Below are 115163 nucleotides of genomic sequence, written 5' to 3'. Positions count from 1 at the left end.
TGACCTTTTCTCCACCAAAATTTGTACTTCCTGCCATATTCTGGGCGATGGGAGGGTGAAGGGGAGGGGGTTAGGCTAGTGGAGGTAGCCCAGTTGACCTATTTTCCTGGCAAAATTTTAACTTCCCACTATGATGTCATTGCAACATTGCCATATCTATTGCCGCCATCCTGGATCAGCCATCTTGAATAAATGCCGAGTGGGGCCATACATAGTTTGCCCTACTACTCCCCTTAACATATAACAGTGTTAAATATAGTTTCTCCTACAATAATATGTGAAACTGAACAAAATTCTGTACTTTACTTCAAGTGTAGCATCAAGTCTTCATGTGGCTAGAACCAAAACCTAGTTACAGAGATGCTGGTGGCATACTCTATTCAACATGTGATAGGTGATCTAAACACAGAATATTTATTTTACTGCTTACAAACTGATGCTTCAAACAAAAAAATTACAGAAAACTTAGTTCATTTGTGGTGCAATATTTAAAGCCAAAGATGCCATTCAAAATAAGTTAAAAATTATATGAAAATACTGATGAGTCTGCTAATGAGATTTTTCAAAAAATTCCAAAACAAATGAAGCAATAGAAATTATCTTTTCACTAAGTATGTGGACTACGTGCTTGACAATAAAAATGCTAATTTTGGAATTAACCATTCTTTATTCACAGCTATGAGAGATTTGGTCCCAGATTTGACTGAAGAAAATTGTGATGCGCACACATTGCATAACTGCATGAGATATGCCATAAGATTTTTATTGTAAGAGATAGAGAGTGTAATTTTGAGAAGTTCGTTTTTCATAGTCTACTGTAAAAGGAGGAGAACTGAACAGTTTATAGAAGTATTGGATGAAGATTTTCATGAAGTGAAATGGCAAGTGGAAGCTTGTTTGCCCTCTCTTGCATCCTGTGTATGTGCACTATTATTAAACTGGAAAGCCATCAGAAGTTATTTTGTAAGCTTAGGAAAAAACTTCCAGTGATTATGCAAAAATTAATTATACATATCCTTGATAATGACTTGACTGACATTTACTTGTATTTTTCTAATCACAATTCTTACGCAATTGCCTTACAGAAATTTTCAGTTCTATAAAAGAACTGAACATTTCTGTAAGTCAATTGCATAAGAATTTTTGATGGGCTTGTTGTCATGAATAATCTTAAATACTGAATAACAATAAAAAGTACTTTTCCTTGGATATAAAACAAGCAAAAGTAAAACTGTTTTCATGTGAACTGAGTACCACAATTCGTAGAAATCTTTTGTTATTCAGTTAAGAGTAGGCCTACCTAAATAAATAGTGTCACACACTGGTTATTTACATTAAACAATATAAATTTAAAAAGTAATATTGAATGTGACCATTTTGTTAACACAGTTGAAAATTTAAACCTGCAAGAACATTTTAAATGGGGGTGATCTTTCTAGGGAAAATGTATTATTAAATGAATCATATGATAAAATGTATACTTTACTGCACAAAAAAGCAAGAGATATTTAATAAGACAAATGATGGTTTTACAAATTTGTACAAACTAACTTCATTTCTGCTGTCAATTCCCACCACTTGGGGGTCCACAGAGAAAGTTTCTTCTGTGTTGACTAGTAGCTCTGAATTTTATAAAAATTGATTTACATACTTACCTTAAATATAGACTGCAAAGACGCTGCGAAGCCGTTTAGCAGTGGCAATTATTTATTAAACATCGCTAAACATAACAAAAATATAGTTTTAAACTACATAATTAAGCAAAATAAATAATACTGTATTTTTATGCAAAGTATTATGTCCCATCTTTAAGAAACCAACAGATTCTACTTGCTCAAAAACAGATTGCAATCCTAGTTGTAACAGACACCAACGAGTTAAAAAGTTTGTCACACTCAAAACTCCATGTAAAATGTATGGTCAAGGCCTATCGAAATCTTTGATATATCAGAGTGCTCACATACCTATGGTTGTGATCACTGAGCTTGAAACTGTGGGTTTTTATCACAAACGCTTTAACCACACAGAAATTTGGCTGCATGAGTGATTATCATATTTTGTAGATGCGTAGGGTACTTCTTAACATCTAAAAGAATAGGAAATGAATCCTGATGATAAATCTAAATCTTTTTCATTTTTAGTTGAGCTTAAATCTTTTTCAGTGGGGTGCTTCATCAAAACTTTTATTTCAGTTTGGTCAATTTGCTGCGTTGATAACATAGCCACAGTAAGTAAGTGACTGAAGGTATATCACTAAAACGTCACAGAAATCCATGCTAAATGTCATACTTTCAAGAAATCATAGCATCTGGCCACAAATATGCTACCTGTGTGACAGTCTGAAAACTGTTAGAGTGTCTCTAATAAGTGACAGATGAGTTCGTCGGTCTTAGAATTGTTAAAACGAAAATAAACAAAATAAAATCAGAGTTTTTACCTGGCAACGCTGAAGAGGGCTACTTTGTTTTAATAGTGATGTCACAATTAGAATAAGCAGCGTCTTCTTGGCGTACTTATTAGATCGTGTCCGTTGACATGGTGGGACTTTCAAAATTGATCACTTGTCCATTTCCGCACCACTCCTCTATAACAGATTTTACCTGAGAAGTACTGGATTTGAGTCCTGAGATAAATTTTTTTTCAATTACTACATATCAGCTATTTCGACACAAAAGTAGCCCATTACTTTTCAAATGGAGGGTCGGAATATTAGGCAAGTCAAGAAGGTCAGATGTCTATGTCGTATCGCCACAAGTTGAAGCCCATCAGAGTACATCTGAATAATTTGGGGCAGCATCGGGTTTACGAATTTCTGGAACGATTAGTCTGTACAAAACGAAAAGCACTATTAGAAGTGTCCCGCGGCGGCGCTGAAGGAGTTCGGACAATTTTTGCGGGCGAGTATAGCGTAGACTGAGTTTTGTGGCACGACGTCAGCTTCCGCGCTGACCTTGTTCCACACGTGGGCTGCGTAAGCTCGGTGCATGACAGCTAGCGTGCTCTTGGTGTCCTCCTCAGAAAAGTACCTCCTCCACCTCTCGAAGGGCACTGGGTACAGCAGCAGCGGCCTCAGAACTCGGAAACCACGACAGTTCCTCATAAGTATTACCTGCAAACATGCACACATATAAAATGACGCATCGATGCCTGAAACCTTACTCTTTTGCTGCTTTTCCGTATATTATCTACAGGGCAGATACACGGAAAGCGTCTTAACCAGTGAACTTATGGGGAAAGGCAGGACATAGCGATTCGGAAGCAGAGTGGCACAGTTATGCCCTAATGCATATAAACTCCACCCCTGATAGCATGAAATAACTTACGGTCTATTCGCCCCGTGAAAGGCAATTAAATGTGGGGCAGATCTTACAAAAATACCATGGACGACGGGCTAAAAACAGGACCGGTGTAAGCAACTTTAAATAGGATTTGTATCATCTGTAAAATGATACAAGTAATTTACATTGAGGTGACAAAAGTCATTGTGTACGTCTTAATATTGTGTCGGACTTCCTATTGCTGGACATGACATGGATTCAACAAATCGTTGCAAGTTCCCTGCATAAATATTGAGCCAAACTGCCTCTATAGCCGTCCATAAATGCGGAAGTGTTGCCGGTGCAAGATATTGTGCACGAAGTTCGATAGGATTCATGTCGGGCTATCTGGGTGACTAAATCAACTGCTCAAATTGTCCAGAATGTTCTTCAAACCAATCGCAACAACTGTGGCTCAGTGACATGACATAACTGCTTGGGAACATGAAGTCCATGATTGTCTGCAAATGGTCTCCATGTAGCTGAACATAACCATTCCGGTTAATGATCGGTTCAGTTGGATCAGCGGTGCCAATCCGTTCCATGTAAGCATAGTCAACACCATTATGGAGCCGAGCCACCACCAGCTTGCACAGTGCCTTTTGGACAACTTGGGTGAAGGGCATCGTGGGGTTTGCGTCACACTTGAACCTACCATCAGCTCTTACTAACTAAAATCGGGACTCATCTGACCAGGCCACAGTTTCCCAATTGTCTAGGCTCCTACCGATACGGTCACGAGCCCAGAAAGATGCAGCAGGCGATGACGTGCTGTTAGCAATGGCACTCGAGGCGCTCGACTGCTCCCCACAGCAAATTAACGCCCAGTTTCGTAGTACTGTCCTAACCGTAGATTCTTCGTATGTCCGACATTGATTTCGGCGGTATTTCACACAGTGTTGCTTGTCTTTAAGCAGTGACAACTCTACGCAAACGCCGCTGCTCTCAGTGGTTAAGTGAAGCCCGTCGACCACTGAGTTGTCCGTGGTGAGAGGTATTCTTGGCACACTCTTGACACTGCAGATCTCGAAATATTGAATTCCGTGACGATTTCCTAAATGAAATGTCCAATGCCTTTAGCTCCAAGTACCAATCCGCTCCTTGTCACTGTACACGCGGCCCCCCACGTCGGAGGTTCCAGTCCTTCCTCGGGCATGGGTGTGTGTGTGTCTTTTCCTTAGCGTGTGTTAGTTTAAGTTAGATTAAATAGAGTGTAAGCTTAACGACCAATGGATCTTACCACAAATTTCTAAGTTTCCAAACCAAACCGCTTTCAAAATCTCTTGCTTCCCGTCGTGCAGCCATAATCACGTCGGAAACCTTTCTACCTGAATCACCTGAGTTTGTGGTATGTAAATAGAACACTTAATTCACAGGATAAAATTAAAACCATATGGTCAGTTGTGAAGGAAGTGCCTGATCAGCAACACAAGGTTGATGATATAAAGTAAGTCTGTAGTAAAAATATTTCTGTTACTGATAAATCAGATCTATGTACAGTATTTAATAATCATTTTCTGAGCGTTACTGCTGAATTAAATAAAAATTTAGTTTCTACAGGGAATCATATAACTATCTTGGCAAATGCCTTACCGAGATTGACGTCTGAAATAATCCTCTGTCATACACACAAGGGGGAGTTCTAGTCAGTAATTAAATCACTGAAGACCAACGACTCTCATGGATATGATGGAGTGCCTAGCAATATATTTAAGTATCGTGCTGCACATGTTAGCCCTGTATTTAGCAATATTTGTAATTTTTCCTTTAGGTATGGTCCGTTTCCTGAACGATTAAAGAACTCAGTAGTAAAGCAACTTTATAAAAAGGGAGAAAAGGAAAATGTAGACAATTTTGGACGTATATCTATGCCATCAGTGTTTGCTAAAGTTATTGAAAAGGCTGTATACACAAGATAATTGATCATTTTGGGTGAAGGATAATTGATCATTTTATGTTATGCTAAATGCTGTCATATGTACAGTTCGGCTTTAGAAGTCGTTTAAGAACTGAAAATACTATATTCTCTTTTCTTTGAGAGGTACTGGATGGGTTAAACAAAAGGTTTCGAGCGCTAGGCATATTTTTTGATTTAACTAAGGCGTTTGATTGTGTTGATCACAAAACATTGCTCCAGAAGTTGGACCATTACGGAATATAGGGAGTAGCTCACAACTGGTTCACCTCTTACTTTAGCAACAGACAGTAAAAGGTTATTATTCACAATGTAGAGCATGGCTGTGGTTTCGGGTCTGAGTGGGGTACAGTCAAGTGGGGGGGGGGGGATCAGTGTTGGGACCACTCTTGTTCCTTATTTATATAAATGATATGCCGTCTAGTATTACAGATAACTCTAAAATATTTCTATTTCCTGATGACACTAGCTTGGTAGTAAAGGATGTTGTGTGCAACATTAGCCTGGTTTCAAATAGTGCAGTGCATGACGTAAGTTCATTGCTTGTAGAAAATAAACTAATGCTAAAACACAGTAAGACCCAGTTTTTACAGTTTATAACACACAATTCAACAAAACCTGACGTTTTAATTTTACAGAATGGACATACGATTAATGAAACTCAATGGTTCCGATTTCTAGGTGTTCAGATAGATAGTAAAGTGTCCTGGAAAGCCCACGTTCAAAATCTTTTTCAAAGACTTAATACTACCATTTTTATTAATTGGACGGTATCTGAAGTAAGTGATTGTTCGACACGAAAATTAGTCTACTTTGCTTATTTTCATTCGCTTATGTCAAATGGTATTACATTTTGGGGTAACTCTTCCTATTCTAAAAGGATATTTCTGGCTCAGAAACAGGTGGTTTGGGCAATAAGTGGGGTAAGTTCATGATCGTCTTGTCGACCCTTGTTCACGAGTCTTGGTATTTGACATTGGTTTCTCAGTATATATATATATATATATATATATATATATATATATATATATATATATATATATAGGGTGAGTCACCTAACGTTACCGCTGGCTGTATTCCGTAAACCACATCAAACACTGACGAACCGATTCCACAGACCGAACGTGAGGAGAGGGGCTAGTGTAATTGTTTAATACAAACCATACAAAAATGCACGGAAGTATGTTTTTTAACACAAACCTACGTTTTTTTAATGGAACCACGTTAGTTTTGTTAGCACATCTGAACATTTAAACAAATACGTAATCAATGCCGTTTGTTGCATTGTAAAATGTTAATTACATCCGGAGATATTGTAACCTAAAGTTGACGCTTGAAACCTCCGACGTTCAGTTGCGTGTTGTAACAAACACGGGCCACGGTCGGCGAGCAACATCTGCAGGGACATGTTTACGATGACGACCGTGTTTACGAGTGTGGCTGTAGTGCACTGTTGTGGTTTGGTCTAGCTGTCGCAGTGTCCGCATGTAGCGCTTGCTGCTATTGTTATTCTGCATTCGTCACGGCACGCAGACCAACAGTAGTACACCGTGTTACCAGACGTCTGTGATAGTGTAGAGTTGTAGGAACTGTGATCATGGTGTATTCGAACTCTGAAAAGGCGGAGACGATACTCATCTATGGCGAGTGTCGACGAAATGCAGCTGAAGCCTGCAGGGTGTATGCAGAACGGTACCCGGACAGACAGCATCCAACGTGCCGCACATTGCAAAACATCTACCGCCAACTGTATGGAACAGGTATGGTCGTAGCACGCAAACGGGTCCGTAACAGGCCCGTCACAGGGGAAGAGGGTGCAGTTGGTGTGTTAGCTGCTGTTGCCATGAACCCACACATGAGTACACGGGACATTGCGAGAGCCGGTGGACTGAGTCAAAGTAGTGTCATGCGCACACTGCATCGTCACCGCTTTCACCCGTTTCATGTGTCGCTACATCAGCAATTACATGGTGATGACTTTAATCATCGAGTGCAATTCTGTCAGTGGGCATTAACAGAGAATGCGCTGCAGTTGTACCTGTTTACCGATGAAACGGGTTTCACAAACCACGGGGCAGTGAATCTACGGAACATGCATTACTGGTCCGTGGACAATCCTCGCTGACTCAGACAGGTAGAGCGACAGCGACCGTGGACTGTAAATGTATGGTGCGGAATCATTGGCGACCACCTCATTGGTCCTCACTTCATTGCAGGGGCCCAAACAGCTGCAACATACATCGCGTTTCTACAGAATGATCTGCCAACGTTGCTCGAAAATGTCCCACTGGAAACGCGTCGATGTATGTGGTATCAGCATGATGGTGCACCTGCACATTCCGCAATTAACACTAGGCTGACCCTTGACAAGATGTTCGACGGGCGTTTCATAGGACGTGGAGGACGCATAAATTGGCCAGCCCGTTCTCCTAGTCTTACACCTCTGGACTTCTTTCTGTGGGGTACGTTAAAGGAGAATGTGTACCGTGATGTGCCTACAACCCCAGAGGATATGAAACAACGTATTGTGGCAGCCTGCGGCGACATTACACCACATGTACTGCAGCGTGTACGACAATCATTACGCCAGAGATTGCAATTGTGTGCAGCAATTGATGGCCACCACATTGAACATCTATTGGCTTGACATGTCGGGACACACTCTATTCCACTCCGTCAACTTTAGGTTACAATATCTCCGGATGTAATTAACATTTTACAATGCAACAAACGGCACTGATTACGTATTTGTTTATATGTTCAGATGTGCTAACAAAACTAACGGGGTTCCATTTAAAAAACGTAGGTTTGTGTTAAAAAACATACTTCCGTGCATTTTTTTATGGTTTGTATTAACCAATTACACTAGCCCCTCTCCTCACGTTCGGTCTGTGGAATCGATTCGTCAGTATTTGGTGTGGTTTACGAAATATATCCAGCGGTAATATTAGGTGACTCACCCTGTATATATATATATATATATATATATATATATATATATATATATATATATATATATATATTCCTTACTGTCATTTCTTGTTAACGATATTAGCTTATTCCCAAGAATAAGCAGCTGTAACTCTGTTAATACTCGGCAGAAATCAAACGAGCTTTTGGATCGGACTTCCTTAACTCTTGTGCAGAAAGGTGTGCAGTATACTGCTGCTTTCATTTTCAGTAAGCTGTAGCTCGAATTCAAGAACCTTAGCACGCGCTTTCAAATCTAAACTGAAGAGTTTCCTCTATTCTGTTGAGGAGTTACTTGAAAAATGAAGGTGATTTTTGTTGTATTGTTGATTGCGTTTACTTAAACTTATGGATTCACTTTTTTGGGTTCATAATCATTTTATTTTTATCTGTTATTACTTTTATGTGGTAAATGTATTGACCTTGGAGATTTGCTCCTCAATTTGGTTCTACGGATCTTGACGTGTAAATAAATAAATAATAAGTAAATAAGTAAATAAATAAATTACAGTCCTGCCAGTCCACTGCCTTTATATACAATAGTCTAGGTGTAGCGCCTTTGATTAGTAATCAAAACGTTCCCGATCCTGGGTTCGAACCCCGCCATCACTTAAGTTCTGAATAAAAATCATTAGTGTTGGCGGCCAATGACTTCCGGCTTAAGAAGTCACCCTCATTCTTCTGACAATGACCTTGTCAAAGGGAGAGGAAGAGCGGACATAGGTTCAGGGCACTCTCTTGCCCTTGGGGTGGGGAGCTGCCCCTAAATGTGAAGGGATCAGCAGTGATCAAGGGCATGAGGATGAAGAAAGCTGCAGAGGCCACTGTTCTAAAGACACATAATGTGTTATCAAAAAATGGTTCAAATGGCTCTGAGCACTATGGGACTTAACATCTGAGGTCATCAGTCCCCTAGAACTTAGAACAACGTAAACCTAACTAACCTAAGGACATCACTCACATCCATGCCCAAGGCAGGATTCGAACCTGCGTCCGTAGCAGTCGCGCAGTTCCGGACTGAAGCGCCTAGAACCGCTTGGCCACCGCGGCCGCCAATGTGTTATCTACATGGAATGTGTCCTGTACATGAAAAATAATATCATGGCGATCTCTCCATTGCAAAAGATTCCGGAATAGTCCCCCATTCAGATGTCCAGGAGGGAACTGCCAATGGGGACGTGACCATGAGAAAATGACTGAATATCCAACGAAACGATAACGTCCTACGAGTAGGGGAATGGAATGCAGAAGTTTAAACATGGTAGCAAGCTAGAAAATCTTAAAATGGAACTAAAAGAACTCAATCTAGATATCGTGGGGGCCAGTAAAGGGAAATGGAAAGAAGCGCAAGATTACTGGTGAATTGAGTAGAAGGTCACATCAATAGCAGTGGAAAACGCTATAAAGAGAGTAGGATTCGTTATGAACAGAAACGTAGGGCAGATAGGGTGTACCTATGAACAGCTCAGTGATATGGTTTTTCTAATCATAGTCGACAGGAAACCATGTATTATGTGTGTTGACATATCAGGATGAAGATGAAGAGACAGAGAAAGTATACGAGAATACTGAACGCGTTAACCAGTATGTAAGGGGGTATGAAAATCTGATAATGATGGATGACTGGAATGCGGTTATAGGGGAGGGATAGAAGAAAGAGTTACGGGAGGATATGTGCTTAGTACGAGGAGTGAGATGGGAGAAGGATTCATTGAATTATGCAATAAATTTCAGCTAGTAATAGCGAGTACTCTGCTCAGAAATCACGAGAGGAGGAGATATACTTGGAAAAGGCCGGGTGATACTGGAAGATTTCCGTCAGATTACGTCATGGTCAGACAAAGATTCCGAAATCAAGTAGTGGATTTTAAGCCATATTCAGGAGCAGATATAGACTCAGATCGCAACATCGTGGTGAGGAAGAGTAGGCTGAAGTTTACAAGATTATTTAGGAAGAATCGATACGCAAAGAAGTGGGCTATGGAAGTACTAAAGAATGACGAGATACGTTTAAATTTCTCTAAGGCTCTAGATATAGCAATAAGGAATAGCTCAGCAGGCAGTTAGAGTGAAGGGGGATGGACATCTCTAAAGAGGACACTCGCAGAATTTGTATAGATAAATATAGGTACAAAGAGGGCAACTGCGAAGGAACTATTGGTAACAGAAGAAATACGTCAGTTGATCGATGAAAGAAGGAAGTTCAAAAATGTTCGGGGAAATTCAGGAATGCAAAATAGTAGCCGCTGAGGAATGAAATAATAGTAAGTGCAGTGAAGCTAAGACGAAATGGCTCCATGAAAATTATGAAGAAATCTAAAAATAAATGATCGTCGGAAGGTCTGACTCAGCATATGGGAAAGTAAAAAAAACCTTCAGTGAAATTAAAAGCAAGGGTGGTAACATTAAGAGCGTAACGTAAATTCCACTACTAAATGCAGAGGAGAGAGCAGGTAGGTGGAAAGAGCACATCGAAGGCCTCTATGAGGGAGAATATGTGACAGAATATGGAACAGGAATCGATATAGAAGAGATAGGGGGTGGAGATGGCTCTATGAATAGCTGAATGAAAAAAAGGCCAGATTATAAGAATGAAGGTGTACTAATATGAATGGAATAATTTGATCAGAGCTGGTTTCTTTACGGAAGAAACTGAAGCTAATTTTGTCGTCTACTATTGTAAGAGTGAGATCTAGAAAATTCACCCCACTTTCTTCTGAAAATTTCAGTTCTGAAAGCAATCTGATTAAAACTGTTGCTGTCAATAATGGCTATGATCCTTCTATAGTAGATAGTATTTTAATAGGAAACCCAATAAGAGAGTTACAACCCTAGGCCGTTCTAATAACGAACCTAATGAAAAGAAAAAATTATCGCTGTACCATTTATGGGTTCAATTTCTTACAGGATCCAGCGTTTGCTTCAACATAAATAAAACTGTAGAGTAGCCTTCTCCACTAATAATTCTTTAAAAAGTAACATCATATATAACTTGAAACCTGCGCTTTCCCCTCTGCAGAATTCTGGTGTTTTTAAAATTATTTGCGGCAGTTGTCCTGCCTATTACATAGACCAAACAGGCCCAGCTATTTCGACAAGATTTAAGGAACACATTCTCGGCAAAAAAGACACCAATGTTCACAATTCAACTTTCGCTGACAATTTGTTAATCAAAGGACATAATCCGAAAGATGTAAGAGACGTCCAAATCTTGCACTCGGAGAATGAAGGAGAAGAGCTAGAGATTTTTAAGGTAACTTGCCAGTGAACAGCTGGAAAAGCAGTAAGAATTTTCATAAAGTTCATGAGGGTCTACCTACATAATGCGAACTCTGAATACAAAGAAATTTTAGGACAGTGAAAGTGTTTTAAGGATGACGATTTTGGTATAAGAATAATCAGAATAGTTTTGACATAACCTTTATTATACAAAAACTTACGTCGGTCAGTAATTTAAAATTTTTCTGGCTGGTCTATGTTTGAAGTCTATTGAATTATTATCTACTTTTCTTAGATGCTTAAAACTTCATGCACACATTTATGACATTATTATCTAACAAGTGGACTACAATCAAATGATTTCACTGAATAGTTTTTACACTATAAATACATAAATTAGACAATTAAAATTAAGGTAATTTTTATAATTAATAAGGGTATATTTATTTCCTCCTGGTGATAATAAGCTGGTATCTGCAGTCTACTTTTCTCCAAATGGTAGCCTGAAATATCACAAAAAAATTTCAGACCTGCAGCTGAAAAACTTTTTTTTTTTTGCATAAAATAAACCTCTCAGAAAATTTGATTCCTGGGAAATTCAGTTTAATGGTACATCTCATCTGTTACTCACCTCTGTTGTTCTTAAATCCCTCCGGTTGCATAATATTCTTGGTTTGTGTGTTCCTCATCTTCTCTCTTCCTTTTTTGCTCATTTGTGCTATTCTGGCGTATTTAGTTGCCTCAAGAACCCATTTTTCGCCTTCGGTCACTCTCAAGGATTCAATTGCCATTAGTGCTTGTCTCATATTGAAACCAGAAGTTAGTCCCAACAACTCTAAAACATGACATATGCTAACTGCCTCATCACTAAAGCAAATAACTGCATCTAATGCACCTAATATCATGGTATTGAAACCAAAAAACACAGTTTTAGGCAGGCGATCCCATATCAGATGGTTGAAACATTTATTAACATTTTGTGTCTTTCCATGTAAGCACCGTGACAATAGTTTAGTGTCACTTAGGTTCTGTATATAGGCTTAATTGCTTCCAATACCTCAAATGGCAGGGAGTGATGGTGTGCATAAGTCTCACCATTTGCTATTGCTTTTCTGTATCCACACCATGCGTCTTCACCTGAGAGCAGAGAGCATGCTGTGGATGGTCATCTGTAGAAGTTTTATGAAAGAAGGTAGCCCATACTGCTTTCTTCATGACCTCAATATTGTTCGATTCCTTCTTATGGCTAAACCATAATAGAGATGCAGTTTGTCCACCTCTTCTTTAGTAAGATGACGCTGACCACCAATTGGTTTGCCATCACTGAGCTTTTCCCCTTCATGTCTTTTATTAGCTTATGTAAAGGTGTGCCCATCCCCTTTTGGAAATGACCAACATACTCTAACTTTTCAATTTTTACAGTTCTTCCATAAGGCATATTTTCCAACAAATTTGCAAACCCTTTGGGGCCTCCTTCTCCAAGGTATTTCACATACCGTACACCATAATTCTCTTCTGATCTTTGAAATATTCTGAAAACTTCCTCTAATTCCATTCCACCACTGTACCCAGAAAAATTCTGAACACAAACATGAGCCTAGTTATTTCCTTTGCAACCATGGCAGTACTTTGTCATACATTCTATGTCAACCACCTTTCCATTTTGTAGGGATGTTGCGGTGAAAACACCATTCAATGATAGGTGACCACGCTTCTGCCATGTACCATCAAAGGCTTCAGCTATATCAGTGTCACCTTCATTGCATGACACAGTTTCTTCTACTGCTTTCTTCACAGACACAGCACTCACTTGACCAAGACTGTCAAGAAGTAGCTATGTGTACTTATCAAATCTTGTAGGTGGGGACAAATTCATAATAGCACAAAATGTTAGAACTGCCTTTCTATCCTTCCCAACACACCTCATTCCGTATGCAAGTCTGATATTTGTGTTATAAACTCTTCCTTTGCACAATCCAGAAGAATACCCAGTTTTAGTTACCCCACAGAGATCACAAACCACTTTTAACTTACTAGTCACACCTTTCCTGCCTTCAGAATCTTCGACGATTTTAATACCACCTTTTCCACAAAGCGCACACACAGCAGCGTTCTTTAGAAGCGAACATAAAACACTCAATTCAGCAATTATGGAAGCACATTCCGTTACAGTGTTTTGAACATATCTTGTAGGAACGTCACTGGGTATTCAAATATTTTAGCTTCTGTCTTGAGGCACTTGGCGGAGTCGACATAACATCCAGTTGGTTTGTGGATGTAATTACACAGCCTCTACTTTCCAACGAAGTAAACTGATTACCATAAAACTTACATATTCCAGTTCCAAAACACTTTTTTTCAGGCATAACGACTTCCGAGGATGACACTGCACCAACAACTCAACAACGTACAGAAGTTTAAACACAAAGAACTCTCGAAAACCATAGATATACAAAAAGAAATAAAAAAGCATCGGAAAGCATGTGTGCTAACAGGGTTGCCAACTCAAAAAACGATTACGCAGTGTATCTCTTCGAAGTGACAAAATAATAATGACGCCATTTGACATCCAACCGCAGCGGAAACACGGCCGTTGCCGCGTAACGACATATATTTAAATTTTTAAAGATGTTCCCAATGTCCGAATCGATTCATTCAACTAGAATTTTGTTCAAAAAACTCAAAATAATGATTTAAGACGGAAAAAAATTCGAATTTTTGAAGCAGATTCACTAGCAAGGACAGTCTCGTCCTTAACGGACAGTTGCAATTACACAACAAAAACGTTTTTCAAGGTATAGAGCCGCTAACAAAAAATGGTCTGAAAGGCGTTACTCTCCTTAATGTAGACTCTTAAATATCGTATTCCTTTCCATTTTTATATATTCTATGTACAGTTTTTGAACTATATTTCTTTTGTAAAATAAGACCGTTACAGTAAGTCGTAAATTTCATGCACTAGTTGCTATTGTTGCCTGTAGTGTTAAATTGTTCATGCAATGTCTCATTTACTCTTGTCTGTAGTTCAATCACTTCTTGCTAGATGGCGCGAATCTGTTTTCGTGTCCAACCCGTGGCCGCCTTGGCCTGTTAGCCGTCTAGTGTGACGGTGGAGGCGGTTTGATGCACTTCTTGGCCCTAATGGTTCAAATGGCTCAGCTAACATCTGAGGTCATCAGTCCCCTAGACTTAGAACTACTTAAACCTAACTAACCTAAGGACATCACACACATCCATGCCCGAGGCAGGACTCGAACCTGCGGCCGTAGCAGCAGCGCGGTTCTCGACTGAAGCGCCTAGAACCGCTCGGCCACAGCGGCCGGCTCTTGACCCTAAGCGACCTCGCGACTGCCATTGTATTTCGATGGAACATTTTATTCCAATAGACAAACATTCTTCATGTCGATGGATCAGATGAAATGTTTGGCTTTGTTGACGGAACCACAACTTCATCTCTCCTTGCACGGATTCATCACTACCAAAGTGAAGACCCCGAAGGTATTGTTTAAGTTTTGGAAACAAGTTGAAAATCAGATGGGGAAAAGCCGTGGCTGTATTGTAGATGGTTGACGACAGTGAACCCAAAGCATCGGATTGTTGCAAGTGTGGAAGTGCGCGTGTGTGGGATCCCATTTTCTTGCTGAAGGACAATGGCTCCAAATGTGGACGAGCTCTTCGAATTCGAAACTCGATTACAGCACGCTGTTCTACACCAACGACATAATTACGTTATACACCTCATCTTGAATGCTACAATTTGGTGTCCTCTAGCGGCAGAGGGCTGTAAATATGTAGACACGAAGTGCTGAGACGTAGAATGTTAAGTGTCCATTTTATTTAAAAAGCTGAAGAAGTTTTCACATAAAAATTTCGGAGGCATTAATTTTTAGCACGCCCTCGTAGATATTGTATATTATCCTTCTTTCCATACAGCTTAATCCCATTTTTCCACAGAATTTTGAACATATTGCATTATTTTGCGTGGTATAACGCTTACTGTAGGTCGACAAATTCTACGAACACGTACTGATTTTTCCTCATTCTTGCTTCCGTTACCAACCGTAACGTCAGAATTGCGTCCCTGTTGCCTTTACCTTTTCTAAACCCAAACTGATCGTCATCTAACACAACCTCAGTTTTATTTCCCATTTTTTCATATATTATACTTGGATGCTTGAGCTGTTACGCTGATTGTGCTGTAATTCTCGCACTTGTCAGCTCTTGCAGTCTTTGGAATTGTGTAGAAGATGTTTTTCCGAAAGTCAGCTGGTATGTCGCAAGACTCGTACATTGTAAGTAGGCTGTTTAGGTTTTTATGTTGGTAACGCCCTGTAGCGCTCTATATGAATATCACTGACTGTGCTATGTGCAGTCTGTGGCTGGTTTGCATTGTTGGAATTTGCTGTTGTAGTGTTGGGCAGTCGGCTGTTAACAGCGCGTAGCGTTGCGCATTTGGAGGTGAGCCGCCAGCAGTGGTGGATGTGGGGAGAAAGATGGTGGACTTTTGAGAGCGGATGATCTGGACGTGTGCCCATCAGAGACAGTAAATTTGTAAGACTGGATGTCATGAACTGACATATACAGGGTGAGTCACCTAACATTACCGCTGGATACACTTCGTAAACCACATCAAATACTGACGAATCGATTCCACAGACCGAACGTGAGGAGAGGGGCTAGTGTAATTGGTTAATGCAAACCATAAAAAAATGAACGGAAGTATGTTTTTTAATACAAACCTACGTTTTTTTAAATGTTACCCCGTTAGTTTTGTTAGCACATCTGAACATATAAACAAATACGTTATCAGTGCCATTTGTTGCATTGTAAAATGTTAATTACATCCGGAGATATTGTAACCTAAAGTTGACGCTTGAGTACCACTCCTCCGCTGTTCGATCGTGTGTATCGGAGAGCACCGAATTACGTAGGGATCCAAAGGGAACGGTGATGGACCTTAGGTACAGAAGAGACTGGAACAGCACATTACGTCCACATGCTAACACCTTTTTATTCGTCTTTTCACTGACGCACATGTACATTACCATGAGGGGTGAGGTACACGTACACACGTGGTTTCCGTTTTCAATTACGGAGTGGAATAGAGTGTGTCCCGACATGTTAGGCCAATAGATGTTGAATGTGGTGGCCAGCATTTGCTGCACACAATTGCAATCTCTGGCGTAATGAATGTCGTACACGCCGCAGTACATCTGGTGTAATGTCGCCGCAGGCTGCCACAATACGTTGCTTCATATCCTCTGGGGTTGTAGGCATATCACGGTACACATTCTCCTTTAACGTACCCCACAGAAAGAAGTCCAGAGGTGTAAGATCAGGAGAACGGGCTGGCCAATTTATGCGTCCTCCACGTCCTATGAAACGCATAGGAGGAGTGGTACTCAAGCGTCAACTTTAGGTTACAATATCTTCGGATGCAATTAACATTTTACAATGCAACAAACGGCACTGATTATGTATTTGTTTATATGTTCAGATGTGCTAACAAAACTATCGTGGTTCCATTTTAAAAAACGTAAGTTTGTGTTAAAAAACATACTTCCGTGCATTTTTGTATGGTTTGTATTAAACAATTACACTGGCCCCCTCCTCACGTTCGGTCTGTGGAATCGATTCCTCAGTATTGGATGTGGTTTACGAAATACATCCAGCGGAAATGTTAGGTGACTCACCCTGTATATATATATATATATATATATATATATATATATATATATATATATATAAAATGACTTTTGAACACTATTAAGGTAAATACATTGTCAGTCAGGGCCATTCTTTTGTAGGGATTTTTGAAAGTCAGATTGTGTTGCGCTGAAAATATTGTGTGTGAGTTTAGTGTTGATTAGAATAAGTAAAGATCGAAATGTCTGAGTACGTTCAGTTCTGCTAAGCTGCTTGAAAATCAAATAACGTAATGGGTTTATCAGCACAGTAATTCAATAATTTTCCTAAGGGGACGTTTCAACATTCTCAACGTGAATAGTCGTTTTGTTACCACTTCCCGCAATGATTTCAGAAATGCTGATGGAATGTTATCTATGCCTTCTGCCTTATTTGATCTTAAGTCCTCCAAAGCTCTCTTAAATTTTCACTACAACACCGCATCACCTACTTCTTCTAAATCGACTCCTGTTTCTTCTTCTATCACACCAGACAAATCATTACCCTCATAGAGGGCTTCATGTACACTTTCCACCTATCCGCGCCCTCCTCTGCATTTAACAGTGGAATTCCCGTTGCACTCTTAACGTTACTACCCTTGCTTTTAATTTCGACAAGGGTTATTTTGACTTTCCTGTATGCTGAATTAGTCATTCCGAAAATCATTTTTTTTTTCGATATCTTCACATTTTTCATGCAGCCATTCCTTTTAGCTTCCCTGCATTTCCTATTTATTACATTCCTCAGCGACTTGTTCTGTATATCTGAATTTTCGTTCTTCCTTCTTTCATCAATTCAGGTGAAGTATTTCTTCTCTTACCCATGGTTTCTTCGCAGTTACCTTCTTTGTACCTATGTTTTTCTTCCCAACTTCTGTGATTGACCGTTTTAGAAATGTCCACTCCTCTTCAATTGTACTGCCTACTGAGCTATTTCTTATTGCTGTGTCTGTAGCCTTAATGAACTTCAATCGTATCTCGTCATTCCCTAATACTTTCGCAGGTTCGAATCCTGCCTCGGGCATGGATGTGTGTGCTGTCCTTAGGTTAATTAGGTTTAAGTAGTTCTAACTTCTGGGGGACTGATGACCTCAGAAATTAAGTCCCATAGTGCTCAGAGCCATTTTAACCATTTGAAGGTATAAGTACTTAATGTGTAACTACATCAACAGCACGATGCATAGATGAGCGTTCTTGCCCACACCCCTCTGCAGACAATGCACGGCAAGTGATGCAGCACATACCACGGCATCGTGCATTGGAACAGTGGAATGGGGAGAGAGGGGGTGGACATCATGAGCTATAGTTACCGAAGAGGGCCGGCATGTTAGGGTAGCTGATGTTATTACACATAATTATAGTAGCTTACTTGCCATCCTTATCATAACAAAACTGCTGATATGGGAACTCCGCTGCAAGTAGCAGCTAGTTGCTTATCAGGTAACACGGCAGTATATGCAGAAGAACTTATACTTGGTTTTCAGCAGCCATGGAATCTTACATATTTGTATCAGCTGCTAAGAAGCGAAACATGCGGCTCGGTGTGTAGTTTGTAGCAGTTGGAAAGCAAGTCGTAAAAGGAAAACATGTTATGGGCGGCACCACTGGCCTACTGTTTCTTAGTAATTTAGGCGAACAGAGGATAAGAGAGAGAAAGAGTGTTCCTGTGAGACACGTGACACAATGTGATTCCAAGTAGTGGCAGATGTCAGCACTTAACAATACCCAGGAACACTCGTGCAAAAACTTGTGAACGTTTATCCACTTGACACGGCTCGGTTTTCAAGAAAATTATATTACTTAGTATCGCTGTGAGTCCATGCGTTCGTAAGTTGTAAGAATGATCACTGGGAGCAGTCACATTCATAATACATCTAAGAACGTGTGTTAACGGAACGATTTAAAGTGGAACGACCACATAAAACTAAAAGCATTTAAGACAGATACCAGACTGAGATTTACTGGAAGAATCATCAGGAATTGTAATCCGTCAACAAATGAGGTAGCTTACAAACCGCCGTTCAACCAGTACTTGACTCTTTCTAAGCAGTCTAGGATCTGAAATAGAGGAAAGGATAGAGAGAAGGTACAAAAATCGCCAGCGCATTTCGTTACAGGTCTATTTAGTAATTGCAAAAGTGTCAAAGAGATGCACAGCCAAGTCCAGTTGCAGACACTTCAACAGATGCATTCCGTATGACGGTGTGGTTTACTGTTAAAGTTCTGAGAGCGTACATTCCTAGATGGGTCAATCAATATATTACTTCTTCCTATGTATATCTCAGGGAAGACCATGAACATGTAATTAGAGAGATTCAAGCTTACGGAGGCTTTCAGAAAGGTAGAGGCACCAGAGAGGTAGACCTGACGGTACTCTTCAAAATGGAAGCAAGACTGAAGAAATATCATGACACGTTCTTAGGATTTATCGACCTGGAAAAAGTTTTCGATAGAGAAAAATTGTGCAAGATGTTCGAAATTTTGAGAAAAAGTAGGACTAAGCAGTAGGGAATGACGGGTAACATACAATATTTCCAAGATCCAGGGGGTAACAATAAGACTGGAAGACGAAGAAGTCCTCCGATTAAAAAGGGGGTACGACAATGATGCAGTCCTTCGCTTCTACTATTCAATTTATATATCGAAAAAGCAATGACAGGAATAAAATAAACGTTGAGGAGCGCCATTAAAATTGAGGCTGAAAGGATATCGATGTCGATGTTTCGTGGGGCGCTCAACTGCGCGGTCATCAGCGCCCGGACGAAGTCTCGATTTTTACACTGTCCAAATTTTTTTTCACAATCCAATCTAGCCACTGTCACGAATGATGATGATGATTAGTATGAAATGATGAGGAGAACACAAACACGCGGTCCCTGGGCAGAGAAAATCCCCAACCCAGCATGGAATCGAAAGGATATCGCAGGTGACATTGCCACGCTCAGTGAAGGTGAAAAAGAGTTACAGGAGGCGTTCAGTGGAATGAACAATCCAACGAGCATAGCATATGGACTGAGAGTATAGTGAACAAAGACGAAAATAATGAGAAGCTGCATAAATGACAATAGCGAGAAGCTAAATATCAAAACTGGTGATAACGAAGTAGACGAAGTTCAGGAATTCTGCTTCTTCAGAAGCAAAATAACCCAAGATGGACGATGCAAGGAAGTCATAAAAAGCAGACTAGCACAGGCAAAGAGGGCATTCTTGGCCAGAAGAAGTGTACTAGCATCAAACATAGGCCTTAATTTGAGGAACAAATTTCTAGGAATGTACATTTGGAGCCCATCGTTGTCTGGTAGTAAATCATGAACTGTGCGAAAACCAGAAAAAAAAAGAGATTCGAAGCATTTATGATGTAGTGCTCATTGTTGAACATTAGGTGGACTGTTGAGAACTGGGGAGGTCTACTGCATAATGCAGTTCACTGACAGGAGGACTGTGTTTCGACTTCAGAGAATAACCTGCACAGTACTAGAGGAAGCTGAAGAGGATAAGAGCTGTAAGGGAAGGCAGAGACTGGAATATATACAACAAATAATTGAGGACGTAGGTTGCAAGTGATACTCTGAGATGAAGATTTTAGCATGGGAGAGGAATTCGTGGAGCTCCTCATAAAACCAGACTGACGACTCAGAGCGGACCAGCACTCTTTCTTCTGGTGAACCATTCGCACGGGTAAACAAATCGCCCTCTGTCAAAGACTGTAACCTGGCTTGCAAACTGTAGACGGATATGTAGAGAGAGAGTGACGGTCATAACGCTTGAACTGGTGTAATGTGGTTCTGTGCTCTTGACTTACCTTGTTGACGTTGCAACGTCGAATCAGCAACTTCTTGAGTATTGCGCCGCCGTTGGACGTCCATTCCTGCCCATTGAAGTCCGTCCGAAGACTTTCCATGTAGGCATTAGCCAACTCCTCACCTGCTGAGCCCGGCCGTAAAGACATATGCATTGCACCATTGGCGATCGAAGAAGCGCTCTCTGCTGCAATCCAGTTTTCACCCATCTGTGAAAGGTCTCTGTGAATAATAAATTCCAAAATCAGTTTGGCAACGAACCATGGCTGGTTTAAAATGTTATTGTGTTTTTGTATTTCTTTTATATAGACTGTGCATATATATATGTGTATAGAGACCGGGCCAAATATCTCACGAAATAAGCATCAAAAGAAAAAACTACAAAGAACGAAACTCGTCTAGCTTGAAGGGGAAACCAGATGGCGCTATGGTTGGCCCGCTAGATGGCGCTGCCATAGGTCAAACGGATATCAACTGTGCTTTTAAAAATAGGAACCCCCATTTTCTATTACATATTCGCGTAGTACATAAAGAAATATGTATGTTTTAGTTGGACGACTTTTTTCGCTTTGTGATAGATGGCGCTGTAATAGTCATAAACGTCTAAGTACGTGGTATCACGTAACATTCCGCCAGTGTGGACGGCATTTGCTTCGTGATACATCATCCGTGTTAAAACGGACCGTTTACCAACTTCGGAAAAGGTCTATATTGTGTTGATGTATGGCTATTGTGATCAAAATGCCCAAAGGGCGTGTGCTATGTATGCTGCTCGGTGTCCTGGACGACATCATCCAAGTGTCCGGACCGTTTGCCGGATAGTTACGTTATTTAAGGTAACAGGAAGTGTTCAGCCACATGTGAAACGTCAACCACAACCTGCAACAAATGATGATGCCCAAGTAGGTGTTTGAGCTGCTATCGCGGCTGATCCGCACATCAGTAGCAGACAAATTGCGCGAGAATCGGGAATCTCAAAATCGTCGGTTTTGAGAATACTACATCAACATCGATTGCACCCGTACCATATTTATATGCACCAGGAATTGCATGGCGACGACTTTGAACGTCGTGTACAGTTCTGCCACTGGGCACAAGAGAAATTACGGGACGATGAAAGATTTTTTGCACGCGTTCTATTTAGCGACGAAGCGTCATTCACGAACAGCGGTAACGAAAACAGGCATAATATGCACTACTGGGAAACGGAAAATCCACGATGGCTGCGACAAGTGGAACATCAGCGACCTTGGCGGGTTAATGTATGGTGCGGCATTATGGGAGAAAGGATAATTGGTCCCCATTTTATTGATGGCAATCTAAATGGTGGAGTGTATGCTGAATTCCTACGTAATGTTCTACCGATGTTAGTACAAGATGTATCACTGCATGACAGAATGGCGATGTGCTTCCAACATGATGGATGTCCGGCACAAAGTTCGCGTGCGGTTGAAGCGGTATTGAATTGCATATTTAATGACAGGTGGATTGGTCGTCGAAGCACCATACCATGGCCCGCACGTTCACCGGATCTGACGTCCCAGGATTTCTTTCTGTGGGGAAAGGATATTTGCTATCGTGATCCACCGACAACGCCTGACAACATGCGTCAGCGCATTGTCAATGCATGTGCGAACATTACGGTAGGCGAACTACTCGCTGTTGAGAGGAATGTCTTTACACGTGTTGCCAAATGCATTGAGGTTGACGGACATCATTTAGAGCTTTTATTGCATTAATGTGGTTGAGCCGTGGTAAAAATTACTCTTTTGAAGAGTGCGCCGCAGTGCGTAGTGTGAAGCAGTCGTCCTCCGTTTCTGGCGGTGGCGCCGCTGTGGCAGTCGCAGCTTTGGTGTCTTCCTCTGGTGGGAAAAGGGAAAGGCTGCCTGTTCACGTGCGTTTAAGGGGCGCTATGAGCTCGCCAGTTGGTGAGTCTGGGTGAGTCTGGAGTCAGTCTGGGGTCAGTCTCCCAGCTTGCTAGTCTGTCTCTCGCCCGAATTTGTGGCGCAGTGAGAGAACTCAAGGAGTGGTCGCCTGGTCGGGGACATAGTTCCTGCGTCTGCGCGTTAGGCCACCAGTCTGCTCGAGTTGCTCAGGCAACGGTCATTGGCGGTTGGATCGATCGGTTGGTCGGTCGCGCACTGAGACACAAGATGACTTGTCCGCCTTGAGCGTCGGCGCATTTCAGGTCGCCATGTCAGTCCAGGGGGCCGCGTCGTAAAGCGAGGGGTAGTGGCTTCGCGGCCGACACGAGAGCAACAGAAGTCAACCCACGACATCGGTCGGGTCGGTGCGAGCTGCGACGCCGTCAGACGGGAGATCGGCGCGCCTTCCTGCGTCCATTGAAGCAGCTGGCAGCGAACGGTTCGGGACAGCGTTTTGGGGGTGCTGCGCCAGGTCTTCGCCAGAAATCGCAGTTTGTTAAAAGTTAAGTGATTGGTGATATGTTGTTTCATTTACTTGTTAAATTCTACTTGTTTTCTTGGTGAGGTCACCAGCCGCTTTGTTTTGGGGTCGTCCCACCATTCTTCTCCGTTTGCCCGCCAGCGGGAAGGTGGTTATTTATGAATTGGGTGGTCCATTTTTCCCCTGTGGAGTAGGGGCGGGTTAGAGCAACCTGTGGTTCGGGTTGTTCGGTAATCGCCCTATCAATCTGCCGTACGTTAATAGCTGCCTCTGTCATGTTTGTCGGATTCGGTGTGTTAACGAATTTATTGCTTGAAGTGTAACGGCCTAATTCCTGAAATATGTTTTTATCTTTCCTATCATCTTGAGAGGCGGTATATGTGTACTGTAGAGCATGTTTGGCCAACCTTGTACAATTTATGTAAGATTGCATTTCATAGGCTTTTATTTAAATAGTCATTTTAGTATATAAAGTTGCCACCCTTCCACCGTAAGACTTTTCTTGAAGTTAAAATCAAGTTGCACCTTCGGTGGCAAGTTAATGTTTTAATTTTAGTGTTTTGTACCATTTCCATCCCTCCTACGGGGTGCATAGTTTGTGTGCTTGTGTCAATTGTTAAAATTTTTACCTTAAGGTAATCTGGTGTGTTGCAGATTTGCACCTGTGTAGTCTTCCAGAGGTTGTGAGCGGTCGTGACTACGGCCGTGTCAAAAGGGAGCGGCAAAGTTCTCAGCCCGAAAGCTCATACACTCTAAATTTTGTTTCTTTCTGCCTCTGAATGAACTGTAACTTGATATTTAGAGGGTGCTTTCTGCTTATAATTTTAAATCTGTTTCTCAAAAATAAAAGCTTTTAGGAATAAAATCCCCATTTGTTAAAAGCAATTTCATTTTGATTTCATCAGTTACTCCCTGGCAACTACTTCCACGCTCACATAGTGTGATTAAATGTGTTAATGTTCTTGACGAATCGCTAGTAAATACAGTAAATTCTTAAGAATAAGTTTTGAAAGTAAAATCACGGTTCAGTGGTATTTACAGGTAATTACGCTGTAACAGCATGCGTCCGCAGGAATGATAAGTTCACAAAGGTAAATGTATCACATTGTAACATCCGAAATAAAATGTTCAAACGTACCTACGTTGTGTAGTTTAATTTAAAAACCTACCTGTTACCAACTATTCGTCTGAAATTGTCAACCATATGTTTGTGACTATTACAGCGCCATCTATCGCAAAGCGAAAAAAGTGGTCCAACTAAAACATTCATATTTCTTTACATACGACGCGAATATGTAATAAAAATTGGGGTTACTACCTAAAAAAACGCAGTTAATATCCGTTTGACCTATGGCAGCGCCATCTAGTGGGCCAACCATACCGTCGTCTGGTTTCCCCCTTCAAGCTAGACAAGTTCCGTTCTTTGTAGTTTTTCGTGAGATATAAGTCTGTATGTACATATATTTTAAGAGGAAAAAGGGAAACGAAGGAATTGTGGGAATGGAATGGACATCGGTAGATGTGATGTACGTGTACACGCAAACAAACTATTAAAATTTCAGAGAATTTGGATGATCTCTTCAAGAGAAAGAGATTTGTAAATTGAGCACGTCAAAAACTAGTTGGTTTACCCAAGGGCCTTATAGAAGCAGTTATTCAGCGTGGTGTTGATTGACATAATTGTCAGATGGCTTCCTGAGGGATATCGTGCCAAACTCTGTCCAACTGGCACGTTAGATCGTCAAAATCCACGTTGGATGGAGTGCCCTACCCGTAATACTCCAAACTTTCTCAACTGCGCAAGTGAGGAGAGATCCGGTGAAATTTCTGGCCAAGGTAGGGTTTGACAAGCAGGAAGACAAGGAGTAGAAAGTCTCGCTGTTTGCGGGTGGGCATTGTCTCGATGAAATGTAAGTTCTGATTGGCTTGCCGTGAAGAGCAACAACACGGGGTGTGGAGCACCGTCGAGGTACCGCTGCTGTGCTGCAAGGGTGCTGCGGATGTGTGGTGTGTGTACTGTAAGACCTTCGTTACACACACCATCAGATTATTTGACTTGTCGCTCTAAAGAAGTAGGCGAGTGTCAGCAATATGTCTCGTGGTCTTATTGTGGCGTGTTTATCTTCTGCCGTTAGGTCAGACGATAGAAATGCCACTTGCACGCTTAGAGTAGCAGATTGAGGGTGACCAACTTTAAACAGAACTTGATTAATTTTCACACACATTTATTAAAATAATAAAAAACATAGACATTGCGTAACTTGATTCTGGATGCTGTTTACAATTGACAATCTGAAGTTCCTTTGGTCTTGGCACGTTAATCTTATGCTCACATACCTCTGATACTTGACAAAGTGTCTATTCGTTTATCTTCATGGCTATGTACAGGAATATGATAATCGTATTAGGCGCAGACTGAAACTTGGCTATAGACTGGTACAGACTAATGCAGACTGACTAATCGGAGGTCCGTACACTCGTTATAATACCTCACACGTTCAGGTATCACTGCGCGAGTGTGATCCGCGAGGAGAAAAGGTTCTACATTAGCAGCAATCTCATTGGCTGCGTTACATATGAATACACGGATCGGCGGAAGCAGAATTTGGTCCGTCTCTAAGACGGCGCCATCTCGTAGTGCGGAAATGGACGAGCGCTGCGCCTGCGCTGTTGTGCTTAGCGGGGTGCGCTCTAGTGGGAAAGTTGTGTACGCGCTGACTATGTGGAACTATGTACACAACAGGATGACAGCCAAAGGGGTTCTGTTACGAAATGAAATGGCACCCTAGACCATCACTTCCGCGACGGGTGACAGCCACGCTGGTGTCTCACTGCTGTCCAGGACTTCTACACAGGCGTCTCCGCTGGTCATAGGGGATCATTTCGAAGCAGGACTCATCACTGAAGACACTTCTATTTCAGTCAGTGAGATTACAACCCGATTGTATACGACATCACTGAAAACTGGCTCGTTGGTATACGGAGGTCAATGGTAGTCGATACAAGGGCAGAAGTGAGATCACCTCCCTTTCTTTGAACTGCCTAATGGTCCTTGTGGTCACTGAAGCATCAGTTGCACTTCGGATAGATGACAATCATGAATCAGGATTCTGAGTGCCCATCTAACGATTGCCCGGGCCTCGTGGTCTGTCATTTCTCTGGGTCCATGCTTTCTTCTTGACACTGTGTTCAGCCATGGTTCACCCATTCCTGTTAACATTGTCGAACAGTGGCATCACTTCTATTCAAATGTCGAGCGTTTCGACGGATACTCCAACCCGCTCCCTCGAGTCCAACTAGATGTCCTTTCTCAAATTCTGACATATGCATACATTGTTCGCGCGCCTAACCGTCCGATACATGGAACGAAATTCGCACAGCCTTTATGCTCTGGTAACGACATATCCCCTGGTACCTATTCTTGCCAGCTGCGAGGTAAAATTATGATGCAGCATCAGACATTCATTCATTGGCCGCCAAAGTTTAAAATTTTGCAATTTTACCTGTATGACTATTAGCTTGTGAGCAATCTGCGTAACGCCTTCGTAGTGTGTTGTTTTCTTCTTTCTCTAACTGACACGAAAAGGCTTCAGGAGGTGACATAAATTGCATCAAAGAAACCACCCCTTCCCTCGGGGCGCTGATTCCCATATATTTCGCGGACGAAAACGACAGTTCGTAGTGTGATAAGAAGCAAGACGACATTCTTGACAAACAACGTTCGACAGTGCTGGCAGTTCTCAGACGATTCAGCCCTTCTCTAAGACCATCGAGGGCCTGCAGCCCTATGGGACGTGATGTGATCGCTTTGGAGTGTAGCACGATCGTTAATTTAGCTTAGGTAAAAAGTGTGGAATTTCCAGAGACCGTTCAAAACAATTCGAAGAAATGCGTACGTAACCTGAAGCAGCGAAGGGTGTTTATTCCTTTTTAGCACTCAAGTTTGACGCCATTCTGCGGCGTGATCACGAGGGTGTACAACATTGACAAGTGCGTGAATAAAATGGCAAAAAGTCCCTCTAAAAGACCATTGGTGCCTGTGGCATAACTTTGTTGATCACATTAAAAGCGTACCTGTCCAGAACCTTCGATGCCTTTTCAGCTAAATGGCGCTCCGCTGCTGCTCTAGCACCTTAGCTTAATGGGTGTCGAAGTCTCTGTACAGGTACACTTTTAATTTGGTCAAGAAAGGTGCGTAATTTCTACCGAGGGTGTTCTCATGTCGAACTGGGGAATTTTAGAAGAATCCTTTGCCATTTTACTCAAGCATGTATGTCAATGTTGCCCTCTCCGCCCCCTCCACCACCTTCCCCCACCCCCCCTCCCCTCTCGTTATCACGCCACAGGAGGGCTGACAAAGCGTAAATCGCCTTGGCTCACGTAACTCCCTCTCTCTAACATTCGAAAATGGCAACACAGCGTCCGTAGTTGCAAAGTTCGAGCGCCAGTAGAATGTCAATAGCGTGACGATGTATAGATTTTCGAGCGTTTCTTGTTTTCCATTCCAGTTCTTCAGTTATTAGTTTTGGCAGTTTGAACTGACGTAAAAAAGTGTGTTTTGTGGTATGACTAGTGCAATTTATTTTCTGAGTGGAGAAGGCCCCTATTTCAGGTAGAATGATTCTTGCTGGTATTTTATTAAAGTTAGGTGGTTATGATATGAAAATGGAAAAGCTGCGAGAAAGAGAGATTAGCATCGTGCTACATGGGTCGAGTTTATAAACAGCCCCAACACGATACACCCTGACAGCAGCAAGAGTGCGACTGAAAAAGGCTACAAATTTCGGTGGCAAAGCTAATCCATAACTCACAACGTCCATAAATATTTAAAACATCTCGTAGATAATGACGGTGAAGTGTTAGCATTTACATAGAAACCCGTTAGGAAAGATTCGCTGAAGCTGCATATAATCGACAGCTATGATATCAAGAAATACAGCGATATCTTACAGAAAAAATCATCCACTGTAAGAAAAAACCTTGCTAACGTACAGGCTATTTGTGCTGCAGCTTGTGTCATTGGTTTAAGAACTATCTACTACGTGTGTCATGTGGAAAAACCCCCAAAGTTCGATTCTGCCAGGAAAAATATTAAACAACAGAGCTCTTTAACTAAACCAAACGACTTGGATAAGATTTTGTCAAGTGGGCAGTCTATGAATTTTACCACAATGGCTAGTACCCAACATCAGGAAAATCATATGGAAAACAAGATATGTACTTACAGCAACCAGTCACGTAGAAATCACGTTTTATTGTAGATCTAGATTTTAGCGATCTTATAGCTAACATTAGTGCGTGTATAATGTGTGGTGTTGACCAGATACTCTATTTTGTCAATGCGTAATTTGTTTGAAATTCCAGCAGTTATATTATTTTTACACTGATAAGCGTTTTTGTCACTGTTTTACGTACATTTACATTCCATGTAAACATACACACATCAAAAAAAGTTTTCCATCACCGAGATCCGGAACGTACAGAAAATTGAAATACAGATCAACATAAACATCATTTCCGCCCTTTTTATTGCTCATGAAAACCACGCGTTGCATGTTGTACCACCACACAGCGAGACCTTCAGAGGTGGTGGTCCAGATTGCTGCACACACAGGTACCTCTAATACCCAGTAGCACGTCCTCTTGCACTGATGCATGCCTGTATTCGTCGTGGCATACTATCCACAAGTTCATCAAGGCACTGTTGGTCCAGATTGTCCCACTCCTCAACGGCGATTCGGTGTAGATGCCTCAAGGTGGTTGGTGGGTCACGTTGTCCATAAGCAGCCCTTTTCAATCTATCCCAGGCATGTTCGATAGGGTATATGTCTAGAAACATGGTGGCCAATCTATTCGAGCGATGTCGTTATCCTGAAGGAAGTCATTCGAAGATGTGCACGATGGGGGCGCGAATTGTCGTCCATGAAGAACAAATGTTTCGCCAATATACTGCCGATGTTGTTGCACTGTCGGTCGGAGGATGGCATTCACGTATCGTACAGCCGTTACTGCGCCTTGCATGACCACCAGCGGCGTACGTCGGCCCCACATAATGCCACCCGCAAACAGCAGGGAACCTCCACCTTGCTGCACTCGCTGGTCAGTGTGTGTAAGGTGTTCAGCCCGACAGGGTTGCCTCCAAACATGTCTCCGACGATTGTATTGTTGAAGGTACATGCGACACTCATCGGTGAAGAGAACGTGATGCCAATCCTGAGCGGTCGATTCGGCATGTTGCTGGGCCCATCTATACCGCGCTGGATGGTGTCATGGTTGCAAAGATGGACTACGCCATGGACATCGGGAGTGAAGTTGCGCATCATGCAGACTATTGTGCACAGTTTGAGACGTAACGCGACGTCCTGTGGCTGCACGAAAAGCATTATTTACCATGGTGGCGTTGCTATCAGGGTTCCTCCATGCCATAATCCGTAGGTAGCGGTTATCCACTGCAGTAGTAGCCCTTGGGCGGCCTGAGCGAGGCATGTTATCGACAGTTCCTGTCTGTCTGAATCTCCTCCATGTCCGAACAACATCGCTGTGGTTCACTCCGAGACGCCTGGACAGTTTCCTTGTTGAGAGCCCTTCCAGGCACAAAGTAAGAATGCGGACGCGAGCTAACCGCGGTATTGACCGTCTAGGCAAGGTCGAACTACAGACAACACGAGCCGTGTACCTCCTTCCTGGTGGAATGACTGGAACTGATCAGCTGTTGGACACCCTCCGTCTAGTAGGCGCTGCTCATGCATGGTTGTTTATATCTTTGGGCGGGTTTAGTGACATCTCTGGACAGTCAAAGGGACTGTGTTTGTGGTACAATATCCACAGTCAACGTCTATCTTCAGGAGTTCTGGAAACTGGGGTGATGCAAAAGTTTTTTGATGTGTGTATAATACCTAATATTGTCTATAACGATTTTACACATTGTAGATTGCAAATAACGAAATGAATGACAAGGTTTTTAAAATGTTTTTAAACTCAAATAATGTACATTGCTTACATAACGATGTGACAGTCGTAGCCTAAATCAATATTTCACCGCAAAAAAGAATTTGCATTGAGTTTAAACGAAAGTAGTAACTATTACAACGAGTAACAGGGATCTATTAGACTATTAAGTGCATGTGACTCACGATCTGGCAACAGCGCATTAACAGCCAGTACCCCTGACCAGAGCTATAGTAAAAGCCCCAGAGCAGAATCTGCGGTCGCTGTACTCTGAAAAATGGGCAGGTCACGCTCGACAAAGCTGCTGCCCCACGATGTACTTAACCAAGGGCTGCATCGTCCGGGGTATGTCATCACTGTTGAACGTTGTCACGAACGTTGTTCTGTTGCTCATCACACTGGGAACTTTCGCTTTCGACGCCTTAATGTGTGGGTATCAACACCCAAGGGAAGAGGTGGTTTCATTTACGCCCTTTATGCCAAATTCTGAGGTTTTTTCGTGCCGATTGCGAGCGACTGTGTGTCTGAAACTTTTTCCAGGCCACAAAAAAAAAATCTGCGCTACTTAAACGCCGGATCGCGATTATGACGCTTTTTCACCGTTACGGAGGAAGGTTGTAGGACCACTGAGCCAAATTTCAAACTTATGCCTAACTTATGCCTCGAATTTGGGCACAATTACTTGAAAAGTGATCCTTTAGTTGTGTTGTGCAGCGTGTATATAAAGGGTGATCCAGGTGGAATGGTCAGTATTCAGGTGTATGACAGGAACGGTCATTCAAAACAAAAATACTCTAGTAAACATGGGCTCTAAGATGCCCTAAAAAGCTACGACAACTTCCTCAGCTTCATAAATCTCTTCTACTGCAAGATCTTTGCTTTTCATATTTTAAGTAGTGGGAGTACAGGCCACATCAAGGAAAAATGTCTAGTAAACATGAGCTCAAAAGTGCATACCTTAAGAGCTATCAGTACTTGTTGATCTTCGCTGCTTTGAAGTAAATCTCTTCTAGAGACGAAGTGCTCTTATCTCTGCTCTTTTATCTCAACATATGCATGAGCCGTGTATCGACTCGTGCTACACCTTGTATTTAGATTGCATTGGTTTTCCTTTTCTTCCCCTGACATGTTTGTTTGATATGTTGTCTGTCATTAAGTGGCTGCTTGGTTGTCTTTTCCCTCTGCTATCGATATCTGCGTTTGCTTCCGGGAAACTGCTATGGAGGAAGTGAGGTCTTTGACCGGTTGTAACTTGTGTGGTGGCACGGAAGTAGGGGCGTGCGCTCGAGAGAGTGTGGTGGACACGGGAGGGCAGTGTGGTTCGCCAGCGCGGACCAGGCGTGTCCGGTTGTACCGAGTCGCCACGTGATGTATGTCGGTTGTGTGTAACCAGATGGTGGAGTTGACGGAATAGCTCCCCGCCGGTTGGTTTTATACAGAATCGCCCCACCAATAGTTGCTGTTCATTTCACCTTGGTGGGACGTTAACAAGCTTCTTTAAGTCCTCCGTTTTAACACTGGAGTTGAAAAAGGAGACACTTAACAGGAAGGAGCGGTCACTACCCGTCCACGATGCAAAGAAGACGTGAACTCCGGTGACAGATCGTGTTGTCGCATGACCGTGGCGTGTTAGGTACACTGGCGACGTGTGCGCGATCGGATGTGGGGATCCTTGCCATCGGAGGTCGTGTACTGCATGTTCGAGCATAATTGCAATTTAAGTTAGTGGAAGGATTAATCATTAAGTAATAAATTTGCGTAACCAGTATCTCTTCTGCCTTGTGGCCTCCAGCGATCGGGTTTCCTGTCTCCGGCACCGGTGTAATTGAAGACAGTGATCTCTCCTCCTCCTCTCATTACTGCCCGATGGGAGGTGTAGTTTTGGCAGTTTTAATTGTTTCGCTATTCTGTCGTGTGTTATGAGTAAATTCTTGCTTCTTGTTGGTTGATCATGTGGTCGCTCATTCATTAGCTCTAATTCTGTCAGCAAGTTAAGCCATCTTATTACAAGTTTTCGCTGGCTAAAAGTCGGTGCAGTGACCAGCCTGAGAGTGGCAATTGTGTTTACGGGCGTATTTAAATTGGTCAGTATTCTGCCTAGCCTGAGCATCTCTGAGTGGGTGATTTGTGGCCGCCTTACACGGGTCCGTCATATCTGTTCTGTTCTAATAATATTCCAGGACACTTTTGTTTAAAAACTTTCTAAATTCCTCCATTCCTTTATTGCCATTAATCGTGTGTTTGGTGAGGCCTTTGATTTTTTTTAATGGCGGTGTTGGTAGCTTCACTATCTCACCGTACTTTATTAACAAAGTTCTGTATTTACTTTAGTAGCCTGTTTATTAATGTTCTTCAAATTTTTTAAACTGTTGTATTGCTATAAATTACTTGATTGCCGTGAGCGGCGTGTTTGGAAAGGCTGTTTATTGCCGCACGGCTAGCTTCTGTGCTTTTTTAAAACAGAAATTTTTTAAATTGTGGTGTTGCTATAAATTACTTGATTGCGGTTAGCTGCGTGTTTAAAAGGTTGTTTATTGCCGTACTGTTAGTTTCTGTAAGACATGAGTAAAACATTTGTGTGTGAAAATCTCAACTCGACAGTAAACTATTAGAAATTTGGCCCCGTTTCCCAACTTGTGGTGTGGCTTGTAGTAACCGTAACCACTGTGCACTGTGTGTGTTAGCTCAATGCACATCAGAGCCCACCTTTAATAGCCTTTTTGCTTCGAATGATAGTTCCTGTCATATCCATGAATATTTACCATTCCTGCTGGAACACTCAGTATATACAGGATGTTTCAGCTGCCCTTACCGCTGTCGTTTTATGCAACCTGCAGTGTTGTATCTGGGCTTCAAAAACCACTCGCAAAATTGTCAAATTCTCTCACTCGATATTTACAAACTATTAGTCCTACAGAAATAATTAACAGGAACTATTTTTGTAGGAAATATAATCTACTTAAATTTTTTACAGTGACAAGTTTTCCCTATAGGCCGTACTTTTCAAGTTATTCGAAACGAACGTACAAAATTGACCTTCAAACGCACCCCCAGTCCGACAACCAGCGCCACCGCTCAGGACTTCCAGTATGTTGTTCGTGGCACTCCCTCACACGGCTGTACATTCGCGTCTGCACGAATTATTTCCCAATTTCGACCTTTTTTGTTTTTCATGATTACGCCACCAGCTTAGTCGAGCGCTTTCGAAGCGTGAAACTGACGTTTGTGTAAATTTTACCTGTTAATTTTGTGAATTTTAAAAGTTTTAAATAAACAGTAACATCGTTGTATTCATCAGATGTCCTGACCACGGAATTACTTTGCTTGTAAGGGTCAAGTTTGGATCGAATTGGCAACGTAATTAATTTTAGCATAACGATCACAAAGGTCTATTGTAGGTCATTATCCTCACGGGAACGTTTAAATTAATAATGTTAAAGAAGTGTCCGACTATGATTGTCGCGTAATAGCCCAGTCAACAGAGACTAAAAAAGGTCGAATCTTGGGAACAGTTCGTGTAGTCGGAAATTTTAGTACAGTGCTAAGAAAGAGTACCACGAACAGCATACTGAACTAGAAGTCCTGATTGGAGAGGGATGAGTGTGGTGTGGAGATGCGTTTGAAAGTCACTTTCGTGTGTTTTTCTTGGATAACTGTGAAAGCTTGGCCACCACCGAAAACGTATCCTACTAAAAAATTCAACTACATTAAATTTCTAATTATCAGGAGAAAGAAAACTGGCGTTCTACGGATCGGAGCGTGGAATGTCAGATCCCTTAATCGAGCAGGTAAGTTAGAAAATTTAAAAAGGCAAATGGGTAGGTTGAAGTTAGATATAGTGGGAATTAGTGAAGTTCGGTGGCAGGAGGAACAAGACTTCTGGCCAGGTGAATACAGGGTTATACATACAAAGACAAATAGGTGTAATGCAGGAGTAGGGTTAGTAATGAATAAAAAAGCGCGGGTAAGCTGCTACTAACAGCATAGTGAACGCATTATTATAGCCAAGATAGACAGGAAGCCCACGCCTACCACAGTAGTACAAGTTTATATGCTACCCAGCTCCACAGACGATGAACAGACTGAAGAAATGTATGATGAGATAAAAGAAATTATTCAGGTAGTGAAAGGAGACGAAAATTTAATAGTCATGGGTGACTGGAATTCGGTAGTAGGAAAAGGGAGAGAAGGAAATGTAGTAGGTGAGAAAGATTGGGGCTAAGAAATGAAAGAGGAAGAATTTTCCACAAAGCATAACTTAATCACAGCTAACACTTGGTTTAAAAATCACGAAAGAAGGTTGTATACGTGGAAGAGGCATGGAGACACTCGAAGCTTCAGATGGCTCTGAGCACTATGGGACTTAACATCTGAGGTCATCAGTCCCCTAGAACTTAGAACTACTTAAACCTAACCAACCTAGAGACATCACACACATCCATGCCCAAGGCAGGATTCGAACCTTCGGTCGCTTGGTTCCAGACGGTAGCGCCTAGAACCGCTAGGCCACCCCGGCCGGCACACTCGAAGGTTTTGGATAGGTTACACAATGGTAAGACAGAGATTTAGAAACCAAGTTTTAAATTGTAAGACATTTCCAGGGCCAAATGTGGACTCTGAGTACAATCTATTGGTTATGAACTGTAAATTAAAACTGCGGTTCTAGGCGCTACTGTCTGGAACCGCGAGACCGCTACGGTCGCAGGTTTGAATCCTGCCTCGGGCATGGATGTGTGTGACGTCCTTAGGTTGGTTAGGTTTAAGTAGTTCAACGTTCTAGGGGACTAATGACCTCAGAAGTTGAGTCCCATAGTGCTCAGAGCCATTTGAACCATTTCTGAAGACTGAAGAAACTGTAAAAGGGGAGGATTTTAAGGAGACGGGACCTGGATAAACTGAAAGAACCAGAGGTTGTAGAGTGTTTCAGAGAGAGCATTAGGGAACGACTGAGAAGAACGGAGGAAAGAAATACAGTAGAAGAAGAATGGGTAGCTTCGAGAGATGGAATAGTGAAGGCTGCAGAGGATCAAGTAGGTAAATGATGAAGGCTAGTAGAAATCCTTGGGTAAGAGAAGAGATAGTAAACTTAACTGATGAAAGGAGAAAATATAAAAATGCAATAAATGAAGCAGGCAAAAAGGAATACAAACGTCTTGATCCGTGACCAAATGTCACGGTTGGTTCTCAGCGTTTTCTCCTTGTCTGTATCGCGTTCCTTTCGAAATTCCCGCTTCGCGCTCTGCTGCCCTGGCCAGAGGGCGCTGTGGCGTTGTTGCGGCCGGCTGCCTGCCGTGTTTGCGGGAGAGCGTCGGTCGGAAGGAGGGACTCTGATTGCGGACGTCTGGGAGCGTGCAGGAGGCCATGCTGTTTTGTTGATGGTTTGGTATGACTCGTGTCAGGTGTGATGCATCGTTAAAGCCGTGATAGCAGCAATGTTACTGTCTTGGGCGCAGGTGGATCTAAGGGGATGAGGCCTGCTTGTCCATTGAAACTCCTGTCCTAAGGATGTCATCGGACTTAAAGTAAGACGTTTTGCCATTATTTACGTATTGGCAAGCAACTGGGGATTCCGACGTCTGCAGTAATTCGGCGATGATTGTTTCGTCGGTGTGTAAATGATTGAACAAGGAGCAGTTATTTAATCTTCGCCTTATGCACGTGTTCTGCGTGTGCTGCTTGCGAGTGTCAACTCGAGTTTCACCTCTGTCTGTTGATTTTAAGCGCATCGTCAAATACTGAATCCAAGTAGTGACTTTCAGTTAATTAGGTGGATTCTTTCTTTCCTCGTCACGACGCGTGTTAAATGGCAAAGTAGAATTGTAGACCTTACCTTGCTACCTCATTTGCGTGGCATCAGTAACAGAGCCTAACCTGTTATCTAATTAAGGTTTGTGGTAAATAAAGGTATTTAAGTATGTCGTTTTAAAATATTATCTGAAATGTGTTAATGATTTATGTTGCGCTAGTTCACTCTAGGGTATGAACGGAAGCGTTGGCATGTCTGCCGTGTAAGGGAATCCTGCTAGTTTTGATTGTTTTGGAAACTTTAATTGAGCCAGAAACTAGTGTGCTTTAGACTTTCCTTGAATTAAGGCTATACTGGGGCTCTGGCATTTGTACTGCAAGCTGAAACATAATCCTGTTGTTTCATCGTTGTTTCGTTCGCAAACTAGGTGTTTGCCCTAAACATGCTTTGGATGGGGCATTTCGCCCCTCAGCATTATACTTGGGTTTCAGCTGAATATTCAGTCTATTGACTGTCCATAGTACACCACATCGGTAATGGTCAACCTGTCATCAGTTGTTTCAATGCTGTCGTTAGTTGTAAATTAGTACCGGTTCCATTACCTTCGGACCAGGGTTCTTGCTCGACGATTGTCCTTAAATATGCTGCTAACCTATTGTGGCTAGCTTAAATTAATCACTGCTCAATAGCCCAACACAGTTCGTCGGCCGTCAGAAGCCGTGTATGTGTTATTTATTCCTTTTTCAAGTCAATCTATAAGCATGCTATACGTATTACTCTAGGTAGCCATTAAGTTGACATTTTTAGGGTGTTTCGATGGAGTTCGACTCCTTTGAGTATAGATTTGTCAATTTACAATTTAGAGTTTTCAAATTCTAAAGGTGGCAGGGGTAAAATACAGGGAGCGAAAGGCTATTTACAATTTGTACAGAAATCAGATGGCAGTTATAAGAGTCGAGGGGAATGAAAGGTAAGCAGTGGTTGGGAAGGGAGTGAGACAGGGTTGTAGCCTCTCCCCGATGTTATTCAATCTGTATATTGAGCAAGCAGTAAAGGAAACAAAAGAAAACTTTGGAGTAGGTATTAAAATCCAGGGAGAAGAAATAAAAACTTTGAGGTTCGTCGATGACGTTGTAATTCTGTCAGAGACAGCAAAGGACTTGGAAGAGCAGTTGAACGGAATGGACAGTATCTTGAAAGGAGGATATAAGATGAACATCAACAAAAGCAAAACGAGGATAATGGAATGTAGTCAAATTAAGTCGGGTGATGCTGAGGGAATTAGATTAGGAAATGAGACACTTAAAGTAGTAAAGGAGTTTTGCTATTTGGGGAGCAAAATAACTGATGATGGTCGAAGTAGAGAGGATATAAAATGTAGACTGGCAATGGCAAGGAAAGCGTTTCTGTAGAAGAGATATTTATTAACATCGAGTATAGATCTGAGTGTCAGGAAGTCGTTTCTGAAAGTATTTGTATGGAGCGTAGCCATTTATGGAAGTGAAACATGGACGATAACTAGTTTGGACAAGAAGAGAATAGAAGCTTTCGATATGTGGTGCTACAGAAGAATGATGTAGATTAGATGGGTAGATCACGTAACTAATGAGGAGGTAATGAACAGAATTGGGGAGAAGTTTGTGGCACAACTTGACTAGAAGAAGGGATCGGTTGGTAGGTCATGTCCTGAGGCATCAAGGGATCACAAATTTAGCATTGGAGGGCAGCGTGGAGGGTAAAAATCGTATAGGGAGACCAAGAGATGAATACATTAAGCAGATTCAGGAGGATGTAGGTTGCAGTAGGTACTGGGAGATGAAGGAGTTACGTAGGATACATGAGCATGGAGAGCTGCATTAAACCAGTCTCAGGACTGAAGACCACAACAACAACAACACCAGTTTTAATCGTGCTTATGCGCATATATATATATATATATATATATATATATATATATATATATATATTCGGTGCACTCTAATTTTTTTATTACTATTGAGCTGTTCTTAATGTCACATTGTAAAGAAAGGAACTTACTGGAGGTTAACTGTAGCCGTAAGGTGTTGTGGACGGTGCAATTTCCTGTTATGCACCTTAATGTTCTATTCAATGTGTGAACTTGCTAATTACTTTCCCTTTAAATGGAGTGTGCCTGCCTCGATGTTATAAGTGACTGTTTCATAACCAGTTGTTTAACGCGCCTACGCGCAAATTTGTATTTATGGGAGAACTTAAATTGTGTTCGCCTGTTGAACTTTAACTAAAGTGCAGAAAACTGAATCAGGTGTTTATTATTGTTCTAGTGCTATTATTTGTCAAGTATAACGCGTGACATTTTCTTCGTCTGTTATCAAGTGTTACAATAAATGCAAATTACAGTGAAGTGAAGCGCTATTTCAGTTGTTCCTATCTCCGCATATAATATTTAATTGTTTGATATACGAATGATTAAGCCTTTGTTGTAATATTGGAGGGAGGGGCGCTTGTCTCACGTCTCAAACATGAGATCGACAGTATGTGCAAAATGGCTAAGCAGGGATGGCTAGAGGACAAATGTGAGGATGTAGAGGCACATATCACTAGGGGTAAGATATACTGCCTACAGGAAAATTAAAGAGACCTTTGGAGAAAAGATAACTACCTGTATGAATATCAAGATCTCAGAAGGAAAACTAGTTCTAAGCAAATAACCGAAAACAGAAAGGTGGAATGAGTATACAGAGGATCTATACAAGGGCAATGTACTTGAGAACGATACTATATAAATGGAAGAGGACGTAGATGAAGATGAAATGGGAGATATGATAATGTTGAAGAATTTGACAGAGCACTGAAAGACCTAAGTCGAAAAAAGGCCCATTAGAACTACTGATAGCCTTGGGAGAGCCAGCCCTCACAAAACTCTACCATCTGGTGAGCAAGATGTATGAGACAGGCGAAATATCCTCCAACTTCAAGAAGAATGTAATAATTCCAATCCCAAAGGAAGCAGGCATTGACAGGTGTGAAAACTACAGAACTCAGTTTAGTAAGTCATGGCTGCAAAATACTAACACGAATTCCTTACAGACGAATGGTAAAACTGGTAGAAGCCGACGTCGGGAAGGATCAGTTTGGATTCTGGAGAAATGTTGGGACACGTGAGACAATACCTATCTTTGAAGGTACATTAAGGAAAGGCAAACCTACGTTTCTAACATTTGTAGACTTAGAGAAAGCTTTTGATAGAGTTAAATGGAATGCTCTCTTCCAAATTCTGAAGGTGGCAGGGGCAAATAAAGGGAGCGAAAGGCTATTTACAATTAGTACATAATCCAGATGGCAGTTACAAGAGGCGAGGGGCATGAAAGGGGAGCAGTGGTTGGGACGGGAGTGAGACAGGGTTGTACCCTATCCCAGATGTTATTTCATCTGTTTATTGAACAAGTAGTAAAGGAAACAAAAGAAAAATTAGGAATAGGAATTAAAATCCATGGAGAGGAAATAAAACATTTGACAAAAATGGCTCTGAGCACTATGGGACTGAACATCTGTGGTCATCAGTCCCCTAGAACTTAGAACTACTTAAACCTACCTAAACTAAGGACGTCACACACATCCATGCCCGAGGCAGGATTCGAACCTGCGACCGTAGCGGTCACGCGGTTCCAGACTGAAGCGCATAGAACCGCAGCAGAGACAGCAAAGGACCTGCAAGAGCAGTTGAACAGGATGGACTTGAAAGGATGTTATAAGATGAACATCAACAAAAGCAAAACGAGGATAATGGAATGTAGTCGAATCAAATCAGGTGATGCTGTGGGAATTAGATTAGGAAATGAGATACTTAAAGCAGTAGATCAGTTTTGTTATTTGGGGACAAAATAACTGATGATGGTCGAAGCAGAGAGGATATAAAATGTAGACTGGGAATGACAAGGAAAGCGTTTCTGGAGAAGAGAAATCTCAAAGTATTTGTGTGGAGTGTATTCATGTATGGAAGTGAAACATGGACGATAAATAGTTTAGACAAGAAGAGAAAGAAGCTTTCGAAATGTGATGCAACTGAAGAATGCTGAAGATTAGATGGGTACTGAGGAGGTACTGAATGGAATTGGGGTGAAGAGGAATTTGTGGCACAACTTGAGTAGAAGAAGGGATCCGTAGGTAGGACATGTTCTGAGGCATCGAGGGATCACCAATTTAGTGCTGGAGGGCGTAGTGGTGGGTATAAATCGCAGATGGAGACCAAGAGATGAATACAGTAACAGATTCAGAAGGATGTAGGTTGCAGTAGGAGGTGAAGAAGCTTGCGCAGGATAGAGTAGCATGGAGGGCTGCATCAAAACAGTCTCTGGACCACAACAACAAAATTCCAAAAAAAAAAAGAAAAAACCTTGTTAATTTTTCTGTAGCGTAGTGACGGAATATGAAAACGTCGCGCATGCTTTTTCAAGGCCACATATAACATTGCTGGTTGCTTAAAGCGACAGCTGAATCATCCTGTAGATCATATACTGAGTGATTCGGATAATCGATTCTCCGCTTCGTGCGTGACAGTCCGAGGGGTGAGAGTGCGGCCGGTCGCAAGCGAACTAAGAAGCAAATAGTCGTGTTGAAAATAAAGAAGTGATTTGAAAAATTTTCGATCTGATAACGTTCTCTATCCATACATTAGCTCCCCTCAAAATCCACCCGGGTAGGGTTTTTCCGTGCAGCACCGATCAACACACCGATCAGAGCGACGTAACCCACCTTCGCGACCTGTCACCGCCAATGCAGGGCGCCAATTGAGCGGCTTTCACCGCCATCATAAGCGGCACCTGCCGACAGCAGCTCCAAGCGGAGCCCTCTAATTGTTGTTGTGGTCTTCAGTCCTGAGACTGGTTTGATGCTGCTCTCCATGCTAATGTATCCTGTGCAAGCTCCTTCATCTCCCAGTACCTACTGCAACCTACATCCTTCTGAATCTGCTTAGTATATTCATTTCTTGGTCTTCCTCTACGATTTTTACCCTCCACGCTGCCCTCCAATGCTAAATTTGTGATCCCTTGATGCATCAGGACATGTCCTACCAACCGATCCCTTCTTCTAGTCAAGTTGTGCCACAAACTTCTCCCCAATTCTGTTCAATACCTCCTCATTAGTTACGTGATCTACCCATCTAATCTTCATCATTCTTCTGTAGCACCACATATCGAAAGCCTCTATTCTCTTCTTGGCCAAACTAGTTATCGTCCATGTTTCACTTCCATAAATGGCTACGCTCCATACAAATACTTTCAGAAACGACTTCCTGACACTCAAATCTATACTCGATGTTAATAAATATCTCTTCTACAGAAACGCTTTCCTTGCCATTGCCAGTCTACATTTTATATCCTCTCTACTTCGACCATCATCAGTTATTTTGCTCCCCAAATAGCAAAACTCCTTTACTACTTTAAGTGTCTCATTTCCTAATCTAATTCCCTCAGCATCACCCGACTTAATTTGACTACATTCCATTATCCTCGTTTTGCTTTTGTTGATGTTCATCTTATATCCTCCTTTCAAGATACTGTCCATTCCGTTCAACTGCTCTTCCAAGTCCTTTGCTGTCTCTGACAGAATTACAACGTCATCGGCGAACCTCAAAGTTTTTATTTCTTCTCCCTGGATTTCAATACCTACTCCAAAGTTTTCTTTTGTTTCCTTTACTGCTTGCTCAATATACAGATTGAATAACATCGGGGAGAGGCTACAACCCTATCTCACTCCCTTCCCAACCACTGCTTACCTTTCATTCCCCTCGACTCTTATAACTGTCATCTGATTTCTGTACAAATTGTAAATAGCCTTTCGCTCCCTGTATTTTACCCCTGCCACCTTTAGAATTTGAAAGAGAGTATTCCAGTCAACATTGTCAAAAGCTTTCTCTAAGTCTACAAATGCTAGAAACGTAGGTTTGCCCTTCCTTAATCTTTCTTCTAAGATAAGTCGTAAGGTCAGTATTGCCTCACGTGTTCCAACATTTATAAGGAATCCAAACTGATCTTCCCCGAGGTCGGCTTCTACCAGTTTTTCCATTCGTCTGTAAATAATTCGCGTTAGTATTTTGCAGCTGTGGCTTATTAATCTGATAGTTCGGTAATTTTCACATCTCTAATAGAGAGCCTGTATAGTGAGTGGCCAGCCGGACGATACGGCGGCCATTTTTCTGCCAAACTGCGAGCGGGACTTTTGAATTGCCTGTAGTGGAGTACACACTCACCGAATCAAAAGCACAAGACAATATGGCGAAACCATTCGTTAAATGCCTTTGTTTATAAGAATAATGTGTTATAATAATTTTCACACAGCCAATTTACAGGTCTGCTTTCAAATTTAACTATATATATTGCAAGTTGTTTTATATGTAGTAAAAAGCAAAAACGACTTACGTCACATAGATAAGAATACTTGTTTGGTTTCCACGAGGCTCCTGTTTATGTCAGCCCTGTTGACTGCGACTGCCCACTGCTTTCGTGTTTCTTCATTGCGTGGAAGTGCTAACATGCGAGAGCCACCTTCGCCTCTATTGGAACAACCAAATGCAGTACAACCTGGCATCGTTTACGAACGTCTGCAGAACGAATTACAGATGTCAAAAACAATACTGTACAATTACTAACGTGTTTACTTCAAACACGTAGGCCTACCGACTTTATCACAAAACGCTTCATTATTTCAACTCGTATTTAAGATCGCAAACGCTAATTACGTACTAAAAACGATTTACAACTAAATCTAACATGCATGCACAACGCATAACAAGTCTCTCAATAATTCAAATACCTTTTAATCGTTTCCAAAAGTCCTCTGAACTTCAATTCAACTCAAAAGCACGGCGAACATAGGAAGCGCGAGATACGTTTGGCGCCATTTTTCTGCCAAAGCTAATCAACCAATCACGGGCAACTTCACCTGTGGCCTCTCTCACTGTATACAGGCTCTCTACCCTCTAACTGCAGATAGCGCCGCCCAGCGTCTGCCTCGTGACTCGCAAGGACCACCGCTTATCTGCAGGCGCAGCGACGAGCGGTAACGACTCGTCGTGTTCAGCTCAAATGTTTAAACTGCTGCAGAGCACCCTCTCGGCCCCTCCCGCGCAGAGTAAAGAAATATTTCCTCTAGGCGTCAGTAGTTGGCTGGATACCCGCGGGCGTGTACTATAGAGCCACCTAAGCCGGCACACCCAACAAGTACGATGCCAAATCGATACCACAGCGAAAGATAATACACTTTACGGACATCATCCAGTACTCTAAAATGGCGAATAGCAGCAGAACAGAGCCTCACGATCCGCAGACTGACAGGGCAAGACGACATTTGGAGCCTCTAAACCGCCACACTTCACATCCACTCACAGAGGTACCCTCGTTCTCCTCTCCACGTTCGGCCGCTCGGGGTAGCCATGCAGTCTGAGGCGCCTTACCACGGTTCTCGCGGATCCCCCCGTCGGAGGTTCGAGTGCTCCCTCGGGCAGGGGTGTGTGTGTGTTGTCCTTAGCATAAGTCAGTTTAAGTTTGATTAAGCAGTGTGTAAGCTTAGAGACCGATGATCTCCGCAGTTTGGTCCCATAAGACCTTACCACAAATTTCCCATTTTTTCCTCCCCATGATCATTCCAGTAACTCGAAACAGCGCACAAAAAATGAATTGAAGATTTCTAACCTCCTAGCCAATACTACCAGGAAATCCTTGGCAACCATCCTAACCAGTCAGGTCAAACAGTCAGGTCAAAACCGCCACTGTCATCTTGACAAGAGACGGCTTTCATTACCACAAGCAAAGCCCATCAGGCCATTGATAGCCAGAGGCTGCTGCGTAACGCTAACCTCACAGCAATTAGCACACCACCTACTACTAAGACAGAACGACACGTCTTCCCCAAACATATGCTTCTCCCTGACCACCTACAATGAGTGTCATGATTAAAAAAAGTGCCGGTTCAGTATTGATCAGAAGATGTCATGCAAGGGTTACGTACATCAGAATACAATGGATTCAATACCTGGCGGGTCTGGTTACGCGAAACGGGGAAGCCTACCTTGCAATTTCGCGGCCTCAGCAGCTGACACAGTCGAACGTCTGTCTATTCCACTACAGGGTAAAACTCTTCCTGCACCACCACCGGGGGGAACCCCCACATCTGCCAGCCCAGTACCTCCGCTGCCTGTCCTTCGACCATCAGAAGGAGGACTGTCTAAGTCAAGGCTTTGTACGGTACAACCAAATTTGCAACACTAAAGTAAATTTTGAACATAAATATCAACCATTAGCTTACATTTACATAGCAGATGAAACGTAGAATGAAGTGCGTTGGTTCTTAATTCCAAAAAAAACAGCCACACTTGATATTTGTCTATTACAGTACCATCTATCACCAATGGAAAACAATGGTTTGAGTAAGCCGAACGTCGTTTTCTGCGAAGAATCCGAATATAGAGTAAAAATTTGGGGGCGGAGTGGGGGGATGTTTCCATTTGAAAACACTAAGTTAACCCCGCACAAGCAGGAGGTGTGGTCAGGATATGGTCAGTTGTAGCACAGACAGAAGTCCCCTTCACTACTACACTCCTGGAAATGGAAAAAAGAACACATTGACACCGGTGTGTCAGACCCACCATACTTGCTCCGGACACTGCGAGAGGGCTGTACAAGCAATGATCACACGCACGGCACAGCGGACACACCAGGAACCGCGGTGTTGGCCGTCGAATGGCGCTAGCTGCGCAGCATTTGTGCACCGCCGCCGTCAGTGTCAGCCAGTTTGCCGTGGCATACGGAGCTCCATCGCAGTCTTTAACACTGGTAGCATGCCGCGACAGCGTGGACGTGAACCGTATGTGCAGTTGACGGACTTTGAGCGAGGGCGTATAGTGGGCATGCGGGAGGCCGGGTGGACGTACCGCCGAATTGCTCAACACGTGGTGCGTGAGGTCTCCACAGTACATCGATGTTGTCGCCAGTGGTCGGCGGAAGGTGCACGTGCCCGTCGACCTGGGACCGGACCGCAACGACGCACGGATGCACGCCAAGACCGTAGGATCCTACGCAGTGCCGTAGGGGACCGCACCGCCACTTCCCAGCAAATTAGGGACACTGTTGCTCCTGGGGTATCGGCGAGGACCATTCGCAACCGTCTCCATGAAGCTGGGCTACGGTCCCGCACACCGTTAGGCCGTCTTCCGCTCACGCCCCAACATCGCGCAGCCCGCCTCCAGTGGTGTCGCGACAGGCGTGATTGGAGGGACGAATGGAGACGTGTCATCTTCAGCAATGAGAGTCGCTTCTGCCTTGGTGCCAATGATGGTCGTATGCGTGTTTGGCGCCGTGCAGGTGAGCGCCACAATCAGGACTGCATACGACCGAGGCACACAGGGCCAACACCCGGCATCATGGTGTGGGGAGCGATCTCCTACACTGGCCGTACACCACTGGTGATCGTCGAGGGGACACTGAATAGTGCACGGTACATCCAAACCGTCATCGAACCCATCGTTCTACCATTCCTAGACCGGCAAGGGAACTTGCTGTTCCAACAGGAGAATGCACGTCCGCATGTATCCCGTGCCACCCAACGTGCTCTAGAAGGTGTAAGTCAACTACCCTGGCCAGCAAGATCTCCGGATCTGTCCCCCATTGAGCATGTTTGGGACTGGATGAAGCGTCGTCTCACGCGGTCTGCACGTCCAGCACGAACGCTGGTCCAACTGAGGTGCCAGGTGGAAATGGCATGGCAAGCCGTTCCACAGGACTACATCCAGCATCTCTACTATCGTCTCCATGGGAGAATAGCAGCCTGCATTGCTGCGAAAGGTGGATACACAGTGTACTAGTGCCGACATTGTGCATGCTCTGATGCCTGTGTCTATGTGCCTGTGGTTCTGTCAGTGTAATCATGTGATGTATCTGACCCCAGGAATGTGTCAATAAAGTTTCCCCTTCCTGGGACAATGAATTCACGGTGTTCTTATTTCAATTTCCAGGAGTGTATTAACCTTTCGTGTAGAACATTGTTTTCGTACGGCGCACCGTTTTTTGAGATATTTAGCAGTCAGGTTAAAACCAACACCATGTGTATCTTCAAGATTATTTTTCGCAGCTTGAACACTTAGTCCTCCAACACGTCCACCTGTGATGTTTTCTTCTGATTTGGTGCATATCTTAATCCACAGCTAGTAACTTACATTTAGCACAAATCGCAATTCTTGTTCTTTTTCGTCTACCACTGTTCTATTATCAGTTAATCGTATTGTGCTAGTTTTACGTCCTTCGTAAACAATAACTGTCCACGTGGTGCTGGCAGAGTTCCTACGCGACACGCCGCTCTACACTCCACTCATCCAAATCCAAATGAAGCTGCTTCAGTGTATAGTGCCACAATAAACTTCGAAATACATCATTTATATTGGCAAGGTGCTTCTCCGCTCCATATAGACAATTGTTTCGTACTGTGTTTGCTGGCCGGTGTGGCCGGGCGGTTCCAGGCGCTACAGTCTGGAACCGCGCGGACGCTTCGGTTGCAGGTTCGAATTCTGCCTCGGGCATGGATGTGTGTGATGTTCTTAGGTTACTTAGATTTAAGTAGTTCTAAGTTCTAGGGGACTGATGACCTCAGAAGTTAAGTCCCATAGTGCTCAGAGCCATTTGAACCATCGTACTGTGTTTACACATGCCAGCCACTGGGAGGTGCTCCAGTAGCGCATAGCGCAGTTGCAGAAAAACTGTAGGAGTTTCGTGAGAACTTGGACACTGGTAGAACTTTCAAGTACTTTTACGAAACCCCTCCTTCAACCACGGTATATTGGCCGTTAGATAAGCTACATACGATTCCAGGCGTCCGAATTTCGTGGCTAGCAGTCATGTGATCTAGTCACTGCTGGCTTTAGGAGGGAATTGGGGGGGTCCCTAAATCTATGATGTTCATAGTTGTAAGTAGGCTGTTTATGTTTTCTTATTGGCAACGTTACGTAGCGCTCTGTATGAAAATCACTGGCTGTGCTGTGTGCAGTCTGTCGCTAGTTTGCATTGTTGTCTGCCATTGTAGTGTTGAGCAGCTGGATGTGAACAGCGCATAGCGTTGCGCAGTTGGAGGTGAGCTGAGGCTGTTTATGTTTTCTTGTTGGCAACGTTACGTAGCGCTCTGTATGAAAATCACTGGCTGTGCTGTGTGCAGTCTGTGGCTAGTTTGCATTGTTGTCTGCCATTGTAGTGTTGGGCAGCTGGATGTGAACAGCGCGTAGCGTTGCGCAGTTGGAGGTGAGCCGCCAGCGGTGGTGGATGTGGGGTGTGAGATGGTGGAGTTTTGAGAGCGGATGATCTGGACAGACAGTAAATTTGTAATATTGGATATCATGGACTGATATAGATATTATGATTTTTCAACACTATTAAGGTAAATACATTGTTTGTTCTCTATCAAAATCTTTCATTTGCTAACTATGCCTATCAGTAGTTAGTGCCTTCAGTAGTTTGAATCTTTTATTTAGCTGGCAGTAGTGGCGCTCGCTGTATTGCAGTAGTTGAAGGAACGAAGAGTTTTGTGAGGTAAGTGATTTGTGAAAGGTATAAGTCAATGTTAGTCAGGGCCATTCTTTTGTAGGGATTTTGGAAAGTCAGATTGCGTTGCGCTAAAAATATTGTGTGTCAGTTTAAGGACAGTCATGTAAAATTGTTCAAAGGGGACGTTGTGTGTCAGTTTAAACACAGTCATGTATAATTTTTCAAAGGGGACGTTTCATAGTCTCCGCCATCCTTGTCCAGTGATTTGAAAGATATGAGAGGATGTAATATTCTGCCGATATGCTGAGGCTACATAATCGCCTTCTCACCTCAGTACGACGAAGTCCAGGTCCAGGTAGAGGCCACCGTACTTCCAGAGCGCGACGAGCCGCATGACGTCAGAGGCGTGGTGGACGGGCCACCTGCTGGCGGCGAGGGCGCCGTTTTCTATGAGTGGAGTGTAGAGCGGCGTGTCGCGTAGGAACTCCTCCGTCGTCACATGCACAGCTGTGGCTCCCGCCGGCAGCCACATGCCTGAAGCGGGCGCTGCACACGTGTGCAGCACGTAGATGGGTCGTCCAGGGTTGTGGCGCACCGCAGACTCCACGGCGCACGCCTGCCGTGGGCGCAGTCCCGACCACGGAACGTCCTGAAACGTACAGTGCGAGCAGCTCTGTACAAATAATAACGAACAGAGGCTCTTCACCTCTACGGTTCCGTCCTTGCTGCTGATTTCGCCGCCGTAGGTATTTCCGTTTTCCACGTAATTAACATTTAGTTGCTTGCGAATGCGTCTACTCCTTCCACTGCCTTGTTAAAAGTCTGCTGTGTGCAGCACGTTCAGCTTCCGTTTACGAGAGAATCCTTTTTTACGCTTATGTGTTGCAGTGCAGCATTAGTCCAGGCACGAGCACGGATTTGTATTCCAGTTTAGGGTTGTGGTTCAGTCGTGTGTGGTTCAGATGCCGGTAAGTAAACGCTAGGACTCACAGATTTGGCCTGTGTCACTTTATCGGCCATTTTAATAAATCAGGGGTCTCCAAACTACGGCCCGCGGGCCGAAACCGGTCCGCGAGAGCCGGCAAAACCGGCCCGCGTTAGCTGGCCTGACGTCTAAAGTATCCGACCCGCCAAATATTTGCCAAATATACTGCCAACAATTGAGTTTAGAAGCCTATCGCGACCAATACACCGCGACATTGGCGCTGCTACTCGCTACAAGACTACGTAACTGAACTTACTGTTGCGTTGCTTGAAATAACAATGCGTTGACATATTCTACTACTGTTACATCTTGCACTAATAGTGTTGCTAACAATGATTTTGAGATTTCGTTAACTTTGCTGGACGCTTTCGTGAAGAATGTGCAGTGACATACTTTTATGTCGGTGAAATTCGCCAGAATAAAATACGCCAGAATTTCGGTCAGGTACGTCCACCAATCAAAGTTATGTAATTAAATAAAAATCGTAGTTCGTTTCAGTGCTAGCTATTCCCACAACCGTAGATTTTTGCGATTTCATCTTTCCTTTAGCCTTAAATTACGGTGATCATGGAGTGCTAGGGTGCTTTAATCCCACTAGGTATATCTTGGCCCTTGTGACTTCGTGGAGGAGTCAATGTGGCCCGCAGACTAAAAAGGTCGGAGACCTCTGATAAATCAAGATCACTCCAGTCGATGGCTTCCACAGTGGCACTCATACAGCAACCGTAACAGATCTTTAGAACAGAAAAAACAGTCTTGGTTGCACAAGATAGATATATGTAATCTTCACATGTGACGCGTTTCGGCTTTCCTAGACCTCATCAGACATTCGATAAGAATTTTTGCTAATCGTAACCGTGGCGTCGAATGTAATTAAGAGTCCCAAAGAACTGTTACCTCCCAGAGGGAGAGGTAACGATTAGCAAAGCAGAACCTTGCCTTCGTAGGGAAGATATCGGCGCACGAGGATGTAGAAATAGCATGTACAGTAATGCGACTGCAGTCGTTGCACGCTGCAAGAAGAAAAGCAAGAGGAAGCGACGATGTGCGAAAAAGTGGCTACGAAGGCGTTCTATACACGGCCATATTAACATGCTAAGATAACATGCAGGAGAGTCAGATGACTATCGGAGTAACTTAAGAATGAACTACGAATCTTTAGCGAATCCGTGAACAACGTTACCCCCTATGTGCTCAGAAAAGATATTGTTCATATACTCTTTGGATTCCATTTTCGACAATCCTGGAAACGAATTATAAACATGAAAGATGTAAAATACATTATTGTAGAGGATCGGTAAGTATGCCGTTATATCCTTCCGCAATACGTAATTCATGGTTCTGAAACTAACAAATAAGCCTCGGCACTGTTATGTCCCTATACTTAAACAATTTCGTCGTATGTTTCTACAACTGTTTGCTATTAAGCGTAAAATTTATAACCAAACTATTCTCCTCACTGCATTTCACCTAACGATTCGTGCCATGTGTCTTTCTTTATGTATTCATATTGACATGGCGTCGCTGTATCACTTGGTTAAACGTCCAAAAATCAGGAAGCCGCGCAATACCAGCCCTTACACGGAACAATATATTACGTAACACATTAAGTGAGCGTAAACATTTTTAAAGCTCTGCAGTCTCTTTCAGTATCCTGCGCAGACCGTCAGTACCGCTCTCAGACCGTTAATATTGTTGCGAAATACTCAGTGTTCTGCAATAAATACTGAGCGTCAGAAGGCTCCTTGTGACGCTATTTCTAAGCCCACTAGAGGTTTTGATTGTTCACAGTAACGCGCTCAATCGATTCTCGTCGTCAAAGAAGCGTAGATCATCTCTGAATCAGTCGTATTGCCCTGATTGTCGTTTTTGCATATTAAGGTACAATAGTGGAGTCAATGTGGAGTTAATGAAAAACGTACGTTTACCTTTTCTTTGCAGAGTACTTTTTCTTCACAGATGTTGTAAGTAGGCTGATTAGGTTTTTATGTTGGTAACTCCACGTAGCGCTCTGTATGAAAATCACTGACTGTGTTGTGTGCAGTCTGTGGATAGTTGGCATTGTTGGAATATTCGCTATGGTCAGTTGGGTGTGAACAGTGGGTAGCGTTGTGCAGTTGGACGTGAGCCGCCAGCAGTGGTGGATGTGGAGAGAGAGATGAGTTTTCAGAGGTTGCTATAAGCGGACGACCTGGACCTGTGACCGCCAGAAAAAGGAAATTTGTAAAGATGGACGTCACGAATTGATATATATATATATATATATATATATATATATATATATATATATATATATATATATATATATATATGATGACTTTTGAATACTATTAAGGTAAATACGTTGTTGTCAGTTTAGTGATGATCAGAATAAGTAAAGATAAAATTGTTTGAATACGTTCAGTTTTTGCCCAGCTGTTTGAAAATCAAATAATGTAAGAGGTTATCCAGCACTGTCAACTACAAAATTTTTTAAGGGGGCGTTTCAATGTCTACAGCTCTTTCGCGAGTTTAAAGTACTTTGTTTGATTTCAGTTGCATCATTTTCTCTACTGCACTCACCAATTTGTAGTATTACACGAAGTCTAAATGGAGGAGATAAGGGAAAAACTTGGATTTCCAATCGTCAGCAGCAAGTCTCTTGAACAAAACTCGAAAAATAATCCCGATATCTCACCATATCTTTCCCATTCCGAAATATTCGCATAGTAAATTACTTCTATTTCCATCAATGACCACAAAACTTTTGGTCCTTAGGCTGGCGATATTACAACCCTAACAATGCCACAGACTTCCAGTCTGAGATATTTCATTATGTACATGTATGTGACAGTAGGAATTTACGAATTACTAATGTTTCATCACTTACCATTTATATAAAAGAGAACAGATTAAAATTAAGATAAAACAATAAAGCAGTCAATTTGTAAAAGTTTTACTGCAGTGAGATTACGTAAATATTATGGTATGCATTGTAACCAAAGTAAATGATAAGGGCCAGATGTACATAAATAAATATTACTACAACTATGGACATATTATGTAAATAGTATGGCATAGACTGGAAGCACTGTAAATTTTTGGGATGGATAGACATAAATAAAATTGCAACAGTGGACATTTCATTGATTTTTAGTTATAGCTAGTTGGAGGTATTGCATGATACTGCAAGCTGTTACTTATTATTCACTATTTTATGTTGGGTTAGTGACCGCATGTTATTATTGTGAGGGTAGCAGTGTTTACTTTAAATTGGGAAACAAGTGACTGAAATTTTGAAGAAGGGCTGCAATGGCTAACTCGGTCTGTTCATTGACGAGATTTTGTGGTGATTTGCTTTTATGTGTATATGTGTCAGTCTCTTCAAGCAAATTCATAAAGCTACCTTTCTCAAAATGTTGCAATACTTGTACATGACCTTCAATAATCCTTATTCCATGATTTTTAGCAGCTGTGTGCATGGAAAATGTGGATTTTGAAATGTTGTTCAGATATATGGCATCTATATGCTCTTTGAACTGAGTCTCAATGCTTCTCCCAATTTGTCCTATATAGTAAGAGGGGCAGCTTTGCAGCTGTGTTTGTATATGCCAGATTTTTTTGTATGGGGGTTACTATTCTTTAAGTTGTGAACTGCTATCTGCTGGAGTTTGTTGTTTGTGTGGAAGCTTATCTTAATGTTTGTGTTTTTAAATAGATTGCTTATTTTATAGCATATACACCTTAAGAAAGGTAGTGCAACATATTTTCCGCCGTTTTCTACTGTTTCTTATGTTAGCTGCGGGGTTGTCTGGAGTGCAGCTTTGTTGGCTAAAGGTTTTTGAATTTTTTGTGATAATTTATTTATTATGAGAGGGCTGTATCCATTGTTCGAAGCAATGGCTTTAGATACATTGATTTCTTTTTCTTTTTGAACTGGTTCAAGTGGAATATTATGTAGGCAATCCAATGTGCATCCAAAATATGCCATCTTATGCTGGTTTGGATGACAAGGTGAGTTGTTGATACATATATCAGTGGATTCTGGTTTTCTGTAGATCTCAAAATGATGCTTTATTTTTTGTTGCCAATTTTAAGTCTAAGAAATTGATGCTGTTGTTGGTTTAATGTAAAACTGTGAATTTAATGTTTTTGTGTATGCTGTTCAGATTTGTTGCTAATATGTCTATTTTCTCTATGGTGCCATCAAAAACTATAATTGTATCATCAACATATGTTTTGTAGTAGATGATTTTGCTGTTAGCTTCATAAAACGTCTGCTCTAAGTGATTTATATAAATATCCGCTAACATTCCAGCAAGGCTGCTACCCATTGCTAACCCATCTTCCTTGTTGTATATTTTGTTAGTAACAATGAAGTAACTGTATGACAGTACCAAGGTCAGTAACTCAATGAACTTACAGATTTCTGCCATGCTTGGTTTCTTATGTTTGAGTAGATTGTTTCTGATTATATTTGTGGTGTCCTCTTTAGGGATGTTAGTATAAAGGCTTACCATGTCAAGTGATGCAAATCTGGCTTTCGGTGGAATGTAAACATCTTTAATTTTGTCAATGAGTTCATAAGTGTTCTTAATAGACAATTTGTTTTCAAAAATACATTTGGTATTCAGCAGAGCAAGCAGTTTGTTGTTTAGCCTATATAAGATGGGCTGTTCCTAAAGCTCACGGTTGACCTGATAGGACAGTTCTCCTTATGGGTATTAGGTGGTGACTGGAGCTGAAGTGCAGTGGGGTTCATGGAAATGCAGTCACGTACTTCCCAACTGGTTACAATTCTTAAGTGTTTTCTTACTTTTGGCCTGAGATATACAAGTAGGATAAAAATATAATTCAGTTATTGCATTGTATTCTCAACATTTTCATACATTATCACAGTACAATTACTTTTATCAGCTTTGACTATAAAAGCTTTATTCTCAGAATGTTTAGAATTGATACAATTTAGAATGTATAGGTCACTGTTTCTATGTGAACTGTTGCTTCTGAGGTGTCTTGTTATTATTTTATTGGCTTTAAATACTAAAGAATTGGTTTCCCTGGGATTTAATTTTGCAGCATCATATGTAAGCTTAGTAGATGCAATAAGGCAATAAGTCTGGGCTATGTGTTATGTTTTAGACCTTTGTTTATGAGAGCAAGCTCATTATTTGTAAAAATGATGTTAGTTGAGTTAGTAGTCCTTTCATGAAAGTTTTATTGGCTATCATGTGAGTTTTTGGGGGGCTACCTTTTTTCATTTTCAGAGCATCAAGTTTTTCTTTATGCCTAAACAATATTTTCTGATGTTGTTTTTCAGTGATGTCTTCAATGTATTGTAAGATGTAGGAGAACTGTAGGCTGGGGAGGCAGTTTCCAAGTTGCAAGTGTAGAGTGTACAGTTGTTTGTTGAGAAGTTCTTTATTTCTATACTGCATTTTTATCTCTGTCTGGACCACACGATTTTACATTTAGCTTCAACTACTTTGGTGGTAATGGCCTTAGAATTAATCTTCACTTTTATGTAGTTTGATGTTATCCATGCTGACATACATTTCTTGTTATATTCAATGTTGAGGTTGGTCTTCGTTAGGTTTCTTTTGCATCTTGTAAAAGTTGTGGCGTCACCAGGAAGTCTATCTAATGTGTGAAGTAATTTATTCAACTGATGTGAATGAAATGTAAACAGAGAAAACAATGCATGTAATATTATATCATTTTCTTGAGTCCGATAATATTATGTGATAAATATTGTAAATATTTTCCATTAATCTAAAAGATGAAGAATACTATATTTCAATACTTTCAACTTTAAGTGAAATATATATATACACAAGAGCCATGTTGCTCGCCCCTGTTTGTTCTCTGTTTTTCTCCTGCTTGTTCTCCCTCTCTCGTTGATCGATGTAGGTATAGCTAGCTGTCTGTATAAGCTTTAATGTTAGTACTTACTGTTTATTGAAAGTATCCTATCCTTTCAAAAATACGCCTCCCTCCGCGTGAAATTTATTTAAAGATAATAATAATATTGCCTTCGATTGCCCATCCGGCTTCGACAGCACCGGTGGCGCTGAGTACGCCATTACATGTGCTAAAGAATATTTCAGCGTTTGTGAGCTACAATCGCAAAGGAAAATACTTCCAAGTGCTTTTATGAAATTTTACAGTCAGTTTTCAACCTTGAAGTTAGTTAATATTTTTGACTACGAAACTTATTTAGAAATTTAACACCGTAAGGCTTAGGTGAGGCTTCATCTCTGGTTTGAAATATTTTCAGTTGATTCAAAGGATTAAAAGTTAACTCAATTCTTAAAGAGATCAAGTTAAAGAAATTCTTTGCAATTATTAAAAAAATACGCAGGTGCTTGTACCATTCTTTCTTTCTGTGTAACATCAGATTAAATTTCTGGGAAAAGAAATCATTTCATGCTCTATATTATCGCTGGATTAGTTGCAGATTACTCTCTCATTCATTGAATGAGAGCGCAATATTTCCATTAATAATAAATAACTTTTTGCCTGCATATTGAGATTCAGTCACGCTACGTATATTTAAGACGCATATACTATCGCTCAAAATATACGTGGCGTTCCAAAAACAATATTCTGAATCTAAGCTGCTACGTTACATTATCATTAATGTAGGTCGTGACTGACGCCTGCGCACGTATTTCAGACCACACGTAGCAATCTGAACTGACCTATACGAAATAACAAAATTAACTGAACACCACAACAATTACGCAGAAAGCAGGTAATGGTAAAAGTGTGAACGTTTCTCGGTACCTGGCGAGGTAAGCTTAATACTATTTTGTCGACAACTGACATTCTGAACCCGTGGCTTTGTACAAAATACACTCCTGGAAATGGAAAAAAGAACACAATGACACCGGTGTGTCAGACCCACCATACTTGCTCCGGACACTGCGAGAGGGCTGTACAAGCAATGATCACACACACGGCAAAGCGGACACACCAGGAACCGCGGTGTTGGCCGTCGAATGGCGCTAGCTGCGCAGCATTTGTGCACCGCCGCCGTCAGTGTCAGCCAGTTTGCCGTGGCATACGGAGCTCCATCGCAGTCTTTAACACTGGTAGCATGCCGCGACAGCGTGGACGTGAACCGTATGTGCAGTTGACGGACTTTGAGCGAGGGCGTATAGTGGGCATGCGGGAGGCCGGGTGGACGTACCGCCGAATTGCTCAACACGTGGGGCGTGAGGTCTCCACAGTACATCGATGTTGTCGCCAGTGGTCGGCGGAAGGTGCACGTGCCCGTCGACCTGGGACCGGACCGCAACGACGCACGGATGCACGCCAAGACCGTAGGATCCTACGCAGTGCCGTAGGGGACCGCACCGCCACTTCCCAGCAAATTAGGGACACTGTTGCTCCTGGGGTATCGGCGAGGACCATTCGCAACCGTCTCCATGAAGCTGGGCTACGGTCCCGCACACCGTTAGGCCGTCTTCCGCTCACGCCCCAACATCGTGCAGCCCGCCTCCAGTGGTGTCGCGACAGGCGTGAATGGAGGGACGAATGGAGACGTGTCGTCTTCAGCGATGAGAGTCGCTTCTGCCTTGGTGCCAATGATGGTCGTATGCGTGTTTGGCGCCGTGCAGGTGAGCGCCACAATCAGGACTGCATACGACCGAGGCACACAGGGCCAACACCCGGCATCATGGTGTGGGGAGCGATCTCCTACACTGGCCGTACACCACTGGTGATCGTCGAGGGGACACTGAATAGTGCACGGTACATCCAAACCGTCATCGAACCCATCATTCTACCATTCCTAGACCGGCAAGGGAACTTGCTGTTCCAACAGGACAATGTACGTCCGCATGTATCCCGTGCCACCCAACGTGCTTATAAAGGCACATTTGCATGCCGAGCATGAGTTTCCTCGGAAACGCGAAATATTAATTAAATAAATAATCAGTGACAAATAAATAAAGCCTATGGCACACAACTGCAGCGCTGTGTCGCTGATAAAACAAAAGCACAATTACGTTACTCTTATGTTTGATTAAGAAAGGGAGAGCTCTGGTTGAAGTGGTGCGAGAAGCACGTATTTTATTTTATTGTCTGGCACACCGCCATATTTCATGTTATAGAAGAATACTGCGAGTTGCAACCACACTAGGCACTCGATTCTGTAAAGAATTTATATTTATAAAAGTAAGTAGGATTATGAACTTTAGGCTTATTCATTGAATATATCTGATTTAACTAACTGTGCAACTTTTTATGTTTAGTAGACAATCACCTCTGTACGACGTATTGGCATGGCTGGCAAATTATTGTAATATTGAGATTTAGATTATGAGTCCGCACCTTCCGCAGCAGTCTTTGGAAACGATTTAGTTACGAAGTCCGATTATTCAGTTTTATTTCACGGTCAACTACGAGTAACATTGCCTTTACGAAAAAGCCATTGTCAAGCGTCTGATACCGAATAATTAAACGTCCACGTTCCAGATAAGCAAATACAATTGCAATCACAATCACCATCATACAGATAGAATAATTAACATATTTAAAATAACATTTTTTTTTATTTTATTTATTTTATATTGGCGACCGTGACAGGACTTGTTATTTTGTCAGTTGTTACATTGTTCTCTTTGTTTCATGTAAAAAAAAATCAACTTTCTGGACCTGGACGTCAATGTATGAGAGACAACAAAATCTGAAGATATTTTCCAATTCTGAAATTTTGCGGGAAGACGCAATGAAACTTCCAGCAAAATAAGGTAAGACGCAGCATCTTTGCATTGGTAGGCTTGACCAGACGTATAATTCAGTGTATTAGCTTTTCAGTAAATTCTGTAGTGTTTCTTTTCTGCATAACAGTTTCAGTGATAAATTTCATTCTCAGTACTTTTCCCTAAACAATAACGTATGCAACAATACCAATACACGAGTGTACAATATGGCCGACTTCTGTACGATATCATGTAACATGGCCAGCAGCCATTACCAATAATCTCAAATTCAGTTTATATTTTTAAATTAACAGACAGCCATTGTTGCTACGAGCGATTCATGCTCAACTACATTTTATTTTAAAATCAGTGTCAAAAATTTTCTTGAAACATATATCACGTGTGGCATGGTAATAATTAGAAAACAATACGCAAAAATGGAACAGCAAGGACGTACTATTCAGACGCAATCCGACTCGGACGTGAGACAAGTGTTAGAAAATGACTTTACGACAGCAACCGGTAGTGACGATTCATCAAACATTGACGCAAGTGTTGACGAAAATTTTGACGATAGGCCGTCCACTACAAAAATTTCAAAATCTCAATCAGAGCCCATGTTAATGCATGACGTCACGTCTAATGACGCGGCGGGGACAGAGACCTTGCAAACGGTAAACATTGCCGACATGTTACAAATGCTAATGAAACAAAACGCCGAAAACATGGCAACCTTAAAGGCACAATTAGAGACACAAAATGAACAGTTAAAAACACAAAATGACGAAATCAAATCTGATCTCATAGCAATCAAGATAGGTAATGACACTTTATGTAAGCGTGTGGAACTTATGGACGCCACACTGACCAAACAGATGACCGAACTCAGTACTAAATGTTTCCAGCTCAATACGAGACAAGAAAAGACTACAACTGACGTAGCGCTTTTACAGACACAAGTAAAAAACCTTAATGTCACGTGTGAAGTTCTTACTGAACAAATTCAAACATATCCTTCAGTACATGACAATCTTGAAAAACGAATTACTGACGTACAGAATAAATTTGACAATGTTGAACAACACCTGACTGACATCTTACAATCAGATGCCACAGCTCATTTTCAAAATATTAATAAAGAATTTCATGATTGGGTTGAGAACAAAGACAAACATTTTGATAGATGCTTACGTGAAAATTTACCAACAATTGTGCACGACTCCGTAGCGCAATACATTACTAATAACAAACAGCTGATCAGTGACGCAGTACAATCCGTCACTGCACCCATGAGACAATTCACCGATCAACTACAGTCTGAATGTAACGAAAATATCAGTCAAAATGTACAGTTCAGAAACCAATATACATTCGAGTATGATACACACATTCCGCACACGACAAATACACAAGAACAAAACACACCACGACTACAACACATACCACGATGTGGAAACACAAACACAAGCTATTATCATGGTAAACCACAGCAACATTATCGTAATTACTCGCCAGCTGAACATACCAGTAATTACAGTGGAATAAATCCATATCACAATGCGAAGGAAGATGAAAGCTTAATGAAACACAGGCAATTTCAGATTTTTATCCCAGAAAAACGAACCATTCATCCGGTGATTTTTCTTAAATCTTTTAGTAACGCATTTCCACGCACTTGGAGTGACCGGAAAAAGATTTCATATATTGTCGGTTACATCCAAGGCGATGCAGCTGTCTGGGCATACAGTCAAGCTGACGTATGTACCACGTACAGTGAGTTTGAGCGTGCTTTTCTGAACAAATTCTGGTCGCAATCCGTCCAGGAGCGACTCAGAAGACAAATTTTAGAACCTGAAACTTTTAACAGTAAAAATGGTAACTTACGCAGATATTTTGAAAAATACTTGAACATGGGACATTTTTTAGACGAACCAGTCGCAACGCGTGATATACTCCGTGCGTTGAAGGCCAAATTGCCTTTCAACATTAAAGAAAAACTCCTACATATCCCGGATGACGATTCAGATTATTTTTTAACAGCCTTAGATTCAGTTGACATGTTACTTGAAGATCAGCGCTTCGCGCGGCAAAACAGCAGCCACAATGTTTACACTAGTGGTATGCAAAACATGCAGGCTTGCCAACACAATTCTGGCGCGCCCACACTTGGATACGCGGTACAACAAAAACAGCAAACTCACATGCCGTCTCAGTACGGAGATCAAAATCAACACGCGTATTCCAATACAAACAATAGTTACAACAGTAATAACATTTCATGCGGCAATCCATACAAAAGGCACCGCGGTAATAACTACAACGGTAACAACGGATACAAAGGTAATAACAAAAACACAAACAGAAATAGAAATAATAATAACTACGAGCCAAGACAGCATCAAGGTTGGACTCGTAACGATCAGTACTTTCATTCAAACTCTGCTTTACCACAGCAGCCACCAGGACAAAATTGGAGCATACCTTACGACCGACAGGTAAGTTATAATGCGCAACAGCAACAACAACCGCAAAAGTTTGGAGATCATAATAGGCAATATCCGAATGTGAATATAATAGAAATGACACCTGATGCACAACCTCAATCTGTGTCAGTACCTAGTACAAATGATAATCCAACAAACTAGAAACAGTCACTACTTTGCCCCAGGTCGTGGCTGAAGAATTCTTGGGGGGGGGGGGGGGGGGCGACTTCAATGTTAATCAGTTATTTGACACCACACTTGAACAACAGAATAATGATATGCCGAGTAATTCTAAACAAAAACTACCTGTTTTATTTATAAGATACAACCACAATAACAATATATCAGATGAACTTTTACAAGACAGTACACAATGTCGTTTAAACACAAATGAAATTGTTTTGGCATCTACTACTGGTGTAGTAGGTGGGATTCCAACTACTATTATCCTAGATACAGGTGCAGCTGTGAGCGTTTTGTCTTTTAATTTCTATAAAAAGATGTGTGAATTGGAACCTGTGCCTGAGTTTCCTGCCCAAAACTGTAAAATAACTACTGCACTAGGTAATAAGTCATGTAGGGTTACGAAGCAAGTTTTTGTAAACGTTAAAATAGGTAATGGAACCGTACAATGGCCATTCCTGGTTGTACAAAACCTTGTGACAAATTGCATATTAGGAATAGATATTATGAGCGAGAAGGACTGCATTATAGACTTCTCCAAAGGTAAATGTATTTTAAATGATAAAAGCAGTGTAATTATTATTGATTTGGACAGGAGAACTCTAAAGCATGACAAACACTGTACAGGGTACAAGGTTCAGTTAGTACTTGACAATGACATTCAAGACATGCAAACACACTCATCTGACACAGAGCTAATGGACTTGAAAACATTGCTTGATCATAAGATAAGTGAAGCTACAGCTCTCAGTGTACATGAACGTATAAAACTACAGGAAGTGTTATCCAAATATTTACAAGTTTTTACCAAACGATTAGGTGTTATCAACACGTATGTGTACAAGATTGAAGTTAAGCCTCACAAGATCTTCTACCATAAGACATATAACGTACCGTTATCTCAACGACCTGCTGTGTGGCAAGAATTAAAACAAATGTTAGACTGGAAGGTCATTGAACCATCCACCTCACCTTATTGTAGTCCTCTACTTGTTGTCAAAAAATCAAATGGAAGCATTAGGTTAGTGTTAGACGCACGAGCTATTCATAAAATAATTTTACCGGTTCACACAAAACCTGAAAATTTAGAAGAGCAATTACAGAAATTTCTAGATGCAAAATATTTTTCCACAATAGATCTCGCTAATTCGTTTTGGCAGGTGGGTATCACTCCTGATTCTCGGAAATATACTGCATTTATGTTCGGGGGGCGAACCTATCAGTTTTGTGTTCTACCCTTCGGACTGAATGTCAGCTCTGGGGTATTCATTACAGCCCTGGATACCGTGCTTGGCGACGATTTAGTTGAGACAGTCACACACTATGTAGATGATATACTGATAGCTACACAATCTTGGAATGAACACGTTGACACTCTTCAAAGAATTTTAGAAAAATTTGCACAAGCTGGAGTCACAGCCAACCTAAGAAAATCAAAATTTGGTTGCAGTGAGATAAAGTATTTAGGACATATCATTAATTCACAGGGCATACGTCCGGATCCCAGTAAATTAGATGCTATCAAAACTTTCCTAGCCCTCGAACTAAAAAGCAGTTAAAATCATTCCTTGGGCTATGTTCATTTTTCAGACGTTTTTTGCCACAACCACTTTTGAACAGTAAACATCTGCTAAATCTACTCAGAAAGAATCAAGTTTGGATCTGGTCGGAACAGTGCCAGAATGACTTTAATACAATTAAACATGCTTTAGTGAATGCTAACATATTGAGCCATCCAGATTTCAATTTAGATTTTTGTATGACTTGTGACGCTTCACGTACTGGCTTGGGCTGTTGCTTATTTCAAGTTGTAAAGAATAAAGAGGAGGAACAGATAAGAATTATTGGGTTTGCGAGTCGCACTCTAACTGAATGTGAGCGTACATACTCCACTACTGAGTTAGAAACACTTTCCACAGTATGGGCATTCAAGAAATTCAATTATTATTTATTTGGAAAACATACGGTAATTTACACTGATCACCAGGCCCTGACATTTTTGTTAACTTGTAAACTTGTACATCCTAGACTATCACGATGGGCAGTTACACTTCAGAACTACTCTTTTGAAATTAAGTACATAAGAGGTAAGGACAACACCATTGCAGACACTTTGTCTAGACTTCCACAAGGTATGAATGATACCAACAGTGACTTAGAAAATATAAATGACTACAGGATTCTCTTAATGCAAGACAAGCAGTATCACCAATATTATATTGATATGTGCAAAAACATGGCTGAATTACAAAAATCTGATCCTCACTGGTATAAGATAATAACATTACTGGTAGAGAAACACAATCATCCTTTGACTAAGTATTACAAGTTACACAATGATGTGTTATTTTACCGCCGACATCCAAATGTTACTAACTGGTGTGTATGCATTCCCAAAGAGTCTGAACGTAATCTAATTTGGCACACACACTTAGTTTGGGGTCATTATGGGACGAAAAAGTGTTTGGCAAAGCTCAGTACATACTGTTATTTTAGCAATATGAGAAGAAAAATTTACAGGGAACTAAAAACATGTGTCATATGTCAAAAATCAAAACCTCAGAATTTATCCACAAAAACAGATTTACATTCTATTTTACCTAGTAAACCCCTGGAAATTCTGTGTACTGACATCAGTGGACCGCATCCAGCAAGCTCTGGAGGCGTCAAATATATCTTAGCCTTTTACGATATATTTTCTAAACATGTAAAACTTTATGCTTTAAAATCCGCCACTGCAAATGCTATAATACGAAGATTCTCAAGTGATTACCTGACGCACGTGGGAAAACCTAAAGCAATTCTGTCAGATAATGCAGCATACTACTCTGGGTACAAATGGAGAAATTTCTTGAAGGACAATAACATTAAAAGTATATTTATTTCGAGGTTTAGTCCACAACGTAACGCGACTGAGAGACTTTTCCGAGAATTAAATCGATTCATGAGGACCTATATTTCATCAAAACATACTAATTGGGTGTCCTACCTAAGTCTTTTCGAAGACGTACACAATAACTTAAATATTTACGATACGAATTACACACCTAACGAGATCATGTTCAATTGCAAACAGAACGATCAGTGGATAGAACCATTACCTAAGTTGTCAGACAAGGAAATCACACCTGAACAGAAAATAAAAGAAGTATTGACTACATTGACACATCACGCACAAATACGAAACAAACATCACAGAAACATAATAAAAAGAAAACAAAAATTCGAGGTAGGAATGCTTGTACTACTTCGTACTCATCATAAATCTGTAGCACTCAAACGACGCAACGCTAAGTGGCGTCTGCTATATGAAGGACCTTATATAATTGTTAACATACCGCATCCTGGTGCGTATCTGTTACAACATCCTAGAACTAACAAAATTATTGGGCTATACGCACACCGAGATCTTAGAGCATTTCATGCTGAATAATGTCAAAGTCATACCCATCAAAATATTGCTAAGCAACTCGAAAAACTCTGTTGTTACAACACAGATAATAAGTAGTATAGAAATTTTCATTTCAGCGGTTCCAGTGACGCAGTTGAAGACAGAAGAACTCTTCTTTCAGCGCGCGCCTCCACCTGAAAGACGGAATATTAAAGTAAAATTTATGATTACGTAGCAGTAGATGACATATTAATTTGTCACGGAACATTTGTTACTGAAGGTACCACTGACTTGGTGTGACACCTGACGAACTGACAGACGTCATCTGTGAAGCGATCTTTTACTTTGAGAAATAGATTAGACGCACATCTCTCAACACGAAAAGCATCTATCAGTAGTCAAGGCCACACAGACACTCTACACACACGCACAAAACGCGAGGAATCGAACATTTTCTCTCTCTTACTATTTTGAATATTTATTGAGTAGTGAAAACACCTGGTCTTGCCTACTGACGTAATGAATGTTGTGTCTAACCTATCTTAATTTCAGATGACATCACAAAAAACATCGATAATATCCCAGCAAAACCGCTAAAGAGGATGTAAATATCTGCAATTCATGTAATCAAATGTGACACAATGTAATAACCTATAGCGATGTAATGATGATGTAAACATGTTTATGTGCAACTATATTATGTTTATGCTAAGAAAATATGTGACGTGTGTATGTATAATTACTTATTTTTTTAACTGATGTATAGTGTAACTGTTACTATGTAAAAATTTGAACAAAACGAGTGCCAAAAAGACACTGCATAGTGAACCACTGTTCACGGACATTAACGAACATTACTAACTCTGCAACTACGCGGAAACCTATGTGAAAGAATCTGTTAATGCCATTCATTATGCAGCGTATCTATGTGAACGCGATGAACGATTTCCTTGATTAATAACTACGAACATTTAGGTGAGCTATATTCAGCAAAAAACTGAAAATGTGAAGTGCATAATTCGTGCATCGTCTAGTGATATTACTACAGTACCCAACTTCAAGATGTTAACTGAATTAGATGGACACAAAGTGCCTGTCCAGAAAACAACACGACGGGTGGAAGAATTTTGGTTGGAACTTCAGGGAATGAAATGTTCTCGAAATGTGACGGACACTCTTACCTGGACTGTCCAAGGATCGACGCCAGCTATGTGCCGTCCGAGGTTCTGCAACCAAGCTTCCACGGAATGTAAAAAACGAACTGCACGTGGACCAATTACTCGATGGGTCACGTCTGATCTGTAATAAGCAATGCTTTTAGTCACAACGAACTGCATCACTACGACTATAATGGAAATGAGAAATGGACACGCTTATGTATTAATCACGTTGTTATACAACGATGTTACTGTGATCAAAAAACTTTACCACGATGATACTAACCTGTAAAAAATTATTGTGCAGCGGATGAATATGAACTGTAATAACGACACGATGTGTATAGGTCAACGCACCTGAAAAATACGGACATTTTTCTTTGAAGTATTTCAAAACAATACTATGTAACTAAGAACATTCAACAATCTAAGTTGTATTGTGTTATAACAAATATTGTAAATTTAAAACTAAGTTACCTGTCATAGAATGTAGTCTTCATATGTAATCTTGGTTGAATATTTTCTTTGTGCAACGACTGAAAAACGCGCGCACACGAACAATATGATCTGCAATACTGTGCCGCGTGATCTAACTGTATGATATAACGGCAGTGCCGCAGTTACACAGACGCTTCTGCGCATGCGCGCACTCTATCTGCCAACATTAGAACTTTTACGGCGCACCCGCGTCATTCAAATTTTGTATATAATGTGTATAATGTGTAATGTAAGTCATGTAAATAGTTGTAGATAACTTAGATTTTCTTGTGCCTTTAGGTGAATTGCTCGCCCGCAGGTGTGTCCTTTCGCCTCGCAATTCAGGGGGCAATATAAAGGCACATTTGCATGCCGAGCGTGAGTTTCCTCGGAAACGCGAAATATTAATTAAATAAATGATCAGTGACAAATAAATAAAGCCTATGGCACACAACTGCAGCGCTGTGTCGCTGATAAAACAAAAGCACAATTACGTTACTCTTATGTTTGATTAAGAAAGGGAGAGCTCTGGTTGAAGTGGTGCGAGAAGCACGTATTTTATTTTATTGTCTGGCACACCGCCATATTTCATGTTATAGAAGAATACTGCGAGTTGCAACCACACTAGGCACTCGATTCTGTAAAGAATTTATATTTATAAAAGTAAGTAGGATTATGAACTGTAGGCTTATTCATTGAATATATCTGATTTAACTAACTGTGTAACTTTTTATGTTTAGTAGACAATCACCTCTGTACGACGTATTGGCATGGCTGGCAAATTATTGTAATATTGAGATTTAGATTATGAGTCCGCACCTACCGCAGCAGTCTTTGGAAACGATTTAGTTACGAAGTCCGATTATTCAGTTTTATTTCACGGTCAACTACGAGTAACATTGCCTTTACGAAAAAGCCATTGTCAAGCGTCTGATACCGAATAATTAAACGTCCACGTTCCAGATAAGCAAATACAATTGCAATCACAATCACCATCATACAGATAGAATAATTAACATATTTAAAATAACATTTTTTTATTTATTTTATATGCTCTAGAAGGTGTAAGTCAACTACCCTGGCCAGCAAGATCTCCGGATCTGTCCCCCACTGAGCATGTTTGGGACTGGATGAAGCGTCGTCTCACGCGGTCTGCACGTCCAGCACGAACGCTGGTCCAACTGAGGCGCCAGGTGGAAATGGCATGGCAAGCCGTTCCACAGGACTACATCCAGCATCTCTACGATCGTCCCCATGGGAGAATAGCAGCCTGCATTGCTGCGAAAGGTGGATATACACTGTACTAGTGCCGACATTGTGCATGCTCTGTTGCCTGTGTCTATGTGCCTGTGGTTCTGTCAGTGTGATCATGTGATGTATCTGACCCCAGGAATGTGTCAATAAAGTTTCCCCTTCCTGGGACAATGAATTCACGGTGTTCTTATTTCAATTTCCAGGAGTTTATATGTTGACTCTTACATAGAAGACAACAGCAACCAGCCAATTTTATATTGCTATTTATTTAAATAGCGCCGTTACTGGTTTCGAACCGACAGGGTCATCTTCAGGCGGCTAGTTCATGTTAAGATAAAGTTTACTTTAGCTTTCGCTTTCTGTTTTCCCAAGGGGGAGGGGGGGGGGGGGGGAGTGAGTGCCCTAAAACCAAAACAAGATATGAGACAATGTCTTTTTAACTGTAATAGTGCCACACGATGATTTTAAGTGATGTAAATAAATTATTAAAGGGAAGATGTTTCGGTTACCTACGATGAAAAATCCGCACCATTATGTCACAGTGCAGACTGCTAGTGATTTTGCAGCATCGAAAACTGTATGATGCATTTTTTTATGACGGTCATTGCTGGCCGAAACCGGTAGTCTAAGAACCAAAAGTTTTTTGATTATCGATGTAAATAAAAGAAATTTATTCTACAGTTCCTATATCACTGTTTTAATCCGCGACCATATCCCAGTTCATGAAAAAAAAATAAGGGCGTCCAAAACGTGTAGGGGAAAGAAAATTAGACTTCGTGGGTTGCGAGTGTGAGTGATGTTATTCAATGATTTCAAAGTCGAGTCAAATGTACAAAATACTTGACTGTATGACCCCCTTATAAATATGAGATTGCATCTCCTCTGGCCTGGATGCATGACTATTTAATGACATTTATACAGAGAGAGTTGTAATCAGCCTGTATAAGATGATTTGATATTGTGTATTCATCTATTGTTCTAGTCGTATGTATAGAAACGAACATGAAAAGTGAACCGTCTGAGTTAATCTTAAGGTTATTATAAATTTTTATTATGCAGTGCATAGTATTCTGCAAAAGAAGTGTGTCAGCGATTAGGCCTGAGGTCGTTCGTGCCTCCCCTTTGTCATTTCGTTTCGTAATCTTCTTCTCTACAATGGGAAATGAACAGTAGGCTGACCCACTGGACAGTGTCATTTTCCGTTTTGGAAGCGCCTTTTCTCTAGTAAGAGGTGTGCTGCAGACAGACTGGACTATGAGTAACACGCTGGCAGTAAAAGTGGGTGGTCACATCGTGGAGCGTTCTGCAAGACTTGAGTATTTTTGCTAACCCAAGTACGATTGAGACTTCCTGGCAGATTAAAACTGTGGTTGCCGGACCGAGGTTCGAACTCTGGACCTTTGCCTTCGGTGGACAAGTGCTCTAAGCAGGAGCCAAAACCCGGACTCAAAGCTCTACTTTTACCAATACCTCCAAATTTCACTGAAATTCTCCTGTGAAACTTACAAGACTAGCACTCTTGGCAGAAAGGATTTTGTGGAGGCATGGCTTAGCCACAGCCTGGGGGATTGCAACAAGTAGCCTAATAACTAGCACTTCTGCACAAGAAAGTCGCCACTACTGTATGGTTACCGTCGAGACGTGAAGAATATGCGCGTTTTCCTCAGCATCACATCTTCATCTGTGCTGCATCTGACAAAGCAATCAATGTAGAGAACGAGACTCACGTCTTATCAAACTTTGTGAAAAGTAGTTTTGAGTTAATATGTTGACAGTGATCTACAACAAGCATTAGCAAATCGTTTCAAGCACCTCAATTTGCTTGAATCAAATCATAATTTTAATAATTTCCGCTGCAAAGTTGCACCGTTAAAAGCAATGGCGTTGTGTTATAATGTAAGAAAAGGAGTATCAGAACTCTGATGGCTCACATTGTAGCAGTCTTTGCTTGACTTTCATATGATTAAATTCTCCCACTCGAAGTTCGCAAATTAAAGTAGCTGATACCCAAAGACCACTGCTCTCTTCAGTTTTGTTTACAAGTTTCTTAAAGTAATACCTGATTTCGAAGTAATATAAAGTCTGCTGGTTTCCTTTTGATAGAATAAATATTAATCACATTCATGAAAAAAAAGTTTGAGTAACTGTCCTAAGTTGAACGAACAAGCCGACTTTTCCAAGATTCGTCACTTTAGGATGTGGCGACCGTTTATAGCAGACAATACATTAGTTTTCAGGAGGATGTTCCTGCGCAACTGTATGCTGTCATTCCGCTGTAGTGGAAAATTTCACCGATCAGGACGATAATGAAGGTAAGAAGTGTGTAACCTGGATGCACAGCGACCCCATAATTAGTCCACTAAATGCTTTGGGCGAAGCAAGATTGCCTACTAATTTTCAAAGAGCTACTTATGCAGTTAAGTATGGTAAAAGTGCGCAGCTTACGAAAAAATGATGTTCAAGAGGTTTATATTGTTTTAGTTTCAAGTCCAACATTATAAGTAACTTAAGATAGCCAAGGTGGAGGCAGTGTCATAGATGACACGACTGAAAACTCATAAGACGATCGAAAATCGGTATATTTTACGAATGGTGAAGCGTGTGATAGGGTCGTTACAAGTTGTTCTCGGACTTGTACTCTGGAAGCGTACGTTTTCAGTTTGCAGCATCTTCCTCAATTTGTATTAGAACTATACCTACCTCAAAACAGCTATCGCCCGAATGAATTTCTGTCTCGTGACACAGTACTATAACCGGAAATGATGTCATGGCTTCTTTACTGACAAGGAAGTATTTGTCTTGCGCCTCGATGCAGGAAAACTTTATCTCTCCCTGAAATAGCTCCTGGAAGGGCACGGAAGTCCTTTATGTATCGCCTATATTGCGAGCACACTACTGGTAAACATCTCGCATCATGATAGTGACTAAGAGTCGGAAAATCTCTGACTACTCATTTTATCTGGATCAGGAATGATTCCTTCAACATTCACTATGTGTCTCAATATTTTTATTCCTTGGGCTATCCGGATTAGGTGGACACCTGAAATCTGAGCACACTTCATCATGGTTGTCAGTCGCCTTATATGTCTTAGATAAACGATAACGTCTCCAGGTAACGAAGACACGTCATCCGTTTAAAATATCGAAGCAGACAGACTTTTTCTTGGTGATTTAGTGCAGTCGTTGGCAGTCGCTGCAGCGACATCATGTGCCGTCTTTCTTATTCACAAGTATCATTGGAGAGAACCAAGGACTCTGGAGGTTCAATGATGTCATCTTGCAGCATCTTCTCCACTTCCTCCTGGATAATCTGCCGTTCAACTGGCGATTATATGAGCGTTCGCTAATTGGTGAATCTTCGAAGGTCTTGATACAGTGTTTTATCATGAGCCACTCATTTCCCCAGTCCAGATTTGCAACATCCGAAAATTAAGGCAGAATGGTATTACTAGCAAACTTTGTTCCTTGGTCAGGCAAGATCCTACTGCCAGTTCGATTGTAGTGGCCTCGCATGTGTTGCCGTGGCAGCGGTATACGATTTCGTCGATGACACTAACCTGCCCTTTCAGCAGTGGTTAGGATGTCCCTATGCACATACACTGATCAGCCAAAATGTTATGACCACTGCTGCTGGTAAGTTTTCGGGGTATAAGGTCGTGGGCCACGGAACTCTTCGATTCCGAAAGTCTCGTCCAGTACTGCGCTGGACACCTTCAGAGACGTTGTTGCCCCATTGCCGACTCAATGGAGGAACAACGCCTCTGCAGATGTCCAACAGAGTTCTGGACGACACTTTAGTAGCGGAAGAGTTTCGTGGACGACGTCGCAACACCCTGAAAGGTTTACCAGCAGCAATCTCATCCGGTTGTGAAAGCCATCGTTCTGTCATTGTGAGCACTGACCACTGCAAGGTTGGATGCCTCCTGGTGGCATTAAGGGCACTTGACGCAGCAAGAAAAATATGCAAGCATAGCAGAGACGGATGGGAGATTACCCTAGCGAAGATATGCGCTGCAGATGCAGAAATTCACTATGATAAGCGACTTTGCCAAACGGCAGACCACCGAGGAGCTGCCATTGACACAGAGAATACCATTTGTAAAATCTACAAGTACTTTAATATTTCTACTGTGAGGGTGGAAATGCTCGAACAGCTCCAGGTTTTTGCAAATGTCAGTCACCGTCAGCTGCAGAATTAAGTTTACAGTTTATTTCTTTGGACCAGTTTGAAAACGGATCTGCAATGGAGTGATATAAACTCAAGTGTACCGTTGATTCAGAGAGCAAACACTGTAGAAATCTATAGTGCAACAATGTCTGATGAATATTTTAAACGAGTGCAGCTGAAAAATTAAATTACATGAATAATTTCAAGAAAGAAGTTCCTAATAGATGAGATGGAACATTTGAAGTGTTGAAGGAAAAATACTTTACTCTAAGAGTCCTGGTTAAAAAGGTAGAACTTGCTATGTGCTCTATATGGTGTTAGTCATGAGTTACAATTTTTACGAAGATGGGAAAATTGTAAAAGTATAGTCTGTGAAACTCCAGGAAATGAAGAGGATACATTGCTGTAGCTGAGGGAGCTTTTGCATACATACTCTATCTCATAATCAAGAAAGCAAGAACCAAGCCTTTGATTTCAAAAGTGAATCATTACTGATCATGGGCTATACCAAACTTCTGATAGAGCATAATTGCCTTTGCAATGATTTTCAAATGTAATTTAAGAATTTCATGTACAGTGTTGTACATAGATTGCTACGCCGTGAGCAGTTATGTGAGCAAATTCACTCACATGAAAAAATACAAACAAAATTCTAGTAACATCAAGGATTTGTAAGTGTTGTGAACTTCAATGAGGGTATTAATAAACGTTGTTCTGAGGCAAAGTGCGATGGTACATGCGGGATTTCAAATAAAGGTGAGGTGGTGGTGTGGCCCTCAACTATGTACCCTCTGACTCAAAGTTGAAATATTAAAACTATTGGCTGGTTTCTTTGTCTAGGAGCTGGGATACGTAGTTGCCGCATTACAAGCCAAATACTACTGAGTCTACAGCGTACCATATGAATATACACACGAATCGAATGGTCAAACGTTCCTATCACTCGGCAATTGCGAATGTTTATTGCAACATAGTAATTTATAAATGAAATATTGCAATTAAATAAAATCCGCAGGTGCTATCTGAACGACTTTAAATGATGAATACGATAGTAGAAGTACTTTTAAGAATGCGGTATATTTCTGCAAAACACTTATTGGTGTCGATGGTTTAGTAATTAAATAAAATATAAGCCGAATAACAGGAAAACAATAGATTCCTAGTCTACGTAATTAGTTATGAACAACAATATAACTCGCGAGATTTCACTTCTAAACGCATACTAGGTCTTCACTGTAGAAACCACAGAAATATCACAAGTCGGCTCTCCGAAGTATTTCTATCTCACGTGACCACGCGCAAACTGCCCCACTGTCCAAGTCTTCCTGCAACCGTGCGTCCGTCGCGCCATCGCGTCCAGCACCTCCATATCTCATGCGCGACCGTCACTCGCTCTTCACCGGTCCAAGCTGCCCCTCCATTCACTTCGGTAATCGCCTCCCATAGTAACGAGCGCTGTGGTTGGCTACAGCACTCCCTCCATGCCTCTAAGCCAATGTACACTCACAAACGTTTTGAAACACATACGAAGTACTGAATTTACATTTAAATAACTTGAAATTAAATAAATATCCCCATGGCTGGATCATAAAGACGCTCTAGCACACATTATTAAATAAATAAACAAATCAAATAAGCATATATCAAAGAAATAGCAAGCAAAAGGTAGGCCAGTAGCCTAATGTCTCTGTGTTTTCTAAAACACAGTAAATATTTAACCAATTTCTTCATGCATAGTATATATCGGATATAAACAAAGACATAGATGAATAAATATATTTATAAGCTTGCTGCTACAGTTTTTTCGTGTAACTGTGGAGTGCTTGTGGCCTGACGCGATCGATAGTAATAAGCCACTTTGACCTCCAATAATTCATGTACTACTCAAGTTACATGCCCGCAATTTGTACCAATTTAGGTCTACACTAACAGCTTTAGAAAGACACGTCGACTGACAAAATCGGATGAGCCGTTTAGATTTTAGAAATTCCTTGCTGGGTGTTACTTGTATAATTTATTGTCAGATACTAAACTTTAAACTAATAAAGGTATTGAAAATCTGACTACCCATCAGAAGCGTCGTGCAAATAATGGTAATGTACCTATGTTTCTTTTGAGATATCATGATTCATCTGGCTGCTATTAATTTCTATATGAACTGTGAAATGTCCGCCTGTAATGTTTCACAAAGTCCGCAGTCTTTGGCACTACCGGCATACAAATCTCCTTCATCGACACAAAGTACAGTCCTTGTCACAGCGTCAGCATGGAATTCCCAGCCATGCGCTCCCTGGACCCCGGCTAACGCTCGGCACCACGTGGCTGCCGCCGAGCCGCGGGCCCCCCCAAGAGGGCTTCGCGCGGCCACGCCAACTCTGAACTTAAAGAGTATTCCCAGGGCGCTGCAACTCGCCCATTATCTCACACACCTCCACTTCTGAACATTCTGGCTTGCCAGCACCCTTCAGTTCATACAAGTACACTACTCGCCATTAAAATTGCTACGACAAGAAGAAATGCAGATGATAAACGGGTATTCATTGGACAAATATATAATACTAGAACTGACATGTGATTACATTTTCACGCACTTGGGTGCATAGATTCTGCATATTACTCCTCTGGCCGTAATAACGGCCTTGATACGCCTGGGCATTGAGTCAAACAGAGCTTGGATGGCGTGTACAGGTACAGTGGCCCATGTAGCTTCAACACGATACCACAGATCATCAAGAGTAGTGACTGGCGTATTGTGACGAGCCAATTGCTCGGCCACCATTGACCAGATGTTTTCAATTGGTGAGAGATCTGGAGAATGTGCTGACCAGGGCAGCAGTCGAAGATTTTCTGCATCCAGAAATGCCCGTACAGGGCCTGCAACATGTGGTCTTGCATTATCGTGCTGAAATGTAGGGTTTCGCAGGGATCGAATGAAGGGTAGAGCCACGGGTCGTAACACATCTAAAACGTAACGTCAACTGTTCAAAGTGCCGTCAATGCGAACAAGAGGTGACCGAGACGTGTAACCAATGGCACCCCATACCATCACGCCGGGTGATACGCCTGTATGGCGAAGACGAATACACGATTCCAATGTGAGTTCACCGCGATGTCGCGAAACACGGATGCGACCATCATAATGCTGTAAACAGAAACTGGATTCATCGGAAAAAATGACGTTTTGCCATTCGTGCACCCAGGTTCGCCGTTGAGTACACCATCGCAGGCGCTCCTGTCTGTGATGCAGCGTCAAGGGTAACCGCAGCCGTGGTCTCTGAGCTGATAGTCGATGCTGCTGCAAACGTCGTCGAACTGTTCGTGCAAATGGTTATTGTCTTCCAAACGTCCCCATCTGTTGACTGAGGGATCGAGACGTGGCTGCACGATCCGTTACTGCCATGCTGCCTGTCATCTCGACTGCTAGTGATACGAGGTCGTTGGGATCCAGCACGGCGTTCCGTATTACCCTACTGAACCCACCGATTCCATATTCTGCTAACAGTCATTGGATCTCGACCAACGCGAGCAGCAATGTCGCGATACGATAAACCGCAATCGCGATAGGCTACAATCCGACCTTTATCAAAGTCGGAAACGTGATGGTACGCATTTCTCTTCCTTACACGAGGTATCACAACAACGTTTCACCAGGCAGCGCCGGTCAACTGCTATTTGTGTATGAGAAATAGGTTGGAAACTTTCCTCATGTCAGCACGTTGTGGGTGTCGCCACCGGCGCCAACCTTGTGTGAATGCTCTGAAAAGCTACTCATTTGCATATCACAGCATCATCTTCCTGTCGGTTAAATTTCGCGTCTGTAGCACGTCATCTTCGTGGTGTAGCAATTTTAATGGCCAGTAGTGGACATATAAAACAAATTTCAAAGAACAGAATTACGTGATTAAAACGCCAGGCCAATAGTATTTTCAAGATTTTTGTGGTGGTGTGGGAGCAGCATGAATTTCGAAATAACTTAAACGAACACAAATTATGAACGAAACGGCATATTAAATAAATGCCTTCATTTTAGTTATGGATAATCTAGCATGAATTTCCCAATGAACTTCAACTAGCACAACTTATGAACGATACAGCATATAAAATAAATGCCCACATTTCAGTTATGCATAAATAATTTTTTGGGCAAGAATTAAAATTTTTTAAATGCACTTTTACTTTCGTGCGATTTTCTAAGCACTTCTTGTGCCACTCACTCAGCGCTAAGGCGCCTCCTTGCACTAGGTTTTCCGTCGCACTACGCACGCTCACACGGATTTTAGCACGAAGTAGTGATCAACTCACATCAGTCTTTTGGCCAAATGCCTCGCAAAAATCGTGTCTGCCTCCGAATTCCGAGTTCCACCGTTTATCGTGACAAATCTATCTACAACGAAAACCAAAAGTAGACACCACTAGACAAACCATTTCCCAAAACCAACCAGGATTCTCGCAAAAGATTCCCTCCAGCGGAAAACGATACTTTAGGAACAAAGTCACGAGACAGTCGACTGAATCTCATTAAGCTCAAATCCCCATAAGTTCTATTTAATTGACTTTAATCAATCCTTCCTACCTACACGCACCTAAAATTGCGTGCACTTACAATTACCGTTTTAATACCCTTCAAATTGACCACTAAATTCTTTGCCACACTCTTATACACAGGATAAATAAATACATACTTTACATAAGTCCACGAGGTCACTGACCTCCACGCACCCTCAGCGCCTAAACTTCCCCCTTTTGCACATGTACAGTGCCGCAAAAAACTAACAAATTACTCATGAATCCCCAAGTAAAACATATAAATTATCCCTCCAAAATTACTACCACTAATTACAGATTAGAACAGCTTTCCACTTACGCCCTTTCTCTATATACCCTAAGCCATTTTATACTCCTCTCGTTTCCACATATCGACAGCAACGACCTTAGCGTTCTACCGTACCAAAGCCAATCAGTCTCACCAGAATCACGCTCCTCCTTCATATACCAATCTGTACGAACTTCATTACACAAATCGTCCCCATCCACACCATCTACTTGAGGCCTCTCAAAATTTTCTGTCAATTCTTCCACACATTTCGCCGATTCACTACCCACAGCATGCACAACTTTACTGTTTTTCCCTTCCAAAATATCGACACTTGCAGCTTCATCAAAATTAACATCAATTCACTGTTAAACAATTTATCTTCCTGAAATAATACCTCGATGCCTAAGCCATCATCACCATAAATATTCATCTCAGCAACCTTATCTGCTGATACACCATTCAAATCACTACATAAATTCACATCAGAAACATTACTTTCCTCCGTCGACAAATTAAATTTACGTGAGTCGTGCACAACTTTCTCCTCTACCGCTACATTACACAGATTGCTGCTATATTGTCGTACAATTTTGGGACTTCCAAACTTCCTACGTTCCGCTGTGATCGGACGAAAATCAGCGCACACTGCCATTTCTACACACTTTTCATCCAGATTAACCCCGATTCTACTTTCCATACATTCTCACATTCACACTCTGACAAGCGTTTCAGATCAACACATTCATGAATATGAAACGCGTAAATTCCTTCCTTCGAAGTATCAATACCAGTAGATTTTACATCATTACATGAATTACCGTTACTGTGTTCCTTGAAACAGAAATCTTGTACCTCCGGAGATACATTTTTAACTTCCACTGCTGGCGAGACCAATGCTAAGCCTCCATTAGTAACATTGACGCTTTCCGCCGAAACACAATCACCCTCACTTGCAGCTGGTGAGACCAAAGCTACGCCGCCTTCAATAACATCTACGCTTTTCACCGACTCAACAAATACTTGTTACTACAACACCTTCCTTATTGCAATTTCTACTATTTGCTAATACCTCTTCAGAACTCTCCACACAATTTACTTTCACAAAATTCCTCTCCTCTTCAACTTATTTTTGAACCACTGAATCTTTCCATTCGTCACCATTCACTCACTCATTCATTACACATTCATAACTTACATCATTCTCCGCAAATTTATTCCCATTACTTTTACTTAAATCTCTCACAAATGTATGCTTCCGCCGTTCGCGCTCGCCTTTATTGAAACAGCGACATATATATAGCCTTCCTCTTTCGCATACTCCATATTACAAGTTTTTTGCCTTTCTCCAAACCTATCAACATTTCTACCATTACCATTATCTCCAGTCCTTTTCATCGCCTGTTTAGATCGCCATCCCCAGATCTGAGATGTTGCAAACATGTTTCCCGACCGGTTGTTATGCAACTGCACTTCTCCCGAATTACTCCCCTCAAATCTGCATTCTTTACTCGGATCCCGTCCACGGAAGTTATCACTCCTGTTCGTTCTCCGACCATTCTACTCATTCTAGCTACTATCTCCCGGATAATTCCTTTCATTTCTCTCATGACTATAATTTTGGTGGTGATTATTTGGATTCCCATTTGGATTACTACCACCCGGTTTGCTCTGAGGTTTGAACTTCAAAGCCCTCTCTAATTTTTCTACAAATTCAAGAAATTCGTCCACGGAACCACATGGACTATGGGCAAGATCACACTGCAAATCTTCGGGTAATCGCCTTTTTAACCTGGTGATTTCCGCTAAAGCCCCCAACGGATTTTTCAGATGCATAAACCTGCCAAGTTCGCGCTTGCAAAAACCTCTCAACGTCCCATTACCGTATCTGTAACTCGGCCTGTTCAAGAATTCATTTTGGATCCTCGATCCAAAATTTATTAAAAAAACTCTTTTCTAATTCTTCGTACGATTTGCACGAACTACATTTAACATTTGCCCAAGACTGTGGGCCTCCCTCCAAATGCCGTTTAACATACTCGTATTTTATTTTCGCTTAGTCCAACGTGCTTTGAACAGAAGCGTCCTACATGCAGCCAAGAAAATTAGTGGGTGATATCTTCCGTCATTTGTGTAACATTTCACAGATCCGGTATTTGCCCAAGGGATATTTATAACCGCCGTGGCCTGTTGGGAGGCTAACGAATTTATACCACTTTTTATCTGTTGCATTTGTCTTTTAAATTCATTTTCACTAGTGATACTGGACTCTATGCTATCTTTAATTTTGCCCACTTCTTTCTCTCCTTCACACGATTGGCAATGTCACTAATTGCTAAATTCATATTGATATTATGAGCATCTTGCGCTTTTACACAGACGCTTACCTTGCCCCCAAATTCTGTCTGTATCTCATCCATTTTTTCCCCAAGACCTTTTTCCACTGATCCGATTTTAGATTTTACTATCACAACTTCGTCTGTAATTTTCCTCATATCCACTTGGACACATTTTAATTTATCATCAGTTGCTTTTTCAAGGTTACCCATAATTTTTTCAACTTCATCTTTCACGGCAGAACCTATTTCAGTTCGCATTGTACCCATATCTGTTCGAATTGTACTGATATTATTTGCCATTCCATGGATCATTTGCATTAGCTGATACATCATATTTCCTGTTGTGGCGTAACAAGACAGCTACGCCACACTGAAGTAGCCGAAAGGCACGCGTAATCTCACGTAGGCTAGATAGAGGTCTGAAACAGGATACGTAATAAACGGTAACAAGAAAAGTACGTAGCTGCTATAATACTTAACTTTTAATCCATAATTTGTATACAGCATTCCTTGATGATACAAGTGAGACTTTATCTTAAAATGGTTAATGGCGCCTTGCTAGGTCGTAGCCATTGACTTAGCTGAAGGCTATTCTAACGGTCTCTCGGCAAATGAGAGAAAGGCTTCGTCAGTGTAGTCGCTAGCAAAGTCGTCGTACAACTGGGGCGAGTGCTAGTCCGTATCTCGAGACCTGCCTTGTGGTGGCGCTCGGTCTGCGATCACACAGTGGCGACACGCGGGTCCGACATGTACTAAATGGACCGCGGCCGATTTAAGCTACCACCTAGCAAGTGTGGTGTCTGGCGGTGACACCACATTTCCCCCGCATTCATTTCCCTTGCCTGAGTTCCTACTAGTCACACTTTCGCGCTCTGATTTCGGACTAACCGGCTAAGTTCCGTTTTCAGGTGACTGTTTTATATTCGCGAGATGTATAAGTGGAGCTTGAGCTTCAGAGTCAAACACTATCTCACTATTTGCGCAGGCACTTATCTGATCTGAGATGGTTCCCTCTACCACGGTGATGCCATCAGTTTTAGTGTAAGTCAACATTGGAGGCTGCCCTGGAGTACTCGAAGAATCTGCCGTCGTACTCTTGTTGATCTGCGTCCGCCACTGGAGAAGTCGCCTGATGTAACCGTAGCTGTCGCCCGTTACTGCATGTTTCATCCGATACCGCTGTCCATTAAACGGGCTAACCGCTACTGTTCCCCGCACTCAACTTACTTAGACTCTGAGCCCCCACGCAAATTGCCTTTAACGCGATAGATTACGACCTCTATCGACGGCATGTGCTAATTGTGAAAATTACTGCGTAATTTCACTATTTCCAGAAACCTACTAGCGGAAAAAAACCGATCTCACGCTGTGTTTTGTGACAGGTTCACTCTACAGACATCTCTCCTAGTTTTGCAAAGGTTTTTACACTTCGCATAGTACGCTGAATAACAGAGAGCAAAGGAATTACCACTTTGCAGGACACAAATCCCGGACGAGCCTCCAATTGCGGCTTTCAAGAAAAATGTGAACTGGTGGTGTCGTGGCCCTCGACCACGTACCCTCTGACTCAAAGTAGCTCCTACAAACCTGGTGACAGGAAGTGGTCTTCTGATGTCCTGGCTCTACAGTTCTGTTACCACAGTATTTCAGAAATTATTGATCAGTTGATCACAGCCTTTCCAGTTGTCTCGTATTTTAATGGGAAAAAATGGTAGGCTTAGCATCATCTTGTTTGGGAGATTCAGTCAGATATCTTTCTGACAGTGTCTCCCGTGGAGCACTCGAAGTAAGTTGTTCTATTAAAAGCAGTAAGAGTTCTTGAAGTACAAATAACCTTACAGGTCGGGCAGCCACAGCTAAAAAACTTATACATAACTTGAAGGACAATCAAAGAATTTAAAACAAGACATGGTAAAGCAGTCAATATTAAAACTGAGTGGAAGTTCAAATCGGCAATAGATCTTTATTGTGTTTTCACGTACGATGAGCGGTTTCATTCCCTGGAGGTATATCTTCAAGAAACATAACACAAATTCCAAGGTACAAGTGCGGTTAAAAACATGTCATCTGTCGATAGAACTTTTGATTAAGCAACAGATGGGTATCCGATTCGAACCATGCATCATCACTAACGCATCTCCAAAATGCAGTCAGACGACGAGCCCGTACAGCGCATGGTAATCCACGTATGGTAGGATATAATCATCGTCAAAATCAGCGAGAGAAACAAAGAATTAAAAGACACACAATCCTTGGGAGTCAAACAGAACTATAGGTTGTAGCGCCAGCCACACGCCCCGCGTGCTAAATAGCGCTGAAACGTGTAGTTCTATTTGACGCATTAAAATTAAAGGGAAATGAGTTTCTAATTATCATACTGATTTCAGTAACTGTTACTATCCAAGTTAAATGTCAATTAGCATTTAATTTCTGTCAGGCGGTACATATTAAATGATAAGAAGAAGGATTAAAATTGAGCGAAGAGTAATGTTAATTCTTTGTTTGTTAGAATTTACTGCAAAATGGAAAAATATCGTTTTAAAAACTTGCTGCGAGGAATTAAAATATGAACTATAAATCTAAATAGATCTACAAAAGAAAAAGACGTTAAAGTCGTTAATCTGCAAACCCAACTAACGAAGTTTATTGAAATAAAACTACTATAGAGTCCAGGAACCATATTATTAGAAATCAGGCTCTTCAAATAATTTGTTTTGGTTAGTAAAATTTTAACTTCCCAGTTATTAACGCAGAACGACATTTTTGGGTTTAAAATGGCCAGTTTTCCAGTTCAACGGTTATTTACTCCTCAAAACGTAAGAGGCTCAAATCACTGATCTTAAATGGAGTTCCATCAGTTTTCTTTGATTTATTTATAGTTAGTTCATCATACAGTTGCTTATAACGAACCAAGTACCCAAAACTCATTCCTTTTCTTTGCGTTTCTGATTAACATAACATGTTTACCATGAAAACAGATTGGATCAGATTTCTTCACGTTATTTACCGCTTGTTCGCTAATGCTGTGTATAGCGTCTCCTCATTATGGGTACACCCTCTGCACACAGGTACAGCGCAATGTAAAATGTTGAAGGAAAAACTGCAGTATCAGATTGGTAAACAATGACACAAAAAACAGATAGAATGCAGTATTATTCGCGTTAATATTTAACGAAGATTGACATAAAGTTCTCGTATGTCCTTGTTCGTCTGAAAAAGGCACTTAGGTGACAGAACCGACTAAAATTTTCCAACTCTAGAAGGCGAGGACAAGTGATACGACAACCGGTCTATTTTGCTTAAGATTAAGGAAATTCGTAAGGATAACTGAAGATGAGGCATTACACCAAAGTTTGGCGGACACAACCAGTTCGCGGAAGGATTTACCAAGTCTGTAGAAGAAGGTACAATGTCGCTTCTCCCCTCTCACCTGCTTCAAAAGTTGTGTGAGCGTCATGCTGGCGGAAACACGGATCTCTGTGCTTACTTTCTTTCCGAGGAAGGGGCAGGACATTGTGGTATTTAATATGAATAAAGTAAATTATTCAAATAATACTCCACGTTTTCTGGTCTGCAGACAAGGAGAAAGTATTGTTTGGGATTAAAATACACCTGAAATAGCAGTAAATGCATCCATGCATGTCTTCGTACTAGACATTTAATATAAAATACAAACCTAATTCCTTAGACTAAATGGATTGAATTTATTTAAATACAAGATTCTTAGATGGCTTAAGTTTATACAATATTAATTACGTTTCACTTCGAACTGTGGTTTACAAATTATTCTCCGAGATATTCCTGTCATTTTAAATATTAAAACACGAATTTATCTTGTCGATTTAAATCAGAGCATTATTTGACACTGCAGCTACGAAAAACTGGTACCTCTATATTTATATAATAACTACTAGTCTACAAAATGCGTGATTGTCTCAAAAAATTATCACAAATGGTTAAGGAATCTGGGCACACACCTATAGCTATACTTAATTATGTGCTGATCAAAATCTATATACGCTTCAAACCTTTATCCCTACTTTTTGTGTTTTCGTATTTCTCTACAGTAGCATTATTCTTCGCACATGTGAAATAATAATCACAAAACACAAAAGAAATTTCTTTACTTTTCATTAAGTAACTAAAGACATTATTGCACGACAGATGTAAGTGCTCTGCAGCTTTTGATGCAATTATACTGCTTCTGCTTGCTGATATTATAGCACTAAACATCATTCAAAAGACCGTCCTGTCACCAGAAATTTCAGTTACTCCTAACGTTTTGTCAATTGAAATTTTCTCTCTAATTAACATTTTTGTTTGCTATTTCCCGTGACATCTCTAAAAATCTTTCTTAAGCCGCGAGAGACATCGGATTTCAGTGAGCTAATGAACATGAAACACGTCTCTCTTTTTTCAACCATTGATGTATCCATTTTTTCGCTTTGCTTGTTTTTTTACTGTCACAGTTAGTAAAATGGCTGCAAACGCTTAATCGTTCTTCGACGTCTTGCTTTACCTAAGTCGAGTGTCCAAATGAAAAAAAAAAACTGATATAGCTACTGATGGTGTGATGATGGTGTCAATATATTACGTTTATTGTTAATAAACACTGATCATGTGGAGGTGACTTATGTACTGGCGGTGTAGGGAAAGAGATGGACACGACGGCTTGAAGGCGGAGATTTGAGCACACCGCCAGTTCAAGGAAGGTCTTCCCTCCTATAGAGAGATAGATGCCCAAATAACCTGACACAGGTGGTGCCCGCATATCTCAGCGAACCTTGATGTCCGAATATCTCTGTGCCCGTACTTCTTCAGCATTCTGCAGGACAGGGCCTTCTTAGTTATAATTGTTACACTAATACTTTGTTTCCAAACGTAACGCGGAGGTGTATCTCGTTGACGATCTAAATTCATATTCAGTCATGAACTACTAGGTCGTCGTTAGTAGAACATCCGTTTTTCAGATCTGATAGTAAATAAGCTGTAAATGTAATCTATCTTTGAATACGGTGAAATTTGTTAAATAACACACTCATCAGTTATACCCTATGGAAAAATTCAGTTTCACAATTATTCCCTTGTTCCAGGTCACATTTTCATATTGTGCCTTTGCTGCTACACCAAAAACAAACGATATCATCGATATTATCGTAATATATGTGAAATTCATTGTGCCGCCATTCAAGATTGTATGCCAGCAGTAAGAGTTTATTTTGAAATGGGATAGTGTCAGTTTTTTTTATCGTCATTAGAGCCTTCACCATTCTACAAATACTTCCTACTGTCACTACATAAATTATAAATTAAAATGCCTACAAACATAAAAAAAATCTGGTGCTGAAATTACAGAACTACTTGATCTCTCAGAATTAGAACTAAAACATAATTATTTTAAATTTAATGGTTGAACGTAAGTGGAACTAATGGTCTAGCCATGGTCTGTAGCTTATCCAGCTTGTTAGCATAGCATGTTGTTTCCTTAGAGACCTATAACCTCAAGTTCTTTTATCTATCCTCTGACTAAAAGTATTATGTATTACCGTAGATATATGGATGACACAGTAATGCTTTCACAAGGGACAGACATTGAAAATATATGCAAGTTGTTCAGTTCCCATAATGAGAACATTAAATTTATAGGATATGAATATAAATAGACAATTAATTCCTTCTGCCCCAATATTAGGAACAGAGTTAATAGATAGTGCGTTGATGCATACAGGAAACCTACCAGCACACAAGCTGTTACAAATAACACACGACGCCATCCCAATTCAAATAAACTTGCTTTTTTCAGATCCATGATATAGAGAGTTATCGAATTATAGTCATGTTCAATAGATTTTAAATGTGAAATAAACACTGTTATCAAATGCAAAAAGTAATGGGTACGCTTCACACAAAATACATTCCCTTTATCAAAAATTGTGTAAAAGAGTTGCACAATGTTTACAACAATGACCTGCCATGTAAAATAGCAATCATTTTCAAAAAATTCAGTATAAATTTTTGTTACATAAAAATCTATCATTTCGGACACTAAACAAACTAAAAGAATCGAGCAAGTTAGCACATTTTGGAATGTGTAAGATGAATTACCACAACTACGACCATTTATGCACAGGTCGAAGTGGCAGGAGTGTTAGAATCAGGTTTAAAGAATACCTTGCAGCGTTTTACTTCCAAAAGTCAAACAAATCTGTAGTAACTGCCCACTTGCTTGAAACTCAGCACATTGCCGACATTATTCAAAACGACTCATAGATCCTACATGTACAAAACGAAAGCCAAAAACTGGATATTGTAGAATCTTTAAAAATTTTAGCCATAAAACTGTGCTGCGAAAGCACATATTATCCAAAAAACAGATATCAGAGTTCTCAGTGTTGTCGAGTAATTAGGATTTACTCTTACATTAGCTTATCTTCTTTTGCTCCTTCAAAAATTAACTGATTACAAAAAATTATGTACGACCACTTTCACTATGATTTATGCAGTTTTTCGTCTTTAACCGTAGACTACTTTCTTCTATGTATCAGGTCTATAGACTAGATTTACCTTAAAAGAAAACATTTGGTCACGTAGAACGTTTATTGTCATTGTATTCATACATATGTTTGTTGAAAATTTATGCGCAATGGAATTTAGATAACTTGGAGGGATTTTGCAATGGGTCATCAGCGAACGGTTTCTCACAGTATGCAAATGTTTTGTAGCACTGTACATTACTTTTACGAGCGAACATATTTTTTAGTATCGATACTAGAGTGTCGGATTCCTTCATCAGACCATGGCGGAAAGACTGATTTGAATCTTAGAAATCCCAATGACGCAACTTTTGCTCCAAAATACATATCTGACTTAAAACCTTGAAACATTGATATACAGTCGACGGATTTTTAGCCATAAAATACACATCCTCCACTGTTTCCTTGTGCCACGCTAATCCATTATTGATTCGTTGGACAGAAAAAAAATCTATTGAGGTATGGCAAATATTTGAAGACTTTTTTTCGTTTCGGCGCTGCCACCTGGCTAACATATCGTTGGTCATCTTATTTTTTCTTCCTTTATGTATTGCAAGACATTTTTACCCTCACTTTCCCTAGAAGCATCTGAAGCACAAAGACTCTGCCGTGGAACGAGTCACTGCAACCTTGGATATGTAATACACAGAATTCTGAATAGATACATATCAATGAGAGAACAATAGATCTACGACAATATACAGTACGAGGCACCAAGCTACTGCATGGAACGCAAATCGCCGGAAAGTAGAAAAGCTTTCGAACTTCTAGCGGTGTGGCAGCAATGAAATTCCGGAACACGTCATCTTCTGGAGAAATGGCCAGACACTGCGTAAATCCTCTCATTTCTATGAGAGACGACCGCCCACTCTCCCAGACAAGGGACGGCGGAGTACCACGGCGGGGCTAGCAGAACGCGCAAGTGGACATGTATGACCCAACTCGCGTGACGTCATACGCTGGACGCGTTATCACTGTGCAGTCACTGTCACGGGATTCCGCACCGTACTGAGCTTGTAAAACTCCGTCCCTATCGACTAGTCTTACTAATTCTTTTTTCTGCAGACTCGTCTATGCCGCTTATCCTATTGGCCCAGTCAACGAAGTCAGCAAAGGACGAATAGGAAAAATAAGTACTACAGTCGTAAATTTTGCTTTAGTGATAGCGGACAGTGCCACGAATAACATACTAAAATTCCTGACCAACATGAATGAGCACTTGGGTGGCGATGCATTTTAAGTTCACTTTTCTACGTTTCCCTGTAATAACATCAAAACAACGGCTTCTAGCGAAAACGTGTCCCAATGCAAAACTGAAGTACATTATATCTGATACAAAAAGGTTCTTTTTCATTTTTCTCTATGATCAACTGTTTGCACGCTCCAGGGAATTGAAAAATCGGAGATTATTACTAAAAATATAGTTTTAATGGCATAAAGTTAATGTTTACCAGAATGAACAACGCTCCTCTCATAGCACGAAATATGTTCTGGGCAGATTTATGGAGGTAAAAGAAGGGAACTAGCTCTTCGTTGTATTGTGAAGCTTCAAAGACTTTTAAATCAAAACATCTTTCCACATTCGCACTTTTAATCCACCCTCAGAAATTTTGTCCCTCAGAAAACTTTTTTAACTATTATATATATGCTTTTAATTCAGATGATATTGCACTGAAGAGCCAAAAAAACTGGTACAGGTGCCTAATATTGTGTAGGGCACCCGCGAGTACGCAGAACTGTCGCAACACGACGTGGCATGGGCTTGACTAATTTCTGAAGTAATGCTGGAAGGAACTGTTGCCATGAATGATTCAGGGTTGTCCATAAATGAGGATGAGTACGAATGGACGGAGATCTCTTCTAAACGGCACGCTGCAAGGCAACCGGATACATTCAATAATGTCTGGGGAGTTTGGTGGCCAGCGGAAATATTTAAACTCGTAAGAGTGTTCCTAGAACCTAGCAATTCCGGTTTGCGATGTCGCATTGTCGTACTGGAATTGCCCGAGTCCGTCGGAATGCACAATGGACGTGAATGGATGCAGGTGATAAGACAGGATGCTTGAGCACGTGTCACTTGTCAGAGTCGTTTCAAGGCGTATCAAGGGTCCCATATCACTCCAACTGCACATGCCCCACATTATTACAGAGCCTCCACCATCTTGAACAGTTCCCTGCTGACATTCAGAGTCCATGGATTTATGAGGTTCTCTGCATACCCGTACACGTCCATCCACTCGATACAATTTGAAACGAGACTAGTCCGACCAGCCAACATGTTTCCAGTCATCAACAGCCCAGTGTCGGTGTTGACGTGTCCAGCCAGGCATGGCGTAAAGCTTTGTGTCGTGCAGTCATCAAAGCTACGAGGGTGGGTCTTCGGCTCCGAAAGCCCATATCGATGATTTTCGTTGAATGGCTCGCACGCTGACACTTGTTGATGGCCCAGAATTGAAATCTGCAGCAATTTGCTGAAGCTTGCACGCTGAACGATTCTCTTCAAGCGTCGTTGGTCCCGTTCTAGCGGGATCTTTTTCCGGGCGCAGTGATGTCGGAGATTTGATGTTTTACCGGATTTCTGATATTCCTGGTACACTCTTGAAATGGTCGTACGGGACAATCCCCACTTCATCATTACCCCAGATATGCTGCGTCCCATTGCACGCGTACCGACTATAACACGACGCTCAAACTTACTTAAATCTTGATAAACTGCCATCCTAGCAACAGCAACGTAAGAACTGCGCCAGACGCTTGCTGGAGCGCCATATTCTGCCTGTTTACATATCTCTGTATTCGAATAGTCAGGCCTATACCAGTTTCTTGGCGTTACGGCGTATATACTGTTTACTGTGGCTGGTGAACCATCCGCATTTTTGGCACTGAATCAGTGACTTCAGCCTATACATTACAAGACGCAGTTGTGCCAGTACTTTGCAGTTAAGAGAGCTCACTGAACTGGGGATTAGGGTTACCTCCTAAAAAAAGCGCAAATATGTTAAGATGCTTTCATTTAAATGTCTTTGAAACTAGTTCCTTTTACGTCCATTACTCTGCCCAGGACATATTTGCTTTTTGTGCTATGATACGAGCAATTTTCATGTCGGTTCCGAAATTTTACTATACCGTAATTCTGACATTATTCCGCCATACTTAGCAAACGATGTATATTTTTGTTGACTCTGATCCGATATAGGTTTCTGATATTGTCTTTCGAAACACGTTGCTTCTGTCGGTACAAAGGATAAAACTTTCACAAAACAATGTGACGGCCATTAATTACATGTACTTATCTAACTTCTTACAAAATTTGAAGCGATTCGCACGTGTTTGAAACATAGAATTGTCACGCATCAAACAACTCTCAAAAAACGTACTTTTTGCACATGAAATCCCCCCTCCCCCCCAAAAAAATCGTGATTCTGCTCTAGAACCTTTTCATCCATGTTAGAGCGGTTCCGTTAGAGCTTCCGTTAGAGCGCTTCCGCACTGTAAAGATTGTTAGTAAATGAAGTGGCTTAAGAATAAATATTAAATATGGATACGGCATCGACGTGCAGTTGAGCGGTATCAAGGGATAAAGTGTGTTTTTGGGATATAATTGGGTGGAGGGTGGCATATCGTCAGAATGTTGTCAAACACGTCCCTCCTTTGCGCGTCTGAAAACTGGAGAGCGAGTACCCACTCTGTCCACCCTACTACGTCACAAGAAGCAACCACACACGATTCCACAAGGTTATGCACATTACACTGACCCTTCTGCAGCACGCCTTATAAATTATTGGCGACACAATATACAGCTACATTTCGGAGGTGTTAATTCTCCACGTAACGTGTTAACACCACATAGAACACAGATATTAGGTACTAATAATACTGAAGCAAGAAATGAGACGGACAGAATCTACGTAGATATCTGCATACTGATCTACGAGGGTCACTCCAAAAGAAATGCACACTATTTTCGTAAAAATACAGTTTCAGTCGGCATGTGTGAAAGTCTTACAGTGTGTAGATACATCCTTCCCGCTTATTTCCAAACTTAGTTCAACCTTTCCCATGAGTGGTACCGTCACAGCGTGTCTTCAGAATGGCTGCTACACTTCACGTTCGTCAGAAGCAACGTGCTGTCATAGAAATCCTGTGCTGTGAAAACAAGACAGTGGGAAACCTCCACAAGAGGTTCAAAAAGGTGTATGGAGATGCTGCCGTCGATCGCAGTACAGTTAGTCGGTGGGTAAGCAGGTTACGTGATGAAAGCGGGCACGGCAATATTGAGGATTGTTCTCGCAGCGGCAGGCCTCGTGCTGCACACACTCCAGACAATGTGCATAGAGTTAACGAATTGGTGACTGCTGATACATGCATCATAGTGAACTAATTGTCACGCTACATTGGGATAGGGGAAGCAAATGTTTGCAGAATACTGAAAGTGTTGGCGTTAAAAAAGGTTTGAGCCAGGTGAGTTCCCAGGATGTTGACAGTGGCTCACAAAGAAACAAGAAAAACGGTATGCAGCGAACTTTTGGGAACAGTATGAGAATGGTGGAGATGAATTTCTTGGAAGAATTGTGACGGGTGATGAAACATGCCCCCATCGTTTTTCACCAGAGATGAAGAGGCAATCCATGGAGGGGCATCATGCAAATTCACCCAAGAAAAAAAATAATTCAAAACCACACCTTTTGCTGGAAAAGTTATGGCAACGGTGTTTTTCAATTCCGAAGGACTCTTGCTTGTGGACATCATGCCAAGTGGAACCACCATAAATTCTGATGCATATGTGACGACACTGAAGAACCTTCAAGCTCGACAGAGTCGTGTTCGAACACATCTTCAAAATCAGGATGTTTTGCTGTTGCATGACAATGCACGGCCACATGTCAGTCAAAAAACCATGGAAGCGATCACAAAAGTCGGATGGACAACACTGAAACACCCATCTTACAGTCCTGACCTGGCTCCAAGGGACTATCATCACTTTGGAAAACTGAAAGACTCTCTTCGTGGAACAAGGTTTGAAGATGAAGACTCCCTTATGCACGCTGCAAACAGTGGCGCCAACAGGTTGGTCCAAAATTTTACCGTGCGGGTATACAGGCGCTGGTTCCAAGATGGCATAAGGCAGTTGGGAGGGGTGGAAATTATGTGGAGAAATGAATATATTGTTCCTAAAGGCTGTATCTACACACTGTAAGACTTTCAGACAAGTAGAATAAAAGATGGATTAAAAAAAAAATAGTGTGCATTTGTTGTGGAGTGACCCAATCATATACTGCCAGGTGGAAAATTGACTCTTCGTCATCTTCTGTGGAGTTGTAGCACTCTTCCTGTCCAGTTCTCTTATACGATTAGACGAAATAACTTCATTGTGCTCGTGTCTATATGGTGCAGTAACTGTCAGCCTTACTTGCAGTCAGTGCTTGGTTTGTGACGGTTCGCACCAGTACTTCGTATCAGTGCGTAAGACGACAGAAAATCGGAAATTAGATTCCGTTTACAACTATCATCAAGACAGTTCTAGTGTCATCTAGTGAATGTGAATCTGATCATTATTGACGGCGGAGCCCCTTTGTTAACAAAACCTGTATCTTCACTACTTTTTCTGAGGCGTAAGGGCCCACCACTGACTCGTTTTGACTCTCCAAAGCACTTAGAATCCTAGCTACTTCATGGGCGGCACTCCGCTATGGAAACCAACTACAAGAAAAGAGAGAGAGAAGGGATGCACAATTAAATCCTCTGAAAACATTGGACAGTAATATGAAGTTTAAGCCAAAGCTTTTAAGACTTTTGTCTGGTTCAATATGCTGTAGTTCAAATGTACGTGTGTTTACCCTATTGTATTTTTTTTGCAACATATCGTAAATTGAGGAATAATGCTTAACTTAATAAAGCATGCATAAAAATATTTATTCACTTGAGAGTTTTACGTTTTACCCTTAAAAATCAAAATGCTCAGAAAAGAGTTAAAATAGCGTTTTAAGAAGTCTAAATTTTAAAACCACGATCCGGAAGGTCACAGCAGAGGAACCTGAGTGTCGATACGGGAAAAGTAGAATTATTCATTCATTGCAATTTGAAGTTTGCAACGTGCTATTACCAAAAAGTTAAGGCTCACAAAAATTTGTTGAGAGCTGTAACTAGCAATAATAAATATAACTTTTAATGTTTTCCTAGGTGTTTTATTGTGTTCACTCATAGTCCTCAGCTCTGCAAATCCTTTCGCCAAGCAATGTTTGGCGATTTTATCAATTTAAACTGGCAACCCTACTCTTAATAATGGACAATTGAGGCGTCTGCCCTATGAAATTGTAAGCATACAGTCATTTCACTGTTCGCTGCCAGTATGAATACCATTCTTCCTTTGACAGTGCGAATGAAATATTGGTGAAGGCAGCAGTTACGGTTAAATAGTTGTTACTATTGGGACAAGATTGCCTCGGAATGCACTAACGGGCTATGCGTCGTGGACGAGAAAATCATCTCCGACCAGTCGCAGTAAGGCTGAATGACATGATGTTGAAATACAGGATATTTGTGGTTCGCCATGAGCAGGTGTACGCATTGTTATTATAATTTACTTTGCAGTACGTCTGTTGTGTGTGGACACCAACACTCACGATAGACGGTTTCGGGAAATGTGAGTACACACGGACTTGACGTTTTTTTATGCGAAAGTGCAAGTCAGTTGAATGTGTCTGTCAAACGACAATATTTCACGAGTGACTTAACATTCGCTTCGTTACATCTACGCCTACATACATACTCCGCAAGCCACCATACGGTGCATGGCGCAGGGTACCCCGTACCTAGGTTTACATCTGTAATTTACAGTAACGTATTGTAGTTTATTGCAGGCAGTTGTCCTCTATACTTTAAGAGAACAGTAAAGTACATGAAAACACTTTATTTCACACAGTCCGATCTTGTGTACGACTGATCTTAAGTAAATCGTCAAAAGACAACAAAATTTGACCGTAATTTTGCTTAGAATCGATCGGCTTAGTAACTGAAACACAAAATGACTACTCGTTTTTGAATGCAACCTAACCTCAGATGTCAATGTATTCTATGTTAAAAGTTTCTTGTCGAAAATTCTTTTCAATTATTAAGTATCGCTTACGAGTCTGCAAGACGATGTGAAGTAAGTTCAAATGGTTCAAATGGCTCTGAGTACTATGCGACTTAACTTCTGAGGTCATCGGTCGCCTAGAACTTAGAACTAATTAAACCTAACCAACCTAAGGACATCACACACATCCATGCCTGAGGCAGGATTCGAACCTGCGACCGTAGCGGTCACGCGGTTCCAGACTGAAGCGCCTTTAACCGCACGGCCACACCGGGCGGCTGAAGTAAGTAAACATCTCTTTGTGGATTATTTATTTCACGAACAGATAGCCGAAGGCATCCAAAATAGTGCTTGTTACAAATCGGCACTGTCCTCGACATTTCGTGTCCTTACCATCCGACTGCTGCCAACCTGAGCGGTCTGATAGTTGTGCACTATTGTAACGTGGCAAACGCTCGTGCTGCGCGTTTCAACTTGTTTTGTGTGAGGCGGGTTGAATGCAGCTGAGCTCGATTACTCGGCTTTATATTTCATGTAACAGTGAAACGTGGATAAGCACAACTGTAGCAGGTATACAGGTCATGCCGGGTGAATTCGACATGCGGCTGGCAGAGATTGTTTGTCTCGAGTCTCACTGGCTGACCCCACATTTTTCGGTGCCTCACCCACACAGGCTCTCTCAAACTACTGGATAAATCTGATAATGTTTCCAAGTGACTTGTACATTTCGTCATTCGCAGTAAAGTAGCACCTGAAATGGCGTTTGTCCTGAAATCCTTTATCCAAATAAAGGAACTTGGAAATTACAATTGTGGTGGATTTTATTCATTATGAACAATCGGAGTAACAGTTGTGAGTGCCCGACTGAGAATATGTGAGACATGGAATAGTCAGTCGAATACGACTGCGTGAAATGTACGAAGGTCGAAGGAGATTATGTCGAAAAATATAAAATTCTCGTCTTTTGATTTGCAGCTCCTTGTATTGGCCGCGTTTGCAGTTAAAATTGTTGGATGTGAGGTCCACCAGTTATGCAAAACACCGTTTTTCTCAGTACCTAAACATGTTTCGGCACCACTGTGCCATAATCAGGGAGTTTTCGTTTTTACTTATTCTGCAATGTGAACATTTTTGTTAAATGATTATAAAACTATGTGCATTTTTAGTTCAAACAACAGATCGTTTCGTTTTGTAAATACCTTTACATTTGGTGTGCATGAATTCTCTGGATCACTTTTGTGTCAATTACTAGAGCTAGCTTGTCATCTGCAACTAAAAATGCACATAATTTTATAATCATTTAACAAAAAAGTTCACATTGCAAAATAAATAAAAACGAAAACCCCCTGATGATGGTACAGTGGTGCCGAAACATGTTTAGGTACTGAGAAAAACGGTGTTTTGCATAACTGGTGGACCTCACATCCTACAATAAAATTCTCGTGTGGATTTTTAAAACAAAATATGATGCATTTCGTTTATTCTTTACTCGAAAATGCTACGTGTCATCTTCAAGTGAGTGGCAACAACAAAGTATCTGTTGAAAAAGGTGGGAACATAAGTTTTTATAGGTCTCGTATTTTTTTTCGAAACTATGTGATACCAGGGGAGAGTGAAGGGAAAAAAAGTGTATTAAACAGTGTACATAATTACAAACTACAAGTAGACACACTTAAGATATCCAATAAGACGGGGAACATAAATTCTGTCAACCCATAAAAGCAACTCAATGTGTAGAATTCCTATTTACAATTAAAAACACATAATAGCAACTCAATTTGTAGAATTCCGTATTTCCAATTATTCTTGATAAGAAATCAAAATATACCTACTGAGGATAATACATTGGTGGTGAAAACAGTTTCGGTAAGGAACAGGAAAAAGAATAAGTTGTTTTATAGAAGGCAGTTTTTTAAAAAACGCGAAAATATTTAGCAAACGAGGAGTGAAACGCCTACGGTGAAGCGTTTCTTTCGCCCGTGCCTCAGATCTTTCGTGTTGCAATGCGAGGTCACAGTAACGGCCGCGGTGTGGATCCACAATTTCCTGGCGATGAGCGGCGTCCGAGACAAGACAAATTGCTCGTCGTGTTGTTCCGAGGGTGCAATTGGAATCGTTGGTTGTCGGTCTTGAAATAATTTTCTGCACTGCTCTGTATCAAAAACTAGTTTAAATAGGCGTCATCAGCCTTACTTTGAGCTACGAGAGTAAGTTAGTCTTATCACTCCCCAAAGTCGGTAATTAATACTCTTTAGCCATCCAACGACTATCAGAAGGATTCCGAGACCCAAACAATTGATTGGAACAGCTGATCGACTATCCAATTTCACGAGCCAATCAGAAACAGAGGCGGGACGTAGGCATTTTCGTTGACCATTTCCCGCCCCTCCACCCGCCCCCGTCTGCCACAAAGTTCCTTAAAAATCATGTATGATTCTCATATGTTTTCAGCTAATAATTCACCTTTATTGCACTGGAGTAAAGATGAATGAGCGCACTGTGGGAGTAGTGAATAAGATCCTGGTCTCAGCGTTCCGTTTTATTTGCATTTGACTCGTTTCCCAGTCATTTGTGCAATGCTGACACATTCTTATTGAGGCACAATAGCGAGCAGTTGAGTTTTTCAGAGAAAGAGATCTGTTATTTGTGAATCTGGGAGAAATTATGTGGAACGATTTATTATGGAGATAAAATCTCATTTATAATACTTTCTTGTTCTTTATACTGATGGAGAAGGAGGAATTGGAAAGGTATGTTTGTAGTTTCTTTGTGATGAGAGAATTTTGTAATTGTTAGTCTTCCTATGTTGTGCAGTCTTTTTCTCAGTAAACTTTTTGTCAAGTGATTTGTACCTTACGCAAAACGAAGTCACAGATCGTTTCTAACAAGCAATAAGAGTGCCAACAGTGAGCAGTCGTAGTTTATTTTCCTGTAGCTGCCGCATCTGCTGAAATGTATTTGCTTTCGAGAACGTCAGTAAGCCAGACATAAAAACAGCATGCTGAGCAAGAGGAAAGTCACTTTTATTTCAGGGTAGTGCGCATCTTGTGTTCTTGAGAAAACGGTGTGTAGTCAGGAATGTCAGCTATCGTGCTAGCAAGCAGATTAATTTTCGGTAAACAGTGTTGGTAATTTCAAATAGTTATTTTCTTCCGAGTAAGGTAGTAATTTATTTTTGAGAATATTCCAAGTCAAACACTGATTTACATCTACATGATTGTTCCGCAAATCACATTTAAGCGCTAAACAGAGGGTTCATCGAACCAACTTCACAATAATTCCCTATTGTTCCAACTCTTACACTGCGCGAATAAAAACGAACACATCTGTATTTCGGTGCGAGCTCTCATTCCCCTTATTTTATTATGGTGATCGTTTCCCTGTATGTAGGTCCGCGTCAACAAAATATTTTCGCATTCAGAGGAGAAAGTTGGTGACTGAAATTTAGTGAGAAGATTCAAAATTGGCTCTAAGCACTATGGGACTTATCATCTCAGATCATCAGTCCCCTAGACTTAGAACTACTGAAACCTAACTAACCTAAGGACATCACACACATCCATGCCCGAGACAGGATTCGAACCTGCGACTGTAGCACGAGCGTGGTTCCGGACTGATGCGCCTAGAACTGCTCGGTCACAGTGGCCGGCCGGGAGGAGATTCTGCCGCAACGAAAAACTCCTTTGTTTTCATGATGTCCACTCGAAATCCTGTAACATTTCAGTGAGACTCTCTCCCCTTTTTCGCGATAATACAAAACTTGCTGTCCTCTGAACTTTCTCGATGTACTCCGTCAATCCTATCTGGTAAGGATCCCACACTGCGCAGCAGTATTCTAAAAGAGGACAACCAAGAATAGTGTATGCAGTCTCTTAATAGATCTGTTACACTTTCTAAGTGTCCTGCCAATAAAACACTGTCTTTGGTTAGCCTTCCCCACTACATTTTCTATGTGTTCCTTCCAATTCAAGTTCATCATAATTGTAATTCCTAGATATTTAGTTTAGTTTACGTGCTTTAGATTTGACTGATTTATCGTGCAACCCAAGTTTAACGGATTCCTTTTAGCACTCATGTGGATGATTTTTGTTTCCCTTTACTGTACTTGCAATTCCCCATCAGGGGAGGGGTAGCAGCAGCATAGGCGCTGCTCATCAGCTGAGAGACATCACAAGTAGAAAGGAAGATATTTAAAACAATGTAAAGACGAAAAATACGGCGGAACATAAAAAAAAGGCGGAACATAAGAGAAGAAAGCATACAAAAAGCTTCGACTGTGAAACTGAGGTAAAAATCTAAAAAAGCATTTTACACAAGAAAAAAACACTGTATGGATTAAAAGGCACCAGGAAAAGTACGGCTGGAGCATAAAAAGTCGCAGAACGATTAAAACAGCTACGTGACATATGGCTTAGCACGGAACAAACATGGACTATATACAGGTCGAGCAGACAATTAAAACCACATCACTTGATAACTCTGGATAACGGCACTGAACACACCACTAACGCAGCACACTTGAGAATGAATAAAAACCTGGGAGGATCTGCCAGGAGTGGGGGACAAGGAAGAAGGGAAAAGGAGGCGAGAAGGGGGGGAAAGAAAGGTGGATTAGGTAGGAGGCACGCGAAAGGGGGGCTGGGGAAGGAAGGGACAGGAGAGAAAAACAGTCGAGGAGAGGGTGGAGGGACTCACAGGCAGAAGGAGGAAAATCTGCTTTGGGAGAAGTAGGGGAGAGGCAAAGGGGGTCCCTGGGGAGGGGAGGAACAAGGCCAGGCTACAGTTGGTAGGAAGGGTAGACGTCATGCTGAAGTTCAACATCTGGGAAAGGGTGCTGGAAATTGCACTGATGATGGAGATGGAGGATGTGGAGGTGGAGAGAGGGAGGGATACAGCGACAGAGGCACAACAATGGGTTGGGGGGGGGGGGTTGGGAGGGATCAAGCTTGTGACAGTGTAAAGGATGTAGAGGTGTTGGAGGAAAAGGAGGAGGTGAGGGAAGGGGATGAGGTAATACAGGAGTCGTGTGGGGGAAGCAAAGTGGATATGGAAGGCAAGGCAGAGCGTATGGCATTCTAGGATTTGGAAGGCCTTATAAAAGCGTGGGGAGGGGGGTGGAGATACACAGGCAATGCTGGTATAACAGGGGATAGGACGGATGAAGGATTTGTAGGTGTTGAGGATGGTGGAAAGATATAATCCCCTTGTCCAGCCAGACAGGAGTTTCAGGAAGCAGAGGCAGAAATGGGCTTTCTACTGGATGGTCAGGAGATGAGGGGCCCAGGTGAGGTGATGGTCGAGGGTGGGGCCAGGGTATCCCAGGGTGGGTGTGAGCTGGATGGGATGGCCATAAATGGTTAGCTATAAATCATGGAGACAGAAGGAGTGGGTGGGGTGGCCTGATTGCCTGGGTTTTGGAGGGGCTGACACGAAGGAACCGCTGCTTACACCAAATGGTGAACTGATCAAGGTGGGTTTGGAGGGTGCCTTGGGACCATTGAATGATAGGATAGAGAGCCAGGAAGGCGGTGTCATCAGCATGTTGGAGGAAGTGGGCAGGTGGGGGTGGCTTGGCATATCGGCTGTGTACAAGAGATAGAGGAGAGGTGAGAGCATGGAGCCCTGGGGACGCCAGCAGTGGGATAAAAGATATGGGAGTTGGTGCAGTGGAGGGTTACATAGTAAGGTCGGCGTGAGCGGAAGGAAGCGACCAGACAGACAAAATTGATAGGCAGGGAGTATGTTTGGAGTTTAAAGAGGAGACTGGGACGCCAGACGCCATACGCTGCCGTGGGGATTTTGGGGGTCGAGAGAAACAAAAATGGCGGAGCGACAGGATTTAAGTTGGGAGAGAAGGTGTTCGAGATTAAGGAGTTAGTCTTTGGTGGAGAAGGAGGGTCGGAAGGCACACTGGGTATGGGGGAGGAGGTGGTGTTTATGGAGGTAGTGATAGGTGGATGACGTTACACTTTTCGTTATTTAGAGTCAACTGCCAATTTTCGCACCATACAGATAATTTTCTAAATCGTTTTACGATTTATTTTAATCTTCTGATGACTTTACTATTCGATAAATGACAGCATCATCTGCAAACAACCTAAGACGACTACTCAGATTATCTCCTAAACCGTTTATATACACTGCCATTTTTGAAAAGTGCAACACCAAGAAGGAATTACCCGAACAGCACCACACTTGGTGGAAGTGGTGACGGGTGTGCAAGCAATACGTGATACGTTTTGGAGCGAGATGGAGTACACGTAGGCCGAGCAGAGACCTCTCGTGTCGGTCCGACAGGGTCGGTGCTGGGCCTAGTGTAGTCAGTGCAGAGCTGTAACCCAAGGTGGAAACAGTATAACGAGTGCCAGTATGCCTCGCCTACATCGAAGGGAGCCATATCGGCGTGTGAGCGAGTTCGAACGGGGCAGAATGATCTATCCCTGGTAAATGGGGTTGTCATACCGTGACATTTCAGCTCGCACAGGGCATGCTGCTACGACAGTGATGCGTGTGTGGAAGCAGTGGATAGAGGAAGGTCGTACACAGCGATGAGCGGGAACTGGACCACGGAACATGACCACAGCGCGGGATGACCGTCATCTTGTTCGCATGGACATTACGAGCCGTACAGCGTCATCCACAGTATTGGCTCGTCGCTGAACCGCTGCGTCAGGTGTGAGCTTGCCTGCATCGACGGTTCGTCGCCGTCTGCTGTAGGTTGGACTGGTTGCATGCATGGCATTACGTCGGCTTCCATTGTCCAGAAACCACAAGCTCCTCCGACTGCAATGGGCGCGTGAACACCGTCACTGGGCTGCTGAGTAGCAACATGTAATCTTTTCGGATGAGTCCTGCTTCAACGTGTCTTACAGTGATTGCCGCATACGTGTCCAGCGGTACCGTGATGAGTGCAACCTAGAGGCTGCATTGTGGAGCGGCATAGCGGACAAACCTCAGGTGTGATGGTTTGGGGCGCCACTGTTTACAAAAACCGATCTCGCCTCGTACGTATTGCGGGAACATTGACCAGCACCTTGTACCTAACAGAGGTTGTGGAGCCTGATGTACTCCTCCTGCTTCAGGCATCTCCACAGGCCACATTTCAACAAGACAATGCTCGGCCACATATTGCGAGGGACGTACAGGCCTTCTTCGAAGAGGGACGGGTACCATTGCTTCCCTGACATGCACGTTCGCCAGACATGTCGCCCATTGAACATGTCTAGGATATGGTTGGTCGGCACATGGTGCGTCACGATCCTCCAGTATCTGGTGTCACGGATTTGTGGGCTTGGATACAAACTGCGTGGAGGGAAATCTCTCAGGAACGTATTCAGAACCTTATTGATTCAATGCCACGGCGTGTAGCAGATCTAATTGCAGCGCATGTGTGGCCACACGACAAGCTGAATAGCAGGGCTCAAAGGATGTGTACAGATCTGGAAAGGTAATCATTTGGTACTTGTCATGTACCTAACGTGTGGTATTAAATTAATTGAATTCACGCATTTCCTTCTTGGTGTTGCGTTTTCCACAAACGCTAGTGTAGAAGAGCGACAGCAAAGGGCCTATAACACTACCTTGGGGAACGCCAGAAATCACTTCTGTTTTACTCGATGATTTTCTGTCAATTACTAAGAACTGTGACCTCTCTGACAAGAATCCAGTTGCATAACTAAGACGATATTCCATAAGCACGCAATTTCAGCAGAAAGCCGCTGGTGAGGTACAGTGTCAAAAACCTTCCGTAAATCTAGTAATACGGAATCAATTTGAAGTCCTTTGTTAACAGCACTCAACACTTCATGTGTGTAAAGAGCTAGTTGTGTTTCACAAGAAAGATATTTTCTAAATCCGTGTTGACTTTGTGTCAATAGACCGTTCTCTTCTAGGTATTCATAATGTTCGAACACAATATATGTTTCAAAATCCTGATGCACATCGACGTTAACGATGTGGGCCTGTAATTTAGTGGATTACTCCTACTACCTTTCTTGAAAATTGGTGTGACCTGTGCAGCTTTCCAATCTTGGGTACGGATCTTTCGTTGAGCGAACGTTTGCATACAGTTATCAAGAACGGATCTATTGTGTCAGCATACGCTGCAATGCCTAAATGGTATACAGTCTGGACCGGAAGACTTGCTTATGTTAAGTGATTTATGTTGCTTCACTATTCCGAGGGTATCTACCTCTACGTTCGGAAGGCTGTGTTTAGTAACTCTGCTTTGGCAGCACTGTCGTTGATAGTATTTCCATCGCTATCGCGCAGAGAAGGCATTGATTGTATCTTTCCGCTAGCGTACTTCATATACGACCAGAATCGATTTGGATTTTCTGCCAGGTTTCGAGAAAAGTTTCGTTGGGGAAACTATTATAAGCATCTCGCATTAAAGTCCGTGCTAAATTTCGAGCTTCTGTAAAAGATCGCCAATCTTTGAGATTTTGCGTCCGTTTAAATTTGGCCGGCCGGTATGGCCGAGCGGTTCTAGGCACTTCAGTCTGGAACCGCGCTACCTCTACGATCGCAGGTTCGAATCCTGCCTCGGGCATGGATGTGTGTGATGTCCTTAGGTTAGTAGGTTTAAGTAGTTCTAAGTTCTAGGGGACTGAGGACCTCAGATGTTAAGTCCCATAGTGCTCAGAGCCATTTGAACTATTTTGAACCGTTTCAATTTGGCACGTTTGTTTCTTTGCTTCTGCAACAGTGTTTAATGCATTTAATATCATGCAACATTCATAATGTAATTAGGTACTGAGTTTTAGTTATATAATGTTCATTGAGCACACAATTAGTTTCCCTTGGAATTTAGATGGATTGACTTTTTTTTTTTACTTAAAATTTTACATTTCAGGGAGTTTAAAATTTTGTTTCTCGATACTGTTCACATGCGCAGCACGGAGTCAGCCAACAGTCAGTTTTGCTCAACAATTAAACGTGATATCTGAAGTACGCGTTACATGAGGAGAAGGTTTTTGAAATCAATATGTTCAGCTTTCTCACCTACAGACAATATTTTTTTTATAGAAAGCTTAAACAGTCACCAAAAAATTTAGGAGGATTAGGGTAAGACAGGTGCATTATCTTCAGGACAAACAAAAGCCCCCTTCTCTATGAAGCTGGAAATTCGTCGATCCAACTACAATAGCGAACAGGGCTAGCACATACGAGCGGCGAAGAAAAAATGTTACAACAGGAGCTTCCAACTCCAGCAAGATAAATTCCCATTACCACGACAGCTTTCGAGATCGCCCTCGTCACAAGTTCTGCAGCTCTACTGCCTGTGAATGTGTGCGGAATAAAAATTATTCTATAAATAATGGAGAATAGCATTGCACAGAGATGAATCGGGACATGATAAGACATCAAGCAAATTGAAATGTAAAAAAACAAGTTACATAGCTACTTTCAATGTAAACTCTCTTTTAAAAACAGGGCAATTGAAACATCTTACAGATACCCTCAAACATCATAGAATACTCATAACATCACTACAAGAAACTCGATACATAGATGAAAACAATTTTGATTCCGGAGGTTTCAGAATATACAAAGGAAAGGTAGGCAAAAGAATAATGAAAAACACACCCCACCTCGGAACGGGCTTTATAATAGATAAAAGTATTTTAGACTCCATTATCAGCTTTCAATCACAATCGGAAAGACTCTCCACACTCACTTTTAAATCTGCTAATAGAGTATACACAATTGTGAATGCACATGCCCCCATAAATGAAGACAATAGGAAAAATAAGGAAAAGGTGGAACGTTTTTGGGAACAACTAGATGACGCAGTGCAAAAGATCCCAGACAAACACAACATCATACTTACGGGGGACTTCAATGCTCAAGTAGGAAAAGAGAAGAAATACAAAAATATTGTTGGAAACTACCCAGCGCACAATAGAACTAACCAAAATGGAGTCAGATTAGTAGAACTCTGCCAAGCGCATGGCTTGATCCTGAAATCCACAGCCTTTAAGAGACTACCCAGAAAACAGAAGACATGGACCTCACCAAACCCACACTTGGGTGAATTTCAACTTGATCATGTGGCGATAAAATGGAAACACCATACAGAAATACAAAATGTCAAAGTACTCAGAGGAGCAAACTTGGATTCTGATCACTATCTTTCTCAAATAAAACTCAAAATTATCCCCAAAAGGAAAGATAGAAACAGTAAACCCAAAAGCAGAAGATACGATCCAGAAAAGATAATGAATTCGAAGGAGTTTCCCCTCGCGACTCAAGATATAAGGAACCAAAATTGGGATCAAATGAAGGAAAGCCTACTAACCAAAGCTGAAGAAATAGCACCTATAACCAAAATCAAAAAACACGCATGGTGGACAGAGGAATGTGACAAACTTATTGAGCAAAGAAAGAAAGCATGGCAACAGATGCAATCTCAGAAAAATGAATATAATAGGCAAAATTTCCTGAGTGTAAGAAAACTAGTGAGTAAAAACCTCAAAAGAATTAAAAAAGCACAAGAAGATCAACTCCTTTTGCAGATCAACGAAGACTTCAACAAAAACAAGACTAGGAGCTTTTACAGAACTTTTAAACAAAAAATAACCAAGTACAGCCCACCGACACTCCAATTACAAGATAAAAATGGTAATATTGCACACAACAACAGGGATAATTGCAAAATTTTGAGGGAATATTTCAGAAACCTTCTCAACTGTAAAGAACCAATTGAAAAAATGGATTTCAGCAACTCAACTTCAACAAGTCCTAACTCAGAACCACCCACCGTCAAGGAACTACAATCAATCATTTTGAATCTCAAAAACTATAAGACTTCGGGAGAGAACCAAATTACAGCTGAACTGTGGAAAAATGTCAATAGAAATGCCATAGAATCTCTCCAAAACATATTTGAAGAAATATGGAAAACAGAAAGAATTCCGGATGAATGGAAGATGGCCCTCATTCACCCAATTCATAAGAGGGGATCCAGAACAGACCCCAACAATTACAGAGGGATTTCGCTCCTTGACGTAACATACAAAATACTGTCTAAAGTCCTTTTGAACAGAGCAGAACCCCAGCTAGATTGTCAACTTGGAGAATACCAGGCAGGCTTCAGAAAGGGAAGATCCTGCCCAGAACAAATTCTAAACCTCAAAAATCTTATGGCCTACCAAAAATCGAGAGCAAAAGCGTATGTCATCACATTCATTGACTTTCAAAAGGCGTACGACTCCATAGACAGGGAATCTCTAATCTCCATATTAAAAGAATTGAACCTAGACAATAAAACTACAAACCTAATTAGAGAAACCATCACCAACACATACTCCAAAATTAAATTTATGGGAGAACTCTCAGACCTATTTGAGATAAAAACTGGAGTACGACAAGGTGATGGACTCTCTCCATTGTTATTTAACTGTGCCCTAGAAAAAATATTAAGAGAATGGAACAAGAAAATCAATACTGGAATCCGACTAGGAACAAAAAACAAAGGCATCAAGGTTAATTGCCTAGCATTTGCAGATGATATGGCCCTACTAGCTGAAACATGGGAAGAAGCCAAAGAACAGATCCTCGAATTACAGAAACAAGCAGAGAAAATAGGCCTTAAAATTTCTTTTGAAAAAACCAAAATAATCACAAATATAAAAAAGCCAATGAAATATCTTAAAGTAAGAGACCAAAAGATCGAAATTGTTAAAGAATTCAAATATCTTGGTGAATGGATTAGCTGGAACGCCCTTGAGAAAAAAGCAATAGAATTAAGAAGAAACAAAGTTGAACTAGCCTTTCAGCTTACTAAAAATACTTATAATAAAAAGTCCCTCTCATGGAATTCAAAAATAAAACATTACAACACTGTCATTAAACCAGAAGCACTATATGCAGCTGAGACATTATCTATCACTAACCATGGCTCAATTGAAAGGCTAGAGATCAAAGAAAGAAAAATATTGAGAAAAATGTTAGGCCCCAAATTTCATAACGACAAACTAATTCATACCAAAAATGAAACACTCTACAAAACCACAGAAAAACTTTCGGATACAATGAGGAAAAGAAGAATTGAGTTTTATGGGCACATTCTCAGAATGAACCCAAATAGACTTACAAAAAGAATGTTTGACTACTTCAGGAATAAAAAATCCAAACCAAATTGGTTTATCCAAACAGAGAAAGACTTGAGAGAACTACACATCACAGAAAAAATGCTCACAGACAGGACCGCAAAAATGATAAACAAAGACAGAAAAGAGGGATTCCAGCTCCAAAATAGAAAGAGAAGAACGATTGTCATCTCTGATGAGGAAAGAAAAGCAAGATCAGAAAGAATGAAGCAGTACTGGGTGAAAAGAAAGGCACAGAACACACAGAAGTGATTGATTCAACGTACCCCAAAGTTGGGTGAAACGAAGAAGAAGAAGAAGAAGAAGAAGGAGAATAGAGAGGGGCAAAACTTTCCCCGAGCTCGCTGTAATTAAACAAGACTCTGACCCACACGATGCTTTCCTAGAGTCAACAGGCCACATATTTATGATTACTATAGCCTGTGCTAGTGTAGTTGCTGGAAACTAATTTCATACAGGTGTTGATGAATTATACGAGTAACTGCATCTCTGCATGTCACTTCGTAGTCATTCCTTTTGAAAGTCCATATGAACTTCACAATGCATCGAAATTATCAACGGTCGCATTAGATGTCTTTCCCCTTAACTGTAATTTCCTGACGTGTTCATCTTACTTTCACAAGGCATGTGAATAATAATACTTGAAACTTTTAACTTGTCAGAACAGTTTTTTTTTCCTCTAGTAGCATGGAAGTTATTCCGCCATGTCTTAACAGATGTCCTGCCATCGTCTCTCCTTATAGGTTCGTATTTTTTTTTTTTATTTCTTGAATCATACGACTCAAATTTTATGTATTCCACTCTTGTTTTGCTTAAAGACACCGCAGATATACAGTCAAAAAATGGTTCAAATGGCTCTGAGCACTATGGTCATCAGTCCCTAGAACTTAGAACTACTAGAACCTAACTAACCTAAGGACATCACACAACACCCAGTCATCACGAGGCAGAGGAAATCCCTGACCCCGCCGGGAACCGAACCCGGGAACCCGGACGCGGGAAGCGAGAACGCTACCGCTCGACCACGAGCTGCGGACGATGTGCAGTCAATTACGTGCACTGCAATAGAATAACTTCAAGATTTGTGAAACAATGTCACATGAAAATGTTAACATTAATTTTTTTAGTCAGAAACCTCTGATTTAAGAATGGCCGGAAATTGACGTTGTTTAGTTCACGCTTTAAGATTACTGTACGCGAAAGAACACTTCAAACATATTGCTGACATGTGCAACCCTGAATCAGTTGGTTGCAGTTTTAATGTTAAACACTTGAATTATTGTAAGACATTGCTCTGCCTTGCTCGTCATCATTTAAATTATTGTTGAAATGGAAAGAAATATCCGTGTCAATGAAAACACGTGAAAATATTAAGCTGTTGTGCGGCTGTAACACCATATGCTTCTTCATCATCTCTTCCTCGTCCTCCAGCGGAGCACGGAAGAAGTGGATTCATTCCAGCTTTCACCTGTCGTCGTATTAGATCCTGTTGCTATCGTATTTTCTAAGAGCTTCATCCTTGAAGTCGTGCCACGGCGTCTCTGTCCTCTTCCCTCCACCTCTTCCAAAGTCCGGGACTGAACTCCCATGAATCACGGACTAGGTGGCTAACCAGATGCTATTCATGCAACAAGCATGTATGCACTGCAAATGTTGTATTCAAGTATAGCTTCCACGAAAATTCGATTCTGTAACTTAGTATATCATGGAGAAATGCTGAATAAATTATCTCCTTCTTTTTTAAGTCAACAATGCCGGCAATCACGTGTACTACAAATATAATCGAACTGCCAGGCTTCGTTAAGTGTTTGATGTTGCTTTTCTGAAGTGAGAGGATCTATTCGTAGTCCCAAATATTTAACGTTGTATTCTCCTTTAACTGTTTTATTTCGTTGTGTCAATAGGTAAGGGTTAAAATTTCTGTTCTTCTGGTAAAAACGACAATTTGTCTTTATTGAATGCTATCATAACTTAATGGCAATCAGCTTGTACAGACTAGAAGAATGTTTTTATATGAAACTTGGGCTATTCACCGCATTCATACTAATCAGTGAAATGAAGCCACGTAGAACAAACTGTTAGTATTTTAAAATGTTTGATGTTTTGTCATACCACTAAGAGAACTAGTATTATTTATTCCTATACTTACATCGTGTACAATAATGCCAAAATCTGAATTTCCGTTACAGTCGAATGTGACTGGACTGACAGCTTGAGTGAGAATGTTAACAAAGTATTAGGGGGCAGTCAACTGAAAACCGAATACCCACAATGGGACCATGGAACAGTTCCATTCAAAATAGTCCCCACGCATGTTAAGAATTTATCCCACTGGGAGACGATACGATGAATTTCTGTTTCGTGGAATAAGGTTGGCTGCTGACGAATCCACAACCGCACCAGTTCTTGCAGTTGCTCATTTGACTGAAGCCTTCGTCAACGCTTATCTTTCTTCAGGTCACCAAAGCTGTGAAAATCACATGGTGAAAGATCCAGCCTGTACGGAGGATGTTGCAGTGTTTGCCAACCAAGTCACTGAAGCGTTGCCTTCATCCGACTGACGAAGAGAGAGAGAGGAGGGACGCATGATCGTGCAACAGGATGCTTCCCCTGTGTTTTGAATTTAATGCGCGTCGCATTTTCTGCAAGTCCTCATGGTGCTGCGCATTGATTGTGGTGCACACTCGAGGGTCTCAACGAGCAGAGGGGCCCCTGAAATCGAAGGAGAAGGCCATCGTGACCGTAAAGGAACACGCGTGGAAAGGTTTTGAGTTCTTTGGTGGGCAAACGTGGGTTGCTTCCATTGTTGGTTTTGCCGTTTGCCCTCCGGCTGTCTGTATGCTGTCGAACGAATCACCCTATTCCACCATAACTCCCGCCCCCACAATGCCAGTCGGACGAAGGATACGCTTAAGAAGTTTAGTTGGAGAACACTGCAACATCCTCCGTACATCCATCGTTCACCGTGTGATTTTTACACCTTCAGCGACCTGAAGAAAAACTTACTTGGGAGTCGGTTGCAGTGGGACGAAGAAGTGCGAGAGTGCGTGCGGTTGTGGATCTGCCGGTGGCCGCCCTCTGTCTTCGAAACAGCAACTGATCTTCTCGTCTCCCAGTGGCAAATGTTTGAACACGTGTGGTGATTACTTTTGAATGGAAACATTCCACGGTCCCATTGTGACGGTCGTTCGGTTTTCATTTGACTGTCCCTCTTAATTTCCTCTCAGAAGCGTAGATGGCTTACGTTTATCAACGGCAATGTACGATCAGATTTGGCAATCTGTAGAGGATCACAGATGTACAAACTTCCCTCATTTACAAATGGAGGTACTTACCTGAAATGCACACGTTGTCTCTATGAAGAATATATTGGCAGCCCCTCGCTTAGGTACGATGCGTCGCTCTTCCAGCCACATTGTGTGCTTGGGGAAACGAGCAGCCGACCAAGTAATGAAGATCACAGTACACAGCAGCAAAGCAGTATACGTTCTACGTATAAATAGATATTTGAGAGTTCTTGAAACGGACTGCCGCACGAGCAGTGGCATTTGGAGTTCCTTCATTTGGCAGAGGTAAAACTAACAGCACGTACGGTTGGCAGCGGTACCTGTGGAAAGAGAGACACGAAAGTCTTATTACGAAGAAAAAGGCGGTAATTGTGAAAGTTGGGTACTATGGGTGTGTACTCAGCCTTAGAAAAAATTTCTGTCCCACAAGTACCCAGTCTGAAGCATAATTTGGCAAAACCATTATGTACAGGAAGTCCTAAAAGCCGTTTGCTGGATGAGTGACGTTTCCTGGTGTGTAATCTGTTGATGCTGATACTTCAAAAAATTTCTGCTTATAGGAGTATGAGAGAATTTTAGACACCGGCAACCACTCGAAAGCAACAATAAGACCAGACGCTTGATTTCACATTACCATTCATATTAAACACTTCCGTAATAACCCACACTTTAATTACTGACTTACTGAGTTCAATATGTTAAAAACGTATTGCTATTATTGAAATTGGAGGCCACAGAATTAAACATATTTTTCTTCATTACGTTCCTCAAACGCGTGAAGCACGAGTCAGGTGTTGCACCACGAAGGGATAGAAAAGTCCAACGACACTGATGTGACGAAAGTCCTGGGATACCTTCTTATATCGTGTTGGACCTCCTTTTTTTCCGGCGTAGTGCAGACGCTCGACGTGTCATAGATTCAACACCTCGTTGGAAACCCCTGCAGAAATAATGAGCCATTCTGCTCCCATAGACCTCTGTGTAATTCTGAAAGTGCTGACGGTGCAGGATTGTGTGCACGAATTGACCTCTAGATTATGTCCCATAAAAGTTCAATGGGATTCATGTCGGGCCATGTGGCTGGCCAGATCATTGGCTCCAACTGTCCAGAATGTTCTTCAAAACAATCATGAAAAACTGTAGCCCAGTGACATTGCGCATTATCATCTGTAAAAATACCGTCGCAGAATGCCTAAAAATGGTCTCCAAGTAGCATTCCCAGCCATTCCCATTTTAGCTGGACCACAGGACCAAGTCCACACTATTATGAAGCCACCACCAGCTTGCACAGAGACTTGTTTACAGCTTGGGTCAAGGAGTTACTGGGATCTGCGCCACACTCGAACCTACCATCAGCTCTTACCAACTGAAATCAAGACTCATCTAGCCAGCCAGGGCTCGGTTTTCCAGTCGTCTAGAGTCCAACCGAAATGGTCACAAGCCTTACAGAGGCGCTGCAGGCGATATCTTGCTGTTAGCAGAGGTCCTCGCGTCGGTCGTCTGCAGTCATAGCACACTGACTGAGAATCTTGACAAGATACAGTGTATCTAATGAACAATTTTATATAATTGAAGTAGCAGTGGTAACCTAGAAATCCATATTCCACTCACTATGCAATGTCTGTGATCAGTGGCGAAACGTAATATATTTTCATAACACCTGATAGCACTTTTGCGCTATGGTTTATAGCCTTTAAAAATGACAGAATTTCTAAAAGTGTAAGGTGTCTTTGGAACTAATAAAAAGTATGATCAAGCTATAAAACTTACTGAAGTGCATCAAAATGCCGATTTACATCATTTACAGACTATTATTAACAAAATACCGCACAGTATTACATGAATACCACGAGTCACATTGCTCAAAAACAAAAGACCAGTGGATAAGGTAAGAGAAGTTGTATAGTTCCTCCCATCCAGAAGACCATCACACCAGTAGATAATAAAATTAGCACTTGGGAACATTGAACGATCAGCTACAAAAAGGAAGCTTAGAACAGACAAAGGTGTGTCCACACGGGTATTCACTATGGGACAGTTGGTTCTTGTTAGAACTCACTTATTATCTAATAAAGGAAAACAGGTTTGCCAATAATTTTATTCATATTATAAGGGATCCATGCAAATGTGGTAGAATTGGTGAACCATAGAATGGGAAAAAATATAGGTCTACATCACATCAGCCACCTTAAGGCTTATAATGAATTATAATTTTTTACAGCAGTCATACGGCAAATAGCCAAGAAAACTAAAATATAAATGGATCAGAGATGATACAGCAAAGAAATGTAGATATGTTTCACGTAGCAGCAGATCTCAAGAGGCAGACTGGATGAGTGACAAACATGTAAATATTAAAAATAATTACAGTAATATTAATCATTTAAATCATCAAAGTAGGTTAGAGAAAAAATAAAAGAAAACAAATTGCATGGTGTACTAATTAACTAACCTACACATCATCAATCCATGCTCATTCAAGAAGTAAAGGAACCTTTATAAAATGAAGTAACTTAATGTGTCAGAGATATTTTAACTTCTTATGTAAGGTACTGAAAAAAGCTATTTAAACGTTCATTTTGTATTATTCATGTAAATGTTCAAATGTGAAGCTCATAGTAAATTTAGATAAAGAAACTTGTAAGTAGTAACATTAAGCAAAAGTCATTGTAAAACAAATGAAACAAAGAAGGCACACAAACAACACCACTACAATCATCTGGGGAAGGAAGCCAAGCTGATGACAGAAGCAGAACGTCGACGGGGTAGCTGTGGTCTGAACGTGAGAGTTGACCAAGCCAGGTGTATTCTGAAGAATATTGTCCCATGCCTCACCCTAATAGCGAGGGGATGGGAAAACCCAGTAGTAGCGAGGGACACAAAGGCCGCACACCTGCGAGGAAGGCCAAGCGAACCCATTAGCAGTGATGCAGACCGCCTGTAACAGCTCATTAGTACAACTACCTGGAAAAATATACTCAGAATATTTCTCTCAGTATTCCAGAAGGAGAAGCTGATAATTGAAAACAGATATATCACTTCCGCTATTACCTATTCAGACTTGACCATATCTCTTAACAACATAACTGGTAGTCCTTCCAAATAAAGTTTGCTGAATAACATACACTACCCCTATGCCCGATAAGTTCCAAGTTCCAAGAAAGAAGACATGAAGACACAGCAAGTAATGAAGAGAAGAAAGGGTCCCAAGATGAGATCAGAAGACAGCAAGAATCCTTTCTAAATCATATATCTTAAACCAGTATGAGATTTGTCAGAAGCAACAGAAAGCAATATTCAACAAAACCATAGCAGTTATTTCATTCCAACTATCAAACCAACCAAAGACAGTCAAACCATCAAAGATAGTACACATAATGGGGACATCAAAATGCAACAACCATTGAAGGGCTACACGTATCACCCTCGATGGCAACTACACCAATAAAGGACTATGCCACTATGTTGTCACATTGTCGCATTGCCTTGGACGAGCAGTTTTTCATTAAAACAGTGCAACATGGAATCGACCTTGTAAAGGCATTCGTGCTTGGACACTCAGAACTGTATACGTCGATAGTCATCACCAACATCATGGAGAGTCTACAACTGATTAGCAGCATCAACCACCACTGATCGACAGCAGCATTGGGAAGCAAACCCAGCCAAAATTTTAAAGTGTAAAGTGCGTTAAGAAAGAAAGTGATGAGTGTGACAAATTCATAGTAATATTTTAAAGAGTACAAAAGATAATCACTTCTGTAAGGAGTTGAGATGCTTGTAAATATTCAGTCGCACCAGTACCACTGAGAATTTGTAATTTCTGTTTCATATGTATTCTGTAATTCGATTTGTAGACTGTTAAAGTATATTCATAAATGTACCACGGTTTATATTTTGTATTTCATTTGTAATTTGTAACTGTCCATTCAATCTAAATATATGTTAATAAGAATTTGTGTATTGTAGATATTTTGGAAACATATGTTTTTTAATGATAAATAATGTCAATGAATATAAAGTTTGTGTTAATGTGTATGGAAGTATGCAAAAATATTAACTATTTTAAATATATAATGTCCACATAAGTACATAAATGTTTCTTTATCATGACAATTTTCAGTATTGATGTACCATTTAAGTGTTGAGAGTAGATATAAGAGAAACGAAAGCTACCTTAACTTCATTCATCTTTCACTGTCATCAATATCATGAATGTTTGAGAGTTGTGGAATGCCTTAAGTTATTGTAAAGAGAGAATCTAAAGGGTAGATGAACCATTTTAATAGAATTTACCCACAAGTACTAGAGAAAAATGTTGTAAGATTACTCACATAACTATCTATAAAGGACTAGAAAGCCACATAATAATCATCTGAATAGAAAATGCCATGTAAATACATTTCAAATCAAAATGTAATGTTAAAGCGATATCATCTAGCATAAGTTAGACAAGAAGCTGGACAACAATTAAATCATTTGAATTTATAATTTTGCACTGCAATGAGCAATGCCTCAACCATTGATCACAGCAGAGCAAAATTAATGTGGAAGGGACAGCACGTGCAAGGTATCTGGATCTTACAGATCTTACATTAGCTTGATCCATAACAACAGGACGAAACAGTATGAGATCCTCAGAAAATAATAATTACGTTATAATATTAACAAAAGGCAATTGCAGCTCAGTTAATCTCATGTACCAAAAACTAACGAAACAATCTCTACCAATATGGACTGGCATGAACAAACAAGTTAAAGTGAAATGCATTTTGGAGACAAACCTAGCAGGTGATTAATGATATCGTAAAACTCCCATTTACCAAGAGAATGGCGAACTTCAGCGCTGAAGGGAGATGGCCAGAGCAATACATTATTGCTTTTAACGTAAATAAGGCAAGGCCAGGACCAAGGGTAAACGGCTGCACGTCATTAACAGGTCTAGGCTGCGACGAAGCAATAAAAATAAAAATGTATTCACCTCTAGTGAGATGGTCATTGGCTGAAGCCATACTTGGCGATGCAGACTTGACACAGTGGGTTGGGTTGGTCTGTTTGTGGGAAGAGACCAAACAGCGAGGTCATCGGTCTCATCAGATTAGGGAAGGATGGGGAAGGAAGTCGGCCGTGCCCTTTCAAAGAAACCACCCCAGCATTTGCCTGGAGCGATTTAGGGAAATCACAGAAAACCTAAATCAGGATAGCCGGACACGTGATTGAACCGTCGACACAGTGGGGAGATCCTCATTATATAAAAGCATTTTGTGACCTAAATTTTCTATCTCTCTCTCTCTCTCATCTTGCGATGGAGTGCACAAGTGTGTGGAAATAAGTGAGGGCATTGAGAGTTTTGCTTTCTTCAAAGTGCAGAAGATACGCTTCACGTATCATAGCGACAGGTAGCAAAGTGGTACTTAAATATTCTTGCAGGAATATTTGCGGACAAAGAAACTGTTGTGGCGTAACAAGACAGCTACGCCACACTGAAGTAGCCGAAAGGCACGCGTAATCTCACGTAGGCTAGATAGAGGTCTGAAACAGGATACGTAATGAATGGTAGCAAGAAAAGTACGCAGCTGCTTTAATACTTAACTTATAATCCTTCATGTGAATACAGCATTCCTTGATGATACAAGTGAGACTCTATCTTAAAATGGTTAATGGCGCCTTGCTAGGTCGTAGCCATTGACTTAGCTGAAGGCTATTCTAACTATCTGCTCGGCAAATGAGCGAGGCTTCGTCAGTGTAGTCGCTAGCTACGTCGTCCGTACAACTGGGGCGAGTGCTAGTCCGTATCTCGAGACCTGCCTTGTGGTGGCGCTCGGTCTGCGATCACACAGTGGCGACACGCGGGTCCGACATGTACTAAATGGACCGCGGCCGATTTAAAGCTACCACCTAGCAAGTGTGGTGTCTGGCGGTGACACCACAGAAACTGTGCATGTCTCTGCAACACATAGCGAGTGTGCAATAGCCATTATTTCGACTAGGGAAAGATTACCCTTCTATAGAATGCAGGAATGTTGCAAGTGAGTGAATTCAGTCAAGACCAGAGTAGGCAATTAGCGTTTCAGATCCAACACGGAGACAACGCCATTTCAGATGCCACTTGGTTATGTACCCTCACGCATTAGGCTACAGTAAATTGAGTCTAGATTTTGCTCACTCCAACTTGTGTACACTTTGCACCATTGAATATCAATAGCTAGGGTACTAACCTACCCTTGAGTATATGAGTACATGAGAGTTTTTTCATTGGTTCAATAAGTAAATTTGTTCTCCACCAACTCAGTGCGTTGACCAGCTACGACAACGTAGATTTTAATGAGAAAATGAGGATTTTTAATAATCATTATTTCCTGTGGTAAAAATTTTTCATGTGTAGAGACAACAATTTTAATAATCTTCATTTCAATATGTCCAAGAATTAAATATTTTGTTATTGAGTGTCAAAAGTAATTGAACATGATTTGATTTTTAATACTTGACGCCTGAAAGCAACAGTTGATAAATTATATGTATGTCTTTCTAGAATAGACTGCAAACTTTCATTTTTATTAATTCATACATTCTAGGTACGTGACAGCAGCATTTCTAATGATGTTTGTTACGATCCGCACCTGATATTAGCTGCCCTACAGGGCCAGGGTCATTTTTATTTAGAATGTCTGACACCCTGGGCTTGAGAAGACTGTTCAGATGTTTTGTCCATTTGTGCGCTCAGTGGTTAGATAAGTTTGCACATATTAGTACACTCGCTATGTAGATACAAAGGGCGGACGTCCGACAACTGTGGTGCCATGTGTTGCTCACATTGCTGCGCGCCAGAGCTGTACACCACACACCGAGGTCTTCCCACGCGGTAGCGCCATGAGGCTGTCCGGAACCTGGCTTTGTTGTGGCTGTACATTCTCGTGACCACCATTGCCAGCAATCATGTACAGTGCCTACATTCCTGCCAAGTCTTTGTGCAGATTCACAGAAGGAAGATCCATCTTCTCGTAGGCCTATTACATGACCTCGTTCAAACTCCGTGAGGTATTGATGATGGCGTCTTTGCCACTTTAAAGTTATTCTTGACTAACATCAACTAACCACGTCCAATCTCAACGGCAACTAACGCTCACGACCGTCACAGGATGTTTTTAAAGCAAACATGATCTGCATCGTCATTGTGGCGATACTAGCGCCACTCTTATGCGACTGGGGTGAGATTTGAATAGACTTCATCTTTCAAATGTAGAAACACGCCTGCCAACTTTCGTTCATGTCGCACAAATTTTTTGCGTCAGTGCGCACAAACAAACACCATTATCTAGCTGTTGTACTTACATGTACGTAAAGGAAGCGTTGTTAACTAAAGAATCTGGAATTTAGTTTAAATAACAAACCGATTTACTGGGCCAGGTCGTTGGGATATTCATTTTCCTTTCTCCAATTTCGAACTGATAACTTCAGGGTGACCTACGGTTTAACGGCAAAACTTGACATTTTTCACACATACAAATCAGTGCCAGAGGCAGAGGAAGTGGTGCCTATAGGAAACTGGGCTTTTAACCGTTTTATAAATTTGATTTAGCAATCGAGTCACAGCCTGAACAATGCATTTTACGTTTAATTTCGCAGGTCAACGAAATAAGAATGATTTTAATGGCCAAGAATGAGACTGTACGAGGGCTGATCAGAAAGCAACAAACGTTTTGGTCTGTCGCTACGGCGGGCGGAGCTACAGCCGCCAGCTTAGTGCCATAACGTTCCTGCACTCATTGTCAGTGTGCATCCAGCAGTGGCAGCGTGTGGTCTCTATTTCTGCTACTTCGCTTCCTGTCACTTCTTAATATCTGCGTTGCAACAGGTAAGCCAGCAACTTGTGGGGTGTGTTTTGAGACTATGTTTTTGTTGGCAAAACAGTGCAAACCAATTGAAATTTATCGCGACTTTTGTGAAGTGTAAAGAAGAGGAATAATGGGTGAAAGCCGAGTGAGGCAACAGTGGACTGATTTTAAAAATGTCACGTTGAGGACCACCGTGGTGGGTCTAGCCTTGTGACTGACGAACTAGTGATGAAAATCAACGATAAAATTCGTGAAAATCGTCGTTTCACTATTACGTAACTTTCGCAACATTTTTCCAAAATTTCGCGGCGTTTGGTGCATGAAATCGTGGCGGAGAAGCTTGGTTCAAATGGTTCAAATGGCTCTGAGCACTATGGGACTCAACTGCTGTGGTCATAAGTCCCCTAGAACTTAGAACTACTTAAACCTAACTAACCTAAGGACATCACACACATCCATGCCCGAGGCAGGATTCGAACCTGCGACCGTAGCGGTCGTGCGGTTCCAGGGAGAAGCTTGGTTTTCGCAAATTTTGTGCTACATGGGCTCCCAAAACCCTTACCGAAGACCACAAAAAAAGAGAAGAACGGTAACAAAGTTATCAATCGTATCGTAACTGGGGACGAGACTTGAGACTTCGGAGAAGCATGTCAGTTGTGGAACAAACAGGCAGTCGATGAAATGCGGACAAGCGTCATTCTCCTTAATATCCTTGAACGTGGCACAAGAATTAACTCAGAGATGTATTGCCACACACTGACAAAATTAAGGTGGGCGATAGAAAACAAGTGTCAGGGATAACTGCGCACAAAAGTTCCATTTTTCACGATAACGATTGTTCATACACAGCCAATCGTACCCGAGAACTCCT

The 115163-nt window shown here is 41.5% G+C and overlaps 1 protein-coding gene across 1 annotated transcript; it reads right to left on the bottom strand.

Moving 5' to 3' along the window:
- Window positions 1–2848: 2848 nt before the first annotated feature.
- LOC124594524 (lactosylceramide 4-alpha-galactosyltransferase-like) lies at window positions 2849–80963 on the bottom strand. The gene is made up of 4 exons (XM_047132898.1): window positions 80880–80963; window positions 47842–48161; window positions 20908–21127; window positions 2849–3109 (listed from the first exon to the last, which is right to left on the bottom strand). The coding sequence occupies exons 1-4, from the start codon at window positions 80961–80963 to the stop codon at window positions 2849–2851; spliced, it is 885 nt and encodes a 294-aa protein (XP_046988854.1).
- Between the last annotated feature and the right edge of the window lie 34200 nt (window positions 80964–115163).

This window comes from Schistocerca americana, chromosome 2, assembly GCF_021461395.2.
Source record: "Schistocerca americana isolate TAMUIC-IGC-003095 chromosome 2, iqSchAmer2.1, whole genome shotgun sequence".
In the NCBI taxonomy this organism is placed as follows: Eukaryota; Metazoa; Arthropoda; class Insecta; order Orthoptera; family Acrididae; genus Schistocerca; species Schistocerca americana.
The sequence above is the reverse complement of the archived record's forward strand: the minus strand, read 5'-3'. Positions and strand labels throughout refer to the sequence as shown.

Bases quoted from the DNA above. Each gene is read 5' to 3' on its own strand.
- LOC124594524 (XM_047132898.1), bottom strand. From the start codon at position 80,963: ATGTCCTGCCCCTTCCTCGGAAAGAAAGTAAGCACAGAGATCCGTGTT. The intron at 48,162-80,879 runs GTGAGAGGGGAG...TGTACGTTTCAG, and splicing joins TCACACAACTTTTGAAGCAG to GACGTTCCGTGGTCGGGACT. The intron at 3,110-20,907 runs GTAAGTCAAGAG...GCATGTTTGCAG, and splicing joins GACGTTGCAACGTCAACAAG to GTAATACTTATGAGGAACTG.